This window comes from Corylus avellana, chromosome 1, assembly GCF_965113065.1.
Source record: "Corylus avellana chromosome 1, dhCorAvel1.hap1.2, whole genome shotgun sequence".
Classification (NCBI taxonomy): Eukaryota; Viridiplantae; Streptophyta; class Magnoliopsida; order Fagales; family Betulaceae; genus Corylus; species Corylus avellana.
In genome coordinates this window covers 26,302,089-26,446,267 of record NC_142490.1, presented here as the reverse complement: position 1 = coordinate 26,446,267, position 144,179 = coordinate 26,302,089, and the positions used below count along the sequence as shown (strand labels likewise).

The 144,179-nt window shown below is 36.9% G+C and overlaps 7 protein-coding genes and 2 pseudogenes across 9 annotated transcripts; 3 read left to right on the top strand and 6 right to left on the bottom strand.

Annotated features, from left to right (window-relative positions):
- Positions 1-4,500: 4,500 nt before the first annotated feature.
- LOC132169584 (uncharacterized) lies at positions 4,501-7,397 on the bottom strand. Its single transcript, XM_088514668.1, has 2 exons — positions 5,304-7,397; positions 4,501-4,746 (listed from the first exon to the last, which is right to left on the bottom strand). The coding sequence occupies exons 1-2, from the start codon at positions 7,395-7,397 to the stop codon at positions 4,501-4,503; spliced, it is 2,340 nt and encodes a 779-aa protein (XP_088370794.1).
- A 31,285-nt stretch (positions 7,398-38,682) lies between these two features.
- On the top strand, positions 38,683-42,324 carry LOC132170799 (fatty acid hydroxylase 1). Of its 2 annotated transcripts, none has more exons than XM_059581908.2 (7): positions 38,683-38,808; positions 39,568-39,638; positions 39,864-39,956; positions 40,131-40,327; positions 40,486-40,591; positions 41,252-41,398; positions 41,836-42,324. In XM_059581908.2, the coding sequence occupies exons 2-7, from the start codon at positions 39,588-39,590 to the stop codon at positions 41,953-41,955; spliced, it is 714 nt and encodes a 237-aa protein (XP_059437891.1). In that variant the 5' UTR covers positions 38,683-38,808; positions 39,568-39,587; the 3' UTR covers positions 41,956-42,324. The 2 variants fall into 2 exon arrangements, with proteins under 2 accessions (XP_059437891.1, XP_059437892.1); XM_059581909.2 differs by lacking the exon at positions 38,683-38,808 and adding an exon at positions 38,850-38,936.
- Positions 42,325-43,139: 815 nt separating this feature from the next.
- LOC148588194 (uncharacterized) lies at positions 43,140-43,709 on the bottom strand. The gene has a single exon (XM_088514656.1). It carries the CDS (start codon positions 43,707-43,709, stop codon positions 43,140-43,142), a length of 570 nt encoding a protein of 189 aa, XP_088370782.1.
- A 3,747-nt stretch (positions 43,710-47,456) lies between these two features.
- CTEXP (kinase family with ARM repeat domain-containing protein) lies at positions 47,457-72,594 on the top strand. Its single transcript, XM_059582271.2, has 21 exons — positions 47,457-47,771; positions 50,396-50,494; positions 52,811-52,962; positions 53,421-53,493; positions 53,671-53,793; positions 60,448-60,556; positions 61,311-61,390; positions 61,601-61,682; positions 63,558-63,697; positions 63,793-63,903; positions 64,090-64,206; positions 64,358-64,447; positions 66,713-66,766; positions 66,955-67,029; positions 67,246-67,321; positions 67,509-67,608; positions 68,803-68,872; positions 69,672-69,745; positions 70,468-70,577; positions 71,178-71,432; positions 72,159-72,594. Exons 1-21 carry the CDS (start codon positions 47,646-47,648, stop codon positions 72,422-72,424), a joined length of 2,382 nt encoding a protein of 793 aa, XP_059438254.2. The 5' UTR covers positions 47,457-47,645; the 3' UTR covers positions 72,425-72,594.
- A 1,735-nt stretch (positions 72,595-74,329) lies between these two features.
- MEE22 (maternal effect embryo arrest 22) lies at positions 74,330-82,879 on the top strand. 2 transcript variants are annotated; one of them, XR_009438958.2, is made up of 10 exons: positions 74,330-74,416; positions 74,598-74,657; positions 74,775-74,889; positions 75,467-76,656; positions 77,305-78,809; positions 79,042-79,172; positions 79,301-80,148; positions 81,233-81,345; positions 81,806-82,662; positions 82,853-82,879. XR_009438958.2 is itself a non-coding variant. In XM_059581435.2 (9 exons), the coding sequence occupies exons 2-9, from the start codon at positions 74,598-74,600 to the stop codon at positions 82,113-82,115; spliced, it is 4,272 nt and encodes a 1,423-aa protein (XP_059437418.2). In that variant the 5' UTR covers positions 74,330-74,416; the 3' UTR covers positions 82,116-82,879. The 2 variants fall into 2 exon arrangements, 1 of the variants encoding a protein (XP_059437418.2); XM_059581435.2 differs by having other exon boundaries at positions 81,806-82,879.
- Positions 82,880-90,141: 7,262 nt separating this feature from the next.
- Positions 90,142-91,178, bottom strand: LOC132169587 (uncharacterized). Its single transcript, XM_059580602.2, has one exon. The coding sequence runs from the start codon at positions 91,165-91,167 to the stop codon at positions 90,202-90,204; it is 966 nt and encodes a 321-aa protein (XP_059436585.2). The 5' UTR covers positions 91,168-91,178; the 3' UTR covers positions 90,142-90,201.
- Positions 91,179-97,080: 5,902 nt separating this feature from the next.
- On the bottom strand, positions 97,081-98,636 carry LOC132169588 (berberine bridge enzyme-like 22 pseudogene; annotated as a pseudogene).
- A 3,513-nt stretch (positions 98,637-102,149) lies between these two features.
- LOC132172253 (tetrahydroberberine oxidase pseudogene) lies at positions 102,150-103,827 on the bottom strand (annotated as a pseudogene).
- A 13,045-nt stretch (positions 103,828-116,872) lies between these two features.
- Positions 116,873-119,508, bottom strand: LOC132172621 (monolignol oxidoreductase AtBBE-like 13). The gene is made up of 2 exons (XM_059584155.2): positions 118,030-119,508; positions 116,873-117,361 (listed from the first exon to the last, which is right to left on the bottom strand). Exons 1-2 carry the CDS (start codon positions 119,380-119,382, stop codon positions 117,098-117,100), a joined length of 1,617 nt encoding a protein of 538 aa, XP_059440138.2. The 5' UTR covers positions 119,383-119,508; the 3' UTR covers positions 116,873-117,097.
- Positions 119,509-144,179: the final 24,671 nt, after the last annotated feature.

Genomic DNA, 144,179 nt, shown 5'->3' with positions numbered 1-144,179 from the left:
AAACTACAAAATATTTATTTAGAGAAAAAAAATGGATTTTGGTCCCAAAGATCACACTCACAAAGCGTAGCTTCGTAAGCGATTTGGGATTGGGATTGAGATTAGGATCATACGTGCGATTTTGATATTCGGAAAAAAAGTTATGTTTGATTTATTGCCATATATATATGCCCAATATTACTTTTCTTTTTTTTTCTTTTTTTAAATTTCCCAATATTACTTCATTACATGTGATTCTATTGATTCTTGCAGAGATGGAAATACATAAGGACCACAAAGGCCATCGCCCCTCCCTTTCCTCTGAAAACTGCTATAGTTATAGTTAATGTGCAAAAAAAATTATGTTTGGCATCTCGCAATAAATAACTAAAAAAAAAAAAAAAAGAAGAATCCATGTGATTAGTTCCATGTTTCGGCCCAAAGAACGCCGTAAAGCTTTGATCAGCTTAAATGATCTAAGGGTTTGCCGTTTCGGTGAGGTTGCAATTCTCCATATAAAGCATGGTTATCAAAAAAAAAATGTTGACCATATGTTTATATTTTGTTAACAATGACTAGAAACTAATTTTATTTTCTATTCATTAATTTAATTTTCAATCTTAATATATTTTTAATTGGGAAATGCTTGGTGTTCTTCTAGTGTCCTCACAACTGTGATGTGGCTTTTAAAATCACTAATAGCATGGTGTACGTCTTTCCTATAAGAATTGCCCTTTTATCTTAGCACTACTACTAATATATGCAAGGCGGGTTTCAATGTCAATTAGTCATGTTTTACTAAAAATGTCATATCGCGAGTTTTCTTACATCGAATGAGGCAAGGCTAGATTGGGAGAAAAATGTCTCTCTCAAACTTTAGCAGCTATATATCTTTAGGGAAGACAATTGGGAACACATGTCAATTAATGATGTAGCGTGACTTAGTGGACTCTAGGGAAGAACATCAATAAGTAGCAAATAAATACTTCTAGATGTTGATTCTATTAATGATCTAAGAAATCTTCTTGGCAAAACTAGATACTTTCTAGGTTTTGAAGGAAAATAGAGGAATAAACTCAACTCTGAGTAATTCTTACTAATAAAAATCAATAATCATCATAAACTGATAAACTATAGGCTATAAGCATATATTTCTAGCCCCAAGACTCCCAAACCTAATAAAACATGACATGAATACCCACAAAACCCTAAACCTAATGAAATAACAAAATAAAGACTCCCAAAACCCTAACCCTAATAAAATAACAACATAAAGTCGGTTTAGAAAATAAAACAAACTGACGGCTACGCAATCTGCATCATTCTCCCCTTGTTGGAGAGAATTCGTCCTCGAATTCGGTCAATTCTTTCCACGGTCCTTCGGATGCCCTATCAACTCGTTCCACTCTCCCTTCCTCAAGATCAAAATAAGACAACACCCCATAATAAGCGTGATGCTCCTCATCATCGGAATACCTTGACGGTTGTCGTGATGGCCCCACACACCACTTGGCAATACTTCGAATTTGCCATACTTCTCTCGCTCCTTTTCCCTTTCATGTGCAATGAAAATACTCAAGAATGGGTCAACCATTGTTTCCCTTATGAACATATAATTTTCCTCATCCGCATAAAACTCACCATAATCTTCGTTAGGAGAATTTAAAATATCTTCAATCTTCACCATTAAAATTAGGCACTTCACATGAAAGGTCTTCACCACCCTCTTCATAATCGGCGATGTCATCCATGGGCTCTTCCTCTTCCAATTGATCATCTTCGGGGTAGAGGCTGGCAAACATGGAAAAAAACCCATCTTCTTCATATCCTTCCGCGTCCAATTGGTCATCTTTTTTGAGGTAGAGGCCGTCAAACATGGGATAAAACCCATCTTCTTCGTGCTCCTCCGGGGTTTTTTCCTCTTCCCATGAATCATCTTCTTTGGGCTCCTCATCATAGGTTGGTGGGGAATCCCAAGCCACGAATACTTGCAAAGGATCTTCAATATGTTCATGTCGGAACTCGTCATCAATGAATTCGGATTCCTGAAACTCTCGATCCACAGATTCTTTTTCCTCCTCCATAGAATATGGATTCGGTTTATGGATTTGTGGTTGGCAAGTAGGGGTCCAATTGGCCAGTCATGGACTCTTCGCCTCGCTCCATGTTTCCCTAAATACTTTTTTTTTGTAGGAATTTTTTATTTTCTTTGTCACAACCACAGACCATTGTCTCCAATTTTCTGACTTCTAGCTCATGGTATAACTATGGGGCAAGAAAGCGACTCACATATATTTCAATAGTTTCTCCCAAATATTGATCTTCAATTTGCCTTGCCGCATCCAAGTTTTCTTTAGTTTTTGCCACCACGCATCAACTCTTCCCCATAATGTGCGTACCACCAAAGAGACTCATCGTTCATCGGGCACCCCGTTGAATTCAAGAACCTCTTCAACAGCCAACACCCAATCCAGAAATTCCTCGGGTTCTAGATCCCCGTCGAATTCCAGAATATTGAGTTCGAATCTACTCACCCGCCGATTGGCATGAGCTTGCGCAAGGTGCTGACGTCCATGCATTCAGCGCTCCGCAAACGGGTTTCTAGATCCGTTCCCATGTTGACCACACAAGTTGGATAATTGGGTAGTTAGGTCTTCAATTTGATCCCTCATAGCCCTGAATTGATCCTCCGTGTGTTGCCAATGTTCAGCAATAGATTTGTCTTCCGCCTCTGCGAATCGCGGTCTTGGTTGGTGATGACAAACGTTCGGCCCATCACTCATGTGCCGCAAGTGAATTGCCGGTTGCTTCTTACATGCTGTCTCTGTGCGGAAGTGCACCTCGTTCATGTTTGCAAAGCGGTTGCTCCTCCCCATTCATGGAAAGTAATTTATCTCTGATACCAACTGATGCAGCGTGACTTAATGGGCTGCAGCGAAGAACACCAATATGTAGCGGATAAATACTTCTAGATCTTGATTCTATCAATGATCTAAGAAATCTTCTTGACAAAATTAGATACTTTCTAGGTTTTGAAGGAAAATAGAGGAATAAACTCAACTTTGAGTAATTCTCATTAACAAAAATCAATAATCAATATAAACTGATAAACTAGAGGCTATAAGCATGTATTTATAGCCCCAAGACTCCTAAACCTAATAAAACATGACATAAATACCCAAAAACCCTAAACATAATAAAATAACGAAATAAAGACTCTCAAAACCCTGACCCTAATAAAATAACAACATAAAGTCGGTTTAGAAAATAAAACAAACTGACGGCTACGCAATCTGCATCAATTAATCACATCAAAAGCAACAAAAAAAATCTCATTCCTTAATGAATTGGAATTCAAAAACAGTTTGGATTTGTGTCTGGCAACTAGGGTTTAGTCTAATTAAAGATCTTCTCTTCAATTCTGAATTATGGCACTACTAGAAAAATGGCATATACTGGCGCTTATTTTGCTGACACGCAAAATAAGCACTCGCTCATATTAAACGCTGGTATTACGTGCCTTTAAAATTTAGGTGTTAGACTTATAAAATATATGCGGTGCATTAACTAATTAGGACAAGGATCCCCTCCGAACTGGACAGTTAGTATTATTTGAAGAAAAAATCATCTAAAAAAAATGTAAAATGACAATTTTACCTATAAGTATAACCAATTGGATCCCTTCCAATTCATTTGACCTGGAAATGATGAAAATATACCGGCGCTTGCACAAATGCGCCTATAAATTTATGGGCGCATCAGTCAAAGCGCCCATAAGCAAGGATGAAACACACTTTTTTGTGGTCGTGCCAGTAAATTTACCAACCTATTTTTCTGGGCATTTTTAAGTGCCGGTAATGACTTTAAAACGGCGTCATTTTGCCCTCGCATTCCTTAACAACTTCTTCTGCTTTGTACACGTGTCAGTCGGGTGGAAAATTTTAATGCAAGCCATTTTTTCAGCCATCCGATCTCCATAATTTATGTAGGTATTTAAGTAGGTGAAAATGCTTGAGCGTTACAATGGGAATGACAAAAATCTATCCAATTAATAGTACCAAAGTGAATGTCATGGCTGGGCAAGTATACAATCTCAGACTGCTTAGAGAAGACAAGCGGCATACCCTCTGCTACATTCTTTGCAATGGCTCCATCCATCTTCTTTTCCTCTGTGTGTTGTTTTAGTTCATCACTGCTTATTGGAACACCAATCTCTGGATCTGAATAATGTTCTGCATTTTCATGGTGGAGGGGAAGGTGCTCCTCACTGCTACTTGTTGCCTACAGTACAGGAAGTGTAGATTATTAATACAATATTAGTTCCCTCAAAGATTTTATAGAAAATAAAGTTAAATAAGAACAAAAAAACCAGCAACTAAAACCTTAATATCCTTGGCCTTTTTTGGATCTTTTTTCTTCTTTTTATCCTTTGATTTTCCCTTTGTTTTTATAGCAGTATCAAGAGCAACATCTGCAAAGAGAACTTCTAAAGCAGCATCAGACTTCTCAATGGCATCTTTGTCAACTAGATTTTCTAGACGTGCCTGCAACGTTAACAGAGAGATTTACTACAAAAACATCAAGCCGTAGGCCAACAAGATGGCAAGAACATTCAAGATAACAACACAAATAATCCAGCCTAACCTGTGTGAATGACTTGAGCAGTTGCACCATTATAGGCCGGTAGTCATAAGCAGATGCAACGCCAAGTTTCAGCTCTGTCTGTCTCATGATTGCTCTTGTCACCAGGATCAAACCATCAACTATCTGAAACTGCAAAACTGAACATGGTGAGACCAAGAAACAAGCTTGATTTCAACACTCAAGAAATTATACAACAATTAGGAACTCTGCTTCTTTTTGTTTTTTTTTTTTTTGTTTTTTTGTTTTTTTGTTTTTTTTTTTTGTTTTTTTTGTTTTTTCATGGTAGAGGATTCCCTGCTCCAAATTTTATGAAATTGGGACATTTGGATCACCATGGTCTAGGCAGTATTCAAAAGCAAAATATTTTTTCAGATGATAAAAGATCAAGCTTATAATTACAAGTTTTAACCCTATATCCAAAGTTTATTTGAAATCAACCAGCATGAGTTAAACCAAGTACTCTTTACTGCAACAATTTCTCCAAGTCTCAAAGCACATTTGAGTCCTTTGAAAATGATATCTTAAATATTTGTAATCAAAAGGTCCAAACCTTAGTCAACTGATTGAATACATAGAGAATTTGAAGTAACACATGCATGTTTATCTATATTTGATTTCTGATATGAGAGGGGTGAGATAAGGATTTATTCAAGTTTACCATCTATAAATTGGACACTCACCTCTTTAAGCAACCCCAATTGCTGCTTGAAGATTGTTTCTTTTATGAAAATTATGTCTGCTTGGCCTTCTTTCAGGATTCCCGAAATGCTTTTCAACTTCAACTTAGTGATTGTAAACTCGATGGTATCTTCCACGGCATCAACATGCCTCTGCAGCTTCGACAAGAGGGATGCATGACTTTGTGGATCAGGCTCTGAACTTTGCTCCCTTTTCTTTTGTTCTTCATCACATATGCTCTCCAACTCCCTAAGCACTTTCCAGCATAGCATACGCCCGTGTTTTTTCCAACACATTTTTTGCAAATGCTTAAATTCCATTTCAAGAATCTTGAAAAGCTCCATTACTTGATTTCTTCTGGTTTCTCTCAGGCTTGCCCATGCCTGCAACCGCTCCCCAATGGCAGGACCCGTCAATAACCAATTAGGAAAAGCAACATCATCAGTCAGCTCAGCATTTTGACGAACATCTACAGCAGAAGTTACTGCAGTTCCATCATCAGCAATTGCATCTTGATATGTACTGGGAATTAGCTCTCCCCGCAACAGTCTCTCATCCAAAAGGAGACAAGAGAAGTTACTGCTGAAAACGATCCTCTCTTTAACGCAAAATGCCTGTTCAGAATCTAGAACACTCTCCTCTGCAATATAATACAAGCCACAAGAAGAAGCCAGCGTTTCTAAGAATTCAAGGACATTGCAAAGCCGGGGAGCATCCAAAAAACATATACAGAGGAGTGTTTTGTCCAGTCCATGATTCTCAATTTGGGATTCTGGAATGTGTGTTTTCAGCACTTGCAATGTATATCTCATCAACTTCTGGAGGTGGCCCACTGCAAAGCATTTGTTTCTCAGACACAATCGCAACATTCCACGAATTCTCTCAAGGATCCGCCTGCGCTCAATATCCTCACACAATGGCCACTTGTGATTTTCATCAATTTCGATCAGAAAAACTTCAGGGTCACCTTCTTTATCAATTGGGTGACCAAATCTTGACTCGTTTTCTATTATATCCACCGAGGCAAGAACATCCACGGGCTTCCAAACACCATTTTCAACCATCTTAATCCACTCATCACCAATTTCTTTTGGTATATTAGCCTGCAATGTCTCTGACAGATTCTCCATATGCTTACCCTTAAGATGCTCCATGTTCAGTTCACTGTCTCCAAACCTCTCCCCGCAACAACAACACACCCAGAAAATCCATTTGTTCTCCTCCTTAGCAAAGTCTATTGCTTCCTTCAAAACTGCCTTTGCCAACGTATTCTTACTAAAATGTGCTGTAAGCTCTTCGATACTCACTTTCAACAATCTCCACTTCTTTTCAACACTCATAGATTTCTTCCAATAAGTCAGCACTCTCTCCAGATTCCAATACTTTCCTCCGTCTTCATCTGTGTCAGCCTGCGAAGGCAACCCAAATGTCGAAAGATTTCTCTGCTGCAAGAGCCTCGTCGCCACAATATCAGCCCCCACCTTCCTCACTCTCTCCATTACGTCCTTAATTTCCATGTTTAAATACTCATATCCAAGATTCTTGCATTTCGCTATCAACTTCCTGAGTTCTTGTTTCACATTCTCTACTCGCAATTCTTGGCTCGAACCATGGAACTCTTCTTCTTGGAAGAAGCTATCTTTAAGAGGGTCTACTGGGTCTTCTATAATCAAAGCGCGCTCGCATTCTTTTATTACTTCTTCGTAGCCATTCTTGCCGTCGAGTGATGCTAACACGAAGAGAACTTGGGCGTAGAAAAGTGGTAAGGAGATTGAGTTCGGGGAGAAAGCTAAAGCTTCCCTGGCCGAGTCGGCGGCGTTGTTGAGATGCTCCTGTTTTTTGTTAGAATCGCCAAGAAAAGAAGCGGTTTTGAAGTGAATGGCGGCGCGTGTGTGGTGGAGAATGGCAGAGTTGTACGAGTTGTCGTTGTTGTTTCTGCCGCTGTGGCGGGAAATGGAGTCTGTGATGAGTTTGAGCGCTTTGGTGTGGTTTCCACTCTGGAGGGAAGCGACGGCGCGCCCACATTCGAGCTTGATGGAAGAAGCATCAGACGGTGGAGGATTGGTGGAAGCAGAGGGGCCGTTCTTTGGGGCCATTTTTTCTGTAGGCTTTGAGGGAATTTTCTAGTTTGAAGAGGGAAGAAGCAGAGAGCTTCTTTGCAAGCGGTCTTGGTTGCAAAAGAGCGAGATGGATGCGGCGGGAGGTGGGGTAAATTTGGAACTTGGAAGAATTGATTTCTGCTTTAGCGATTATTTTTTTTATTTTTTTCCTCTTACTTTATTGGTTTCTTTTATTAGAATACTTCTAGGCAAAATCTGTAATTAATTAAGTGTTACAATATTTAGTTTTTTTAATTTTCTTGGAGTATATTTTTCTCAAGCAGGAATGATTTACCTATTTTACACTATAGTTAAAACACGCCGCTTCAATTGATGTGCGGCATTACTCTTTTAAATTTCTATTTTTAGAGGTCAGACTTATGTTTTTCAGTTAGGGTGGGTGGGTATATCAATTGGAAGTTATATTTGCTTTGGTAGATGAGTTCTGCTATGCCGCTGCCTCTACCGTAGGACATTTATTGAAAAATAATAATAATAAATAATTTTGTCATTTTTTTTCTTTTTGTTAGTTAAATTTTTAAGAGTTAATATTTAATTTTTAATGCCTAAAAACTTGTTTTTGGATTCAAAACTAAAATTTATGGGTGAAAGGTTAATCTTTTAGGGATTGTATCACCCAAAAGGGATTCGATTATCCTAAATTTGGTGTTAATGTCTCAAAGTTGGTGCTAATACCTCAAATTTAGTACTAATACCTCAAATTTGAATTCTCCTTTAATATCTCTCTTCTTTAATATTTAAAAAATAATAATAATAAAAAATAAAAAATTGACCACAGCAGACTTTGACAGACGCTAAAATGACTCCAGGCTGCAGAAAATCTCTACTCTTAGTAGATAGCATAAGAAGTTGGGAGCCCCTACTATGCGGTCAGTCTGCATTTCCAACCTTTTGCAACACCCAATGGTTGATGGACACGTCACCTTATTGCACAAACACTCAATACAACTGAAACACCTAATAAATTCTTTTGTCTCTTTAATAAATCGAAAATACTATTCCTCTTCTCTCTAAAACACCGTCTCTTTCATCTGAACGTCTCTCCCTCCCTCTCTGAACATCTCTTTCCAAAAAAATACGTCTCTCCCTCTCTGGAGAGACGTTTTTCATCTAAACCTTTTTCATCTAAACATCTCTTTCCAAAAAAAAACGTCTCTCTTCCTCTTCTCTCTAAAACACCATCTCTTTCATCTGAACGTCTCTCCTCCCTCTCTGAACATCTCTTTCTGAAACACCATTCCAACCTTTTTCATCTAAACATCTCTTTCCAAAAACAAACGTCTCTCCCTCTCTGGAGTTTTCGTTCGTGGGTTTCGAATTTGCGGCGCACATGAATGGGTTTCGTCAATTTTTCCATGTTCATCGATTTTTCCATGAATGGGTTGCGGCGCACATGATGGGGTCTCGCCACGCCGTGGGTCTAGCGAACACCCAGCAGGACTGGTTTGTCTGGTTTTCAGCAAAACAGCCACACTCCAAAGCCAATGAATATGACTGAGTATCTTTTGTTAGCAACTGCATTTTTGCATTTTTCCTCCTCTATTTTCATACTCTTGACATCTTCTGTTTCAAAAGCACACCCCTAAATCCTTACTCATCAAACCAATCGACACCCATCTGAAATGAGGGCTTCTTCTATTTCAAAATCACACCCCAAAATCCTTACCCATCAAACCAATCGCAACCTGAAGACACGGATCGGCGAACCTTAGGATGGATTGGGAGGCTCGACGAGGTCACTGCGAACCCGAGAGGGTGTCCAGCGATCATCGGCATGGTTCGGTGAACCCTGAGGATGGATTGCGAGACCGGCGCGGGATTGGCGGGGCCGCTGGTGTTATCGCCGACCGGCGCGGGATTCGGGTCCAGCGAAGAAGAGGAAAAAAAGATGAGTGGGAGAGAAAGAGAAGAAGAGGAAAAAAAAATTTTGATGTGTGTTTCAGGGAAGAAGAACCATAGAAACAAAAATCAAGCCTCAACCTCAATGGGTTTCCTTTGGTTCTCTAGTTCGGCAAAGAATGAGGAAGAGAAGGAAGAAGGGAGGAAGAAGGAAGAAAGGCAGGGGCGTGTCTTTAGGTTGTGTTTGGGATGAATAAGATAAAAAAATGGGTATATAAGTGTTTTTATTCTAGTGTTTTTGTTCTTATTCTATTAATTGTATCTAGCTTAGGTATAGCTCTTTTATTGGTTGCTGCAAAACTTAGCTTTTGCAGACAGACCGCATAGCAGGTTTTCCCTAAGAGTATTCCCAATGGAAGAGTCAAATGTTACTTTTATCTAAAATAACTCTTCAAATGTTTAAAAAACTCCCTACATTGGATTAGCAAAAAAAAAAAAAAAGGTAAAATAGATATTTGATTTGAATAGCTAAAAAAAAAGCTAGATGTAACAGCACTTTTCATGGGAGCTATTTTATTTTTCATTGTTTCTCTTACCTGTTTTCTCCTTTTCACAAATCTTTCCTACTTTTTCTCTGTATGTTCTCTTTTTCCTAAAATGTTTCCCATTTTTCCTCTCACATGTTCTCTTTTTCCCAAAACTTTTCTTACTTATAATAATATTTTAATGGTTTATTTTGATTATACAATTGTCATACCGCCACATTGGTCGGTTCTACTGCTTTGTTTTTCAACTGCTTATTTTCTGCATCTATTATCACCTCCCCTCATCCCCTGCATCTATATGCATACTGCGCTTCCACCCCACCCCCTCCTTGGTATCAGAGCCGTAAGAGTTCTGGTCTCTTTGCTGCCTTGATTATACATCTTCTCTCTTTCTCCCCCCCTGAGTGCATAGTCTTTCTCTTCTCCTTTTTGTTCACCCCCCTGTTAACCTTTCTCTGTGTCAAGGTTTTAGTTGCTTTAGGCTCCTCCACCCCGTCGGTACAGTTTCAAGTGACCACCCCGTCACCTCAGTTTGCGAACCTGTAAGTCCCGTTGAAAGCCTGGGTTGGCGTGTTAGGGCATTAAGTAGGTGCTGAGGGCTAGGCCAAGGGTATGCGTCACCTGTACGGCAGGCCAAGGGTATGCGTTGAGAGTAGAGCGTCTAGAAAGGACATGCTTAGGAAGTTTATGCAGTGAGTGAGTACCTAGGATGAGATCCTTTAAGACTTCACCCAGTGAGTGATTTTGAGTTTAGTTTGTGTGTCATAATGTGGAGATCTAATTCTTCTGTTAGCTCTAATTCCAGTTTGCCACCGGACGTGGTTAACTATGAAAATATTTTGGTTGATGGTGATAATGATTTCAGCAAGTGGAACATTCCCAAGCTGGACGCTAGGGATGTCTACAATACTACTTGGTTTCAGTCTTCTTTTAAGATTCAATATTCTGTCAAAACTGTTGAACAAACCTTTCCGGTTTCAGGTAATAATCAGACTATTACCATGTTCAGCAAGCGTTTTGTTAATAATGCTCTTGCTAAAAAATACAGATTTTTGCATATTGGTTCTGTCCAAGTTGCAGTCAAGTCATTGACTCGACTCGGTATTAATGCTTCTGTTTTGCTTTGTTTGCGTGATGCTCGTTTTCTTGATTTTAAAACCAGCATTATTGGCTTAATTCAGTCATCATTGTTTGGTGGTCCTGTCCACTTTGATGTTTTTCCAAATATGTCTCTAAGTTTAACTGATGTTCATATTCTGAAAGCACTAACGCTGAATATACTCACATCAGTTTATAATATGGAAGAAGGTAGCCATCCTGTTGCTATCATCTATCGTATTTATTATAAATTGATGAAAACAAATCTTGATCCAAGAGCTGTGATTAAGAATACAGGCGAATCGACTCTGTTGATTCAAAGTTCTACTCAGAATGCTCATATTAAAACTCCAAAAATGATTCGATGGGCTGAGATTGAACTCCCCAACGAATGGCTTTTGGAAGGTGTTGCAAAACCTTCTCGAGTAGTTAATGATGCCTCTAATCTTGATTACATCCAACAGTATATGGATGGATCTGTTAAGATCAATTTTACTGATTTGGGATATTCAAACAGAATTGAACGTCCCCTGTTGATTAACGAACGAAGGAATTCTTTTGCTGGTTCAACAACCTCAGAAGGACTCCGTCGTAGAGATAAAGATGTTGACGAATCCCTTAACGATTCTCCTCATCTTCATCCCACAGTTAATCCTGGTTTGAAACTCAAAGGAATTTCTACCGATTCCCAAGTTTCATCTGCTTTTTATTCTACGAAAAATCATCCCCTAACGGATGACGATCGTGGATCTCTCTCTCCTTCTGCTTCTGATTTCGTTGCTCCTATTCCCCCGAGTTTTCCCCATCAGTGTAATGTTATCACTGCTCATATCAGAGATTTCTTCTATGTCATTGATTGGTCTGCTTTAAACCAAGATTTTTCTTCAAAAGAAAATCGTGAGTTGCGGCATGCTTACCGTGCCAAATATTCTCAAAAGGAACGAGATCAAATCAAGGTCAAATGGGCCGAGACTATGATCGAGTCCCAAACTCACATTTTGTTTTTTGATTTCCTTCAAAAACATTTTCCGGACGAAAATGATTTGAACGTTGTCAAAAAGAAGTTTGTCAAAGAGGATAAATCTGTCATCAGATCTTCCCATCCTCCTACTGAAAACACTCTTCTTGATGTCAACAATATGGTTGTTAAATGTTCCCCTTTCAAAACTCATGATAAGGACCCTATCACTAACGATAGGAGAATCATTGAGCAAAACAATTTTGTTTCCCAATCTCTCCATATCATAGGACAACAGTTAGATCGGATTGAAGAAAAACTTCCCTCTTCTTCCTCTGATTTGAAGTTTTCCTCTGTCCCCCCAAAAATTGAAAAACCATTGATTTCTCTCCCTGATTTAAAGAAATCTCCTGGTTTAAAAACCACTTCTCAGAAGAACACTGAGAAAGTGAACAAATTGCTTGCAGAACTGACTGAGTTAAAGACGACTCGAGCCAGTACCTCTGGTCAGAATTTTGCCATGGAAAAAGCTTTTTCATCTGATTCTGAATCCTCTGCTAATTCCACTGATTCTGACATCAAAGTCATTGAACAAAACTTTGGCAAGATTGAAATGGAGCCAAAACTCCAAAGGATCTTTGACGGATCTAGAACTTTCAATCAGACAAAGAATTTTTATCCAAAACCTACCCCTCCTGATTTACAATTTGAGGAAAGGTTTTTGCAAACTCAATTTTCTGTTTCTGCTGATAAGTTGTATGAATGGAACATTGATGGCTTGTCTGAGCAAGAACTGCTCAACAAGATGAATCATATGGCCATGGTTGCTAATGCCTACTGCTCAAACCACAGTAAAAGTCAAACTGATATTGTGGATTTACTTGCTACTGGTTTTTCTGGAACCCTTCGAAATTGGTGGGATAATTATCTCACTGAAGATAGAAGAAACCAGATCAGGAAAGCAGTAAAATGTGATGAGGAAGGTATACCCATTTTCAATGAGGACGTTGGCATGGGTGAACCTGATGGTGTTAACACCTTGATTTATACAATTATCAAGAATTTGGTTGGAACTCCTTCCAACATTACTTCTCGTATTTCTGATTATTTGAACAATCTTCGATGCCCTACTATGTCCGACTATAGATGGTATCAAGATGTTTTTCTTTCCCGTGTTATGATGAGGTCTGATAGCCAAAAACCTTATTGGAAAGAAAAGTTTATTGATGGATTGCCTTCATTATTTGCTCACAAGGTTAAAGATGAATTGATCAGTACTGACACTGGTCTTATTGATTTTGAAAGATTAACCTATGGAGATTTATTCTCCACAGTGAAAAAACTTGGTATTAAGATGTGCATCGATCAAAAGATGATCCGACAGCAGCTTAAGAACGCCAAGAAAGCTAAATATGAAATGGGAAATTTCTGTGAACAATTCGGGTTGCCTCATATTGCTCCTTCAAAGAAGCATAAGAAGAAAACCAGAAAAGATTTTACAAAATCTTCCCCTCCAGATTATAACAGGAACAAGACAAGAAAATTTAACAGACCTAAATTTTCTAAAGCTCCCAAACGGAGTAAAAGTTCTAAATTTGAAAAATATTTTTCAAAAGATAAATGTTTCAATTGTGGAGAAGTAGGACACTATGCTGACAAGTGCCCTAAACCTCCCAAAAAAATTAAACAAGAGATTAATGCTTTAAACATCAATGACGATGAAAAGCAAAAAATCTTTCGAATTTTTCAAAAAAATGGATTTTCTGATTACTCCTCTAATGATGATCTTCCATCCTCTTCGGATTCTGATTATCATTCTGATTCTTCTGTTTATGAAAATTGTTATAAATTTGAGAACTGTGCCGGTTCTTGCTGCAACACAAAAACTTGTTCAATGATGTCCAAAACAGAAGAACAAGAAGATTTGCTTTTAACTTTGATTTCAAAAATTGATAATCCTGAGTTAAAAGAAGAGTATCTTAAAAAACTTAAGAAACTCATGTTAAAAGATTTTGAAAAACCAGCTACTTCCAAAATCTCTCTTGAAGACACTTTGAAACGTTTTTCAAATCCGAAAAACAAAGTGCTTACTGTCTCAGATTTGCAGCTTGAGATTAGTAAAATCAAGAAAGATATTGTAAATTTGCAAACTGACTTGCAAACTGTTAAAGCTGAGAACAAAGAGTTACAACAGCAGCTCCTGCTGTTAAATCTTAACAAATGTTTTCCAGAAAGTGCTTCTAGTAACGAAGACACTAAAAATTCTGAGCATGATGATGAGGCTGAATCCACCCATAAACCTCTCTCTGATGAGGTTAAGGTTGTCAGTATGATTAGTAAAGTTGTTCCTCCAAAATGGTATTCAAAAGTTCATATCCGTATTTCTGATGAATATTCTTTTGATACTATTGCTTTGATTGATTCTGGTTCTGATTTGAATTACATTCAGGAAGATTTTATTCCTGAAAAATATTTTGAAACATCCACTCAAAGATTGAATTCTGCCAGTGGAAACAAGTTGCATATCAAATATGAACTCAGTAACGTTCATGTTTGCCAAAATGATGTTCATTTCATACTTCTGCAGTCCTTGTCAAAAACATGAAAGAAAAAGTGATTCTTGGCATGCCTTTTCTTTCTTTGCTTTATCCATTTTCTGTTAATGAAATTGGTGTTTCTACTGTTAAGTTTGATTCTGATGTTCAGTTCCAATTTGTTTCCAAATTTGATATTGATATTAATAGGTTGATTAATAGGCTTTCAGGATTAGAGTCTAATGAGTACCCTACTCCCATTAGGACTTTATCTTGTTTAAGCACTCCCCCTGACGGTCGTGTTTTACCTACTGTTCATACCTATCCCCAACACATGGCGCATATTATTATAACTGTTTTACTTTGCATCAAAATAATTTTGAAATTATTTTGTGATATTTTAAAGATTTTTGCATCTTTATTCCTGATTTCTTTCCTTTTGAAATTTTGCAGTGCCACCATGGCAAGCAAAAAAGATAAAGAGAAAGTCACTTCCAAGGCTCTGACTATCAAGTCAGAGTCTTCCATTGTTCCTACTGCTTCCCCATTGCCATTTTCATCTGTTGCCCTAACCAACAGATTTACTCCTTTTAATCCTGGTTCCCAGGTTTCCTACTCCAGCACCCTTGCTGCTCGCTATGATCCCTTTGCGAATCCTTCCCAGAAACCTTCCATCAAGTACGACCGGACGTCGTCAGAATACATGACCCTCCCCTACTCCCAAAATTTGTTTTTTGTTGAGTTAAATCGAGTTTCCTCTTCCCTCACCCCCGGAGATATTGCCGTCTCCTATTTTCCCCCAAACTTTCATTGGATCCCTGAGCATCCTTCGAAAAATTTGGCTTATTATTCTGCTATCCTGAAACAAACAGGTTCTGTTTTCTTCAAGGCTATTCCTGACAAGATTAACCCCCAGAAAACAGTTTACCACAGTGTTTATTTCAAGAAAGTTATTTTGGAAAAAGAATGGGGTAATCATCCCTCTGCTTCCAGGTCCCTTAACGGGTTCAGCATCCCTTGTAATTATTATGATTACATCGATGCGTATTTTAAATTTCTGCTTCATCAAACCTCGAAATTTGAGCATTCTTGGTTTGTCAGTTTTGATAAAGATTTCTATGGTATCCTTCCCCTCTGGTTCTCCAGGTGGTGGAACCAATTTGGTCTTCTCCCTGATATTCTCCCCCTCCAACTTGTTGATGCCTTTCAATTATTCAAAGGTCATTACAAGGTTGATTCCTATGGAGCTAAGTTTTCCACTATGCTTCATTTTGTTAAAAAATTCAAGATTCCTTGGATTCTGAGATGGCAATACCACCTCTCAGAGGACAAAATTCAAAGACATTGGTATATCAAATGGTGGGATAAATGCTCACTAAATGATTCCATTGTCCTTGCTGTTAAGAACATGGCTCACGCCCCCAAGGCCCTTCCTGCCCCAAAGGCATCTGCTCTGTCCAATTTGTTGATTCCTCCCAGTGCTTTCTCCTCTCCAAAACGAGAAAAAGAGAGCTCCCCTGCTTCCTCCCATTCTGCTTCGTCAAGTTCTTCAAAGAAGAATTCTTCCAAGAAGAAGGAAATTGTTGAAGCCCTGCTTGCTGCCCTGGAAAACTTAGATGATGATGATGACGAGACGTCTAAACCATCCGCTGAGAAGCCCATCCAGGTTCCACCTTATTTTGAAGACTCACAAGACTACTATCCCTACCCAGGGGTTGAAGACATGTGATTGATTGGGTCCCTAACGGCCCTCGATTTTCAGTTTTATCTGGCCCTTCAAACGGCTAGTTTTCTCAGGTTTTCCCAAGACTGGCTCCATATCGGCCAGATTTGTTCGACAAAATTAGCTCTTGACGGCTGATTTCAGAGTATTTGGTGCCCCTTGATCTTAGACGGATCACTGTTCATTACTAATTGGAGTTACTGTGCAAAATCACTGTTCACTTTTACTGTTCATGTCCGGACGACACGCGCAGGATTACTGTTCAGATGCACTGTTCACTCACTGTTCAAGATTTGTCTGCCGACACTACAGTGCCGACAGCTACTGTTTCAGATTGATACTTTCACTGTTCAGAATGGCGCCAGACGTGCCTTTACTGTTTACTTTTTACTGTTTGCTTTTGACCGCATGAACGCGGCTCATGATTGTAATTCACTGTTTATGCTTTTGCTCAGCCTATATAACGGGCTCCCCTCCCCCATTGTAAGGCAGAAGTTTTTTGGGTGACTCTACCCTCACCAGAAACTCTCTAGCCCTTCCCCCTTCAGATTCTTCTTCTTCTTCTCTGTCCCTTACTTCAGTAAGTCCTAACGCTTACTCCTGTAAAGGTTTTTATCATATAATCTATAACGATTATTTGTTTTCTTTGATTCCATCTTATCAACTGCTTTTAGTTTCAGTTGTTTATTTTGATTATACAATTGTCATACCGCCACATTGGTCGGTTCTACTGCTTTGTTTTTCAACTGCTTATTTTCTGCATCTATTATCACCTCCCCTCATCCCCTGCATCTATATGCATACTGCGCTTCCACCCCACCCCCTTCTTAGAATAGATAGAAATATAGCTAATCGGATGTAGAGACATTTAAAAATGGCTTAGCTAAACTAGATAAAAGTGAGTTTTGAGAAGCCATTTTACATAAAAATATGGCTCCTCCATTGGGAGTGCTCTAAGAAGTTAGGATTAATTGTGCAGAAAAAACCAACTATAACCTACTGACTGACACTGACTCTATGCCGACTTAACAACCGCCGGTATGCGAAAAAAAATTTAAATTTTCGACAAGAATTGAGATTTTCGTGGCAGCCAAGCGTCAAACATCTGACCTCTTTCTCTTTTTTTTTTTTCTTTTTTTTTTTTAAATTGAAAAAGAGAAATACTAAAGAGAAATTCAAATTTGAGGTATTAGCACTAAATTTAGGATGATAAAATCCATTTTAAGTAATATCATCTCTAAAGGGTTAACCTTCCACCCTCAAGTTTTAGTTTTAAATCCAAAAATAAATTTTGAGGCATTAGAAAATAAATATTAACTCATAAAAATTTAACAAAAAAAAATAATAATAACAAAATCTAGCAGGACTAGGAAGAGAGAGATTTTTCTACAATTTTTTTTTTTTTTTTTTAATAAAGTCACATCAGACTTTGGCAAACACTTGTCTGACTCTTGGCAGCCTGATAACAGGATTCTTTCATCAATGACATTCTGGGAGGCAGACTACCCTTTAAAATGCTGGTACGGTATTTTTGACTAAAACTGACCTGACATTACGGACATTACAGTTATTTTTTAATTATAAACGGGAAAAGTATGGCCCATTCTAAAGCCTAAAGCCCAAAAGTCCAGACATTGAAATTGGGCCAAAAAAAAGCTAGGCCGAAAGCCTCCAAACGGTTGGGGTGAAGACTGCTCTAAAAAAATTGACAGGCCCAAAGTCCATTCTAACTTACGGACCGTCATCGTCATCGTCATCGTCATCGTCACCGTCACTGACTTAAAGATGACGTTATTACCCTTTGTTGGAAAAAGTAGGTAAAAATACCAATTTACTAACAAGGGATGCTGCAGTAGGCGGAGCCACGGAAGAACCCCTACTAGTACTTTTTAAGTCCCAGCCATATAAAAAAGTATGAAATCAAACTCTAGATAGAAATAATACAGGAGTGAAGTAATATTTCTAAACTTTGCATTACTAAATATAATCCAACGAGAGCAATTAATATCGACCAACTCCATCACATAATATTGAACAAAAACTTGTATCAAAACAGTAACCGAACCAAAAAAAAAAAAAAAAAAAAACATAAAATAATATTCTAATAATAACAAAATACATAAAATACTCTTTACAAACGCATTAATATAAAGTATTGGAGTACTAAAGGAAAATACGATAAAACGGAACAAAAACATGATTGAAATTATGGTCATTTTTGTTTTTTTATTGAATTTAGTAAGGACATTGACAATTTTTTATATGCATATTGTTACAGTAAAAATTTAAAAAAAATATTATCAATTAAATCGCGGTTTTTCATTTCCACCTCGGCCATCAACTCGGCCACTTGGTTAGAGCGTTCCCTGAGACTCTGCTCCCGAGTCTCTAGAACAAGCTGCAAGCTAGCTACTTAGGCTTTAGAAACCCGGGACCCCCGACAATGAAGTTGGCTCACCTGCGGCCTGGCTAAACGAACCTCCTCTTCTTGAGGCGAAGAGACAGCCGAAGTGGCTGACGATTTTGTGTCCGCCAAGCTTCCAGAAGAAGAAGACAAAACCATTGTTCAAAGGTTGGAAAGAAGGATGCCGGAGCTAATCTAAGGTTTGAAAAATAAAAGAAGCCTAGAAAACCAGAGAAGGTGCTCAGTCGTCTTTGAGCAGTTTTCCGAATGATGACGTGGAATGGGCCCTGTGGACGGCCTGGTAACTGAGGGATCAACTGGGTAAGAAAAACAAAGAGAAATGATCAAAGTTGCCGGCATTGTCCGGCTGGGGAAAGCTCCGATGCCTAAGTTAGTCACAGTGTTTAAGAAGAAAATAACCTTGAAGATTATGGATGAGATAAAGGATATGCAAGATATTCAGTTTTGGAGGGAAAAAAGGAATTACCGAAATAATGAGAGGGAACCCCCTTTTATAGGCATCGGGTTGTACCTGTTCATCTCGCATGGTGGACTTTCCGAGTGTCCACGTGTCAACAATATATTGAGGAACAGTAAATAAGATATTTATTTAGATATATCTAATAGACCGAGAATGCTTCCCGAGAGTTCATATTATTGTAAGGCTCGGCTTACCGAGCCTTCCAACCGAGCGTTGTTTAATAGGCTTAAGTGGGCCTAAAATTTCCGAGGGTAAACATGGTGAACAGTAAAATATGACCGAGCTTTAGGAATGGGCCGTCAAATCGCTTACTGGGCCTAACTCAGCTGATCCATGACCCAACAGTTTCCCCCCAATTTCCTAATATAACAAATTATGGAAATTTCATACTCCAGAGAATGGGTCAGCTTGTTTATAAGTTCGGTTTTGTCTTTGGCAAAACAAAACGATTGGCCCTTTAAATTTTAAATTTTTTGAATTTTGAATTTTCAAAAAGATAATGATTGGAGCGCTTAAATGATTTTACCTTCACCTTTTGAGAGCCACGCGTTGAATTCCCTGTGGTCAAAAACTTATGCAGCCACTTGTTGTTTCCTGCGTGGAGAGTAAGAATTAAAAAGACGCCTCTTCGCCAAACCCTAGATTCTAGGGCATTTAATGCACCGATTCAGTTTTGCTTACTGAAAACCTTTAAAAGCCTTCTTCCTCTTCGATCACTTCCCACTGTTTGCCGTAAAAAACCATTGTCGTCTCTTCTAAGCTTTTGTCGAGTTCTTTCTTTCTTTCGAAACTGGCACTCCTTCATTCGGATCTCTCTGCTAAATATTACTTTTCAAGAGTAGTATATTTCAGAACCTCAGTCGAGTCTGTTCCTTCGGCCGAGCCTTTTATCCACCCAAACTGCCTCCTCGTACTTCATTACCTCGATTTCCTTCTTCCTTTGATTGAACCCTCGGTAAACCGTCTTCGTTTAAGTGTAGCCCATATCTTAATTCAACAAGGTCTCTCTTTTGTCCCTCGTCCACTATTTCCTTACCATCGATACCTGATGAGTCGCAGAGTTGAGGATGTCCCTCCTATGTTGGGTGCCCTACACCCAATCACATGGGAATCCAAACTGTCAGGGGAAGACAAACATGAGATTCGTGAAATTTGCCACCTCCCCGATTCGATTCACATACGTTTTGATGAAGATAATGTCGAGGCTGTGGTGGATGCCGACAGTAACGAGGCCTGTGTTTATCTAAATATGTTCCGGATAGGTCTGAGATTGCCTTTCTCAAGGATAGTTCGGGAGTTGCTGAGCTATATTCAGATAGCTCCTCACCAACTGTCACCGAATGGTTGGAGAGTTTTCTTTGCCTATATGATCATTTGGCAGAGGATTCTCAGGGTAGAATACCCCCTCACAGTGGTGGAGTTCCTGAAAATTTACCGACTAACCAAATGTCCCAAGACTGAGTATCTGTTCACCTTCCAAACTCGGAAGAAGTTGAAGCTCCTCACCTTTAGGCCCACTTACCTGAGCAACAAAGGATGGAAAGACAATTTTTTCTTCGTCCAAGGTGATTGGGAATTTGCAACTTCGGAAGTTATCAGGGACCCGAGTGTCCCTCGAGAAACCACCGCCCCATCAAACCGAGGTACAAACCGAGCTTAGCTTTGCTTTTTATTATTCCTTTTTGCAGCCAAGCTAATTTTTACTTATGCTTTCAGGTCAACAAGAACCAACCTTGACCGATAGTGAAGCGCAACGTGTAAGAGATGTATTACGGTATGCCGAGCTTAATCCATTAAAGATGGATTATGATGTTGTCATGACCGAGGAGAACAAAGTGTTATACTTGTGGAACCCTACACCTGTGAGAATAATGGAAGCCGCTCCACCAAGGATATCACCAGTTATGGTGCCTAGAAGAGCAACTGTCGAGCCTACCGAGCTTCCAAGAAGGAGAGCTATCAGAGCTAAAGAACCTTCCAAAGCTAAAGGAAAGAGGAAAGCCGAAGTGGCTTTTTCAAAGAAGCCTTCGACCCCAATTGCTGCAAAGGTTTCTCTGGTGATTTCTGACGAGCCAGAAGATCTCGCCATTCCTTCCCTAAAGAAGAGTAAGAAAAAGGCAAAGACCACCAAGGGTAGTCCATATGCGGGGAAGGGTAAGAAGAAAGCTAGGGTTGCCGAGGATAGCTCGTAGGCAGCAGGGCTTGTTACCGACCCTGCACCGAAAGGAGTGATAGCACACTCGGCTGATGTACGTGAGGAAGTGAGAAGTGAAGGTACAAAAGATCCGGGAGCCCCTGAGCCAGAAGCACCTGCTCCTCATATTAGAGCATACTCGGAGGTCCTTGGTGGGGTCAGGGAGTTCTTAAGCAGACAAGATAAGTCGGCTCAGGATGCCCTCCTTGCAAAACGGACTCCCCCAACTTCTTCTCATACACCTGTTAGAGCTGAAGTTTCTGCCTCTGAAGCTCTGGAAGTCACCCCACTCTCGGCCGTCCCTCTTTCCTCCACTCCTACCGAGGTTGTACAGCTAAGTTCTTCTGACTCTGAGGAAGAAATCTCAATTGACGTTGGTCAGATCCTTAGGGATCTTGTCTCTAACATGCCAATAGAACAACCTCTCGCCGTGATTTATCCTGGTCAGACTGAGGCTGAGATCTCATCTATGCATCCTGAATATGTACATACAGAAACTGCGGGTGCTGGAACTCAGACTGCTGAAGAACCTGTGACTGCCGAACCCTCGACCACCGAGCCCGCTAACGATGTACAAACAACAACAGAGCCCATGACTACCGAGCATACTGCTGCTGAGGAGGTGGCTGGCGTGCCTGAAGATACTGAGCAATCGGATGCCGAACCTGTAGCAGCCACTGTTGGAGTTTCGGGAGCTGACTCCAACCTCCCAACTGGTGGGGAATTAGCCCATCTTGGAGAGTCATATTAGCCACCGAGGAACGAACCACCGAGAGTTCCCCTGGAGAATCCTACCAAGGAACTACCGAGTGTTCCTGAGAGTGTTCCTATGGAGAGTCCTCACGAGGCTCCACGAGCGACTGATTCCTCGGCAGAGCGTACACCTGATCCAATTACCTGGACCTTTGGGGAGCCCCTTTCTAGGTTAGGTGACAAATGGCTTGGGAATCCTTTTTCTACCATAGCTGGTCTAATCCCGGCTAATAACATAGCGGACCTCAGTGCTCAATTCCCGAAGGAGGTGATGGAACACATGATGTACCACCAGCTTGAGGTAAATGTACTTCTATCTTTGCTTCCTGACAATAATATCTTTGTCATAATAAAATTTTTTCCGTTTGCAGAGGTCAATGCATAGTATGAACTACTACCTCTACTTCAGAAGGTCTACTGAGAACTCGGCTCTAGAGACCAAGAATACCAAGAAGAAACTTGAAGAAGCCGAGGCTGAACTGAAACGAGTCCAAGAGCTGTCCTCTCAGCAAGGGAACGAGCTCCTCCTTGCTAAACAGCAAATCGCCGATTTGGAGGCTTGATGTTCTCAAGCTTTTTCTCAGATTCGAAAACAATGAGCACAGTCAATTGCTGAGAGAGCCAGAAATAGAAGGTTGCTGAATGATTATTCTGCCTTGGAGGATGAAGCTGCTCTTCTTAAAGAAAAACACGCTGAGGCCGAACTTCCATGCCGAGCTACCGAGTCTCGCATTAATCTAGTCTCTGAAGAGCTGGAAGCAGCTCAGAGATACTCGGCTACTCAATGTACTAGGGCCGAGGTGGATGAAGGCAAATTGAAGGTAGCCAAAGAGCAACTTCTAGTGGATAGAAAGAAACGGAAATCAGCTGAGAAGAAGCTGAAGACTGCTAAGAAGAAAACTGAACTTTTCAAGGGAAAAATCTCTCGAGCTAAAGAAAAAGTGATCAGATACAAGGACAAAGCTTGGAGTTTTTATAAGCAGATTTCGTTTGCTTCTTGGGGCCGAGACTATGGTTGGGGCACAAGTTTCATCTCAGGTTTTGAAACTTTTCGTAGCTGGTCGAAGAATCCTCCCAAGGGTGTCAACCTTAACACAATCAAACCTGAAGATGTTCCTCCTACTAAAGAGGCCATTTCAAAGATTGCCATAATCGGTCAAGAGCAGATGCCTGACTGTAAAGGCATCACAGTTTTCAGCTTCAATCCGTTTGCTCGGCGTTAGACTGGGGAATCTTCTACTGCCGCAGAACATCCTGAAACTGAAGGATCTTCATCTGAAAGGTCGGTGAGTGTGTCTGATGAAGAATGGGATCATGCTTTAGATGGAGCTACTTGACTTTCCCCAATGTAATTGTCGAGACGACATGTCTCTCTTTTGTAACTAATTGCTTTACTTTGATAATAAAGCAGAAATATTTTGATTTGAGACCAATTCTGAGCATTAATTCTGCATGTTTAACCGTACAATTCTACAATTCTGCATATGTATACCCCCCCGATTTCCATTGCTTATAAATTATTTATAACAATGGGAATCTTTAAGGCCACACTAATTGTAAGTATGTTTGCACGATGCTTGAGTTTCGGAATTTTGTGAACTGCATGTTCTATCGAGAATGTATGTTTGTGAGAATATTCTGTCAAAACGTAATAGGTGAATACTCTGCCCGGGGAAAGTGCTTGGCGTGAAGGCTTAATACTCGGTGAATGTTTTGTAGTTTTAGGGATGTTTATGAACTTCATCATCGGGAAAGCGCCTTAGTGATATTTCACCGAAATACGTTCGGGAACTTCTCCGGCTATATTTCTCCGAAGTAAAACCTTTGAATAAAGGTTAAATTGGAAAATGCTTATGTACTTCTTCCTCGGGAAAGCGCCTTAGCGATATTTAACCGAGTAAAACTCGGTAAATTCTCCTGCTATATTTCACCGAAGTGGAACCTTTGTTGTTAGGTTTTAGATAGTATACTCCGATTAGGCTTATGAACTTCATCTTCGGGGAAGCGCCTTAGTGATATTTCACCAAACAAAGTTTGGGAAATTCTCTGTCTATATTCCTCCAAAGTGGAACCTTTGTGGCAAAGGTGATAAGTTCGGAAAACGCTTGCTCAGCTATATTTCTGAATTTTTCCTTGGTGAAAGAGCCTTAGCGATAATACACCGAGTGATGCTCGGGAAACTCTCCAGCTAAATTTCACCGAAGGGTCCGAAGGTGTTATAGATGCCTTCCCAAAAATGGCTCTTGGAAAACGTTTTATTGAGATGTTTTCTTCGAGTGTTTAGATAAAAGTATGGTCTGCCACATTTTTAAGATTTCTGTATGATTATAACCTCAGAGAATCCTTCATTCATGAGTATGTATACGTTTAAAACAGATGTACAAAAAAAATGAGGCTCTGAGATTGATAATTCTATACAAAATATTTCTTAAGATGTTCAGCATTCCATGGTCGTTGGAGTGGTTTGCTTTCGAAGTTTGCGAGATGATACGCTCCTCCTTTGCCACATTTGATTACCTTGTATGGTCCTTCCCAGTTTAGTGATAGCTTTCCATCAGCTGTATCTCTGATTGCGAGGGTGACTTTTTTCAAGACTAAGTCTCCAACTTGAAATCTACAATGCTTGACCCGTTGATTGAAATAGCGAGCTACCTTCTGCTGGTATGCTATCATAGTAACCTGAGCTTGATCCTGTTTTTCTGGTAACAAGTCTAAATGTAGCTTCAGACCCTCGTTGTTGAATTCGGGGTTGTAGGTATCTACAAGAAAACTTTTTGACCCAATATCAGCTGGAATGACAGCCTCGGTTCCGTAGGCTAGAGCATAAGGAGTTTCCTCGGTTGGGGTCCTTCTGGTGGTGCGGTATGCCCATAAGACCTCGGGAAGGTCCTCCGCCCAGGTTCCTTTGCGCTGACCAAGCTTCTTCTTAAGGATTTTGAATATGGTTTTGTTGGTTGCTTCTACTTGTCCATTCGCCTGAGGGTGCCCTGGAGATGAGAAGTATTGCCGAACATGAAGCCTTGCACACCAGTCTTGAAATGAATCACAATTGAACTTTTTGTCGTTGTCTGTAACAAAAGAATGAGGAATTCCATATCGACAGATGACATTTTTCCAAAGAAATTTCTCAATATTTTTTGCCGTAATGTTCACCAAAGCTTCCACTTCTGCCCATTTCGTAAAATAATCCACGGCAACCACAGCGAACCGAACACCCCTTTTTCCCGGAGGTAACGGTCCTACTATATCTACCCCCCATTGTGAGAATGGCCATGGTGAGGAAACCGAACTAAGCTCCTCGGGGGGCTACTTAATGATGTTAGCGAAACGTTGACAGGCGTCACAAGTTTTGACAATTTGCATAGAATCCTGGCTCATATTCGGCCAGAAGAAACCTGCTCTAACAGCTTTGTGTGCTAACATTCGAGCTCCCGAATGACTACCACAAATTCCTTCATGGATCCCTCGGAGGATATAATTACCTTGTTCTTTAGAGACACACTTGAGAAGAGGTAACATAAAACCTCTTTTATAAAGAGCGCCATTAAGGAGAGTGAACCGAGCAGATTTTCTTTTTAATTGCACAGCCTTTCTCTTATCTTCGGGAATAACTCCCTTTTCTAGATAACCGACAATCTCTTCGGCCCAGGCTGGCATGACCTCAATGGTTAAAATCATAACCCCCTCGGTGATAGCAGGCTGCTGCAGAGTTTGTACTGGTTGATCGGTTTCTCCTACTTCACCTTCGGTTGCTAACCCTAACTGAGCCAATAGGTCTGCCTTCTTATTCTCCTCCCTTGGGATTTTTACAATGCAAAATTTTTTGAAAGCTTTCTGCATACCCTGGACTTTGGATAAATATAGCTTCATTTTACTGCCTTTTGCCTCAAATTCGCCACGAATGTGGCCTACAATCACCTGAGAGTCACTCCGTACATCTACAAACTCTGCTTCCATCTCTCAGGCCAAGCCAAGCCCTGCCACTACTGCTTCATATTCTGCCTCGTTATTAGCAGTCTTGAACTCTAATCGTAACGAGCTTTTTAATTCTTGTCCATCTGGTGTGATCATTACCACTCCAGCTCCACTGTTCTTCTTTGTGGAGGAACCATCCACATAAATCACCCATGTCTTCTCTTTTGGCCAAGCCTCCAGGTCTTGTATATTGGTGAATTCTACCAGAAAGTCTGCGAGGGCTTAGCCTTTGACAGCGTTGCGCGAAATGAACTGGATATCGAACTCACTAATCTCAACTGCCCAATTGACTAACCGACCAGAAAGATCTAATTTCCAAAGTACTTTCTTCAACGGATACTCGGTTAGTACATTGATTGTGTGGGCTTGAAAATATGGCCGAAGCTTCCTAGATGCAATGACAAGAGCAAAAGCGAGTTTCTCCATTTGCACATACCTCTCATCGGCACCATGTAATGCTCGGCTGACGAAGTAAACTGGTTTTTGAACTCCTTCCTCCTCCAGAATCAAAGCTGAACTGACCGCGGTCGGAGATACAGCTAGGTATAAATACAGTACTTCTCCAGGTATAGTTCGGCTAAGCAGAGGTGGGCTAACTAAGTATTTCTTGAGTTGTTCAAATGCTTGTTCGCACTCCTCAGACCACTCAAAAGCTTTCCGTAAAATTTTAAAGAAAGGAAGGCACTTATCTGTGGACCGAGAGATGAATCTGTTCAATGCTGCAATCCTACCAGTCAGTTGCTGAACCTACTTCGTATTCTTTGGAGATTGCATGTCCAGCACTGCTTGAATCTTTTCTGGGTTGGCTTCAATTCCTCGACTTGACACCATATAACCGAGGAACTTCCCAGATGAAACCCCAAATGCGCACTTCGTAGGATTCAACTTCATTTTGAATCGTTTTAATAAAGTGAACACCTCCTGTAGATCCGCCACATGGTTTACTTGCAGCTTACTCTTGACCAACATGTCATCAACATAAACCTCCATACTCTTATCGATCTGATCTTGAAACATCTTGTTTACCAACCTTTGATAAGTAGCACCGGCATTTTTTAAACCGAAAGGCATGACCTTGTAGCAATATAAGCCTCGATCTGTGATGAATGCTGTCTTATCTTGATCAGATGGGTGCATGAAGATCTGATTGTAGCCCGAGAAGGCGTCCATAAAGCTCAGCAATTCGTACCCTGTTGTTGCGTCCACCAATGAGCTGATATGGGGCAACGAAAAACTATCCTTTGGGCATACCTTGTTAAGATCAGTGAAGTCTACACACATCCTCCATTTCCCAGAGGACTTCTTAACCATCACCACATTGGCTAACCAATCGGGATAGTGTGCTTCTTCAATAAATTGAGCTTTAAGCAACTTGTCCACCTCCTCAGCAATCGCCATATTTCTCTCAGGAGCGAACTTCCTTCGCTTTTGTTTTACTGGCTTGGCATCTGGACTGATGTTTAGATGATGAACAATGTCTTTAGGATCGATCCCTGGCATATCCTCAGGAGACCACGCAAAGACTTCGAGATTTTCCTGAAGGAAAAGGATGAGAACTTCCCTAACTTTTGAAGTTAATTGGAAACCGACCTTCACAACCTTTCCTTCAGCTATCGGTATACCAACCAAGGGCTCAGCTGGTTTTTTCCTTAACGGAACCTTCTTCTCACCGCCCAGGTTACCGATTGTCAAGAGTGCTGACTCTGGGCACTTCTTTAAAGATGTGTTATAACATCTTCTAGCGACAACTTGATCACCTTTAACCTCGCCGACACCTTCGGTTGTTGGGAACTTCATTTTCAGATGGTAGGTAGATGTTGCAGCTTTCAGCTGATTCAAAGCTGGGCGACCGATGATCATATTGTACCCCGAAGGTCGGTCGATTATTAGAAAATCCACCATGATAGTGGATTGTTTTGGAGCAGTTCCTGCTGTCACCGGAAGAGAAATCATTCCGATGGGTTGGACCTGCTCCCCTGCAAACCCTATCAATCGTGATAAGAAAGGTTTTAACTTCTCTCGGCCAATGCCCAGTTGTTGAACAACTGTCCAATAGAGAATATCAGCTGAACTTCCATTGTCCACTAGAATTCGGTGAATAGCGTTATTAGCCACTGTTAGACTTATCACTAGCGCGTCGTCATGCGGCTTTGAAACTTCCTTCGCATCCTCCTCCAAAAATGACAGAACACTCGGTTCCTGTTTCTGTATTTTGGAGGGCTTCTCAAGTGAAAAGATTTCTTCCATTCTCGCCTGCTTAACGTAAGCCTTCCTTGTCGAACTGGATTTCCCTCCACTAGCCAATCCTCCCGAGATTGTTCGAATCTCCCCTACTATGGTCTGATTCTAAGGGTTTTGTTGACTGGTTTGAGGAACCCTCGGCTCATCACGCCTTTGTCTCTGATTGCGCAGGCCATCATTGTTCGGCCCCGAGCTCGGTCTTGCCCGATGGCCCTGCCTGCTCTGAGGATTTTTCTCTCGGCCCCTCTCTTCGGCTACAAACTTCAATAACTTCTGATTTCTGAGAAATTTTTCAATTTCAAATCGAAGACTTGTACAATCTTTGGTACAATGTCCGTGATCATTGTGGTATTCGCAAAACTTCTGAGTGGTGCGATTCTGGGGAAGAGGCTTCATCTTTCCGGGCCATCTGAAGGTCGGATCCTTCCTGACCTCTGTGAACACCTTATAAACTGTGGTATTTAGAGGTGTCCATCCTACGTATTGTTGTTGTTTATTCTGCCTGGGTGGCAGTTCGACCTTCCTCTCTGGGGCTATCACCTTCTAATGGTCTCATTTCTTCTTCTTCTTCTCCAAGAAAGTCTTTGGCACTGCTACAGCCGGGTCAGGCTTACTTTCCTCAGCTTGGGACTTCATCAAAGCTGAGATAGTTTCTTCTTGGTTAGTAAATTCCTCAGCTTTCTTCGTGAATCGCCGAAGAGTTCCTGAAGTTGATTTCCGAGACAATTCTGCCAGTAGCGGCCCATTAGTTTTCAAACCGTGGGTCAAGGCTGAAAGAACAAGTTGCTCGTCTGAGGCTTCTACTGTCAACTTCTCCCAATTAAACCGCAATATATAATCTTTCAAAGACTCGATTTTCCCTTGCACGATAGACAGCAAATAAGCGGGATTTTTCTTCCTCTTCCGAACCGCAAGGAACTGGTCCAGGAATTGTTGCCCGAGATAGTCAAAACTATCAACAGATTTAGGACTCAGCCCCCCAAACCATTCTTTAGCAACTTCTTCCAAAGTTAAGGGGAAAGCTCGGCAAGCTATTTCGTCCGGGGTATCGTGGAGAATGATGTGAGCTCAGAAACTTTTCATGTGATCAGAAGGATCTTTGCTTCCATCGTACTTGTCGACTCGCGGCATCTTAAACTTGTCAGGAAGAGGAAACCTCCTTACCCGATCAGTAAAAGGCAGGTTAGTGTACTGCATAAGATCCTTGGCTACGGACTGATCCTCACCATTTTCAATTAAGAAATCCATCTTCTCATATTTTTTCTGGAGATCCAGAATATCTTTATTCATCCCAACCCCTTCAGGGTTTATATGGTGAGAACAGCTTTGGTGAGAGTGACTATGATGTGATTTTGCATGACTAGTCTCACCTCAGTGGGATTTGCCACCAAGATGCATCTTATTACAAGATTTTTCTCGGTGGGAGTCTTTCCTGGTTTGAACAGTAGTATGGCTCCCACGTATTGAACTTCTAGCGTCATGTCGGATAGATTGCTAGCGGGTTGGTGACGGTGGTGCTCGGACTACTTCTTCTTGTACTCTAGGGGTTAATTTAGAGACGATTTCTTCATTTTGCTTCTTCATGGCTTCCATTGACTCGGCTATTCTCTTCATAAAGCTTTCTAACAAGGCTGTCTGAGTGTTTGGGTTTTGTGAAGTTCCAGGAACATCAAGCAAAACATTTGGAATAGGATGCGGATGTGTAACAGGGATGGAGTGTGGAGCATTGGAATGCGGAGGTGTGTTCACCATATCGGAATATTGAGATTTAGCAAGAACCGATAAAAATCAAGATTCCCACAGACGGCGCCAAACTGTTTGAGCAGTTTTCCGAACTATGACGTGGAATGGGCCCTGTGGACGGCCTGGTAACTGAGGGATCAACTGGGTAAGAAAAACAAAGAGAAAGGATCAAAACTGCCGGCGTTGTCCGGCTGGGGAAAGCTCTGATGCCTAAGTTAGTCACAGTGTTTAAGAGGAAAATAACCTTGAAGATTATGGATGAGATAAAGGATATGCAAGATATTCAGTTTTGGAGGGAAAAAAGGAATTACCGAAATAATGAGAGGGAACCCCCTTTTATAGGCATCGGGTTGTACCTGTTCATCTCACATGGTGGACTTACCAAGTGTCCAAGTGTCCACGTGTCAACAATATATTGAGGGACAGTAAATAAGATATTTATTTAGATATATCTAATAGACCGAGAATGCTTCCCGAGAGTTCATATTATTGTAAGGCTCGGCTTACCGAGCCTTCCAATCGAGCGTTGTTTAATAGGCTTAAGTGGGCCTAAAATTTCCGAGTGTAAACATGGTGAACAGTAAAATATGACCGAGCTTTAGAGATGGGCCGTCAAATCGCTTACTGGGCCCAACTCAGCTAATCCATGACCCAACAAGTCGAATAAGAAGAAATGGGTATGACATGGGGTATTTATAGGACTTCACCCTTGGAAAACGAAGAGTCACCATTAATGAGCAAGGAGGTGCATGCAGGCAATACTCAAAGAATGAATCGCCGCACACTCGGGGCCATATGAATATGGAACACGTGTCCATCAAGTCTTCGTAGAATAATCATGATTCTTGGAAACTCAAACGTCTAAAAGGGACTCATGAGTGCCAAATATTGCATATTTGAGCCCCCTTAATTTGCATTTGTTAATCCTTTAGCCGTATTATAATCTAACGGCTTGTATTAGTTTTGTATTTTTAGTGTTTTGCAGGTTGCTAAAGGAAAACTGCGGGTTTAAGGTGAAAAATGCAAAGTTTGGAAAAAAAAACACACTTTGAGAAGATCTAGATGATGTGGTTAAGTTTAACCAAATTAAGAAAAGAATTAAATTGGAATTTCTCTAATTGGAGTCAAAATCGGATTTGATTAAATTTCAGATTATGCATATGTCTTAGTATTTTGACCATAACTTTCAGCTCAAAAATCGGATTAAAGTGAAACTAGTGGCGTTGGAAAGCTAACTCAAAATACTACAAATCATTATTTAATAAGATTTTCCTAATTCGGATGTTTACTATGCCAAAAGCATCCCTCCATAAAAGAACGCAAATCTAAATTAATCCTATTCCGATTTTTACTAGGATTGCTTCCTAATTTGACTAGGAAATTGAAGTACAATTTTCTGGGATTCTTAGGGCTTCTAGGGTTTGTTTGCTCCCTATAAATAGACCCCTAAGCATCAAGAAAGAAGAGGGTATAGAGGCTGCAAAGTACAAAATTTCAAGAGTAGTTCTCCCTTTAGATTAGTTTTTCCATTATTTTTTTTCATAGTTATGTGTAGCTAATTTCTCAACTAAGGTTGAGGATAAAGTCTCACCGATGAATAACAATAATACTTTCATGTAAATTAATATTATCTGATTTTATTGGTTTTAATATTTCAATTGTTTTACTTCAAATCAATTATTGAGATGATTCTTGGATATCATTTGTGATTTACGGATACATCTCATGATTTGAGATAGTTTCATTTAATTGATTGCTTGGGTTTTTATTTATCAAAATATTGGATATTCATTGTGTTTCGTTCTACGGATATATTTAATAATTTGGTTTAAATTGGATATCTTTCGTGATTTACGGATAGATCTAATGATTTAATTTAAACTGGATATCTTTTGTGATTTGTGCAAAGAACCGATTCAGTGAATGATTTAATTAATCTTTGAAGTGTAGTAGAATATACATAAGATTTTTTATTGTGAGAACTTCAGATATATATATTGATGAACATGAGAATATGTTGCTATGATTTGGTAGATGTGGATTCCAAAACCTTAGTACCTTATCTTAATTGATTAATTTTATCTTATTTAGTTTATGTTTTATTTTCAAAACCAAAGATCAAATATTTTTCGGAACTAGGTTAAGATTCAATTGATTTCAATATAATTGCTTTTCATAAACACAATTCCTTGTGGGTTCGACTTCGCACTTGCATCCTTATATTGCAAAACGATTCGTGCACTTGCGAGTACAATTAAAATTTCACAACAGGACGCACTCAAAGCAATAAAGGGTCTAATTACTATTATGACCCAGCCTAAAATACTTTTAGCCTCGGTCATGGGGGGTACGATCGGCCATCCCGAAACATGCCCGAAACATGGTACTTCCACAAGAACTGAACCGAGAATAAGGAAGCTGAGAATAACGAAGTTCAGAAACAGACAAAATCAAAAGGAGCAAAGTGAAATATTTTTGCTTCATTCATTTAACAGAAGTTTTACATAAGTTAAACATGCAAGAATGAAAGCTATGGGGTCCCGAGAGAGGGCTCAGTCGCAAAAGCGGCCCTAGACTCATCATCATCATCATCAATAAGGACGTTAGGGCCTGATGGCTCGGGTGGTAAATCCGCCTCTGGATGAAACCCATAAACATTGGCTTCAGGAGCATCTAGGAGCAGATTCTTGCCAACTTCAGCTAACTCATCGATAGCTCGATACGGAAGCTTCAGAAAGTCGGAATTCATTGTGGCTGGATCAATATTGTACTAGTCCTAATTGATGGTCAAATGCCAACAATTCTCGAACCTCCAGTCCAAGCCTCGGGCCCAAATCAAGTCTGGTCTAGTCCTCATAAATGAAGAGTCCTTATAGTCGGAGTAGGGCTTTTGGAAGTCTAGTCTAGTACTCATAAATTATGGAATTTTTATATAATATATGCATATAATTTTTTTTATCTCATTATTTCAATAAAAATTAAATTCTGTTTCATTATTTCTTTTTTCTCCTTGTGATCCAAGGAAATTTGGAAAGAATAATGTGTTATTCTTCTCCCTTAATTTCCACCTTCTGCTAAGTCAATTCAAAAACCAAACGTAAGGGTTAAGTCTAGGAAAAAAAATCCTGAATTGTAAATTGTAATCATTGAATTTAGACAAATAGGGACAGTCTATATTTTTATATTTTTATGTGTTTTGAAATTACTCCTTAAAATTTAAAAGTTCTCAATTTAAAATATTGAATTTTTAATATTTTGTAATATTCCTCATCTATTAGGATTTTACATTAAATCTTGTCACAATTCTCAAAATACCTTTATTCTTTTATAAAAAATTAAATAAATATTACAAAGAATCAGGCGTAAGTATTTTTAAAAATTTCATTAAATCTTAGAGAAAACCTTTTATCATGACCATTTTGATAACATCACTTTTGCAGCCTCCAATTATTCTTTGACACCTCACTTAAAAACAAAAAAATACGCCAAACTACACCAAGAGTAGAAGACCTGATTACATCCCCAATATTAAAACACCAAGAGTAAAACACTAAATCCTTTCTTAAAACACTTAACCCATCCAACCACGTCGGAATCCACCTGAGAGAGAACCACTGCCCATCGTCATCGAAATCCACCTGAGAGAGAGCCACCGCCCATCGTTTCCGAATTCGCCATGGAGAGAAACATCTACGGTTGGGTCACGGCAGGCGTCAGCCTTCTCCGGTGGATCCATTTACGATGATAGAATCCCTAAAGGATTAACATTTCCCCTCTATGTTTCAGTTTAGAATCCAAAAACAAGTTTTGAGGCATTAGAAACAAGTTTTGATGCATTAGAAACGAGTTTTGAGGCATTAGAAACAAGTCTTGAGGCATTAGAAATGAATTTTGAAGCTGAATTTGACAGAAAAGTGACCGGAGAGGGTGACCCACGGTTGGGTCGTGGGTCACGACCAGACCCATGACAGACCCACAACGTGGGTTTGGCGTGGGTCTCGCCAGGTAGGTTTTTTTTTTTTTTTTTTCTCTTTCTCTTTCTCTTTCTCATTTTGATTTGGTATAGTTGTTCTCACTTTTATTTTTTGCATTTTTCTTAAATTAATGATGTGTCACATGGTAATTGGAGGCTGCAAAAAGAGTGTTATCAGGATGGACCTAATAGTAGGGGCTCTCTAAATCTTAATGTTGGCCTGAATCTTAACAATTTTTTATTTTTTTTATTAAAAAAAAAAATGGGCATTTGTGAATTTTTATGAGATTTAACGGAAAATTCTAACGGAGGAAGGACATTATAAAAAATTGAAAGTTCGATACTCTAAATTAAGAGTTTTTAAACTTTAGGAAATAGTTTCAAAACGCGTGGAACTTCAGGGGAGTTTTGTGAAATTTTCCCTAAAATATTTTACCAAAAAAAAAAACTCTTACAAAATAATGTGACACAACATAATTGAATTGCTAAAAATTTGGATTCATTAATGATAGATTCATAATTGAATCTCAATTTCAATTATATTGTATCACATTACTTTATAGTTTGGAATTTTTTAAAAAAAATATTTTATAAGCCTAGCCTTCCTCCTTCGTGATTGGTTAATAACGGCGCATAAGAAATACGAGGTTTCATGTGACCAATAATTCTTAATTGGGAAAACTAGAGAGTTTTTTCTTTAAAAAAATGTTGGTTCTTGAAAATGTCGCATGGACTTCATGTTGGAAAATCAGCGTCAGAGAATGGCTCAGCCATGACGTTGTGGTTGGGTGATTGAATTTGAGAGCTGGATTATTATTGAGGTTTTTATTAGTTCGTATTTTGTTTATTTTAGTGATAATTTTTCAAACTGCAGGTTGACTTCGAACACATTATAAGGTAAAACAATTTGAGTCTGTTGAGCAGTAAATGATGTAGAGACTCCAAGTTGTAAATAAAGAAAAGTAAACTAACCAAACAATAAGTCGTTTAATAGTTAAAGTTTTGTTTTATTGTATTTAACTGTGTTTATAATATTACATTATTTAAAATTTGCGCATGCCAAGATTAGAGACTATCCAAAATAAGCTTTGATATGTCTATCACATTCTCATACATACTTTGTGATTGCGCTTCATTGCGTACTGCATGTACAATCTTTAAAGTATTACCTTTTAAAATAACATTGCGAAGACCGAGCTCTTTACCCAAAACCACATCCTTTCATGCCGCATAAGCCTCCACCACAGCTGGATCAGTGATGAACCTCCTGGAATAACACATTGTTGCTATAAGCATTTCCTCCTATATTTTTAATCATTTCTTAAAAAATAAAACACACACACATAGGTAGAAGACTAAGAACTTATTTAGGATTGCGTTTGAGAAATATAGATATTAAGTTAAAAAGAACTTTTGGTCAAAAGCTTTATTTTTAAATTTTTGTCAAAAGTGCAAAGCGATTTTAATTTTTTTTATCAAATGAGTATTTTTTTTCTTCAAACGGACTTTTTGAATGTTAAAAACATTTTTAGACACTTCAAACGCAATCTCAAACAAGCCCTGAAACAGTGAAACTAGCATCTTGCATTGTTTTGATTCTCTTGGTAGTTGAATATATGTTACTTATCAAAACCTTAAAAAAAATAATTTAAAAAAAAAAAAAAAATCTAGTAAAATCTCCTCTACCTTGTTTTGGTAAGTAACAAATTTTACACCAAAAAAAATGATAAATGATAAAGGCATAACTTAAACTCAATTTTGGCTCAACTTTTCTCTTAAGTTTTTTTTTTAAAAAAAAAAAAAAAAAAAAAAGGGCCTGTGGAGGGGAAAGAGAGCCTTAAACGATAGAGAGAAATTTGGTCTAGAAATTGAGACAAAATTGAGTTTAAGCTGTGGCTATATCACACCTCCCAAAACATATAATAACAAAAGTTTATCTTCTTGTCATCTATTGAACATCAAAAGGTCTAATTTAAAAAGTGAGATCAAAAATCTTCTACTATTTAATTTAAAAATAATAAATTGAATTTTTTTTTCTTAAAAAATTCTCGATCCTGGAAAACCTAATCAGGTATTATTTCTACAAAATATTTTATGCAAACAATTTTAGTTTAAAAAAAAAAAAAAAAAAAAAAAAAAAAACCTCTATTATGTGGATCAGGATCCCGGCAATGCTCCAAAAATTGCCCATCATTTTTTTTTTTTTCAGATCTTGGCCATTCAATGTCATCCAACAGCCACAATTTCGCCATGTGTCCCAACTAAAAATAAATAATAAAATATTATTTACTTTTAAAAAAAATATATATAAAACAAAATATTAAAATTAAAATTTAAAAAAAACTGGGTTGGCTGGCCATCCCAACTGAGTCATGGTTCCGCCACCCCCAAGGGCCGGTTGGAGGTGGCCGAACCACCCCCTAAGGTGAAACCGTCCCCAACCAGTCCCCCATGACTCAGTTGGGGTGGCCGGCCACCCCATGCCGGCCACCTCATTGGGGCTGGCCGGCCACCCTAGTTTGTTTAATTTTTAATTTTAATATTTTAATATTTTTTTATACATACTTTTTAAAAAATAAATAATATTTTATTATGTATCTTTAGTTGAGACATGTGGCAAAATTATAGTTATTGGATGATATTGGATGGTCAAAATTTGAGAAAAAGCTGATAGACAATTTTTGAAGCATTGCGGGAATCCTCATTCCTGTTCTGTCATTGTTATAGGGCAAGGTGGTTTAGCATAAACTGTTGGCGCTGACTGGATGTTGGGATAGGAATACTTACAAATCCTAAACTTTGAGCCGCAAACTTGTCAACAAGCAAGCATACCAAGATTAACGTTAACACTCTTATCCAATTACATTTCGCCACCTCATCCTTCACTGTACTCAGATCCTTAATCCCCACTAAGTCCTCACACATCATGTTTCCCAAGTCTCCCATCCAGCTCTATCCTCTAAGCTGTAATCTCCAAAGTGCCAGACTGGCAACCGTTAGAATCCAACGTGAAGTGCCTCATGCAAATCCTACGGCCCAGATCTCTCCCTCTACCTTCGTAAGAATAATATAGCGTTTTTTTTGCGAAGCCCCTAATAAATTTAGGATAAATTTCAAAAGCATCCCCCAAGGTTTGGCTTAATGCAAGACTCTACCCATTAAATTTGAAAAATGTACGATATGCTTCACGTTTAACTATAAACTTTCTTTCCTACTTTACCCTTATCACCTCTCCATATTTTTAAAACATAACATAAGCGCAATTAAAGTAATAAAATCAAAACAAAAAGAAGTGAAGAAAAAAAAAATTGAGATTTAATGCAACTCAAAAAAACCATAAAATTGAACGGACAATACCCCTCGATTCAAAATCTTTTTTTATTTGAAAAACAAGTCCACTTCTTCATTAAACAAAATTAAGTTGAAGCAATTTGTTCTGTTTAAACAATATCACAAATACAATGGGATATTTCATCCCTTCATATTTGCTCTATGACACTTCTAGTAGTTAACTTTGCTAATAAATGGGCTACACCATTTATGTTTCGTCGTACATTGTTAGATTTCCAATTTGATAAAGAATTCAAAATCAATTTAACATCCTCTACTAGTTAACCATACCTACTACCATTCTGCTCCTCATTTTGTAGTACCATGATAATTGTCTATGCGTCTCCTTCTAAAATTACATTAATCACTCCTATGTCTTTGCAAAATTGGGATGCATGGACTATGACCATCGTTATCTCTGATAATTAAACCCCCTCAATTCAAAGTCTTAATTTCACATTAATTAACATGTTACTTTGATGGATTAAAAAAGAATTTAATAAAATCCAAAATTGAAAGGGACATTTGGCCTTATAAAATCCATTGACAGCTAATTATTCCATTATTCCTTATTATCTTCGTTGAGGAAAGTCTCCTGACCTCAAGTGTAATGGTTACACTTAAGGCTACTTGGTAAATTAATATCAACAAGTCTAAAATAATTTTCCAATATAAGGATTCTCAATCCTAGTATGAAATTTATCTCTCTAAGAGTTCAAATATTCAAGAAAAAAAATAATAATCTTGAATCTTTACCCTAAACTCTTCCTTATATTCTTACTTGTATGTGAATTTTGTATTCTTTCCTTTCAGGTTTTTGGCTAAATTTTAGTAGATGTGTTGACATTTTTCTTAATTGTTAAATTTTTTGGAAAACTTTATAAAACATGTGTTTTGAAATTACTCTTCGAAGTTTAAAAACTCTCAATTTAGAGTATCGAACTTTTATTTTGTGGCAATATTTCATTCCATTAGAATTTTTTGTTAAATTCTGTTAAAATTTTCAATATACCCCTTACTATTCGAGTAATAATTTCAAAACGTGTGAAAGTTCAAGAAGATAAAATGAAATTTTTCCAAAATTTTTTATGATTAACTTTGATTATCTAGTTAGCATTAAAATCGAAATTTTAGTAGCAAATAATACATCTAATTATTTAAAAAGTTTATAATATATTTTTTCATAGTTGGTCCCACACATACAATATTTTAATTAAAATATATATAACAAAAAAAAAAAAAAGGAGGGGGGGGGGGGGGGGGGGGGGCGGGGGTGAGGCGCTGTGAAGGGCAAAATGGAAAAGAAAATGAGAACTCAACACGGTCTTAACAGCCCAACCTTAAAATAAGGGAGAATAATGCATATTTTCCATATTGAGGGATAGCGGAGACATTAGGCCGAACCTTGGGGGCCTTTTTGAAATTTAACCACAAATATATCACCGATGTCCCCGGAATATCCCACTCCCTTACAAAAGGCCTTTGCCATTCCACCTCCCATTTCTCGTACCCAATTACAGCCAAGGGTGACCTCCACGACCGAGTCCTGGTGGTGCTCTTTTGGTTTGGGATCCGACCCGCATTGTGTTCTATCGGGTTAGTTCTAGCTTCGTTCTCTTTTGAGTACAATTTGTAGATCTGGGCTTTCTGTTGTTTGAGTACAATTTGTAGATTTGGGAATGCCGTTTTTCGGTGGGTTTCTGATTACATTTTGGGTTTTGATGGTGAGTGCCTTTTCTGGGTTCTGCTGGCTCTCTCTGCTTGCTTGCTAGAAGAATTTTCAGTTTTGATTGGAAGAAATTTAGTCTTCATGGAAGTCTGATTAGCTTGGGAGTTTTTCGGTTGATTTGTTGTTTTGGAGGAAAAAATTGTGAAGCGCAGCTTGGGTTTTTTTTTTTTTCCTTCTTTTTTCTTGTTGAATGCGTTTTGTTGTTCCTGCTAGTTCTTTATTTGATTGCTAAGAAGGTTTTCCGATTTCGGAGATTACTCCCCAAAAAAAAAAAAAAAGATTCCGGAGATAAAAATTTGTGTTTGGTTGCTTAGAAAATTTGCGAGAAGGGAATAAAATTATTTACTTTAAATTTATATTCTTCTTTATTTTGGATTCTCCTTTTTACAGGTAACAAAATTAGAAAAAAGAAAAGAAAAAAGATTTAGGTGAATTTGAGTGTCATAATAAAAGGGGCATGATTTGATTTGACAAGTATATTTAATTAAATATTTCTTAGAAAATTTGAAATTTAAAAAGGCCTTTTTGTAAAAGTTCTTGGGATAAAATCAGTAAGTTGTCTTGTCAAACTGCTTTAATTTCATTAGTCGGTGTGTTTCTTATCTCTTACGTTCATCTCCCTTCAGCTCTATTGTAAGCTGCCAAGATGGTCGCGCAGGAGTTTACTGTCGATCTGGACAAAGCCCTCGTTTTCCAGGTACCATCACATGTGCTTCTTCTTCTTCTTTTCATTGCCTTGGGTTTTCCATGGATCTCTAAAACATAAAAAGCTTTTCCTTGCAAACAGTTTACATCTATATTGCAAGAAGTTCACCTTTTTTATTTTCTGAACCAAATTTATAGTAATACTTTGAAGATTCACAAATAATTTTCCGATGCTTATGATTTTGTTATGCATGTTAATCTATGACATGTTTTTTAGGTTGGCCATCTCGGACCAGATTACCAGGAGTGGGTTCACCAACCCATCGTCACCAAGGAAACCCCTCGATTCTTTGAGAGTGATTTTTGGGAGGTACAATCTCGTTGTTTTCACATGATAATCTTACTGCCATTAAATCATAGGTTTGACCCCATGCATATATGTAGTTGTTGGTATAGTTTCTGCACTTGTTTAATTACTAGTTTAACATTTCATTTTTGAAGAATGTATACAGCTGCAAATTTGACTCACTACTACTTGAAACAGTTCTTGACCCGCACTGTTTGGTGGGCGGTTCCAGTCATTTGGCTGCCAGTGGTATGCTGGTCCATCTCCATATCAATACAGATGGGCCATACAATTCCTGAGGTAGCTTTAATGGTGGTCTTCGGCATTTTTTTGTGGACGCTTATCGAGTACACATTACACCGTTTCCTTTTCCACATCAAAACGAAGAGCTACTGGTTAGTTGTTACATTGCTCTCCCTCTCACGCATACACACATGCATGTGTATTCATGTTGAAATTTAAAATTCTGTATAATTTTCTGGTCTCTATACACAATTTAAGTTGCTTTGATTCAAAATGTGCTAGTACTAATTGTGTTAAACATTTTGTTTAGGGGAAACACCATGCATTATCTTCTTCATGGCTGCCATCATAAGCATCCAATGGATGGCTTGAGACTTGTTTTCCCACCTGCTGCAACAGCTATACTTTGTGTACCGGTATGCCTATTCTTACTTGTTCTGCATCTCTTCATAAGAACTCAAGGTGATGCTTTTCCTCTAATTAAAATGAGAACAGAAATTATGTATTAAGTTTTGGAGCATTTGACTTTATACTTCCTGATTAACAGAAAGAACAACTTACATGTCTACTGTGTACGTACCCTCATATCTTGCCCTGGATGTAATGAACTGGATCATGTTGGTCTTCCACTTGTATTCTATTGTAACCAATTCCCATTCAATGTATTTTCTGTACGGTATGTACGACTTAATAACCTGGCAATTTAACCAATTCCATGTGCATGTATTTAAACTGATGGCACATGGATTCGAAAAATGTGGAAGTTCGGATGTACGAAAACCATCATGGTATAAAATAAAATTTGTAGGTGGTTCTAGATTAAAATACTACTGCTTGCTCTGTGTATTTACTTATGTTCATAGCGTGTAATCCCTTTATATGAGAAATGACAATGCAAACTTGTGTGCTATTCCTTACTATATATATTAGTACTGAATTTTTATATATTTAATTAATATTGGAGTGCATATATGAATTAACCATTAGTTGAGGTTTAGAGTTTTCATTAGTTTTCCTCATGGTTTTGTATAAAGTTCTTGTCTACTGATTCAACTGTTACTTTACATCACTGCCAGTTCTGGAACATGGTCAAGCTTTGTTCCACCCCTTCAACTACTCCTGCTTTGTTTGGAGGCGGTTTACTGGGTTATGTGATGTATGATTGCACCCATTACTACCTCCACCATGGTCAACCATCAATCGAAGTGTCTCGAAATCTCAAGGTAAGAGCAGTAGGTTCCTGCCACTCATGGGTCATAGTCTATAACTTGCCTTTTCTGATTACAACCCATATATCTTGATCAATGAAGAAGTTACTTGTACAACTATGTATATCATTAAGAATTTGAAAAGGATATCGTTAACCTGTCCCTGTCAACAAGAATTTTCTGATATGTGATTACATAGCCAATTGACCGGTAGGTTTTAAAGGGGACCTGCATTGTTGACAGGGACAGGTTTTTTTTTTTTTTTTGATATACAACATTACTTATTAAAAAATAAAACCTGTCTCTGTCAACTAGGCAGGTTTGCTATAAAACCTACTGGTCAATTCGCTATGTAATCACATATCAGAAAATTCTTCCATTCAAGAGTATATCTGAAGTTTTTTGGGTTTTCATTATTAATCAACTAGGCCTTGTTTGCTTGTGTTTTGCAGAAATACCATTTGAATCATCATTTCAGGATCCAGACAAAAGGCTTTGGGATCACTTCATCATTATGGGACAAGGTGTTTGGAACACTTCCTCCAGCGAAAGTAGCTGGGAAAAGTAGATAATTTATTACAAGATAATTTATTACAATGCAGCATCAGTCCATTGGTTATTAGTAGCGAGTTTAAGGGGTTTTTAACAAATTTTTTAAACATTCTTTCATTTTCTGTCTATTTGTTTGATATTACTGTCACTTCAAGTGATAGATACCTTCCTGGGTTTGCAGCATGTTGTGGACAATTCCATTTTGGTGGGAGAATGTATTTATGTCCGCAGATTTGTTTATGAAGGAAAAGCCTCCTACTAGTCTAGATTTCCTAGTCATCTTGATTGCTTGTTCATTCCTTTATGTCTTTTGAGTAAACTTGTGGATTACAACTTATTTATGTCCACAGATTTATGTCTTTTTAGTAAAACTTGTGGGTTACAACTTATTTGAAGAAAAGAGAAACTACTTCTACCCTAGTTCCTAGCTTCCAGGAAATTGGACACAATTTTATCAAAATTAACAAGTATTCCTCCTCTTTGTGGAAGGGGAACACCTAATTTGAAATTTTTTGGCTGTCTGGTAAAGTAAAGGATTGTGTATAATAGTAATAAGAAGTGATTGATGTGATATAAAGTAAAGAAAAGTTTTGAATTTTTTGCAAGAAAAAGTGAAAAAATAAAATGTTTTAGTGAGTTTTTGTTTAAATAATAATAAAAAGTGATTGGTGTGATTGATATAGAAAGTAATAATATTTTGAAATTGACTTTTTAAAAAAAAAAATTGAATTGATTGCCAAACAGAGCAGACCCTTTTATTCTTATCTTTGTTGGACTGGTTTTTAGCAAAATTGTTATGCAAAACAGTCTTTTGGATGCAAATTTTGGAAAAGAACTTTTCTATTTAACATATAAACGAAGGTATGGAGAGATATATACACTTTGCTTCTCTCTCGTTTCTTCTTATAATCTTCTCTCAACTTCTCCAAACATGGTGTAACGGTAGTTAGTTAATTTATTTATTTTTAACAGAGGAAGAGACAAACATGATTGTTGTCTAACCAAAGCCTCGGGCTGTCGGACTCTATTGGCTTTGTTGTGTTTCCGTATGCTAGTGTAGTTGAAAAACTTCAGTGAACCAAAAAAAAAAAAGTATTTTTGGTCAATGAAAATATCGTTTTTTTTTTTTGAGGATTCATTAAAAACTAACGGTAACAATATATTTTTTTTTGAATGAATTGTGTTGATCAATATTATTGATGGATCATTGATAGAGCAATTGCTCATTCAATACAATGTCTCTAATACAAGGAGGTTCCTCTTCCAACCATACAATATCATTGGCTTGTGTGAGAACCAATTTAGCTAGTCTATGAGCCGCCTTATTCGCCTCACGATGTACGTGCTCTACATTCCACATAGGAATAGCATTTAGCCCAAACCTGACATCCTCAATCAACTGGCCTAACAGACTAAGCTTTTGGCCTTCGTCTTTAATGGCTTCGGTAATTTGCTTGGCATCTCCTTCTAGAATTAGTTGCTGCACTCCTTGTTCATGACCAGATATGACACCAAAATAGGTTGCTAACGCCTCCGCAGCTGCTGAGTCCCACTTTTCCAACCGCACAATACTTTTAGCCACTATAACTCTACCTTCATGGTCACGCATGACTAACCCAAAGCCCATTTTGCCTTCTTTCTTGTTGAGAGCTGCATCTACATTCACTTTCATCCATCCTCTAGCTGGTTTTCCCCACCTGGGAAGTTGCTCCCTTCTCTCCAGAATTTTTTTGTCTTCCACCGCATTCGCATTCTCATAGTCCTGCACTGCCATTTTCGCATCATGAGAGATCTAGTTCGGGTGAGAGAAGGTTTTATCATAAATCCAGCCGTTTCTTCTCAACCAGATCCTTCTAGATATTTCTGAGAAAAGTCGAAAGAGTTTATCGCCCCCCATCTCATAGACACCTTCGGCCACCTGGAGGAAATCTGGTCCTCTAAGGGAACATTTCTGGAAGAACATCTGGCTCACCCCCTAAACGTCTCTTGCGGCAGTGCAGTCCCAAAGAAAATGCAGCGTAGACTCAATCTCCAAGTTACAGATAGGACATAAAGGATCCTCAATCACCTTTCTCCTCATCAGATTCTCCCTAGTTGGGAGTATATTCCTGCAGGCCCTCCACATAAAATTTTTCACCACATTAGGAGAGTGCATCTCCCATATTCCTTTCCATAAGACATTGTTCCCTCTCCGGCTAGAGCTTTCTGGCTAGCTCCCATTTTCTTGTTCCTTCATCATATGGTATGCACTTCTTACCGTGAACACTCCATTCTTGGTTCCTCGCCACACCAACTTATCCAGTTGGTTAGTGAAACTTATTGGAACAGAATAAATAGCTTCTCGATCCGCCTCATTAAAAATGCTCTCGATAAGTGTTATATTCCACCCCTTTCGATCTTGGTCAATCAAGTCCTCCACCTTTGCTTCAGCATTAAGTAACCTTGGAGGAGATTGAGCCATATAAGTGGATGGGTTATTGAGCCATTTGTCTCCCCATATTCTGACCTGGGATCCAGACCCAATACGCCAAAACAACCCACCATTGACAACCTTGCAAGCTCCTTGGATACTCCTCCAAGCAAATGAAGGTTTGGTCCCCAATTGTGCCTCCAAAATCGAACATTTTGGATAGTATTTCGCTTTAAGAATTCTTGCCGTTAAGCTATCCGGTAATACCCAAAGGCGCCAACATTGTTTAGCCAAGAGAGCTTGATTGAAGACACTAAGGTCTCGAAATCCCATACCGCCTTGTGTCTTTGACATCCCCAATTTCTCCCAACTCTTCCAATGAATACGGTTGTCATTGGAGCGATGGCCCCACCAAAAATTTTGCATCAATGAATTTAAATCATGACACAAAGTTTTTGGTAAGAGAAATACACTCATACTATAGGTTGGGATCGCTTGAATAACCGCCTTAAGCAAGATCTCTTTTCCAGCTTGAGATAAAAAATTCAGCTTACAGTCTTGCAGCCTCTTCCACACCCGTGCCTTAATGCCTTGGAATTCGGCCATTTTTGCCCTCCCTACAAGAGCTGGAAACCCCAAATACGTGTCAAATCTCTGTGACTCCGGGATGCTTGCCACCTCTAAAATTTGCTGTTTCACTCGGGGCTCAGTGTTCCTACTAAAAAAGAGAGCTGTTTTGTCTCTATTTAGTCTTTGGCTAGAAGTCCCTTCATAAGTACTTAGAACTTCCGAAATCCGATGCCAATGTCTCAAATCAGCTCTGCAAAACAATAAGGAGTCATCTGCAAAAAAAAGGTGGTTAATTCTAGGTCCACTACGAGAAGTAGGTACTCCTTCAATGTACCCTCTTTGACCCGCCTTTTCAAGGACAGAGCTTAAGGCTTCCGTGCAAAGTAAAAACAGGTACGGGGAAATAGGGTCACCTTGTCGTATTCCCCGAGAGGGAAAAATGTGACCAGCTGGGATCCCATTCACCAAAATGGAATAATTGGCCATATAGACACATGCCATGATCAGATTAATCCATCTCTCTGTAAAGCCCATTCACCGCATAATGGCCTCCAAAAAATTCCATTATACTCGGTCATAAGCCTTGCTCATATCCAATTTTATGGCCATGTACCCCTTCTTACCCCACATTCGGGTATGCATCGAGTGCAACGTCTCATACGCTGCTACTATGTTATCCGAAATCAATCTCCCCGGTACAAACGCACTTTGATTCATAGAAATCAAACTTGGCAAGACCACCTTCATTCTATTAGCAATAACTTTGGAAATAATCTTGTAAAAAACATTACATAGACTTATTGGCCTAAACTCCGTCACCCTTGAAGGGTTTATCATTTTAGGAATAAGCGCTATATAAGTAAAATTAAGCTCCTTATCTACTATGCCAGAGTTCAAAATAGTAAGAACAAATTGACAAACCTCCTCGCCCACAACCTCACAATATTAATAGTAAGAACATGTTGAAATCCAAAACATGCTTCATATTCATCATAGCTAAATAAACGTATTCATTTCTCTTGTCATGCCCTTTATTTATGCTTAACCTTATATTTGTATGTTTTAATTTGTTAACATCTCTTTGACTTTCGATCACACGAACTTTCATAGCCATCATCGTGTGCAAATCAATCACTCGCTTATAACTGTTTATTAGTCCTTTGTCATAGGCTACCATACTTCTATCATTGAGTAATGATATAATGAGAGCTAGAGTCCTCCCAAATGTGACTTGACTTTCAAAATTACCATTGAATTTGAGATGATTATTATTGAATTTTTGATCTATTGGTGATTTTAAATGTCAATCACATTTAGAAGGACTTTAGTCCTCCTTATATCATTACTCTTTATCATTTATCAAACCGTCTTCAAAGTCAACTGCGCATTGACCGTTTATTAGACCATCGTTAAGGCGTCCCTACTTAGCCGTTTATTAGACTGTCATCAAGGGTTTTAGGTTTTTATGTTGACTCATTCAGTGTCTAAGGCCTTGTTTGGTTTGCGGAATGTCTAGTCCATTGGAAAATGATTAGTTACTATTAGGAATAGAAGAGTGTGGAATAAATTAGCTATGCCTATTCCTTTGTTTGGTTATAACGCTGGAATAGACTAGTTAATCATATTCCTTCATTTAGTACAATGCAATATGTTGGTGAATAGAATCATATTGTGATCAAATTTTCTAAAATACCCTTATAATACAAATACAATTTATATTATTAAGGACTTTCATTTTTTTTTTTTTAACATAAACAATTTTACTATAATTTCTTTTTATTTTTTGTTTTTAATTATGTTAGGTATGTGGCTTTTTTTTTTAAAAAAAATTTTTAAATTTTTTATTTGCAATTATGCTACAAAATTATTTATATATAAAAAAATATAGTTGGAAAAAACAGAATCAAACTCAATCTTTAAATCCATAATTACTTACGAGTAAATAAAGTCTTGTATTCTCATATTGAAGTTATTCAGGAATGTTTTGAAATAATATTAATTATGAAAAATTAAATGTAAGATTAGGAGAAGAGGAAGTGTGGATTTCCAAAAAAAAAAAAAAAAAAAAAAAAGGAAAAAAAAAGAAAAGAAAAAACAGTAAAGAAAAAAAAAAAAAGAACAAAAATACATAAAAAGTAAAAACAGAAGTTAATAGTTAGACACATGCTGATGCTGAAAAAAAAAAAAAAATTGAAATTAAAACAAATGGATAGTAGAGGATATTTGCTATATGAATAATTAATAATTAAAAATAAATTCATAATAATAATTTTAATAAGTAATGCTATATCTACATCTCTTTTTAACTCTAATTGGAGCCATCTTAATCATTGAAACAAATTTTAATATTCTTCAAGCACATCTTAATAGGTTAAAAATATATATAAAAAAAAAAAATACAAAACTTATAGGTATATAGTATTTTTCAAAATATAATAAAGTTTTTGACGTTTTATTTGTAGAAATATACGCATGGAAATAAAACTGATTTACAAAGTTTATGTTTTGCCCGAAACAAACTTTCTTAAATCATTTTTTTTTTTTTTTCTCCGAGCAACATTACCATACAAGATCTACACTTCCCAGATAATCGCTTAAAAGAAACAGCGATTGATTTCTGTTCAATTTTCCTCTTCGCTAGCTCCCACTCTCTCTCTATTACACACACAGCGACAGATCGTTTCGCTCTCTCCCTTCCCAGAATAGAAGAAGAAGAAGAAGAACAAGGAGATGTTGAAGTTCTTGAAGGGAGTAGTGGGTGGATCTGGCACGGGAATCAAAGATCTGCCCTACAACATCGGCGACCCTTATCCCTCTGCTTGGGGCTCCTGGACTCACTTTCGTGCCACCTCCAAGGTTTCACACCACATCACAACTTCTCTCTCTGTCTTTTTCTCATGTGTGTGTATCTGATCGATGATTGTGTAGTTAGGTTTTGATTCGGGGAAATTCGCTGGTTTTAGAGGGCTAAGGGATCTGGTGCGTTAGTGTTCATTGATTTGCGTGCCTGAAATTTAGTTTCTTTTGTAGTGTTTGTAATGGGGTCTAGAATTGGATTGAGTGTTGAAGATATTCGTGGAGTTTAATGTAATAATTGAATGCTCTCAATATGTTTTGGACTTTGAGTACGCTGGAATCTACTGGATTTTGTTTCGGAGAGTTAAATTACGAATGAATTCTTCTGGGAGCTACGGATGACAATGAATTCTTGGATCTTAGAATTGGAATACTTTAAAAACTATTGGTTAGATGGTGCTGGCCTTTAACGTTGTTATGTGAGGGTACATTGATTGGTTACAGTATTAGCGGGGAAGTGAATTTTGTATTTTACTTGGTGAATCTTAATCCAGCTTCGCCATAAAAAGGTTTTCTCTGACAGTATTTGCCGTTATTTCTGCAAGTTGAAATGTCCTTCTGCTTCCTTCCAAGCTTAAAGGCTGGTTTACTGTTTGGGTGAGGAGAGAGAAATGGCATATGTGCTGATTCAACTGAAAGATTTTATCACTGTACTTATTCAAGGATTTGACCATACTAGACAGAGAGGGATCTGGGCATTGTGCGACTTAGTGGTCTTCTGTTCCTTTGATAAAAACTTCTCTTTTCCAAGATGGAATGGAAGGTGCTAGCTTTATAATTATGGATAGGTTTTTTGATATATTCATAACCATTGTTAACAATAAAACACTAGGAAAGGGCCACATGTGGTGAAATTTTTTTGTTGCCTTTGGAGAAAGGAGAAGTCCAGCTCCTATTAAAATGGGAGTTGTAACTGGAATGAAAGTTATCATCCATGAATATTGACATGCATATTCCGTGAAGATATATATATATATATATATTTTTTTTCCATTCTTAATTAACTGTTTCTGGTTTTACTGTTTCCTTCCATTATTTGAACATAACATAGCTTAAATCCTAAATTGCTCTGCAGTTTACCGTGTAGTGTTCCAAATATTGAGTTGATTGGTTGAGATTTGAATGTGATATGACTATTACGGAGCGAGTAAGTCCTTATGGGGGTGGTGAGCCTATGGATGAATATTAGGAGAGATTGGGGAGCTTTCTCCAATTTTGTTTCCTATAAGGTTGGGGACAGTTCCCATATTCACTTCTGGCATGACACTTGGTGTGGTGAAAGGGCTCTAAAAAGCTCTTTTCCATAGCTCATAACATGGTGGCTTTGGTGTCAGATTACATGGATCTTCCAGTCCACACATCCTTTGGAATCCTAGCTTCATTAGAGCAGCTCATGATTGGGAACTTGAATCTCTAGATTCTTTTCTTACTCTCTTATACGCCGTGAACCCCCTTCCGGGAGAAGTGGATAGTATGGTGCGACTCCTTCTAGCCGCCACGGCTTTGCGATGAAGAGCTACTATTCTATTCTACAATCAGGTGAGCATAGTTCATTCCCTTCGAAAAGCATTTGGAAGGTGAAGGCCCCTCCTCGCATTGCTTTCTTCTTATGGGTGCCGGCTTTGGGTAGAATTCTCATAGTGGATAATCTCAGAAGGCGGGGATTCCAACTAGTTAACCGGTGTTGCTTCTGTAAAAAGGATGAGGAAACTATTAATCATCTTCTCATCCATTGTGAGTCTACTGTTGACATCTGGCACTTAGTTTTTAACATCTTCGGGGTCTCCTGGGTCATGCCTAGTAACATCCTACAGTTTCTCCAATGCTGGAGATGTCGAGGACGGGGACATCCCAAAGAGGCTATTTGGAAAGTTATTCCCACTCTCTTTGTGTGGAGCGTTTGGAGAGAAACAAATTGACGTCTCTTTGAGGATACTGAGACCAATTTGCTTCGCCTTAAATCTTTGATTTTGAGATCTCTTTTGGAATGGTCTATTGTATATGCTTCTAACTTCCCCTTAGGGAATTTGGTAGATCTGGTTTGTTTTCTAAACTGTAGTAGCAGCTAGGGCCTCGACTCTCTTGTATACTCTTCGTGCACGAAGACTTTGCCCTTTTTTCAATATACTTCTAATTATTCATTAAAAAAAACAAAGAAAAAATTATGGAGCTAGTATGCATGTGAAAGATTCAGAGTATTCATAACTCCAAGGGATTGGCTTAGGTGATAAGAATTGGTCTTGGTGGCATTCCCATCAGTTTAAGGTTCGAATCTCCTTGAGTGCAAACACTTCCTTGGGGCCAGCCCGTTGGCGCCGGAGTATTATTTGGTCCATGTGGAGGTACATGGGTTTGAGGTTTATCCGACAAGAGTGGATAAGAGGGGTCTTTGTCATAAAAAAAAAAAGGAAGAAAGATTCAAAGTATTCATGTTCATTTAGTGTGGGTTATTCACTCAATATATTGTCAATCATTATCTGTCTATTGGATTTAAGGGATTATTTATTACAAACATGGTACAACTTGTTGAATTCTGGGAAGTAAAAATGCCTTTTTATTATTTTTTCTGCATTATTTTCTTCATTAAAGTTGATGTACTTTGTTAATTCTGGCTCAATTTTCAGGATGATGGGTCTCCGGTGTCAATATTTTCTCTTTCTGGGAGTAATGCCCAGGATGGACATTTAGCTGCTGGTCGAAATGGTGTCAAGCGTCTCCGCACTGTAAGCTTTTAGTAGCTATGGCATTATCTTTAATTGGATGCTTATAAGTCATCATCCCTTTGCAGTTTAACTTTTTGATTGATACTTTGATTTTCCTAACTATATTTTTAGGAACATGATGCAATGTGGATGATCTGTTTTTCAATCTCAAATAGGTTAGCCCACAATCAGCTTTCATTTGTCAACAGGCAGTTACCTCTATCATTTGTAGAGGTTTCCTATTGTATAAGTGCATCTGGAGAGGTTGTATGTGACATTTAACTGCATGTTTGTGTCTCAAAACTTCATCGAAGCAATGTTCTAATTGCATCTGAGCACCGCTTTATATTATATGATGTTTGAGCTCCATGACTATAGGCTAGGTTTGCATTCTCCAAAGCTGGATTCTGCCCGACGGGGACGGGGGGCAGGGGTGATAATTTTTTTTTGATAAGTAATAAATCAATCCCCAAGTACACTAGAAGTATACAAAATGAATCACCTAACTAGTAGGGGCAAAACGAACAAGGAAATCACTCAAATTAATTGATAGAGGAGGCACATACGCTGCCGTCTATAAATACAAAGTTTCATAGATCAATAATAAATTTCCCCCAACGTTCTCTCTCTGTCTTCAAAACACCTATCATTCTGTTCCTTCCAAACACACCAGAAGAGGCACGTAGGCACCATTTTATACACTGCAGCACTCCTAGGCCTGCCAGAAGGACCACCAACAAATAAGCAGATCAACAACACTTATAGGCATAACCCATAAGTGTTCATTGCTCCGCATACAGTTATTATTGCCTCTTATAGAGCTTTTTCATTGTACAAATGCATCTGGAGACTGGAGAGATTGTGCGTTATGTCAGACAGCATGTTTGCGAGAGTTCTCAAAACATGATTGAAACAATATTCTAATTGCAGCGAAGCATTCATTCCTATGATATGAAGTATAAATTCCCTGATCAAAGACTAGAGTTGCATTTGTTAGGGCTGGTTTAGAGTGGTGGATATTTTCTCTGACCCGATTAGTTGTTTGGAAGTTCCTGAATCCAGAGGGTTGGTTATTTACTTTGACCTGTTTAGTTTTTTTAGAAATTATTGAGTCCAACACAAGTCATTCATACTGAAAGTATTTACTAAAGATGTATAATTCAATAATCTGATCTAGACATACAAATCCGTTTTACTACTATTAACTGCTGATAGTGCCAGACCAATTGATATCCTTGCTTAGCATAACTAATAGAATTGGTTCCCCTGCTGCAGTTACAATTGCATAAATAAAATGCCTTTTAAGTACTTCACCTTTGGAGTAGTACGATATTTTTATTCCTCCTTGTGGTTGAGAGAATGACTTATTAACGAAATTGAGCTTAGCACAACACACTCAGCGAAACTTTTGTGGAAAAGTTATTCTAATCTTTGGAACTTTGGAAAGATATTCAAATCTTAAATTTGGTTTTAAGAGTCATCTTTTGGGGTTTAACTAATTAAGCTTTGATAATATTGGCATACTGAATTTTCCTGCCTGGTTAAAGATTGTGAGGATTAAAAATTTGAAATGATATGATTTAACTTCCTGCTGAAGCAAGTAAACTCTTTATTTGGGAGAGTCGGTGTTTGAGAGAGAAACATCAAGACATGCAAAAGCATATAATTTTAAAATTTGGTGACGGTGACCATCTCTGAGGTAAGGTGTAGGTAGGGTCTCTATTCTCCACCTCTTAAGAATTTGTTTTTTATCCAGCTATAATTGTTGGGAACCATACTTGGGGTGTGAGAATTAGATTCTAGTTATTCCCCTCCCCACACACACACACTGATCCCTTTACACATGGATAGTAGCGTTCAAGAGCCTGCCTGTTTCTAATATCTTTGAGTTTTTGGAGTTTTGTTCTTTTTTCTTTTTTCTATGCATTAGGGGTTTTCTTGTATACTTCTTGTGTATTAGGGTTGTGTCCTTCTGCATTTTTAATGAATTTGAATTACTTACAAAAAAGGGTTGAAATCCTCTTAAGAACATTTACCTTGGCCATTTATTTCGAGGCATCTCTTTGTATATTTGCCAATTGAAGTTGATTCTCCTCTTTCCCCCTTCCTAGCGTGGAAAACTGTTTTTAACAAGCTTCCAATCTGTGACTTAGTGTATGTGACAATCCATGCTTGGCTCTTAGACTTAGATATGGATGCTAACATCTATCTTAAACTACTTGTGGACTTCTTAAACTCTCATTAGAATCTTCTTTTGTATCATGTGCTACTATCTATTGAAGTTTTTTTTTGATTCTGTGCGTACTAGCAGATAAAGCTGCTTTTTCTCTTTTTCAGGTCAGACACCCCAATATTTTATCATTTCTTCACAGTACTGAGGCTGAAACACTCGATGGTTCTACTACTAAGATTACTATCTATATTGTCACGGAGCCTGTTATGCCACTGTCAGAAAAGATCAAGGAACTAGGTTTAGAAGGTACACAAAGGTATGGACAATCTAGTCAGCTGGATTTATTTTAATTATTTCCACGCCTGCCACTCCTGACTGGATCAACTACATATTTCTTCTATGCATAGAGTAAGGATTGAGGCCCTTCATTATCTGATTGCATATGGAAAATTTGGGGAATTTCTAACTATTTTTTGACGAGTATTTCACTCACATGCACATGCTAGAGCATTATGGTTTCTTTTGCTCTCGTGTTAATGACTCATTTCTATTGTTGTTTGCTATAGATTTCTCTTTTTCTTTTAGCATTTCTATTTAGTTAGTCTGAATCTGTCATCTTTTTGTTGATTTGTGGTTTGGCAGTAGATACACATCTTTTGGTCTCTATGTATGATGTCAAACAAATAGAATTAGGGCAGTTGTTTGAAGCATCAATTGTCAAGTGGTTGGTGGACTTGATTCATTTTGACTTGTTATAATTTAAGTTGGTTACAGGGATGAGTATTATGCATGGGGACTGCACCGGATAGCCAAAGCTGTGAGCTTCTTAAATAATGATTGTAAACTTGTAAGTAACCTTAAGAAGACTATAGTTGTATCGTTGATCTCAAACATATAGATATGTGTTTTTGATTTCTGATTATATATATATATATATATTTTTTTTCACTTCAACTTCTCCTTCTACCTTTTTCTATCTCTCAATATGGAGTTAAATTTTAATCTTTGACTTTGACTACTACAGGTTCATGGTAATGTTTGTTTGGCGAGTGTTGTTGTCACACAAACTTTGGACTGGAAGTTGCATGCCTTTGATGTTCTATCTGAGTTTGATGCGAATAATGAAGCTTCTGCTGGACCAATGCTGGTAATATGTGTTTGGATGTGATCCCTTCATTGCAAATTTTCCTTGCTCTATGCAAAAATGTGCATCACCCTACTTTTGTGAACTTAAGCAAAATTTATAAACTGTTTCTAGAAGCATAATTTAAAAGTCCTGCACTGGTTTTTGGGGGGGGGGGGGGGGGGAGGAAAACATGAAGAGGAAACTTTGTTAGTTATTAAACTTAAAAAGTGTCCAAGATCCTTTTTTCCTACCTGCTGGTGCTTCTAAAAGAGGAAGTGGATTGTTACTTGATAGGACTGAATTGGGCCTGAGGAGGCTCAGAGTGGATGTTGTTGAGCCAAAGCCCAACCTAGCAGCCTAGCAGGGAGGGTCCAATCTACCCAAAAGTCTCTTGTTGGTGCTCAAGATGTCGACCCGATTTTTTCGGCCCAAAATAATAGTGTGAAAGTTAAGAGGTAAAGGCCCGTTGTCTTTTAATGCTACCAAGGTTGAACACCTGTTTTGACCTAGACCCAAACCCACTCTTAAGTGGAAAGTGAGATCGGTTGTTGGGGCCTCGGGCCTCCTCATCGGGCTTGGGTGCAAGTTCAGGCTTGGGCATTCCTTTTGTCCAGCCTGCTGGGTCATCGGTAGTACCAACACAAACTTCCGAAGACTATTATTCATGTTGGAGGGGATCTGACGGGGATTCAAAGTGTCTCTCTGGGTGTTGATTCAAAGAACTCTTTTGTTGGCTGTTGCTTCCAAAGGTGTCGATTTCTAACATCCAATCGCCACTGCCTCTCCTTGGTGCTACAGAGTTGAGTACAGAATTCGTCGGCATTGACCCAGTTGTTGGGTTCTCTGATCTTTATTTGGGGGTTGCTGGGTTTTTGGAAATGGGTGTGCTTCCTAGCCAAGCTGTCAACGATATCTTGTTTGATTCTCAACTGGGCATTGCTGGTGGTGTTGTAAATGCGAAGGCTTCTTATTCCATAACAACCAAAGCGTCAATGATGAGATATTGTAGTGGGTGATTGATCTTAGAAAGGTGGCAAGAGGGCCATTGTTTTGTGTTTGAACCCTCGGGCTCTTTTTTCTTCTTTTGACAAGAGGTAGGGGGAAGTTTGCAGCGTGGGTTAGGAGCAGGAGCAAGTGCGGTTGATCCAGTTGGAGTTAAGCGAGGTAAGGAAAGGATTGCTCTAAGATTGCTCATGGTGATCCAAACCAACCTCTTCTTAACTAGTATGAAATCAGTGAGAAAGTTACCTCAGGCTTTATTGAAGTTCCCTCTTTGGTTGGGCATGAAGAATAGACCAATTGCATTGGCGATGAGGAGCCCTCACATCTGGAACTGGAATTTTTTCTCAGGGGAAGATCCTGGTTACTGTGAGTTGTTGAATTTTCGTCTCTTTGTTGTAAATGAAGAACCAGGTTCTTTCACACCAAAAAATTCAAACTGGCTGATTTTAGTCATTTTGTAGGGTAGGGCTCTTATGTGGAGTTTGAAAAAGAGCTAATGGCTTTGTTCACTGCCATTGAAGCGAGCTGCCACTAGAAGGTTCCATTTTGATCCCCTAATTCTCATTCGGAGTAGGTCAATAGAGGCATACACGAATTAGAAAGAGTATCTTCTTTTATTAATTATGATCTTAAGGGAGGTTACTTTAGCAGATGTAGGTAAGGGAAGGGGTTCATCCTGTTCTTTATGAAGCCTAAAATCATGTCTTGAAATGTTAAGAGGGTTGAATGAGACGGATAAATGTATGAGGGTCAAGAATTTACTCAGAGAATGGAAGGCCGACGTTTTATGTTTACAGGAAACTAAACTAGAGCATCACTTTACAGTGGAACATCACCTTTATCAGATTAGTGCATGACTGGGAGGTGGATTTGATTACCTTGTTCTTTAACCTTTTGTATTCTCTTAAGTTGAAACGAGGTGGTGAGAATAAGATTTGTTGGATTCCTTCCTAAAGGCGGGTTTTTGAGGTCAGGTCTTTTTACAATGCGTTGATTCCCCCCTCCCGCCGATGGCTCTCCCTTTCCTTGGAAGAGCATTTGGAAGAATAGGTTCCTTCGAGAATGGCGTTCTTTGTATAGATGACAACAAGATTCTAACTATGGATAATTTAAGAAAGAGATACATCATAGTGGTGGATTGGTGTTGTATGTGTAAGAAGAGCAAGGAAACCATTGATTATCTATTGCTCCATTGCGAAGTAGCTAGAGACTTGTGGGAATCAACCTTCCGTCTATTCGGGATAGAGTGGGCCATGCCCCAACGGGTGGTGGAGTTGTTAGCAAAAAAGCAAAAAGTATTAACACAACTTAAAACACAAAACACTCAATTACTTTCAGCTTTATGTCACAACGTAACACTTTTTTTAACCAAAAAACAAAAAGCACCCTTTTAGAAGTGTTAACCAACGAACACGTACTCTCCATCTCCAATCAACCAATTCTTCATAAAATGACAAAAAACCTAATAGTATCTACCTTCTCTTCTGAATACTTGGAAAAGTCCAAGTGTTTTCTCCTTCCAAATGCATTAGATGATGCATATGTGAATGCCAATTCCAAATCAAACTAACTTCTTCAGTGAATTGCCAAATTCCCCTTTCCAATATGCCAACATCTTCTTAACTATGGTGGATATATAACATAATCCTGAACTAGAGAAAAGGAATGACCACCGTTCTTTCCCAATGGAGCAATGAAAAACCAGATGATCCACTGTTTTGCCACTAATTTTTGGATATACTAGACTAGTCCAGGACAGAAATTTGCTACAAACCGTTTTGTAGCAAATTCCTACAAACCGGTCTAATAAGTTGACAAGTGTCTCTAAACATGTGAGAGGCACATGTATTTTTTAATTAACCTAACATATGTTTCAGCCGTTAACTCCACTCTCTTCTTCTCTCAAACCTGTCATGGATTTCTTTCTCACTCAAACTGGTCATGAAAGTCCAAGAGTCTCTCGTTCAAAGACATAGGATCGACTTCGGTTCAATACCGAATTCTCACGATTTTGCTAAGGATGTTGCACTGTCTCTCTCTCAAAGACATCGAAAATTGACAGCCATAATTCAAAGATGCTTTTAAGATTCTGGGAGAGAAATAATTGTTGCTGATTACACCTAGCGTTTTGGTTGATTTGCCTAGGTTTTATTCCTTGTTCCTCAAATTCCTTTTCTCAAGCATGGGTTTTGCCCAATATTACTGCATCAAGACCCACATTTAAAAATGTCTGGGGTACCCATTCCCACCAAGAATTATGCATCTGCAACCCTTTGGTACTAATCATTATCTGTTTCTTTTAAGACTTTCCTCAAACACGTTGGCTACACTTGAATTTCTTGGTTAAAAATTCCTGCATCAATACCCGAAGTGGGTCAGTACAATCTGCAAAGCAAACACATACACAATTTCCATTTGGAGTACTCATTTCTCACGCAGCATGGTTACTACCCGGACTCGCTGGATAAAGAAAATGAAGACATTTATGCATTAGGACGCAGATTTCAGGGTAACCCAAATAAATCTTTGGTGTATTTGATGGGCATGGTGAATTTGGCACACTCTTCGAATTTCATCATTGATAGGTCGGTAGGAATCCACAATTGGTTTGAGGGAAGAAGAGAGAGTGACGTAAGGTTGGTGGAGAGTTAACGACTGAAACATATGTTAGGTTAATTAAAAAAGGCATGTACCTCTCACATGTTTAGAGATACTTATCAACTTATTAGACCGGTTTCGAAGAATTTGCTACAACTGGTTTGTAAGAATTTGCTACAAACTGGTTTGTAGCAAATTTCTATCTACTAGTCCACTATTGCTTTTTGCACTTTATTAGGTTATCCAATAAGGCTGCCAAACCTTTTTTTTTTTTGAATAAGTAATCAAGATATCATTAAAAGCGTAAGGCAACCCCCGGTACAAAGGAAGTATACAAAGCTACCTAGGTAGAAGGGTAAAAAGAACAAGAAAATCATGATAACTAATCGAGAAAAAAAAAAAAAAAACAGTTGTCCAAAGATACAAGGTGTTGAAAAATTAAGACTTAATCTCTTTTAAAGTCGTCTCGCGGTCCTCAAAACCTCTATAATTCGTTTCCTTCCAAAGATACTACAAAAGACACGAAGGCACCAGCTTGCACACGACAACACTCCAAGTGTAGCTAGCAATCCACCAATACGCATACTAATTGACTATTTGTTTAAGCATAGCTCAAGACAACCAAATTGACTGAAGAAAACATTCCAAATGGCACATGCAACCTCATAATGAAGCAGAAGATGGTTCACAAACTCCCCATTCTTTTTACACATACAACACCAATCAACCACAATGATGCGCTGCTTTTGGAGATTGTCCATGGTAAAGATCTTTCCTAAGGTCATTGACCAACTGAAAAAGGCCATCCTCAACAAAACCTTAGTTTGCCAAGCACTCTTCCAAGGAAAACGGAAACCATCTTGGCAACCCATGGCACTATAGAAGGATTTAACACCAAACAACTCTTTTTTGGGAGGGACCTACCACAGCTTACCCTACCCTTCCCGTCTCATTCTCGTTAAATACAACAACCCGAAGAATGAGGCTAAGGCTTTCACCTTCCAATCATGAGCCGCTTTATCAAAGCTCACATTCCATTGAAAAGGCTTTCTTAAGGGCCATATCCCTATACTAAAGATCAAACATTGGAGCCATCTCCCACCTCAAATTTGGTATGACTACTCTGCAAGACGTTCCCCAGCTTCTGATAATATTCTTCCATAAATCCACCCTTTACGCCCCAAAAGGCTCACTAGAACACAATTGTTCCCATGAACTTCCATATTTAAAGTCCACTACCACTCTTCACCAAGCCTATCTCTTAAGCCCATAGCGTTAGAGCTATTTAGCTAGGATAGCATGATTGAACCTCAGCAAGTTCCTAATCCCCCCCTCAAAGATCGGCATACAAACCTTGGACCATCTCAACAGGTCATATTTGAACTCTTCACCTAGCCCACCCCATAAAAAATCACGTTGGAACTTCTCAATACTGTTTGCAACACTCGTAGGGAGAGGAAATAGAGACATGGAGTACATAGGTAAGTTGGATAAGGTGCTCTTGATAAGGGTAATCATACCACTCTTAGACAAATACAACATTTTCCAACTAGTCAACCGATTTTTTGTCTTCTCAATAACACCATCCTATATATGCTTGGCCTTATAGGAAGCCCCCAATGGAAGATCAAGACATAAGAATAAGCTCCATAAATTGCGTAGATGATTTGGGTTGGCCCCTCAAAAAAGTAAGGTATTATTAGCAAATAGAAGATGTGAGATATTAGTCCCTGTCCCCACAAAGAAGCTAGACAACAAACCTCCACCAATTGCAGCTGAAATCATCCTATCCAACGCCTCCATCACAATGACAAATAGTAAAGGAGACAAAGGGCCCCCTACCTCAAGCCACGAGGGTTGCTGAATAAGCCTATGGGAGAACCGTTCACCAAACCAAGTGCACTGAGGAAATATAATGAGCTATCCAAGAACACCATTTCCCTCCAAACCTGTACCTTCTTAGCATGTATAGTAGAAAATACCAATTAACATGATCATATGCTTTTTCCAAGACCATTTTACAAATAACTCTTGGTTCTCCATATCTCAATATGCTATCAAGGCATTCATTGGCAATAAGAATAGGATCTAGAATCTGTCTACCTTGGATGAATGCATTTTGTGACTTAGAAATAATCTTCTACAACACCATCTTAAGCCTGTTTGCTAGCCTCTTAGCAATAATATTGTAAATACTACCCACTAGACTAATCGAGCAAAATCCTTGGGGTCGACAGCCCTTGAAATCTTTAGAATGAGGTCGAGGAACGTAGCATTTAGGCTTCTCTCAAACTTATCACTAGCATGGAAAGCACGATCAAGTGAAGAAAGCCTCTTTTGGTGGAACATTAGCCTGCCAAATACTTTTTAAAGGAAATGTTGAGCCTATTCCCCTGTTCAACACCCAATATTAGATTTTAACCTTGATATCCTTGTTCCTAGACGATTCAATAACATCTTATCATCCTGATTCGTACAAAAATGTTTTGGGAACCCAGATTTTAAGATGCACTAACGAAATGAAACTTCTCATCAGACCAACCCATATTAGCCACTGTTGCATCTTATTGCATAATAGGAAAAAGTTTTGGGAACCCAGATTTCAAGGTGACCTCCCCACATCAGAAGTCATGCTGTAACTGAACTTGGTTACCATCCTTTACGTCAAATCCATTGAACTTGGAGAACTCAACCCAACCAACCTTAATGAACTTTCTTAAAGCCACCTTATTTGAACCCTTAACTTCTGCAGAGCATAACTGATCCCAACCATCCAACCATCCCGCAGTCCTGAAAGTATAATTCCTGCAACCTGTAATTTGTCTGTGAAATCTTTATTTCTCAAGAGAAAATATTTCACTGAACCATAAAACTATAATTTTTCAAGTTTTGCTTCCTTAAACTCAACTTTATTATTTATATGTTGGTATTCCTCACAGATAGAATTTGTCTTGCTGTTACTGAGATTTTTTCTTGGTCTTCCTTTGTACACAGTGGATTTCATGTCAAAAGTTGCTTTTTGAATATTGGATTTTGGATGTGTTTTTCACATGTTATTTATTATATCCCTTTCAGCCATATGCGTGGCTTGTTGGAGCACAATACAAATCGACGGAGCTGCTAAATTCTGACTGGGCTGTAATCAGGAAATCTCCACCATGGGCCATTGATTCTTGGGGCTTGGGTAAGCCTCTCATAGTTCCTTTTGTCTGTAGAAGGAAATGTAATAGTCAGTTTGGTACAACGAGTTTGATCATAAATTATCTCTTAATGTTTCACTGACATGATTGTTGGCATACATGTTTGTCAATTGTTGTTGATGTAGCCCTTGAAATAGTGGGCTGATTTGCATAGATGATACTTTATTTGGTTTTAACATATTTTCTTGCATTTAAGTTTGATGAGATTGCTGCTTCATGTGAAATGGATCTGGCTACCTTAGATTATGGTGATGACAGAGGATCATCTCTATTCAATATAGTGATAGTCATCGAGGCCTCATTGCTTTGGAGGCTTATCTCTATATGCTTCCAGTTTTGTAGTATGTGCTCGAGTCTATAATTAAATCTTGTCAATAGATTATTTTGGTAAGTAAATAATTAATTAAAAAAATAGAGACATCCAAGTAAATGGGATATGTACATGAGCGTCCCTAACGAATTACAATCAGAAATTCAAACATTTAATGAAATCAAGAAAATAATCAATACTAGTTTATGAGAGAGTAGCAATTTTGAAGTTTGTTTAGTCCTGCTATTATCCTTGTGCTTGTGCACTTGGATTGCTGAGAGTAACTGATCTGAACTACTTTGTTGACGTACGTAAATTTAAAAGCTTCGTTAGCTGTTGAATCAGTCATGTCTTATTGCTTGATTATATATATATTTTTTTCTTTGGTAGGCTTCTTTAAGCAATCTAAGTTCTGTTTTTATTGACAGGCTGTCTTATACATGAACTCTTTTCTGGCATGAAGTTGGGCAGAACAGAGGAGCTGAAAAACACTGCTTCCATTCCAAAGGTTAGTCTTTTATAGTTAGGAACAACTTGGTGATGACTTATTGTCTACTTCTGGAGTTTAATATTCCCCCACTCCCCCCATCCAGCCTTTCCAGTCATTACCTCACTTTGAAGTAACATATTTATCATTGTGTGTTCTAGTGTGCAAGCGTATTTTTTGGTTGTTTTTATTTGATTTTCATTTGCATCTGTCTTTTTTCTTTCCTCACAGTCTCTGCTTCCAGATTATCAGCGGCTTTTGAGCGCCATGCCTTCTCGTAGGTTGAATACATCAAAGCTTATCGAAAATAGTGGTGAGTTGTTAAAATTTAATTGTATTTGATACTTTTGGAGAAACTTCCTTCCTTGTAGATGCTGTACAATGTGCCTCATGAATTGTTATAGCACGTTATCTAGATTTTTTATTTTTTATTTTTTATTTTTTCCTGATATGATTTTATGTAATTCTGTATATCTTGATATGATACACCAATTATATGATTTTTAATTTTTTTGTGTGTTTATTTTGTGTCATAAGATTATGGAGTAGAACTGCATGTAACTTTATTTATACAATATGACTATTTTTGTTTCCAGGTTCAGCTGGTTTTATTAAGTGCTCATAGAGTTGATATAGAACCATATGGGTTATTGACAATTGGCTGAATTAATTGCTTTTTTTTTTTTTTTATTTAAAAAAAAAAAAAATTGTGGCTAATGTTGGGGTTTTGGTCGGTGGTGACTTCTTTATACTTTTCCATAGGAATAAGAGAGAGGCAGCTTCTTCATCAAAAGATGGGATTGAAGAGGCTTTAATTTGTGGGGAGATCTTACTAAATATATATATTTTTTTGATAAGTAATTGAAATATTATTAAAAGCGCAAAGCGTGACCTAGTACACTTAAAATATACAAGAAAAACACCTATTTAGAAGGAGAAAATGGAACAAAAAAAATCATTAAAACTAATCAGCAAAGGAGCTAAAATCGCAACTGTCCAAGTATGAAGAGAATAAAAACAGCACTTGAGCTCCTCTAACGTCCTCCCTCAGTCCCTGAAATTATGTTTGTCCTATATTGTATGTTTACAATTATTTTTGTGGGAGTTCCAGAATATTGCCAACTTTGAAGATTCAATGTGCACAATTTTAATAACTTTACTAACTTACCATTTGTTTTATTTTGAAAACCTTTTTTTCATTTGCTATATTTAACTCTACATCAAGGAGGGTAATTTTGAAATTTGGTGATCAAAGACAATGTATTAAATGATGTCCCTCCAAAATGATGGATTTTCTAAGGTGGACAAATAATATCGACTGGAGTGAATGAAATGAAAGAGGAATATCATAATAGCTTTATCAATGAAGCTAAGGTAATGATTCGTAGTACTAAAGAGAGATAAGTTTATCTTCAAATGGAAATTTGTTATGCGTCTCTGCTATTCCACATGGGAACTTTTACTTAAGGTATTATTTACTTTATGATGGTCTCAATTGTTTGTAGGATGTTATTGTGTATGCTGCCATATGTAATTAAAAATGTATCTTTGTACGTTTAAATATTGGGAAATTGTCAAAATAGCCCCTTTTGGTTATACTTTATCAATTAGCTCCATGGATTTCTAATTTTATCATTATGAGATTTTTGATACTTCCATCAACTTTTTAACAGAGTACTTGGAAATTTCAATTATACCCTGAAGGAAAAAAAAGAAAAAGAAAAAAAAAGAAAGAAAGCAAAACAAGAAAAAATGAAAAGGGAGTGGGGTTGGGATGGAGTGCCTCCTTTTGTTTTGCTTTTTCTTTGCCCTTTTCTTTTGGCATTTTTTTTTTCTACAGGGTATAATTTGAATGTCACAGGCATTATTTATGTAAAAAAATTAACAGAATATGGATAGAAGCATCTATTTGATGCTACCTCAGTGCATAGGGAGCTAATTGATAAAATCTAAAACTGAGGGACCTAAAACCACAAGGGGGCTACATTGATATCTTCCCTTAGACGTTGATGCTGTCAATTGTTGGTGATTATGTATATCGATCTTGATGAAATATACTATATGAAGAATCGTTTTGTGTTTATTTGTTTATCTCTTATACTTCTGCTGTAGTGTTGTTTCTTGAACTTTCTTTTCTCTGTCATTCTTTTCCTCATACTATGAAGTTTTTCAACCAATGGATTTGCAGAATATTTCCAAAATAAGCTATTGGACACAATACATTTCATGGAAATTCTAAATTTGAAAGATAGTGTTGAAAAGGATACCTTCTTCCGCAAGCTTCCGAACTTAGCAGAGCAGCTTCCTCGCCAAATTGTCTTGAAAAAGGTGCGACTTGGAAATGCTAATGTTATATGTCAACTTGAAATGTAAAATATATGTTTTAAACGTCAATTTATGCTTTTATTTTCTTGTTTCTGCAGTTGCTTCCTTTGTTAGCTTCTGCACTTGAATTTGGTTCAGCTGCTGCCCCTGCTTTGGCTGCATTGTTGAAAATGGGTTCCTGGCTTCCGACTGAAGAATTCAGTGCGAAGGTCTTACTCGCTTAGTACTCTTACAGTGCCCTTATTTCCAGATGTGCATTTTGTCTACAATATTATTATGCAACCTTTTTTTTTTTTTTTTTGAAGTGTGGAGCACTGTGCCTCTTTTTTCCCTCCTTTTAAGTGTAGATCTTACTCTCAGTTGACTCAAGTTAATTTCTTTCTTTTTTTATCTAGGTACTGCCAACAATTGTGAAACTCTTTGCCTCCAATGACCGAGCTATTCGAGTTGGTCTCCTGCAACATATTGATCAATATGGAGAACCATTATCGGCACAAGTTGTTGATGAGCAAGTATGCATTCAATGATTAAAAAGTGATTGTAATGTATATTTGTTATCATGAAAAATTCAGTTACTTCTGTTGGAAGCAAGTCCTGATTATGTTATTTAATTTGTATTGTCAATATGTAAATTCTACAATTTCATTTGGTGTTTCCAACTAGGTTTACCCTCATGTTGCTACGGGGTTCTCTGACACTTCCGCTTTCCTTCGGGAACTTACTCTTAAATCCATGCTTGTTCTGGCTCCTAAGGTACGTGTATCATATTTTTTGGTTTTAAGACTCCTGATTCCTGCGGTTTTCTGCATATAGAATTATATATGAAAACCACTCTTGATGTGATGAGAATTCTTTAATATATGAGGTTGATAATAACAGTAATTCTGGTAATTAGTGTTGATTTGTTGCATTAGTCACGTTTTGTGGTGGTGAACAATGTGAAGATCTATGATTCAATTCTACCACCATTGCTACTTGAACTCATGCAAAAATTATCATGTTAACAGTTCTTCGTCTCTTAGAACTTTCCTTGTAGATTAAACCATGTCAATGTGGAGTGCGTCAATCCTTTATGGAAGTGTATTAGGGATAGGAATTCACTTATACTTGACAACGTCAATCAGGTAACTTTTGACATGCGAAGCAAGCATAGCTGGCCTAGTGCTTTTGAGGGTTCTTGTTCAATTTCTCATTGCAAGTAACCATATGGGTTGGGTTTAGGTTGACCCTCCTATGCTTAGCAGGTCACTGGACTATGTTCTTGATTTAGCATCTTAATGAGAAAAACTTATTGATTTATTTATTATCAAATTAAACAATTAAGAAGGTTTTATGAGCAACTAATAGAATAGTTGATAGAATTTATTCAGTCTATTTTTATTGATATATGTATTTATTAAACGAAATTTTGAGCTTGGAAGCACAGACCTAGACAGGAAACAGTTAAAATACTATACAGATACTGAGTTATGACAATTCTTTAAAAAATTAGGATTCAATGCGGTTGGGGTACATCAATTAATTAAGAATTAAATAACAAGCAACGCATGGAAGCCAATTGTCGGGGCCCTTACATTTCCTACTACGATTGCCATCAGTACCTTTATGGGCTCATAAATTTTTTTCTGAGCAGACTCTTCAGCTGAGGGGCATACTACTTGGAGTTGTGAATTTCATGTTCCTCGTAGGTTTTGCCAAAGAAAATATTTAGATTTCTCTAGTGGTCATTCTTTTGTTTTCTTTTTTGTTTTTTCATGGAATTAATAACCAAGTCTTATGCTTGGGTGAAAGGGGGAATTATTCAACCAATAGAATAAAAATGTTAATAGATAGAATTTAAAATTGCTTTGATCATTTTCTAGTTTTAATATGATAAAGGAGATAAGCCATAAGTTGGTTGTTGAGATATTAGGTTCGGGCTTAAGCTATGTGAACACTAGCTGCATTGTTCCCCTCGGCTTTGAAAAGACTTTATCTGTAAACCCTGTTAGTGGTAGAATGGCTGATTACCAGTGTCTTTGTCCTCAAATCCTACTCCCTTCGTCACATTATTATTGGCTCAATTTGTGCTTTTACTTGTTCAATAATGTATGCCTGTATTCCAAAAATCAAAGCATTTATTTTCTTTGCTTTCCACAGTACCCATTCTTCACAAAATTCATTGCTTTTTTTATACAACAGTTTTGGAAAGTTATTTATTTATGAAATTTTCAAATGATTTCATATTGATTGCTTTTTCTTAAATTGTCTTCATTTATCAAGGCACTCATTTTGGGATGGAGTGAGTGTTAGTAACGATTCATTTTAGCCTTTCTCGTAACTTCCATAAATAGCAATATAAAGCAATGGCGTCCTTGACTTTCTAACTCCCAGGATTAGCAGTTGTTTCTTGGTGGAGACCTTACGGTTTGGTCACTCTTGCAAGCTGTCTTGCATCATGACACTCCTTATGGGTGCTTGCCTGCTTGGTTCATGAGTAGATTAGGGTGATTTGAATTAAGTTGAATGCACTTTTTCAATCGTAGGGTTAATGAAAGAGTAAATTAGAGAAAGTGTAGGAGAAGAGGATTATTCAACTAACCCTACTTCCAACTCAGAATTATATATGTATTTCGAGAATAACAAGAAAAGTATGGTATACATATTAAGGACAAGATGAAGGACAAAGGGAAAGCAAGATCAAGGAATGAGAAAAGACATGATTGTTTGTGATTTGATGTAGAATATGGACCTAGATGGAAGCCAAAACGGCAGAGGATCAATAATGCTGACCCCACTCAATGTTTTGTTGTTTTTCGCTAGTTTATTGCTGCGATCGACATTTTACTGTAATATTTACTGACAAATAATGTAACATGCTTCTGTCTTTTTGTTTTCATCTTCAGTCTGCATTTCATGGTGTCATGGTTGTTTGCTGTATTTGTCTGTCATTTTAAGATATACTTTTCGATCATTTGTCATGAATGACAGATAATTATTTGTGATTTTAAGTCATTTCTATTTCACTTGTAATTGCAGCTTTCTCAACGCACTATTTCAGGGTCACTATTGAAGTATCTCTCCAAGTTACAGGTAATTGCTTCAACCATTTGTATAGAGAAGTGAAGCCTAGAAAGAGTTGGTTGTAAATTTATAGTTTAGGCTTCCCGTTTAAGTGTTGAAGTTTGATTTTATTGATCATTAAATGCTTCTGTTGATGTAGTTGATGGCTTCTTTTTCTTTTGATGTGCTGTATGTTCTCAATTTTATAAGCCTTACAGGTTGACGAAGAGCCAGCAATTAGAACAAATACTACCATTTTACTTGGGAACATTGCAAGCTACCTAAATGAAGGGGTTAGTATCAGCAAATTGTCACTTTTATAGTTTTATTGATTCATTTGCATCCTGAATAACTTGACATTCTTGTTAGATATGCTCACTCTCAAATGGCTTGTTTACTTTCTTTTATAAGATTGTATAATTGGTCCTTCTCATCGGTCCCAAGCAATTTTGTTTTTTAGATTTTCCTTTGTGTGAGTCTCAACTGATGGGTTCAAGTCTACAATGCAGACAAGGAAAAGAGTTTTGATTAATGCATTTACTGTTCGTGCATTGCGTGACACTTTCTCACCTGCCCGGGGAGCAGGTATTAGAACTCTACATTGTGTTGGTCTACGGCTACTCTTCTACCTAGTTTTTCATAAAATTCTTGGTGTAAGCATATTTGTGTGTTTTAAACTCATCTTCTACTCTTTATGCGTTCAATGTTCAGTAACTCCAACTATTGTTGTACCATTTAGTTAATTGCGCTATTTAAAATTTTGTTGTGGCAGGCGTCATGGCTCTTTGTGCAACCAGTTCTTATTACGACATCACTGAGATTGCAACTCGGATTCTTCCAAATGTTGTTGTACTTACAATTGATCCTGACAGGTTAAGTATTCTTCAGATGAATGGCCTATATTCATTTTTTCCCCTTCATCTACATGTTCAAGGATGTGTTTCTTTTGTGACATGTTTTTGTTCCTTCAACTATTTTTTTTTTGTCTTATTTTTCATCAGAGGGAGAAAGAGGGAGGGGGGGAGGTGCTCCCCTCTCCTTCTGATGGTTATACTTAGCAACTTCATAGCTTCTGTAGTTTTCGAAGTTGGTGTTGGTTCTGAACCAGCATTAAGGTCCTAGAATATGCCTTCCTCTTTCCTCGTGGTAAAATATAAATTTCTATTCTAGAGATGAGGCAATACACAAAGGCACTCACTAAAGTTTGTAATGTGCCAGCCTACCACATCTTCTTTGTAGCATTCCTCACTATTAGTAGACTTCCTAAACCCCATTGCCTTCCTTAAATGTAGAGAAAATCCCCCAAAACCCACATGCAGCAGATTTCCTTTTCCTTCCCTAAACCAAGGGAAAGCTACAGTGCTACCTATAATTTATTGCAGCACTTTAGCTTCCATTATTCTTATTTTATTCAAAAAAAGCTTTCTTTTTTCCTCTCACTAGCATTGATTTGAAAGAATATTTAAACGGTATATAGAAAGGATAAGGGAAGCTATTGGTGAAGTATATTTGAATAGTGAAGTAAAAAGTAGTTTGATTCCCTAAATTTAAGGAAAATTTAAGAGAAGCTGCTGAGAGTTAATGATTTTTCTTTACCTTTTCATTTGCTATTTTTAGATTCGTTGTATATTCAAATATGTACATGGATATAGTGTATCCTGACCTATTTGGGCTACCTATGGATATGCTGTTTAGCAAACTGAGAATGAAGAAACTTGTATGACATGTACTACACTTGAAAAGGTGTGGGTCGACAAATTAGTGGTCCTTAAATTATCTAGTTTAGGAGATGAAAACTTGATTGAGTGATTTTAAGACCTCATTTTTGTTTATCGGTACTATTAACTTAAGATTATTCTTATTGGGGATATGTGTTGAATTTCAACAATGGTAATCTCAAACCCCACCCCACCCCTCCCTTTTTTTTTCTCTTTCTGGTCTTTGATCTCTATGTTTCTAATCTCGAGGCTGTATGTTCCTGACAATGAGCACTTGTCTTATTGTTGTTCCTTAAATATGCTCATCATCTGAGCTAATGTCTTGTCTTCTTTGTTAATTTTGAACAGTGATGTGCGATCAAAGGCATTTCAAGCTGTTGAACAATTTTTACAGATTGTGAAACAATACCAAGAGAAGGTGTGTTTTTAAATTCTTGTCACTTTTGATTTGAAGCACATCTTCTGTTTCTGAATCTGCATGTAGATATTTGATAAGAAGAATATTGCTTGAATGTGTATGTAGCTTATGTTTAGTGACTTTCACTTTTCCCTAAATCAATCTTATGTATTTCCTTTGACATTCCATCTGTTATGGAACACTTGGTTGAGTTATGGTGTGTGACATTATGTTTTGATGGCTGTTGTATTACAAGTACCTTTACTGACCATGGCATCCTTCAAGCTACTGTCTTTTGTAGCAACTCCAGCATCCCTATTTGAAGAACAGTTCTTGATTCGAACTGATCTGAGGCTTATTGGTCCTTGCTTGTTGGATTAAAGTTATCTGTGCTTAAAAAGAAAGACTTGAATTTCTTAAATGAGTCTGCAGCCTTCTTTATTTTGAAATGGGGTTTCCTGCCTTGACCATTTTGTAATGTTGTGTTTTTTGATTAGCTTATCATAAATGTAATCTTCTTGGTCCAATGTACGAAGGCACATATTCTAGTTCGGACTTAGAGTGAATAGTTTATGGCTTGTGCATTTATAGTTTTGCTGTTGATATTGGAAGTAATATTTCTATATTGTTCCTTCTTGTTATTCCTTTTCCTCCCTCTCTTTTCAGTCATTCGTTGTTATTACTTTTAGCTTTAGTTTTTATTTTGAAATAGTTGAATCTTCAGAGAAGTTCTGAGATTTGTCCATCACGCTGATGTTTCGTTCTGCCCCATTATTTCATATTATTTTATGTTGATTCCCCCCTAATTGTTCCTTTGTAGGCAAATTCAGGAGATACCACTGGAGCTTCAGGCCTTGGAATGCCATCAATACCAGGAAATGCTAGTTTACTTGGGTGAGTAAATTAGGGCTTTTTAGTGTATGTGTCTGTGTGTTTCTTTCACGTAAAAGGATACCCACAGTTGGGCCAATTTGAGGTTATTAGTTCACTTGAAATTATTCCAAGCTGCTGTCTTTTATGTGAATGGATAGTAAGAGCACATGGGTGTAACCGTCTTGTATAATAATTAGGCTTTTTTTTTGAAAAAAAAAAAAAAAAGGGTAAACTCATAATTGGGACATTTTTTCTTTGCACTTCCTTTTTTTTTTTTTTTTTTTTTTTAATCTGGAATTTTTTTTTTTACCATTTTTTTCATGGCATTTAACTGAGTCTATTGCTTTTATTTTTTGGTTGTAAATAAAAAAAACACTTAATGGAAACGAAGGCATTTTATAGATTTAAGTAAATGACCTCATTTCTATGTACTTTATGCCATTTTGGGGGTTATACAGTTTTAACATTTTAAAAAGAGCAACTCGTGCATTCAGATTCAATTGTAAATCACATTATTGTTTTCAGAGGCTGTAGGACATCAGATGTCCAAACATGCCCACAATTAATTAATCTTCATTTGTGCCCTTTTTTTTTTTTTTTTTTTTGTAGATTCAATTGCTTTCGAACTGTTCTATTATTACATCCACATCTGATACTGTTCTTCCATATGTGGTTCTCAATTACGCATATTAGAAAATGCATCTTTACCTTACTATTGACTTGAAATGCATGTACCTATCCAGATGGGCCATGAGCTCCTTGACTCTTAAGGGCAAACCTTCTGAACAAGCTCCACTTACTTCTGTGACTTCAAGCACACCTCTAACTTCTACTTCTTCCGATGCCAGCTCAGGTAGGCAATGTGTTTCTCTTTATTGGCTTATTGCAAATCTGGGTTTTTTTTATTTAATCTCTTTTTCCACTCAAGCTTACCTGTGGACTATTAGATAGACTTACCTTGAATTACTGGATCAATTTTTTTGATAATTTTAAAAAAATTTCATGGCAAAAGAGCTTATTCTGGTTATTAATAGAGCCATAAAACCTGCCTTATCCAACTTTGTTAATTGGAGCTTATGTTGTCTCTGTCAGACTTAAAAAAAAAAAAAGGTAAATGAATAAATCAAAGCCTGGCTTGTGGATATTTTACTAATTAAGTGAAATATATTGCTTAATTATTTTGGACCAACATCGCTTATAAAAAAAAAAAATTATTTTGGACCAACTTTGGCTGCTTTTGTATTGTTGGAAGAAAACGGGCGCAAGTTGGTAGAGAAAGGCTGACTTTAAATTAGGAATAGGGTAGAGCAAAATATGTTAATTATGCTCATTTTGTATTCTTGTTAAAGTTATGTTTACACATTCTGGCACTAATATTGGATGATTCTGGCACTAATATTTACAAATGCGCTATTCAACAGTTAATAATATTGATTTTCTGTGACAATACTAGTGATGGATACTCCAAGTACAGCACTTGTCCATGGGAATTCCTCAGATTTTGCTGATCAACCCATACCTGAATCCCCTACATCAACGGATGGCTGGGGAGAACTTGAAAATGGAATTCATGAAGAGCATGAAAGTGAAAAGGATGGATGGGATGATATTGAACCTCTTGACGAGCCAAAGCCGTCACCAGCTCTTGCAAACATTCAAGCAGCTCAAAAGCGGCCAGTTTCACAACCTGTGTCACAGCCAAAACAAGGTTAGATTATTCTTTCAACTTGTATTTGCTAGCAGTTTGGTAAAAGTGGATTTAAGAGTTGATTGGTTAACCCAAATCTAGCCCATCCTGTCCAAGACCAGAAAATTTATATATTGAATTTCAATAAGCATGCTTGATAGATATGTTGCTAAAACATCTTCAAGGCCTGATCAATTGATGGCCTTGGTCTTCAGTTGGTTGGTGTAGCCCCACCTAGTCCAGCTTTGAATACATTGGTTGGTGGTGGGGAATCTGATGAATGTTTAAAGTACCTCTCATTTTAGAAGTGTCAATAAGCTTATGTCATTTGGCATGACTCGCATGAGACATGTTGACTAAATCAATTGAAATCTTGGCTAGGATCGTCAATTTTAACTTCGAGGATGTTCTTGGTAATTGCACTAGACTGTTTCTTGTCTAGATATATAGCCAGCTTATTGATTATCTACTGAATTGATTAAAATTTTGACTTTAGAAGTGGACAAATCTTTTGTTTAATGTGCGAACCTCCCAGTCATAAGAGCTGACTTGAAGATAGGATAGCAAATAGCAACTATAAAGCTTCTACTAATGTGTACTTGAAGATCCTTCTCATCTCTTGTGCTCACATACTCCAGCAGTGATCCTTCTTATATATATTTTGGTTCTGATTGCTTTTATTGTTTGATTCTTCATTCAGGAAGTCTCTTAATGGTAAACTTCTTTTTCTCTTTTTCTTTCCTTCAGTTGCAAGCTCACGACCAAAAAATACAGCAAGGGTGACCAAAAACGACGACGACGATTTGTGGGATTCCATTGCCGCCCCTGCTCCAAGGACGGTGTCAAAACCTTTGAATTTAAAAAAAGCTGCGACAGCTGATGATGACCTGTGGAATGCCATTGCTGCTCCTGCACCAGCTACTAGGGCTCAGCCTTTATCCGCTGGTAGAGGTCGAGGAGCCAAGGCTGCTTCTCAGAGTTTGGGTGCACAGAGAAAAAGCCGGCCAACCTAATCTGGGATAATAAAATACATAGGAAAAAAACAGAACAAAAGGAGTAAAAGATTTATATTTGTACAAGTTTTTTACTGTTCCAGTGATTGTCTGTCACATTAATATGAAACGGATCCATGTCAATTAGACGACATTATTTGATTTGTAATATTCTTTTTTTTATTTATTATTATTTACCTATTTTTTGGTCCAATAGAGACCCTATTAGCCCATGGGGTTACTCAACAGGAGGTAGGGGTTCGTATTAGTTTTTTGTATGTAGCAAGCCGATAGTTTGGGCTTTTTTTAATTTTTTTTTTTTCAAACGTGAAAGCGACAGAATATTCACATTTTGATTGGAGATTACAAAGTGCAAGTGTTCCTTATGTGAATGATATTTGTCTGCCTTTCTTTCTTTCTTTTTTTTTTTTTTTTTTTTTTTACCAAATTACTGAATTGGTCATTGGGATTTGGACTTGTATAAAATTGATCATTGTGAACCTTTGATACAAAAATTACCTTAATGATCATTGTAGCTAATCGATCATTTTGTAAAATTGTCTTTTACTTTTTGGGAGTTTTTACAAAATTACATTAATATCCTCAAATTTTTTTTAATAAAAAAAAGGGGGATTTGGCCGGTGCCCCCAAGGGGGTGATCAAACTACCATGAAAGGAAGGCAATGATGGTGGTTCAATCATCTAAGAAGTTGGTCTCTAAAGATGGGAGGTCATCTCCAAAGGCCTTTTGAGGTGATTTGTCTACCCTCTTAAGTGAATGTTTGGGGGATGGTTGAGCCACTCTTAAAGGCTTTTAGGATGATTTTGCTACTCCAAGAGGTTGAGGTTAATTTTGGGATGATAGAACCGCATCATTTGGGGGATGGTTGAACCACTCTTAAAGGCTTTTAGGACGATTTTGCTACTCCCAAGAGGTTGAGGTTAATTTTGAGATGGTAGAACTGCATCTGTTATCTCAAAAAAAAAAAAAACAAGAACCGCATCTGTTTTTTTTTTTCTTCGTTTCTTTATGTTTGGAGAATATACATTTGTCCTCTTCAAAGTTTACAATGTTTTTCAAGCTTTAAAAAATTATAATGTTTCTTTAAACTACCTAATACTTTCACTTAATACCTGTTAGAATTTTCTATTAAACTTGGACAGCAAGCGCATCAAGTGACTTACCATCTTACTCTTACAAGTCCAAGACACAAATTCAAGTCACATATATGATTTTTGATCGTCATAGATGGAGCAATATGAATTTTATATTAATATTTTATGTTGTGAATTAATCTTGTTATTTATAGGTTTAAATGAATATATTAAAAATTAAGAAATATTTAGTGATTTTTCACATGAAAAATGTCTTAAATTATTTTCAAGCTCACAAACAAACAGTAAAAAATATTCACATGTTAAAAATATTTTTGACCAAAAAAAAAAAAGAAAAAAAAAACATTATGCACAATCATATGAGTTCCACGTATGATTGTGCACAATCATAATAGATGAGCAAATTTACAATTAAATTTATAAAATTACATGTGAGTTCTACAGATTTAATGATATATTTGCATAAAAGATAGGCAAGAGATGAATGTCTAACACTTATCTTAAAAAAATCAATAATTAATTAAGAGTATCATGTCAGCATGGTTAACGTTGAATAAAAAAACATATATATATTTTTTTTAAAAAAAAAATTCCAGAATCAAACAGCCTTAATTACAAAAAAAGAAAAAGAAAAAGTAGTACAGAGTATACTAAGAGTCTAAGAGTAGAGTTATTCGGCGGACCTCCCATAGTCCGCCCAATCTGACGTGGCCTTGTGCCACGTCACACACTGGTTCCGGAAGGTCCGACAAATGACCCTGACCCTGACCCGGTCCGTCGTTCGGATAACCACGGTTTAGGAGGTCGGATCTCATTCAAGTCGTAGGGCTTCTACTCTCTCTCTCTCTCTCTACTTGGCAACTCGAAACAGAGCAGTCCCATGGCAGAAAACAACCGGTAAATCTCTACAAGTCAGCACAAAGATTTAGGGTTTAGGATTTTTCTCCATAGTCTATCTTTTACATTATCCAATGTAGCAACTCATCAAACCAAGTCCCGTTTCACCGCTAATCTCTCATTTTTTTTTTTTTTTGTTGAATTTGATTTAAATTTGTTTCCCAAACGCGCGAACTTGTAGATGATGGCGGCGGCGGATATGGCCGGAAAGCCTGAGGCGGAGAATCCCTGCTGTAGAGCGGTATGGTTTTTTCGCTTCTGTGTTTGCGTTTGTGTTTTTGAATTTTTCAAGTGGTTCTATTGCTATTGGTGTTTGTTCGGGGTCCAAAATGAAAAATATTAATGGCGTTGTTTGCAGTGGAAGGAGAAATACTCGAAGCTAGAACAGAAGCGGTTTGCACTACGGCAAGCTGTCAACATCCTTACACCACAAATCGATGCGATTCAAGCTGAGAATGCCAATCTCAAGAAAGGTTAGTGTGTTCAAATCTTCGTTAATGCTGTATTTAGCGTTGAAAGTGTGTTACTAGCAATCACAGAGGACCAGGTAGCTTATGATTTTAACATAATTTTGCTCTACTCATACACATTTCTTTAAATAGTTTTTTTTTTTTTTTTTCTCAAATTTTGTTGGGAGGGTTATGTAACTAAGGTCTGTACATATAGATATACTATGTTGAGTTTTTCTATAATCTCACCCATTCAAGTCGAAAACAATGGTATGCCTGAAATTTTGTAATAGGAGGTATGACACTACTGTCTACATTACTAGGCATGTAACTCTTGATCTTATATGCTATTAAAAAAGAGTGCAGTTTTACAAAAAGTAGCCTTGAAATGCTCTAGCTAAGTATTTATGCCAATATATGCTTTTTAGTCTGTGCTTGCGCATGCATTTTAGAGAATTTTATTTCAATCAGTATATTTCACTTTTCACTTCCCCCTTTTGTAAATTTAACTTTGTACTCTGTATCTTTCAGCATAGGTAGGTGTGTGTGTACATTGCACTTTCCTCCCCCTTTTTGTAACTATGACTTTGTAACTTTGCAGAATATGAGGAGGAGCAGGCACGAGCGGACACTGAGAAAGAAGGGAGACTGAAAGAATCGATAGCTAGAGTATCTTTGGAAAACGAAATCTCCGCCTTGAAGTCTGAGATCGCTTCATTACAGAAGAAAGCAAGAACAAGTTCTCTAGATAGAGATCAGGAAGTGAGGCTTCTTCAAGATCGTGTTTCTGAAAGGGAAAAAGAAATCAGTCACCTTAAGGAACTTCTTGAGATGGAGAAAAAAAGGGCAGATACCAAGAGGAAGGATGATGAGAAGTATAGGCTTCAGCTGGAGGTATTGAAGAAAGAAGCTGATGAAGCAAAATCAAAGTTGGCTGCTGAGACATTAAATTTAGAACAAGCAAACAAAAAACTTGAAGCAGAAAAAAGGAAGGCTATTAAAGAGAGAAAGCATGCAGATTCGGAGATGGCTAAAGCAGAGCAGCAGAGGAAGCTTGCTGAAGCTAATGGAAAGAAGGTCGTTGAAGAAAAGTGTCGTGCTGAAAACTTGTTGCAACAGTTGGAAGAGAGTAGACAAAGGTTAGAGGCTTTACAAAAGGAGATACATAAAGTTTGGTCCTCAAGAAATTTGGCTCCTCCTGTTGGCCAAGATGATAATAAGTTGAGTCCTGAGTCTATGAAAACGGAAAATAGGCTTCAAGTGGATGAACCAAAATTGGCTTTGGATCTCTTGAAAGAGTCCAACAAAAACTTTGAGGTTGAAAAACAGAATGCAATTAGGGAGAAAAAACGTGCAGAGTCAGAGAGGGTGAAAGCAGAAGAGCAGAAAAAGCTTACGGAAGTGAATTGGAAGAAGGCCATGGAAGAAAAATTGCGTGCTGATCAGTTGTCTCAGCAGTTACAAGAAGCTAGAAGAACGATTGAGGAATTGCAGAAGAAGATGCATGAACTTATGTCCTCTAGAAAGTTTGTTGAGGGATCTGCTGTATCACCTATCAAAGCCATCACTTCTGAAAATGCGAACCTGAAATTTTTGAAGAAACAACTAAAGCTTGAGAAAATGCAAGTAAAGCAAGCCAAACAAGTGGCTAAGTTGGAAAAAAGTCGTAATCGTATCCTACAACAAGAACTTGGTTGCTTGAAGCTGGAGTTTGATCAGTTTGCACGTCGCCTAGATTTACTGAATAAGTCATTCTCGCCCAGTTCTGAAGGTATAGATGACCTTGAAAAGGTTGGTTTCCTCTGTCTTGACATAAACTCTTTGTTTTCTTTTGTTTTTGATTTGTGTTTTTTGTTTTTTGTTTTTTTTTTTTTAAATCTCAATTATGAAGTAATGTTGCTTGTCATGGAACTTGTTATTGAAGCATAGAATATAGGTTTTGGTGTCTCTTACTTTTCTCTGCTAGTGGTTGATTTTTCCTCATATGCAGGGTTGATGACAGTTGAACCCAAGTATTCATTGATGTAATAACCTGGTGGGTAGAGCATAGGTTTGCTTATAAAACTTTTAATCCATGGATAGCGTTAGAATTGTTTGCAGATTACACTTGCCCTAAAGGTTCTTTGAAATTGAAACCGTTGAATAGGTTTGTTCAAGTAGCATGTTTCCCACCTTTTCTTAACAAGAACGAAAATATAAAGACCTTTTTTGCATGTATTCTGCTAAAGTAATAATTTTATATCACATTTATTCTACTAAATACATTAATAGTTTGAATTGTTAAATATTTGCTTTGCAACTCGCAATTATTTAACTGCATGAGCTGTTTGCTGCATAGTTATGGCGCTTATGTCCATTATTTTTATTTGCTTGAAAACATATTTTTGTTTCTCACGGCTTATTTACTGCATGGTTTAATGCCCTTTGAACACTGGGCAGATTGCATATATGCAGAGGTTAAACATGAAGAAGAAGAAGCACTTTAGATTGGAACCATCTTGGGCACACCTTCAAAGTGACAATGAAGTTGTGAGGCCTAGCTGCATAGCTACGGATGCCTCTGGTCCTTTCAGGCAAAGTCTACAACATTCTGTACCATTGCTACCTACACCTGGAGGGAATTTTGCTGAATCCATTTCAGGTATTAATTATAAATTGGAGTGTCCACTTGGATGCTCTAACTGGAAAATGATACAGACTTCTGCAATAAATTCTAGTACGGCATCTTTTTCTGATGGACAGTTGATGGGCTCACAGGAAAGGGGTGCTTTTTCTGTAACAACATCTGCGAAATTGGCCAAAGATAACTTGAATGCAGAACCAACAATATCCAACTTGTCTGGTGAAGTTACTAAATTGAGGTGCAGTGAAAAATCTGCTGAGGTGGCTGAAAATAATGTCAAAATATCTGATAGCGACGACATTGGAAGAGTTTGTGAGCATATTAGGAAGAGAAAGAGGGTACTTGATTCTGTTGAATCCATTGAATATTTGTATTCCAAGGGTAGGAAGTTGCATATGCAGATAGAAGAGAAGCTATCATTTTTGCATAGTATGTTAGGCAGACAACTAGACAACTCCTTGGAAGAAGGAAGATGTCTGGCTTCTAATCTGCAATGCGTTCCACATGCTAAGCTTGACGGATTGCACAAGAAGAGGAAGGTATCTCATGAAGATGTAATTGCAAAGCATTTTTGTGATGTTGATGAGCTAAAGAACACTGAAAACGTTGAAACTGAAGTCCATGAGGATGCAAGTAATCTTGAAACTATGGGAAGTTTTGAGGAGGTGGCTGATGGTGACTATATGAAGCTGCTGGACTTGGATAATGCTGATGAGGAAAGGTACAGGATGGCATTGAAAATGCCCCTCTCACCAACTCTTCCTAATATTAACTTTCACGGCGATGAAATCGTTGATGTGAATAATTCTGAAGCTTTACTAGAGAAAGGGGCCAATGAAGGATTGTCAACTGATAAAGAAAGTCTGTTGCCTACACAAAGCTTTGGTGTCATTGACTTTGAGATTAATTCCAATAAGCTAAAACATAATGTTCTAGGAACTTCCCATAATCTATTACTGCATAAGAATGTTGGCCCTGCCTGTTCCTTTGCTGTCAATGGGAATGGTTGCAGTACTACAGAGGCAGAAAAAACTAGTTCTCACCAGATCTGGGACTCTGGTCTGGTGGTGGGCATGTCAAATGTGCCTATATCAAGAGATGAGGAAGTTAAGTTTCCATTTGAAAGTGAACTTGGATCCACACATGACATTATTCCTGCATATTGTGTTGTGTTTCCTAATATGAGGGATTGTAGCATCATTTCTAGGATACTTGGTGCTGCGAAAACATGTATAGCTCGGTGCTGTTTGCTTTCTCAAACAGAGTGGGTGGTGCCAAAGATTCTGCTTGCTCTTAAGATGGAACAAAATCTTTTACTCATGTAAGTGATTCAGTGCTATCCAAGATGACCAGGTGTTCTCGCTTTTGAGACTGGCATGAGAGTTCTTTAATTACTAGTTATACTCTGTTTTTCTTTTATTTATGCCAAATAAATAGATATATAGAGTTGATAAAAAAAAAAAAACCATATATTGGAGGCTTTGTGGTCAGTAAGTTGATGAGTTTTTCCATGTTGAAGCTAATTTAATTTTCATGTCATTGACTTATTTTAGGGAAAAGGTCTGTGTTTTCTTTACATTGTTGCTGCTCAATCTGTCCCTGGCTGCTCCTAGGAAGTTTGGGAAATATTTGAATAGTGATTCCATACTCTGCATGGATTCTTTCTCTCGGCACATGCATGCAGGTCTGTTAATTTGCTGCATGTTTATTCATAATAGTATATTATTATATTTTTGTAGTTCATACAATTTTTTGATTTTGTTCTAGAATTCTGTTAATTGAACTGTTTTTTTTTTTCCTTATTTTTGGTAGCGATGTCTGATTTGGAGACAAGAAGCATGTTTGAAGATTTCGGTTTTTTGGATGAGCTACTCAGTCTGATTGAGGAATTCCTTATAGATGGAAGAGTTATGGTTTATAATAAGACATCTTCTGAGACAGTTATAGGGGGTGATTCAAGAATTGATTTCGTCCTGGATGGTGTAAATATAATGTTGTTGTATGAATTTGCTTCTACTGATCAGTTGGTGGCTGGGAGCATTATATTAGCATCAATATGTGCAGCTGTTGACCAAATTGGTATTATTTGTGAGGCATCCTATAACATCTTCCGGAGGCATGCCAGTGATTCTTCATTGGTGCTAACTATCATTCATGTTTTTGCTTATCTGGGTGGTCAGAAGTTTTTCAGCCTCAGAAATTATGCTTTGATGATGACTGTCTTGAAATCATTAGTATTATTACTTGAGGGAGTAAATTTATCAGGTGATGCTGCTTCTTGTCCTTCATTTGTAAGCCAGGTTCAAAGTCAGTTCCATCCATGCACCAAATGCCCATTTTTAGAGGGTGCTGTTTCTGTAGATACTGCAACATCATTGCTCATAGAATTGCTCCAGAATTGCGCTGCATTGGGAACCACAAATATTGATGTGATTAAATCATGTAATTCATTGAATTCCAGAGTTCTTTATGACAACTTTAAATCTGAACAAGGCTTGAGCCATGAAGGGGTCCATTATGTCTCTGTCATGAATTGTGATGCCTCCTGTTCTTTGGACAAGTATGATATACCCACTACTCAATCAGACTCCATTGTTGATGTGACTCTCTGCCGCCTTAGTGATATTTTGTCATTGGTGGAGCTGCTTGCCTGCAGCATGGTATGGGATTCACTTTCTTGAGTTCATTGTTGCATCATCTTACCAATTCTTAGTTTTGTGTGCTTTTGTTGTGGGGATTGACCACTTAGAGCTTCCCACCCTGAAATGTGGGTCAACTTGGCAGCCTTTCTGTAGAGGCTGTTATGTTTGTTTATGTTTCAAAGTTTCAAATGTACTTAGATATTTGACATTAGATTTTAAAATTCAACCTTTCTTTATTATATATATATAATTTTTGTTGTTTGAGAAAATAATTTCATGTTAAAACTTTGTACATGTTGCATGCTGCATCACATTGTAATTTATTTTCTGTAGTCTAATCAAGTTCAGAAAACTCGGTCTTACCAGCATGAATTTAAAATAGACTATTATTCTTTTGCAATCTTGAGGAAAATTGTTAATAATGGGGTTAATGTGTCTATATAATCTGTTATGATTCAGTATAAGCTAGTACTATTTTTTGAAGCAATAAGATGTTAACAATTACTTTGTGAAAAATGTTAATAATGCAACAACTATAAGTCTTTCAATCTTTTTACATTCTTTTTTGTTCTTATAATTATGGAAACTTACAGGGTTACTTGATGCTGGTCATTATTATTCTAATTAACTAATTAGCTTACAAATCAACAAAGTAGTTAAAAGAATCAATTTTCTTTAATTTTAATGAGTCATATAAATTTACGGTTCAATCTTCTTTCCACATAATTTTCCTGTATACTTTTTAGAGTTTTGTTCAAAGCTTTTAAGTTTACATTGAGAAGATTTATTTTTAATCCAATAAAAAGGTACACGACTGATGTGGTTTATTTGTTAAAAGTCAAATGCTTGAGAGACAGTTGCGAGGTGATGTGATTTTCTTTTTTGCTTGAGCAGAGCTGTTCTTTTGACTGCAATCTTGAATGATGCAATATATCTGCTATGAATCTTTTTTCTTCTTCTGAAGACTAATTTCAAGACTTTACAAGGTTTTGTGTGAGGATTTTGGAAACTTGTTTGGGTTTGTAATGCCTTTCCTTTTGTTTGAGAATTTCCACTGGTTACATAAACCTGATGATCTGCTTGTTTTGCTCTTTTGTTGCAGAGCTGGGACTGGACAAGCATCAAAATGGTCCCTCAACTGTTGAAAATTTTGGAGTCGTGTGTTTTGGAGAACTTTGCTGCTGCTATTATTGTTCTCCTTGGACAACTTGGGAGGTAGGTTTATGTTTAATTTGCTTTATGTTGTGTAACATTTGATGATTGTGATTTTTAGATATTAGCCCATTGTTGATACATTGTCAGCCTTCTATGTGTTACATTTTTTTGTTTTGCTTCTTGTAAGTATTGTAAAATTAGGATTTGAGTATATATTGATGATAAAAGATTATGGACATGTTCTATGTCGCAGCAAGAAACAAAACCTATGGCCCACCCTCTGTATTTATCTTTTGGATGTGCTATGGCAGAATTGGATGGACCAAATTTTCTTAAAATGATATTCTTTCAATGTCCTTGTACTGTTTGTTATGATTCTATGTATCAGTGCGTACAGTACACGCATAAAAATCTTCATCTACCAACTGAGACGTTTAACTTCATATTGGGCCGTTTCACACTCAATTTCGTTGATGTATTTTGCTTTGATCTAATAATTTAGTTCTGTTTTAATTTTCAGGCTTGGAGTTGATGCTGGCGGATATGAAGATAAAGGAGTTGAAAACTTGAGGTGTAATTTGTCTGTTTTTCTTAGTCGCGATGCCACCAGAAAAACGGGTCTTCCCATTCAAATTGCCACTGTTACTGCTCTGCTTGGGCTTCTTCCTCTTGATTTTGAAACACTAGTTCAGAGAAATGTGAAGATTCAGGCAACTGCAAGTCACTCTGTTCTTGCCGATTCTGTGACAAAGTGGTTTTCTTTGCTGAGCAAGGAGCAACAGGACTTGTCACTAAAGCTCTTACAAACAGCTGGTGCGAAAAAGAAATAGCAACTGAGATACTCCAGAGCTATAAAACTTGGTATTTCACTCCTGCTATGATATTCTGACCTGTGTTTGAAGTGGGAAGTTCTTTATGCAAGTTTATTCTATTAGGGCTGAAGTAAAAAAATTTGATGGATTTTGCGATTGAGAACTAGTATTTCTCGGGAAGATGAAGATTTTGGGACAGCTTATGCAAAGGCATTCTTTTTTTTTTTTTTTTTGGGTTAAAAAAAAACTTGTTTGCTCATTTGCTGGGGAAATTTTTGATCTTTTAACCACCATATGCGGTTGCATCATGTCTCAGCTCACCTGTTTCCCAAACGTGTAAATATTTGTGAATCATCGTTTGGAATATCAGTGAAACAGTTTGATGTTTCATGGTTGCTAGATTTTTGGCATCTTTACTACAAGCTTTCTTTGTTCCATTTGGCGGCAATCTTGTTGATTTAAGGCTTTCATGGTACTTCGAGTTGGAATGCTTAATGAGGTTTCAATGGAGATGCTTTTTCTGGGCAATTTTGTGATTCACTGAGCAACTTTACCGGGGTTTCTGGTATGTTTTTGGTGTTAAGGTTTTCATTACCAGCTTGCATTATTGTTCCTTTTTTTTTATTTCCATTCCATTTATTTTGTTTCTTGTACGGGTCAATGCTTGTAAGATAAATGAATAGAGCTTTAGATCGTTACCTTTTTCTTGTACATGTTTCTTCATGTCATTTATTAGTTTTATGCTTTCAATGCAGGCTTTATGTGCTATTTGTTGTTCCTCATTTGGAGGCCTTTTGCTTTTGTTTCTCCCCCCTTTATTTTGTTTCCTTTAAAGAGTTTATGTTCTACTTCAATAATGGTAACTCAAGTATGACTGCATTTGAAATGTCTGGACGGGTGCAAACCATAGCATACATGATGCTTCCAACTCCACTGGCGAACACATGCCATGAACCCACTGGAGTAACAAACACGTGACATGAACTACTGCTACGTTGAGACAAACACGTGACATGAACTACTGCCACGTTGAGACAATTGCAGGCAAGAAGCCCCTATCACCATGCACAAGTAATACATGAGAAATATTTTCTCCTGGCTTTGTAATTAGATGGCAATTGTATGTGTATGAATGATATTCACAGGATTGCCGAAGGTGCATGAAGATCCATAAGCCCAGAACTTATAAATTTTGTCATGGTACCCCTTGGTTTTTAAATTTTCTTTTAAATTCTTAATTAAGTTGTAAATATATATGTTTTTAGGCTTGAAAGGATTGCGGATTCAAAGCAAATAATTAAGAAGAAAACATTTGGCAGCTTGATAGTGGCTGCAGCTCTCACTTTTCAGGAAATAGAAGAATATTTAATGATGTGATACTACAACTACTACTAAGGTACGTTTGGGTAATGAAGCAATTGTGAGAAGCCAAAAGAAAAGGAAGTATTGTTGTAGAGACAAAGGAAGAAACACAATATATGTTCACGATTTTTTGTTTATTCCTGAACTAAAACAAATTTTGTTAGTGTTGGGAAGATGCTTGAAAATGGCTATCTATGATAAAATAAACTTGGCAGGAGATCTGTTTACATTCTCAATAGATGTCCAACCAAGGCAGTGAAAAAATAAGACCCAATTGAAGCTTGGAGTGGAATCAATTCATCTATAAGACCCTTTAAATTTTTTGGCAGCATTTGTTATGCTCACATTCCTCACGAGAAAATAACATAATTTTATGAGAAAAGTGAGAAATGCATATTTGTTGAAACTAGAAAGTTAATTGTTAATTGAGATGTTTTCAATGAGAAAGCTTCTTGGGATTGGAAAGAGAAGAAAGTGCAGGAAACTCCTTTTGTTATTGAAGTGCAGAAAAATGCTCCAATAATATGAGATGAAGAAGCTCCTCTACAGTCACCAATGGCTCTATCAAGTTCAAGTTCCAGTGAAGAAATATCTACACTAGAAAGCAAGATATATATATTCGAGTCTTGCAATTATTCTGCTATCAGACCTAGAAGTTTTGAAGAAGCTGAAAAGCAAGAAGTCTAAATGAAGGCAATGAAAGAAGAGATTTTCATGATAGGGAAAATTAAACATGAAAGCTTGTTGATTGACCAAGAGGATGAGAACTTGTTGATGCAAAAGATCAACCACCAACCACTCATGCCTAGTCCTCGATCTAGAATTCTTGTAAGATAACCAAACATCAAAGTGGCGCACCGCGAAGTGAGAAGGGGGAGAGTAGCGCCGTCTCCGATGCTTAAATCAGTAAAATATAGAAATGAAAATGAAAGATATAGATGTAGATTAGGGCATGAGAACATACATGGGTCTAGACTCCTAACCTTATATAGGCTAAATAGCATTTATGTCGTGTTCTTTCATAAGGAAATTGTCGTCAAACAACCATTAATTTAACTTTTGATTGTGCGGGTGATTTTGATCCACTTTCTATTAGTTAATTATCTTTCCTAAGCGAGTGTATTCATTGCTTTCCATAAAAGATGGCTGACTGATATGATGTTTCCTTCTTGGATGTGTGCTTCAGGCAAGGTTGGGTTTTAGTGAGGGCTAGCTATCCTGTAGGCTCGGCGGATTGAGCCCCATATTTTTATTTTAGTAGTCTCACATTCTCTTAGGCTACTTGTGCAGGCCAATGAGAATTAAGTGTTAGATGGGTCTGTAGACTATTGGATAAGCCTTTGGTCCTGCAGAGCTGGGCCCCATACTTCCATTCTAGAAGTCATTAGAGTTGTTAAGAATGTGCATTAAAGGAGTGTTAGAAATTAATTCATTTTCATGAATCTTTGATATCCATTGCATTTGCCCTTTTTTTTTTCTTTTTTTTCTTTTTTTTTTTTTTTTTTTTCTGAGATTTGCATGTATTTAGATACAACTTAAGTTTCATTTTAATTTTCTATAAACTAGAATTGTCCAATCAGCCTATAAGTACATGTCTTGTAATGCAACCTATGCAAACCAAGCCAAATGAATTCAAATAAGTTTGCAACTGTTTCATATTGTTTTGGGGAAGTTTCACTTTAAACTCTTCAATTACCGCGCGTTTTGACAAGCCCCTAAACTTCAAAACCAATCAATTTGAACTGCTTTGTCAGATTTTAAATGTTAAAAGTGAGATAATGACATTTATACTTCTGACTTTTTTATAAAAATCACAATTTACCCTTAATTTCAAAACGTTTTTTTTTTTTTTTTTAAAAAGGGATATTTTGGTCTTTTTAGGTATTGTCGTTAGAAGTGAACGGCTAAATCTGACAGATGGGTTTAAATTGACTACAATTAAATGTTTATGGGTTCAAATTGAGAGGTTTTAAAGTTTGAGGGGCTTATCAAAACGCACGGTAATTCAAGAGTTTAAAGTGAAGTTTACCCTATTGTTTTTGAGGTATCAATAGCAACTCATCCAAAATACTTGTTCTTTTTAAACTTATTGGGGGAAACTTTACGAAACCCCATAACTTCCACGCGTTTTAACATTACCCTTTTAATGTTCAAAAACTCTCAATTTAAGGTATCACAATTTGAATTTTTTGTAATGTCCCATTCCATTAGTATTTTCCATTAAATCTTGTCAAATTTTCCAAAATAATTATTTTTTATTATTAAAAAATAAAATAAAAATTGCAAATATTCAGATGTTGGTCAGAATTTAATGAATTTTTTTTTTTTTTTTTTTTTTTTTTTTTAAAACGCCTGAATTGTTTATGCACGTGTAATCTAACCTTTCAATAGGCCAAATAGATACTTAAAATTACTAAGGTCTCACCTAAACACATACTATCTTTGATTGGTTTGATTTGAAGACCAATGTCTTGTTTTGACTAGGGGTGTTCATGCGGTTTTTATTAACCGCTAACCACTTTTTTTTTAATATATATATAAATGGGGAATCGTCCTTCTAAGCATTAGAATTAATGCGTAGGAAGATGAAACAAATTTGAATTAACTATTAAATCATCGAATGGCAAGTAAGAAATCCTCCATTTAAAGACATGGAGCATCTAACAGAAAAACTAAGCAAACCTGATAACAACATGCAATCCTTAAAGCAAAGTTGGTAGTGGCAGTCATACCACCCTTGAGTTCTAGAAACAGATTTTCTATAAGGGTAATAACAGTGTAAGTTTAAAGACTTAGTTAGTAAACCTCACGGCTATGTATGATATGAGCCTATTTAAGCAGAATTAAACATGCAGTTTTGGTAAGTATCCAAAATGAGACGCTGTCTTCATTAATACACTATAAAATAGCATTTTGATTATCAAAGTGTGGTGTACTACCGGCGGCAATTGCCTAAGTATTTTAATGCACAAAGAATAATGCTTTTATAGGTCATAACTCTCATGTATGTTCTACTCGAGATATTACCCATTCTTAGCAGAGTTGGCGTTGTCCCGAGGGACCTGTAATACAATACTGGTGCCCTGGATATTGTACGCTACCGTACATAACACCAGCGGCATGACCGAGTCCGACCTCAAGTGGCCCACACCGCTAATGATGTCCGTTCTGTACATAACACCAGCGGCATGACCGAGTCCGACCTCAGGTGGCCCACACCGCTAATGATGTCCGTTCTGTAGTGACCGCCCATTAAGGCTGCGTCGGTCACAAAACAATCATAGGATCTAAGGCCCATATAAGTGATATAACACACATATTTCACCATAGAATAAAGTCTATATAGTAAGCTCATGGCCATTATACCGTACGTACTGGTGTACTATGTCATACAATACATCTTATCAATCAGTTTATAATGCAGTTACCAAGTAATTACAAAATGTAGACATGCTCATATCATACTCGTGGTCAGTCAACTGACATATTCCATGTTTTTAAGAGAAAAGGTTTTTAAGCATTTACTTACCTTGTACGCTTACTTGAATCCTCTGACATTGCTAAATCCTGCTATAACGGAATACAACACGTCGTTATGTGCAGAATTAGAGGACCCTAAGGAGTAGGATACTAGGTTAACCTAATATAAAGGGTTGCTGGGACCTAAGTTGCACAAATGGGGCTAAGGCAGATGTCTGACCTCCAGACCGTACATCCGGGCTTGAGAACATACGTCTGGTCAGTGAGTAGGCATTGTAGCCAAAAGCTGCTAACAGGGTTTCAAGGCTCCTATGAAAGCTAGAGGCTACTATAATTCCTTCTAGCCTATAAAATAAGCACATGCATCGTAAGAAAACTCAACATAAGAAATCAAAGAAACGTTAAAATTCTTTTCTTGATTTTGGTAAGAAAGATTGCAAGAACTTCATCATGGTGCCATTACAACTCAGAACATGCAGAAAGGCATTAATAACGACAACAAGAGGATAATAATGGGTAAGGGATTACCTTGGAAAATGGCAAGAACACAGGCTTCTTTCTCTCTTTCAAATCTCAAAACTCACAAAGCACTCACATTGGGTGGTTACAGAGAGCCTGGGGGCGAAATGATGGCTTCAAAGGAGTGGTGGGGGTTGGTATTTATAGGCTAGAAAAGCTGAAGGCGCTACCAACTCCTCTGGAAAGTAGCGTACGTCCGGTACTGTTCACACAATGGTCCAATGGCTGTAGCATACATCCAGGTATTACTCACGGGGTTTTCCAAAAGCAATGTACGTTCGGGTGGTCCCCAGCGTACGTCCTTGTACTTTTTGCAGGCGTATCTATGGTGGTCCCCCTGGCATACGTCCTCTCTAAAATCAAAGGCGTACGCCAAAAACTCTAGCGTACGTCCGGTCAGAAAGGGTTAAGCTTGGGTTTATGCTTCGAAATGTTTAGGAATTTTTAGGTTATAAGTGTGGGTTTAGGTCTTTTGTTATAAAATTGGGTTTTAAATGAATCCTTTAACCGTTGTTTGTAGAAAGTCTTCTAATAAAAATAATTGTTTTTATCAGGGTATTATAGTTTGTGACTTTGTGAAATTTTCTCAGCCTCTGCCTTTGCTCAAGCCTCACCCCTTACAAGGTCTCTCGTCGCTCTCTCGATGCCATCCTCGACTCGTAGTCTTTCATCTCTAGAATTACTTATCCGTTGCTTTATTGTTGTTTTTCGCTGCAACCTACCAAGTCAGGCTGCATCACATATGCATCCAACACAGCAAGCTTAAACTCATTAGAGCAATCAGCAAGCTGGAAGAAAGAAAAACAGAGAGAAAACATAAAATTTAGGCATAACTTAGAGATTAATTAACATATTGATCTGAAGCTGAAAAGGCATTAAAACAAAGAAAATTAGGCTGCCTCAAGAAGAGATTCTTAGAGACAACACAGAGCTGCCTGATCTCTGCCTCAGAAAGCTGCACCTGCTTCCCCGGTCTCCCTCTAACTTCAAGCAGCCTGTCAATTATGCCGTCCAGGACTGCAGGTTCCAAAGCAAAGGAAAAGCAGAGAAGAATAAAGAAGACCCACCTTGATTTTCTTCTTTGGCTGCAAAATCTTGCATAAGTAAAAGAATAAGAGAGAGAGCTGGGCTTGAAATGGAAATTCTTTAGCTGTGATGTCGCTTGGATTTTTGGAAAGGAATGGTGGCCAAGGAATTGGAAAGTGAAGAATATATTCTTTTTAAGTAGAAAACTCTTCACACAAAGAGAGAACGAAAGAAAATTGTGAGGCCAAAGAGGTGTGGTGTAGTGAGTGCGGAACCTCAAAGAACTCACACAAAGATAATGCCTCCCTACGAGGATGACGCATGGAGTAATGTCAAATTCGAGATTCTACATTCTTACGCACTTTCAATATATAGGACAAAGGGTGGCTTATTTGTAATTAAATAAAGAAAACGGCTTTTGTTGGAAGGGAAGGGTTTCAGGCCTGCTATAAATTAAATGTACCTAGAGTTGAATTTGTAATATAATTTTATTGAGAAAATTTAAATTAAGAATGAAATGAAATAATTACAGTAATATTATGCTCTTTTCATATAAATTTTCGGTAAAATTAATTTTCGTAACATAAAGTGAGATCAAACATTATTGGACAGAATAAAGCATATGGTACAAGAATGAATCAACACCAACCAACACAAATGTCATCATGACAGAAATTAAAAAATGATCACATTACTACCCTACAATGATTCCATTCCTTCAAATAATCCCACCTCGGGGTTGGCATGCAAGCAACCAAACTCCTTTATTTTTTATTGGTTTTTAGTTTTATTGACATAAATTAGCACATTAATTAAATTTTTTAAGTGTGCGATTTTAACGCTTGAGTTTGGGTTTGCAATTTTAAAAACGTGAATTTTAAAACAATTTGTTTTTTAAAATTACAGTTTAACCTTTAAAATTGTGGCTGTAAAAAAAAAAATCTCTTACTTGCGATTTAAAAATGCAATTTTTTAAAAATTAATGCCAAATAATATATTTTTTTCATTTTAATTTTAATTTAACTTTTTTCCTATAAAATCACAATGTAATATACAACTTAAGTGAATAGACATAATTTGATTATGATGAATAAATTATCTTTTTAGTATAAACTATAGAAACTGATATTGTCTTTTATTTTATTTTTAGTGAGAAAGTGGTCGATGATTTCAAATCACGGAAAAAAGTTGCAAATGAAAAAGGCAGTAAATTCCCTCTGTCCCGCATAAGGTATATATATAGAAATTTAGAGGTGACCACCTTAATTAGAAAGAGAACACTTATTATATGATATACTCAAACCATTTTATATTCAATAAATACAAAAGATCGAGTTGGTTGCTGTTATATACAAAAAGAGTTATTAAAGACAAAAAGAAAAATAAAAAAGAATATCTATTATCTTCAAAGAAGGTTTCTTCTCTACTAAACCAACCTTTCTTTTCTTTTATTGATTAAATCTCCTTCACCTTCCTTTATTTTTGGTTAAAATAAAGTTTTTTTTATTGTTGATCACTAGTGGTCAAGTTGTCATAACAGAAGCTATAGCATTATTATGCATCCGACTATATAATGCTTTTTAAAAATATAAATAATAATAATAATTTTAAAATATATATATATACATCCACGGGAATCCTAATTGAAGCTCCAAATTAATATATATAAAACAATTATTTTTTTCATCAGATCGGACAAGTATATATATATATATAGCTAGACATGATGAACTTCACCTAGTTGGACATCCTTGGGCTTGATGAGAGGAACATACTCTCCAAGATAAACATCCAGATGATCCGCTAACGACGACATGTCAATAGTTTCGTGGTGATATGACTTGCAGACAAAATAGAAAACCGTTTGAACAACGAGGCCAAAGAGAAACACCATGCATACCAAGAAGAAGCAAAGAATTCCGATTGAGATGCGAATTCCAATTCCCATATTGTGCCGCCATCTCCCCACATTCAGCACAACTAAATACAAATATATATTCTCAACTCCTACGAGAAAAGAAGCAAGCGTGAAATAGGCGGCCGCAACAGCACCCTTCTTCCCCTTTATCAGGGCTTTTCTCTTCTTCACCGCATCACTCCCATGCAAATCCTCTAGAACTGATACCACACTTGCCATTTCCCAAACGATGTTTACGTATTCAATCCCCGTCAAGATGACGAGAAGAAAGAAAGTGGCATTTCCAAGGTAGGGTAACCATATAATGTAGCTTAGCACTCCAGAAACGACGCCGAAGAGCAAAACAATGGGGAGGCTCCATAAGAAAGTGGCCATAAGCCTCTTCCAAACCCTGGGGACAACGGTCATGACCTTCTTGAAGGTGATATCCTTTGCTGTATATATGGATGCCACGGTGTAAACCACTGCGGAGGTGGAGAAAAGGGAGAGGATGATGAGGAAGATGAGGTAGACAAGTTGGAAGACCCAAAAGGCGATTATGTCGGTGACCTTTTGCGTGTAGTTCAAGGCATCTTGGTTGTTCTGGATGTTGAAGAAAAGGAGAAGAGAGGCTTGGATTTGAGCAAGGAAGATGAAGGAGAGTGGGAGGATGAGAACCAGAGTGATTTGGCTGAAGATTTTCTTCCATGTGAAGATGATCTTCATGGACTCCTTGAAGATCCCAAAGAAGCCAAGAAATTGTACATCTTCTTGCTCTCTCTCCATTATCTCTTCTTTTCTTTTTTCTTGTTTACAAAGAAAAGAATGAAGGTGGAGATTTATAAATTGTTGAGACACACGGTCAATTGCAAAATTGCCCTTGGTCTTTAAGAAAATTACCAGTTATATTAATTAGCATTGGGTTTTATGCAATATTTAGAAATTTGAACTACTGCTGGCTGCTGCTGTGCGCCTATGGCTCATAGCCTCATACGGATAATAATAAAAATAAGAGGAAAAAGGGGGTCCGAAGCTAATTTTAATGAAATGGGAATAGGGGTGACTTCGTAATTGTCGTTGATTACTGTCCCTTTCTAGTGGGTAGGAGGGACCCATCAGAACCCGCGTAACAAGTAATGTGAAGAATTTCTACGCGTCTAATGAAAATCACATCTATTTAACCAAAAGTGAAGTACGGACAATGCAAAAGCTTTGGGTTCTCTTTCTCTGTCAGGTAGTAGGACCTACGTTGCTCTGATAGGCTACTTGTGTTGTGATTCTTGTGAACCATCCAACACATTAAGTATACATTTTTTAGGGGGAATGAAATCAGCACACGGCGTGCTTAGCATGCCTGTTCAAATTTTTTTTTTTTTTTTAATTATAAAAAAAAAAAATTTGCACAGACGTGCTAATCACGCCGTGTGCTGTAAATCACGACTCTTATAAGGTGAATAAAAACAGGTGAATAAAAACAACACACAACATGCTTCCTGTTTGAGAAAAGGGCGTTTTTGTCAAATCTCTCTAATCCTAGTGGATTGATTCACACTAAAAAATGCACGCTTTTAACTTTTTCCGGTTTTGGAAAATAGAGAAAAACACAACACTTTCCTATTTTGGAATATAAAGTCATCCCAACGTGAATAAAAGTTTGCCAATTTGAAGGGCACGTGTATGGGCTGTATTGGTTGACATTAAACTTGTAGTTGGATCAAAATGTAAAACTAAGGCTCCGTAAAATAATTTTCAGAAAATGATTTCCGTATTTTACGGTGTTTACTTCGACGTAAAATAGTGGTCAACGAAAAATATTTTCCTTTTGACTAAAAATTCTTTTTTAATTTTAGGAAAATGGTAAACCATTTTCCGACTATGAGCATCTCATTCTTAAATTGATGGATCTTGCCAAGACCCGCATAGAACCTCGTCGGGACTTGTCTGGGTTCCACCCGGGACTTGACCGGGACCTGATCGAGACTTGACCGGGAATTGCCCGGGACTTGACCGGGACCCGCCCAGGAACCCAGAGGGACCTACCCGGGACCTAACCAGGACTTGCTCGGGACATGACCGGGACCTGCCCAGGACTTGCCGGGGACCCTGGAGGGACCTACCCGAGACCTAACTGGGACTTGCCCGGGACCTGACTAGGACATGACCGGGACCCACACGGGACCTGCCCGATACTTGACCGGGACCTGCCCGGGACCCGCTCGAGACTTGACCGGGACCCGCCCTGGACCTGCCTGGGACTTGCCCGGGACTTGCCTGGAACCCTCTCGGGACCCGACCAGGACTTGACCGGGTCTTGCCCGGGACATGACTGGGACCCGCCCGGGACCTGCCTGGGACTTGCTCGGGACTCGCCTGGGACCTGACTGGGACCTGCCCGAGACCCGCACGGGACCTGACCGGGACCCGCCCGGGACTTGACCGTACCTACCCGGGACCTAACCGGGACCGAGCAAGTCCCGGTCAAGTCCTGGGCGGGTCCCGGGCAAGTCCCAGTCAAGTCTCGGGTGGGTCCCGGGCAAGTCCCCGTTAGGTCCCTCCGGGGTCCCGAGCAAGTCTCGGGCGGGTCTCGGTTAGGTCCCGAGCAGGTCCCGATCAAGTCTCGGGCAGGTCCCCGGCGGGTCTCGGTTAGGTCCCGGTCAAGTCTCGGGCGGGTCCCAGGCAGGTCCCGGGCGGGTCCCGGTCATGTCCTAGTCTGGTTCCGGGTGCGTTCCGGTCAAGTCCCGGTCAAGTCCCGGAAGGGTCTTGGTCAAGTCCCGGGCGGGTCCCAGGCAGGTCCCGGGCGGGTCCCGGTCATGTCCTAGTCTGGTTCCGGGTGCGTTCCGGTCAAGTCCCGGTCAAGTCCCGGAAGGGTCTTGGTCAGGTCCCGGGCGGGTCTCGAGCGTGTCCCGGGCGGGTCCCGGTCAAGACTCGTGCAAGTCCTAGTGGGGACCTTATTGGAAAAAAATATATATATATAAATAAAAAGATATTAAAAAAAATTATTTTCCGTGTGCAAGGTAAACGCCGTAAAATGTTTTCGACGGAAAATATTTTCAGGGAAAATGAATTTCTTAAAAATATTTTACGAAAGAAACCATTTTACGTCGAAGTAAACGGAGCCTAATAAGCATGGAAATTACAAGCTTAATTCATGAATGTTTTAACCACTTACGTGTGAGTTGAGCTTGAACTTTGATGAGATCCTTTGAAATTGTGTATATTATTATTGATAGTGGATAGAGTGAGAATATCAATTTTTTTTTTCTTGAAATGGAGAGGGTGGGTTTGTTGTCGGCTCCCTTAGAATTAAATGTCTGGACTAAATTGATTAGAAGTGGAATATTTAATCGAAATGAAGGTAAATGATGGAGTCAAAATTTGAATTTAGGACCTTTGGGTTTGATACAATGTTAAATTACACCTCGGTCTCATATTGGGAAGATGAGAAGAAGCCCACATAGAGTATGTGGTTTATAAAGATAGTCATGGGTACTAAGTCTCACATTGCCTAGTTACTAGGTAAAACTGTGCTTTATAATAAATTTTAGGAAAGAGTCAAATTGACTAGTCTTTTTAGGATAATAGCGCAGATGTGACTAGCGCTTTTCGCTGGATTTAGGATCTTCGGGTCTAATGTTATGTTAAATTATCATAAGTTATCCAAAAAATTTAAGATGATATCCTAAGTTATAATATATGGTGCTCTATAATCTATATAAACTCCCCGAGACAATAAGACCCTTCAAAGGAGCCCGTGGGATTTTGCATGCTCATTGAGCAAACCTTTTCTTTTTTTCTTTTTTTTTAGTTTTTCCCTTTGCGTCTTAAACACACCACTACCAAGTGAAAGATGTTGAATTTTCCTGGAATGCCTGGAACAAACACCTCGTTTCTTCTGAGGATGTTAAACTTAATTCTGAAGATGTTTTGCGGCAGGGTCGTTGTTCATGGCCACGGGGCCCACAAATGACTTCAATTTCACCATTTTCAAGTATTTGTTCCTTAATTCCCTACTTTCTTATGTATTTCATTTGCCTTTTTCAATGCCATTTCTAAGCTCTTCTTTGTATCTCTCTCTCTGATTTCTTTCTCCCCTTTTGTAGGGTGCTGAGAATGTCAATGTTATTTCAAGTAATGTGGAGCTTATTTCTTGGTGGATTAGATATATGCCATGGTGAAAAAGAAGGTGTTGCATAATATTTGTGTTATCCTTATCTGCCTTGCCGCCCCTTTTCTTTTATGAAGCTTTTTCCTTTTGTTGCTGCCTCTCACAAGGTCTTATTTGGAGTCTTGTGCGACTTATCCCGCCCAAAATTTGAACTTCAGCGTTGACTCCTACTCCATGCCGGTCTTCTGCTCCATCTCGCTCTCCGATTCCTCCTTCACGTCGGTAGTCGAATTTGTCAAGGTTTTCAGATCAAATTTTTTTAAAGTTCGATCTACTCTCCTCCGATGGATCCAGCATCCAACGCACCACTCCACCGCTTCCACTGGCTCCCCAGCCTTCCGTAGACACCGGCCATTCCTCCGCCCAACATCCACGTGCCGGAGCGTGGATCTCACTCGATCTCCTGCTCATGGACCACACGCGCATGCCAGCCCCTTCGCTCTGCCCTCCTCCGTCACGCCCTCCGCCAAAGCTGCTGATTTTTGGGGTTATTTTGCTGCTTTTATTGCTTTGTGTCTTTTTGTTACTTGATTTCATGTACCAAAATTTGGAGTGTTCTTTCCTTTTCAAATCCTGATGTCTTTACAGTGCTTTTTCTACCGTAGCCTCCTTTTGGTTGTTGCCTCTACCTTGTGGGTGTTTGGGTAAGGTTGAACCCCATGCCCATTTATTTCATTTCGGTGTTTAAACCACTTTTTGCACCCCTTATTGAGAGGATCGGGTCATTTTTATGACTCATTTCCTACTTTTTCATTGTATTGCTTGCAGCACTATAATTTTCATTTTTCATCTAATGTTGGGGAGCGCACCAATTTTTTAGTGTTTTAATCATGTAACCCTTTCATTTTTTTTTGACATGTCCACACAAGGGAAGGGGGAGGGGGAATTCGAACTAGTGACCACTGCTTCATAAGGCGTGGTTCACAGCCGATGTATATATATATATATATATATATATATATATATATATATATAGAGAGAGAGAGAGAGAGAGAAAAAGATAATATAATTTCCAACTCATATAATTTTATGGAAAATGTTAAGGTCACAACATAAATCAAACTTATGGCCAACTTCTCTCCTACATGTCATTTTTTAAATAAAAAAAAATTGATTGAGAGGATTTTGGGATTCTGAAAATTTGGGAAAAAAGATAATTTGTTTGGTTTAAAATTCAATTTTTTTTTACACGTAGGAGAGAAGTTGGCCATGAGTTAGGTTTGTGTTGTGTCCGTATCAAACCTTTAATTTTATTTATGGTTAATTTTCAAGAGAACTTTAAATTATCGGATCAACGATGCATTGCGACTTCTTTTCGATATGAAAAGCACAGAAACAATTGCTTCTGGATTTTGCGTTCTCCAAACATGCTTCAACGGTTCAACCCATTAAGATAAGTTGGCGTGGGCTTGAGCAGCCAACAAAGCCCAAAACCAAGCTCAATAACCCATGCCAACCCGAATATTGTGCAGTGAAAGGATCACATTACCTCTGGCAGATAGATCTCATTTTGAGGCCTTAATCAGCTACAGGTGACCCAAACTCAACCATAGGTTTGGACTTGTGGCCCTCTGAGGCGGAATAGGTATTAGAAATTCTGGTGTTGCTTTAGAAATTGTGGTGTGATTGAAGTTTGTTGGGGGGAGTATCAATCGGATTTTAAGCTGATTGCTGCTGATGGGTTTACTCTTGTTCTTCATTGAAATCCTTAACACCATTGATTTTTATGCTTTTCTCGGTTTCTTTCTTGTCGGGTATGGGTGGGGCAATCGGTTGCTGTGGTGGTTTCGATTTGTGGGATTTGCGATGATATGCATTGTGACTGCGGCGGTGGGTGTGCTGAAAATGTGAGAATTTTTGGGTTGGGTGTTGTTGCACGGCGGTGGTGATGGGTTCCTGATTTGAGATGGGAATTTTTCTCACAAATTGGTGGTACACAACATCCTTAGTGATTGTGTGTACATGGTGTGCTCAAGCTCAAGAAGCAAATCATCAATTTCAAGAAGCAAATCATCAAGCTCAAGATGCAAATCATCAAGTTCAAGAGCAAATCATCAAGCTCAAGAAGCAAATCATCAAGTTGGTGTTGTGACAGCCAACTTGCTCCATACAGCCAGCAACTGTTGATACCAAAATTTGGTGTTCGTGGCGGTTAAACGGTAGAATGAAGATAGTGGATGGTGCTTTGCTCTAATACCAAATTGATTCAAGGCAAAAGAAATTTGGGAGGAAGAAGAACAGAGGAAAGGAGAAAAGAAAACGGATTGAGTCACACCAATCCAAAGAAAAAAGGGGAGTTTGGTGAGTCATGTCCAAAGATGAAAATCTGTTTAATTATTCATTAATTCTGTCTCTATTCAAATATAATATTTCATGTAAATAGACTCAATGACTAAACCCTAATCCTAATCTTAATTTGACCCACGTTAAGATAAGCTAATCATTGAATTACAAACTAACACCTTTTAACTCTTAACAATTAAGTAAAACGTAATACAGTAATCCAATTAATTAACTAAAGAAATTTATAAAATTCAATTAGAACTCAATAATCTTCTCTCTGGTCCTGCATAAAGGGGAATACTCTGTTCATTTCTGAAGAAATTCTCTGGATCAGCCTTGCTCTTCACCTCAGCTAATCTCTTGAAGTTACCCTTAAAGTACTTCAGACCCCAATCTCTTGCTTCTGAGTAGCTTGTGTCACCATTCTTGTTGGTACCTAAATCAAGATCCCTATAGTTGAGATAGGCAGCCCTAGGATACTTGGAAACATAAGGCCTCATGTACTTGTAAAGCAATCTTATCCAGTTTACATGCTTGTAGGACCCTATAATCCCATTCCCTTCCCACTTCACCAAGTACTGAATGTTGCACAAATTACCTTTTCTATGCGGAAAAGGTACTTCAGATTCTGATATCTCATTCATCTGTCCGCCAAAAGGATCCATGATCATGAACTCTATTTCTTCTTCCAGAAACCTTTCCCATATGCCTTGCAGCCCAACTTCTGTTATAGGTTTTCTCAGAAAATCAGATTTTGCCTTGAAGAAGCTCTTGTAGAGGGTGTTCCTGTCCAATAAGACCTCCATGGGATCCTCCTTGTGGTATCCGGCAAAATAGAGGAACAGATTGTATCCAACTCATTTCAATGCAGTCTTGGGATTGCAGTCCCAACTCTGGGAAGCTTTCATTCATCAATGGGATTAGTTTGTCAACTCCTCCAAGAAAGAGTGAATTGAAGGAAGCTTGGACTGTCTTTTGACTCCCTTTTCCCACATCTTGAATGATGATTCTGATGAAGAGATCTTCTTGTAGCTTATTTGCAATGTATTGCCACCTGCTGACAAGCTTGGTGGCACCTTGCTCGAGTGTTTTAGAAACAGTGAAACATGTCACTATTGGAGGAACTGGAACCAGCTTTATCTTCCAAGATACTATGATTCCAAAGCTTGCTCCACCACCCCCTCTAATGGCCCAAAACATATCCTCTCCCATTGCTTCTCTGCCAAGAAATTTTCCATTAACATCAATCAGGTAAGCAGACTGAATCCAGGCTGTTTCATCTTCAAGATTGATATCAACAGACCTAAGGTTGATGAGGTCAACAATTATAAATGGGGTTTTGCAGCGGTAGGAAAGGCCTTCATAGTCATGGCCTCCACTTCTGACTCTGATTTGGAAGCCAAGCTTTTTGCTGCAGAGAATAGCAGCTTGGATTTCACTCTCACGGAATGGTGTAACGATGAGAAGAGGTTTTGGCATTGTGGAATTCACCCATCTGGGGTTTTGTTGAGAAGATTGCAAGAGGCGTGAATATGAAGAGGAGTTTGCGGTGTAGAATATGATTTCAGCAGATTTTGTTGACATGCATTGCATTAAGGCTTCATGGTTTGGAGTGGAAATTGCGGATGACACTGAAAGCAGAAGAACAGAAGCTAGTGTAAGGTAAGTGATCATCATATCATCTCCCTGTTCTTTGTGTGTGTGTGTGTGGGATTAGAATTACAGACTGAAATATAGGCTTATTGCCGATTCAAATCTGCATACAAACAAAGCAATTGAGGATAATTCCAATGAAGATGACCAAATTAAGCCCTTTTGTCCTTTATGCCTCAGTCGGCATTGTTTCTTTTCTTATCTTGTTTTCCTGCATCCTATATATGGAAGGCATTTATGGAGGGATAGATGCATCCATAATGATATTTTTTCATAAAAAAACGTTTGAAATATTTGTATAGGTGACTCTCTGGATTAAAATCCTCTATAATAGATTCTCAAATTATAAAATTTAGTTTATTTTTTTACATCAAAACCTTGAAAAATGCCAGCTATTAAAAATGTAGCATGTTATCGAGACAACTAGAAAAAAGTTGCCCTTCCAAAAGACTTTTTCTTCAATTTTGTAGAAACGCTTCTTCCTTTGAAATTCAAAAGACAATCTTTTGCTCGAATTTTTCTTACAAAATAAAAGGCAAGAACCTTATGAAGATATACTAAATTTTTAATTATGACATACCACCTTTTTAATAAGTTTTCCGGTCGTTTCGATGCAAAGAAATTGGCTAAGATTTCATGTAAACGGCACGTCATTATGCACAATTCATTTATTTTAAACAAGAACAGTTGTGTCACTACCAATAATACTAGTCACCACAAAAATCCACTTGTCACCTGACAAAGTTATATCTTTGTCTCACTCTTTCTCTTCTCCCAGAGCTTTCCAAGCTGAAAAATACTAGAATCTAATAAAATTCTCACATTTTGCTCATCAAAATTCTAAGTGGTAAAGTGTCATTTGCCAAGTTGATGTAAAATGGCATATGATCCAAATTGATGGCAATGACACTTTGTCACCTAAAATTTTGATTGGCAAAATGTGAGAGTTTTATTAAATTCTAGCATATATCTTCCAAGGCTGTCTCACTTGTTGTCTTTTCCTCTAAAATGGATTTGGTCATAATTCCTCTGCTTGTTCTTTTACCTCAAGATCCTCTGTGGCACTGCCACCACTTAGCTCTCTCTCTCTCTCTCTCTCTATATATATATACACAGCAAGTGTAGTGTGAAATTCTGTAAAAAGTATGTGGAAATGTGGACGTATAAGTTTCTCAAAGATTATATATATATAATTCCAACGCTACATTATGTTCCAAAAGATGGGTCGAGTAGTTCATGATGCTGATACATTTTCGCCCACGTTATCAAACGTAATATATATTATTCTTGATAAGACATGCAAGTTCCAAAGGAACGTAAGTGCTTTAAAAAGAAAAAAATATAAATGAAATAGAGAAAGTCGATACTTAAAATAAAGAGTAATGTAAATATTTTGAAAAAAAAAAGTAAATATCTAAAAAAAATTTATTAAAATAAATAGAAAAGTTGCTGAGCGATTACAGAAATTTTTTAACTCCTGGTGGATGTGCACCAATTGAAATTTCAAAAACACATGGTTGGTGAGCTAGCCTCCAATATTAATGAATATTCTACCAAACTTCCTTCTATTTTTCCAAAAGAAGAAACTATACACACTTTATTGTCCTGTGAACAGCTGAGACGAGTGGATGGGAGAATAGCTACCCTCAGCACTGAAACTTATAATAATGAGCATAGCAAGTTACCAAGGGTTTTATTTATTTATTTTTTTACATCAACAAAAGAAATTACAATAACTAACAAAGGGCTGGGCAACTCAACAATAAACTCCAAAACGACCATATCAGTGTAGGCAAACGAAAATTAAAAGAAAATTCATCAAATAAATGACGCGGCTCTATTCATTCTTGGCACAAAGACCAAGAACCATGGCTTCCAATTAAGGTGGTTTGACAAGGTTCGCCAGAGATTGTGCAACCAAGAGGACTACAACAGCACACCTGAAGGAAAGCCACAACAATAGAGAAGACATTGATGATGTTCGAATCAAAGCCAATAGAAAGAAATACCAACACAGAATTCAAAGAATACCGCAAAACGTTTTACAACCAAATCGAGAGGGCACCATAACTAGTGGGAAGGGCATCTAAAGCCTTAAAGCTACAACAAAAACAAAGAAACACCAAGAGGGATACCAATAAAACACCAACAAGAATACAAGGAAATGTAAAAACATTATCAAAACAAGAAATACGAAAATTGATTTTGCTCATATTGTTAAATGTATTCTCCAAATTAATTGTATTAATTCGGTTCACTTATTTTACTTTCATTACTATTTGACTGAACAGCTACACTTACGAATTTATTAGAAAGTTGAAAAAAAAAACCTTAAACAAGCGAAATTCCATAAAAACGACACACAAGCAAATAGGCTACAAGGCCCATAACCAGGTGCCATACCACCCGTAGTTCTTGCATTAAATCACTTACATTGGGCTTAATAAAATAGCATTTGGACTATTTTGTTGAGCTATATGATTAAAACCATTCTACATTCGGCTCAAAAAAGTAACTAAACCTTTGTTGAGTAGCTATTGTAGCTCAACAATGCATATCTGAAAGGCTTATAAGGTCTCTAGAAGTACCAACTTTCGTGCACACTGTTTAGCTCGATGGGCCGCTTCCAACCTTGTTTTTGGAAGCATTACCAACTGGTCACCCATTCTCTCTTCCATTCGGATCAGAAGTGGGTATGACCCTCTCTTGTAATCATTTCCTCATTTGCTTAAGAAAAAAAAAATACAAAATACAAAATATCTAATATTGTACTCTCTTTTTTGAGAATAGGGAAAGTAGATAAATAAATAAATAATATTTTAAATGAAAAAATAAAAGTTAATAGTTAAAATATTGAGTTGGATGTAGGTGCTTTGAAAACGTAGATAGTTAAAATAGAAAAAGATGATCATTTAGCTAAAATTTAGCTAAACATTTGTTGAGACGAATGTGAATGCTTTTGCATTATTACTTTCAAACTTCAAAAACTCTCAAAATAGTGTATCAAACTTTCAACTTTTTGCAATCTCACCTATCCTACGGAAGTCATTAAATTCTCCAAATACTCATAATTATTATTATTATTATTTTTTTTTTAAAAAAAAAAAAAGAAAAAGAAAATTGCGTTGTGACCAACGACCAATATCCTTGGGTCTCTTTGACCCACGGCCAAGATTCGTGGGTAACTAAACTTTTTCTTTTCTTAATTTATGTTAAAATTATTTAATAATTTTGTAATTTTATAAAGTTTATACGGTTTAAAGGTCATTTTATCATTTGACTGATTGATTTAACCTCAAACTTTAACAAGAAGGGTGAGATTGCAAAAAAAGTTCGATACACTAAATTGAAATTTTTTAAATGTTAGAAAAATAATTGCAAAAGTGATCGGAGAGCTAAATGAAGTTTTTCTATTTAGAGCATGTCTGAGAATGCATTTGCGAAAAAGAGTTTTTGGATCAAAAAATGCTTTTTGCCAAAAGCGCATTTTGGCCATTTTAGATTTTTATACCCTTAAAAGTGCTTTGTATTTTTTTTAACAAATGGATACTTTATTTCAAACGGACTTTTTGAGTGTTAAAAGTGCTTTTAAATCCATCAAACACAGACGCAAACAAACCCTTAATATTAATTCTACAACATGAGAGGTATTCAAATTACATGACAGGACCTTCATGTCAGCAACTGCAAGTTGCCCTCTTTGTCACTCTATTTCCCTCATCCCTTCATTTGAAATGAGAGGTGGGATGCTTTGCTCAAATGCAAAGAAGTTGTGTGGATCAATCTCACCCTTCACAATTGCCAGCCTCCTAAAATTACCTTTAAAGTACTTGACCCCCCATCTTGCGGCTTCTGCATAGCTTGTGTCATTGTACACACTCCTACCCAAATCAAGATCCCTATAATTTAGATATGCTGCCCTTGGACTTTTAGACACATAAGGAGTCATGTGCTCATATACCCTTCTTATCCAATCTATGTGCTTTTGTGATCCCACAATTCCATCATCATCCCAAGACACCACATATTGGATGTTAAACAAATTTCCCTTTCTGTGTGGAAATGGGATTTCAGATTCTGAAATCTCACTCATCCGACCACCATAGGGGTCCATGATCAACATCGAATTCTCTTCTTCCAAACACCATTTCCATAGCTTCTCCAGCCCCTCTTCCGGTATGGGATCCATCACATAATCTGATGTGCCCTTGAAGGAGATCTTTTCCTGCGGTGTCCTCTCTTTCAGTGCTTCAATTGTTGTCCCATTTGGGTACTTGGAAAAATAAATAACGGATCCTATCCAATCCATCTCCATGCAATCACTACTCTTCAAACCCAATTCAGGAAATCCATCCTCCATTATCTCCAGGAGCTCATCAGCTTTCCCAAGAAACATGGAGTTAAATGTCACCTTTGCAGCTTCTATAACAAGTCTAATAAAAAGATTTTTGTCAAGTTTGTGAGCAACATATTGCCACTTGTGAACAAGTTTTGTGGCATTTTTGTCTAAGGTTTTGGCAATGTTGAATACTGTGACTATGGGAGGAACATAAACAAGCTTGATTTTCCATGAAAGAACGACACCAAAACTTGCGGCTCCGCCACCTCGAATGGACCAAAAGAGACCCTCTCCCATGGATTCTCTGTCGAGAATACTTCCATTAGCATCGACGACACGAGCATCGATAATATTATCAGCAGCCAGGCCATATTTTCTCAACATGGTGCCGAAGCCGCCTCCACTGAAATGCCCGCCAACACCAACCAGCGGGCAAAGCCCTGCCGGAAATCCATGGACTAAACTTTTCTCTGCAATCGCATAATACACTTCGCCTAATGTCGCTCCGGCCTCGACCCAAGCGGTGTTTTCTTCTACATCAACGCTAATGGAATGAAGCAATTGAAGATCAAGGAGGATGAATGGGAGGCCGGCAGTGTACGAGAGGCCTTCGTAATCATGGCCACCGCTTCTGATCCTGACCTGCAGACCATGTTGTTTGCAACAAATGACTGTGGCCTGCGCATGGGAATCAACGAGGGGTGTGACTATAATCAATGGCTTTGAGGTTGTCGGGGAAGAGAATCTGAGGTTTTCAATGGTGGATTCAAGGATGAATGTGTATGAAGAATTTCTGGGGGTGTATACAATTTCGGAGATGGGAATTTGTGGGGGTGAATTCAGGTAAAGGCATTGGATGAATTTTTCAGAGAATGATTCGGAAGAAGATGATGAAACCAAGAGGATGAAAGTGGAAAGGAAAGAAAGGATTCTAGTGATCATATCGGAACTTGTTTCAAACTCTGACTGGGAATATCCGATTTCATGTGTCCGGAAGATCAAGAGATGTGACATCTTAAAAACATTTGCCGACTGCGAAATTAACAGTTTCGTACATAGAAAATGACTGGGAAAGTTTGTTAAGTTTTCTAGTTGGTTGCTGTCTTGCTGATACTGATCATCATCAACTAGCCGGTTTTCCTATGTGACCAAAGGATACACGTGAAACATCATACTTTCATGTGGGTTGACCGACCGCTTGCAGTTGGAACTAAGTCAACTAACAAAATGATTGGGAAAGTTTGTTATGTGTTTTGTAGTTGGCATCTCTTTCATATGCAAAGAATTATGGATGATGTGAAAATTCCGAGACAAAGGGCTGATCTTTGAATAGGGTTATTAGAAAAAAACCATGTTCTTGGGAAGATTTATCTTTTGTCTGGTATTGTACAATTCTACTATGCAATTCTCTTGAAGCTCATCTTCTTCATCATTGATGATTGGTTTGCCTCAAAATGACCTAGCCCAATAACACTAAAAAAAAAAAAAAAAAAAAAAAAAAAAAAAAAAAAAACCCTATTTAATGACATTTGAAAAAAAAAAAAAATCACCTGTTCAAAAAAAAAATCACTAAAATGCCTCAGTTTACCGTTCAAGTGACACTATTCGGTCGCTTGAACAGTGTTACTTCACAGTTTGTTGTTCTGCAAAGCTACCTCTCAGGCTTGGAATCACTTGACTTCTCTTTTAGAAGGGTATGAACAGGCCTCGGGACAACGATTGAATAGAGCTAAGACATCAATATTCTTTAGCCGCAATACAAGTGCGGAGGTGAGGGAGGCTTTAATCCAACTAGCAGGTATCCCTGAGGCTCAACGATATGATACGTATTTGGGGCTTCCTGCGTTGGTTGGTAAATCTCGTATTAGAGAATTCCAAAGCCTAACAGATAAAGTGCGAAAACGTGTCAATGATTGGAAGGTAAAATTTCTTTCCCAAGCTGGGAAAGAGGTATTGTTGAAGGCGGTGGTACAAGCTATTCCTACATACAGTATGAGTATTTTCTTGTTGCCGAAAACTTTATGTAAGGAACTTAATGGAATCATGCAGAAGTTCTGGTGGGGGCATAAGGAAAATGATAAAAAAATCCATTGGATGAGTTGGGATAAGATGGGAGCGTCGAAGGCACAAGGAGGGATGGGCTTCCGTGATATTACGAGCTTTAACAAGGCCATGCTGGCGAAGCAAGGCTGGCGTATATTGAAAAACCCGGATAGTTTGGTAGCAAGAATTTTAAGAGGCAAATATTATCATCATGGATCTTTTTTGGATGCAACTGTAGGAAGTAGGCCTTCTCTGGCATGGCGCAGTATTCTATCGACTATGGACCTGCTTAAGGCTGGTTTGATGTGGAGGGTGGGAGATGGTAAGTCAATCCGGGTTTTGGGGGAGCAGTGGATACCAATACCGTCAACCTTCAAAGTACAATCTCCTTGTCAAGGGTTACCTGCAGATGCTCGGGTGAGTGATTTGATAGATCCTGTCAGCCGTGGGTGGAACATAACTCTCATTCGAGACACTTTCTGGGAAGAAGAGGCGAAGGTAATTTGCAGTTTACCTCTAAGCAGATATAACCAGCAGGACCGAATGGTTTGGGGGAAAACAAAAAATGGGGATTTCTCGGTTCGTAGTGCTTATTTTTTGGAGAAGGAGAGGAATGGTTTAAAGAATGGGGAAGGGTCTAGTGCTCATGTCTGTAATGAAATATGGAAGAAAATATGGGCTTTGCTAGTACCGAATCCAACAAAGGTTTTTTTGTGGAGAGCTTGTAACAATATCTTACCCACTAAAGATAACCTGAGGAAAAGGGGTGTTGTGTCTGATGATATTTGTATGTTTTGTTGTTCAGAGAAGGAATCGATAGTTCATGTCCTATGGGAATGCCCAGCAGCTCAGGATGTCTGGGGGGTTAGTGGACGGTCATTACAGAAAATTTCATTTACAAGTCTTACCTTTCGGGATCTTCTTTTATTTTTGGTATCACGATGCAGTACAGAGGAGATGGCACTGGTTGGGGTTATTGCAAAAGGAATTTGGCACAGACGAAATACAGTAGTTCATGGGGGTGTTTTTTTGCATCCCAATGCCGTTGTTAGAGAAGCAGTGGTTTATTTACAACAGTACAATGATTCTTTGGAGAGAAGGGAGGAAATTGTGCATAGTGTTCCAATTCATAGATCTTTTCGTTGGAAGAACCCACCTGCTGGTTTTTTCAAAGCTAACTGGGATGTAGCTCTACGAAAGGAGTATAACTGGATGGGATGTGGGGTTGTTGTAAGAGATCATGAAGGTTTGGTTTGTGCAGCTCTTAGTAAGACAATGGATGGATGCCCAGACCCTACAACGGCGGAAGCTATGGGTGCTTTATGTGCGATGGAATTTTGTCGTGATTTGGGGTTACAAGACTTGATTCTGGAAGGGGATTCGAAGGTGGTAGTTATGGCTTTGAAGAATACTGGTCCTAATTGGTGTAGCTACGGGCAGGTGATCAATGATATTGTTGAAGTGGCCCATGGTTTTCGCAGTTGGACAGTTGAGCACGTGAGCAGGGAAGGCAATTATGCAGCTCATAAAATGGGTCAAAGGGCAGTCCAAGGAAACATAGAAGAAATATGGATGGAGGAAGTCCCTTGTTTTATTCAAGATGTAATTACATTAGAGCTTTTGGCTCTATCTGTTTAGAGTGTTTTTTACACTCTAGATTACTTTGTTATGTATGAATGAATGCAGATGTTATTATCAAAAAAAAAAAAAAAAAAAAGTACTACTACTACTACTACTACTACTACTACAAAAAAAAAAAAAAAAAAAAAAAAAGAAAAAGAAAAAGAAAAAAGGTTCAATGACATGGTTATTTTGGGCGTTTTTTTGCCAAAAACCCAAATGATTTAGCAACGCTTGAATAGGGGCACTTGGAGCACGCCTAAATATATAGCGACTGGAATTCAATTCTACAACGCTTTTTCAGTTAAAAAAGCCTAAAAAATGGGACATATGAGAAGGGGGCACTTGGCTTTGTTGAAGCACCCCCTTCCGGAAATCATGGGCGCCCTTTTTCCGAAAGGGGGCCCCCAATAATTAATATATAGGGAAAAACATTTTTCCCATATACCTTTTAATTGTGTTTTAATTTTTTTTTCTTGTTTGAAAAACCTTATAACAAATCCTATACAATCTCAAATCTCAATTGCTCCCAATAAATTACAATTCCTCACAAATTATACTATTCGGCGCGTGAATAGTGTTGCTTAAACAACAATATTATTCATGCAACACCCCAACCCGTTAGGGCTAGGTTTGTCACTTTTCCTTTTTTTTTTTTTTTTTTTTTTTTTAAAAAAAATATGTTGCAAAGATCTATAAGGTTTATTAGAGTACTTAATACAATTTTTTGGATAAATCATTACTATGAAATTATGCTAATACACTTATTAAAAATACACTAAAATATTATGACTTTAAAATCAATAATTTTGCCCTCATTTCAGCCTTCTATTCCAGCTTACTATTTACCTAAAAACAAAAAGTAAAATTGAATGAGCCAAAAGGGCCAAGTAAGTAAATCATCAACCATAAATAGTTGGGTTTAATTTGTTTTCATTTTTGTTTTCTTTTTGGAATCGTATCAAGCACAGTTATGACTCGTCAATTTACCATAACAATTACAATAAAGTCAAGTAAAAACATATCAAAAAATATAGGGAAAAATATAAAAAAGCCCCCTAAACTACCAGCCGTTTTCGATTTAGCCACATGATGTTTCAAAAGTGATAAAATAGCCCCTCAAACTACCAAACTTTTACATTTTGGCCACTCCGTTAGTCAAAATCGTTAGTCTGGACGGAAACTGCAAAACGACGCCGTTTTATTAAGGTAAGTTACAAAAATGCCCTTGTATGATTGATTTTTTTTTTTTTTTTTTTAAAGCAGGAGCAAAACGGCGCCGTTTTTGCTTAGGGTAATAGTTGTATATATTCTTTCAATCTTCATCGTCTCCTTCACGCAGCCCCTCGCACAGTGCCATCTGCCTGATCGGGATGATTTGTTTATGAACTTTAAAAACTTGTGCGTATCTGTGTCAGTGCGTGTGCGAGAGAGAGAGATGATTTGTTTATGAACTTTAAAAACTTGAAATTGAAGGAAGAAACAACTTGTCTATGTTCCTCTCAAAACTAAAATTGCTCAAAGCTACACTACTTTTCCTACATTTACACAAACCTAATAAATTCTCACAGCTACTATTTACATTGTAACTTGAAAAATTCAACAACCCCTCTCCACCAACTGTGCTCTCCAGCTCTTCCACACCGTTAACAATGGAATCTATGGCTGACCCACAAATTATATCGGCGTCACTTTCAATATCATCCATAATAATATTGTTTTCCTCACAACTTTTCCCTCTTAACGTGAACCAATTCTCACTCCATGTCTAACTGGGTATCCCTGAAAGTGACGACAACCATCTGAGCGTGCAGGAGCTGCGTGAAGGCAACAATCGGGGCTGAGTGAAGGAGACGATGAAGATTGAAAGAATATATACAATTATTTCCCTAAGCAAAAACGGCGCCGTTTTGCTCCTGCTTTAACCAAAAAAAAAAAACAAAAATCATACAAGGGCATTTTCGTAACTTACCTTAATAAAACGGCGTCGTTTTGCAGTTTCCGTCAAGACTAACGGTTTTGACTAACAGAGTGGCCAAAATGCAAAATTTTGGTAGTTTGGGGGGCTACTTTATCACTTTTGGAACATCAGGGGGCTAAATCGAAAACGGCTGGTAGTTTGGGGGGCTTTTTTATATTTTTCCCAAAAATATATATGCAAACCAGCCATAACAATATACATATGCATTTGTCTCATACCAGTCACATATGTATGCTGATGCGTTTGGCAATAAAACATCATAAATCATCAAAAGCAATTGTTTATAATCATTATCTCATAATATGGCTTATGTACAATGTTATTCTCGTGTACTAGGGTTGTGTAGCCTCTAGAGACCGTGGCCGTAGTCCTGCCCCTCCGCCAATTAACTCTAGGTGCACTTGGCATACTATTGATGGAATACCATCTTCTAACAGAGCCTCCTTCAGTGATTGCGCCTCCATCCAAGTATTGATACCAAACTCTGTTATTTCTGATTTCTTTTGGGGCGAAAAATACTCTCTTCTATACATGTATCCTTATTTTATAACTTTTTATCTTATTTCATGTACTTCTCCTGATACATCTTAGGGCAACATGTAGGACAGCTTGTCATTATTCTTATTTCTTATAATCATCATTTTCTCAAATTGAAAATTTTTTCAATATTAACTTGCTGTATTTAGAAAGCATTTTCATAAATAGACACTTTCTAAATAAATCTTCACATCCATAACATTTCATTTCAAAAGTTATTTAGAAATCTTAAATTCATGCAACAAAATAACTCCATAGTATGTAAATAAAATAATTATTCACAATTTGATACAAAAATGTATAAATAGCATTACATGAAATAATTGGAGGATTTACTTACCTCTAGGCTACATCTAAGAGCAGTCCTTTAACTTGCAAATTAATCACAATGAAAAGAAATCTAGTTGTTCCAGCTAACAACCACTTAATTAATAACAACTTAAAATTAACTCTGTTGAAATTAGCTAAAAAGAATCAAATATACAAGGAGTGGGTTTACCTCATATGAATTACCTTTTTCTCTCTCTCGATCACCGTTTCTCTCTCTCAATTTCTCTCACTCTCTCTCTTTCTCTCAAATTTTCTTTCTGTCTCCATATTTCTCTCTATCTCTATTTCTCTTTCTCCACAGTTCTCTCTCACCTTCTCTGCTCCTCCCTCACGAGCTCTCTCTCTTGCTCTCTGCCTCTCGCCCTCTCTCTCTCTCCCTCGTTCTATCTCTCTGGCCCTCTGTCTCTCTTGTTTGGTTAAGAGCAGAGGCTAATATTCCTAAATAGGCGTGAGGAGAGGAGGAGGTAAAAGACCAGAAGAAAAAGAAAAAGGGAACAGAGGATGCGTGAAAGAAGAAAACATGTGATTCGTGAAGGAGAGAGAGAAAAAGGAAAAAGGAAGAAAAAAAAAAAAAAAAAAAGATGAAAGGAAAAGAAGAAAATAATGGAAGTGGGAGACATAAGTGGGTTATGGGAGAAAGGAGAAAAGTTAAGGAAAAAAAAAAAAAAAAGTACAAAGGAAAAAAATAGGGGTGTCTGGATTGAGGTGTCAACCCGGTTGGTTGTAACCGGCCACCAACCGGTAGCCGGCCCTCCCGGTCCAATTACCGGTTTTTACATTTTAAGATAATCGGTTATATCGGTAACTGGATATATATATTGTTTGGTTGTAACTTAGGGGTATCTATTTTGGTTGTTGGTTTTGTTTAAATACTTGTTTTTATTGTTTTCTATGTTTTCTTTAGGTTTGTAGTTGTTGTAACTTGTAAAGAGGTATCACTTTTGGTTATTGCTTTGTTTACATACTTATTTTTATTATTTTCTTTGGGTTTGTAGTATTAAATATTTAGTGTTTAATCTCATAAGAATGAGATTTGTAGTTCATATATATATATGTAGATGTAGTTGTTTAATCTCATATGTTATGAAAGCTTTTAAAATGACTTTTTAGGGCACTTTTAAAATGTAATGAAGGCTTTTGAACAACCACAACAAAGCCTAGCTTTGTGGATCAAAAAAGCCTTAACTTTTTTTTTTTTAAAAAAAAATGGCCAAAAAGAGCTAAATTAAACCCAAAAGTAGGCCCAATATCCAAAATAGGCCCAAAATGCTCAAATTTTTGAAAACCTAGTTACCGGTCCGAATAACCATGTACTAACCGGTAACTGGTAGCCGATTATTGATTCCAGTTTTCTAAAGTCAATAATCGGGTACCCCAACTCTAGTTTTAGCTAATAACCGATAACTGGAATCGAGTTGACACCCCTAGACAAGTAAGGAAAGAGAGGGAAAAGAAGAAAAAGTTGCTTCGTGTGAATGATTTGGGTGCAGATTTTCTCAAAACTGACCCATCACTCTTAAATAATCAATCATCCGCTATTTTAATCATACTCTAAGTTGAGACTTAAATATTATACTTGCCTTATTAAATCATTATATCTCTTAAATCATCCAATAAATTAGCAGAACATAAAATCTCATAAAAATCAAGGCTTATGATGTAATAATCTCAAACCAATATTCTGACCTATAATATTCATGTAATCTCATAAATTCCTCATAAATAAATATTATTACCTAATATAAATATTAAAATAATCTTTATTATCAAAGTAATCTTTTTAAATGAGAGTTTTAAAATCTAGGGCGGTACAACTCGAACGACATTATTCAGTACAAAAGGTGTCGTTTGAACAGTGTTATTGTTCAAGAAACTCTATTTAAGCCCTAGAAGGTGTCGTTTGAACAATAACACCATTCTAATGACACTATTCACTAAAAAATGTGTCGTTTGAACAGTATTATTGTTGAAACAACACTAACTAATTTCTGAAAATTTGCCACTCGATTATAAGCTGAACACCACACACTAAAAAACACTGCAACTTCTCTCTCTAACCACACACTAAAACCTTAAAACTTATTATTATTATTATTATTATTAAAAGAAAATGAGGGGTTGGGCAGGCCATCCCATTTTTTTTGAAAATTAATTAATTTTTAAGAACACATTAAGTAATTTTTTTAAATCAAATTAATTAGTTTTCTAATATATATATATATATATATATATATATATATATATATATATATATATATATTTTAACAAAAAATTTAACAAAAAAAAAAAAAGAAAAATATTTAATTTTTGGGGTAATTATCATTTCCCCTCATGAACTACCACTCGATTATTATATACCCTTATCAACTACCAACTTTACATTACGACCGCATCAAACTACCATTTCGTTACTGTTGTGCAATTTTAATGTACTCACAAATGTACGAATCGTTTGCAATATAATGTTTTGCAAGTGCGAGGCCAAATCCACAGGGAATTGTGTTTCTGATGAACAATTTATTCATAAACTAATTTAATCCTAACCTAGTTCCAAAACAGCTTGATTTTTTATTTTGAAAATAAAAGAAAACATAAACTAAATAAAATAAAATAAAACAAAAGATAAATAGTAAGGTTTAAGAATCTACACTCACCGAATCGTAACAACATACTCCATGTTCATAAATATTAATTCAAAATTCTCACAAATTAAATCCTATGTATGTTTTACTATGCTTCTAAAAGTTAATCAAAACCATCTCATGTATCTATTCATTGCACAAATCACAGAAGGAATCCAATATCAATCAAATCATCAGATGTATCTGTAAATCACAAAAGATATCCGATTTTAATTGAAACACCAAAAGTATCCGTAGAACAAATCACAAGGGATATCCAATTTTTTAGGCAAATAAAACCAAGCAATCAATTATGTGAAATTATCTCAAATTACCAAGTGTATCCTTGAATCACAAAAAGATATTCAATAATCATTGCACACAATTGATAAAAAAAGTAAAACAATTGAAATATTAAACTCAATAAAATCGGAATAATAATAACTTACATGAAAGTAATGTTGTTCTTCATTGATGATGGTTCATCCTTAACCTTAGTTGAGAATTTAGCTTCACATGACTATGAAAACTAAAGTCTAACCTTAAAGAAAAACTAAACTAAAGAGAGAAAAGCTGTGGAATTTTGTTCTCCAAACTTGTCTGCTTTTTCTGGAATGCATAGAGGTATATTTATAGGCTTAGGAAAGCCCTAGAAGCCCTAATAAACTTAGATAATTCGAAAGTCAATCTCCTAATCCAAATAGGGGACTGAAAACCCACTCTGGCATGGAAAAGGAGTCTTGGCCGCATTCTGTCTGCTAGAGTGCGCTCGATCGCACTCGTGCCTATGTTCCTTCTTCTACGGTGCAGCGCTTGTGCACTGATGTTATCTTGTGGGCATGGGTGCGCTTGAGTGCATATGCGCTCGAACGCAGGATGGTGCGCTCGATCCTACTTTGAATGACTAATTTTTCAGCTTTCTTCCAAACTTTGCATTTTTCTCTTTAAAATTGGAGTTTTTCTTCAACAACTTACAAAACACTAAAAATACAAATTTAACACAAAACATTAGATTACGACACGGCTAAAAGATTAACCAATGTATATTAAGGGGTCCAAATGTGCAATATTTTGCACACATCAGTTACCAAAACCTCCTTTCGTCAATCAAGGTCGTTAAGTCGAATGGTCAACCCATCACATGAGCGTCACATGCTTTGAACGAGTATGCAATATTTTTTTTTTAGTAATTATCCTTTTCCCCCATGAACTACCACTCGATTACCATATACCCTCATCAACTACCAACTTTATGTGCACGTGATGGGTTGACCGTCCGACTTAACGACCTTGACTAACAGAAGGGAGATTTTGTTAACAAAATGGTAGTTTGATAGAGTCGTAATGTAAAGTTGGTAGTTAATATGGATATATGGTAATTGAGTGATAGTTCATGAGGGGAATAGATAATTATCCCTTAATTTTTAATGTCTCTTGCACTATTGAAATGACACCTTTTAAAAGGTGCGTTTGAACAATGCGTGTCACTAAATGAAACGTGACTTTTCACTGTTCAAATATCACTATTCAGCTAGGAGAAGTGCTAGAGAGCCAAACACTTGGAACCCAGAAAAATTTTCAAACTGACGTGGCAAACCGTGAGTGACAGATAGGGGAGAGAGAATTACATTTTTTAATTTTAAAAACTTTTGCCATGTCAATTTAAAATTTTTTCTGGGTTCAAGTGTTTGGCTCTCTAGCACTTCTTTTTTGCTACTGACATTTGAACATTGCATGTCATTAAATGAAATGTGGCATTTGATTTTTTTTTTTTTTTTTTTTTTAAAAAAAAAAAACCAAAACAAAATTAAAAAAAAAAAAAAAAAAAACTCTATTTAGTGACGTTGGAATTGTAAATGCCACCACCCAAGATTTCCAGACCCCATGTTTAGTGACCCATAACGTCACTAAATGAATAGTGACTTTTTTGGACAAAAAAACATCGGTATTCACTAGCCACTAAATGGTTTTCTTTTTTTTTTTTTTTTTTTTGGTAGTGTATAAGGAAATCTCAATTCATCAGGCCTTTTGATACAATCAAATAGAAAGCTCCATGGACTCCATATTCTAGGAGCCCAAACTAGGTGATGGAATAAATTCTCCTCTATCTATCATTGGTGGAGAACTCCTCGTTCTCCTTTGCAAAATTAGTTTGTAAAATTTTTTTACAAATTAGTTTTACTAAAAAAATTATGTTTTTTAGCATGTGAAAAACACATTTTTTTTTTTTTTTTTTTTAAAATAAAAAAAACATATGCTTATCATTTGCTTAAATAACACATATTATTGTTAAAGACGGAAATAATTTGTGTCTAAGGAAACTAATACTAAATTTTTTTTTTTAAAAAAAGAAAAAAATCAAGAAGAACATGGTACGTATGTCCAAGTAGGATATATTACTCGATGATTTTTATATAAAATCAATCTACATGAACTGTTTAGAAGAAAAATGATAGAGAGAAATATATATAAAGTCAGAAAATTGCATCAACAAATTGCCCATTATGCTTTCTTAATAAAGAAATTGATTTTGTAGAGTTTTATGCTTTGTGCTTTAAGAGTTTTTTGCACTGTTTTGTAAGAGCGTTATGCTTGTGATTTTTAATCAATGAAATCTTCAGATTTTCGTTCAAAAAAAAATATATATTAAAAAAATATTATTTAATTAATATTTAAATATATAAAAAATAAAAAAAATAAAAAAAGGCCTTACTTAAAATTTTCGCCTTAAACCTCAAAATATATTGGCGGCCCTGGATTTTGGTGTCAGCTCTAGAGATTGTACGTCAGAGAAGAGGAACTTTAGGATTAATCTATACAATTGAAATGTTCTTTTAAGTTTTTTTGGAAAAAAATGTAAAATTAGTCTTTATGGTTTATCTGATATACAATTAGATCTCAATAGTATCAAAATGAACTCAAAGTCCCTAGGTATAAAAAATAAAAAGAAACAATTTACTTCATACAGCTAAATTTCGTCTATTGACTTAACAGATTTCGTTAGTGTGGCATTTATTTAAATGTGACACGTGGTACAATTTTATTAATTCTAATGTGTCACACTATCGAAATTTGTTAAGATAATTGACGAAATTTGTGTGCAAATACTAAATTATTTTTTTGACATACCACATAGACATCTGAGTTTATTTTAATACCTCAAAAAATAAATTATAAATCAAATAAATTACGGGACTGATTTTATATTTTTCCCAATATTTTTAAACATGGTACGTACTAATTTCCAAACGAGTTGCTGAAGCCTGTAACGCTTGGGTCACATTAAGACATGGTTTGGCCCATACATACCAAAACCCCTCCGACATATTCTATGGTGTCGGTGCTGATCAATCAAGCATGCATGGCAATTTTGTACTTTCACATATTTGGCATTTTCTGTAAAATCCTTATACGTACCATTAAAAAGTGCTAATTGATTACAAGAAGTTTCATTATTTAACCCTCTTAAACTACCACCTCAATGATAATTTACCCCTCAAATTATCAATTGCGATAATTTACTCTTAAAACTACCAAAACAATGACAATGTATTCCAAATTTTAACAAAATAATGAAATTACCCTTACTAAAATAAAAACAAAAATACTAAAATTTAATTTTTTTTTTCAAATTTTAAGGGTATTTTTTTCTTATTAAAAATTCTATAGAAGTAATTTCATCATTTTGCTAGCATTTGGGGGTACATTGTCATTGCTCTGATAGTTTGGGGGGATAAATTGTCATAATTGATAGTTTGAGAGGTAGATTGTCATTGGGGTAGTAGTTTGAGGGGGTTAAGTGGACTTTACTTCCGAAATTTGTAATAGACTTATAATAAAAACTGTAATACAATAATAATATTATTTGAGTATTGTTATTTTATGTAAAATCTATTTAGAAGACTATAAAATTGGTATAATTTTTCTCTTATTGTCCCAAAAGCTTAAGCCAATAAGAAGAGGTAAATTTCACTTGGACCTTTTGCTCTGGTACCATATTAAATTATTAATTGTCCCAAAAGTTTAAACTCATAAAAAGAGGTAAATTTAACTACTTAATCATTAATTTAACACAAAAAATCTGGAAATTTAATATGCAGATGAAAAAAAATATTTGTGTCTCCTGCCATATTAACTCATCCAATTCTTTAGCTTTACATACGCATGAAAAGCTAAAAGATTGAGCATCTTCCTTTTTGTCTCCACTTTTCCCTTTTCACCTTTGTGGTGGTTGGGTTCTTAATACGGGTCCTCATTGGTTTCTTATGGCTCTAAAAGAAAGTTTGCTTTTAAAATTATGGTTGGATTTTGAATTATTTTTTATTAAATTTTGATTTAATGATAATTTTAAAAGTCGTATTATTTTAAAAAAAATAAAAAAGACAAAAGTCTTTATTCTAGCATTATTTAACCGGTAAATACTCTAAGAGCAAAAGAAATAAAATATTCTAACAACAATGAGATACAAATTTTACAATTGGCCCGAGAAACTAAATGTGCACGGTAGAAACAACTACAACACATCTGAACCAACTCCGTTTTCATTAATGATAGTTTTTGAAACTGATGATCCATTTCTTTTTTCCTAATAAAAAATGATAGGAGTGAGTGACCAACTGTAGTTACTCGACCTGGATGTGTAGTACTAATCTACTGAGAATTGCTCATGAAGAACTTAGACGGCGAATAACCGTAGGCGCTTCCTCTTAACCAATTAAGCTATTGCCTGACATAGTTCCCACCAAATATAAGTACGATTAAAGTTTTTCCTTTTGAATTGGGGGGGAGGGGGGGGCAATTCTTTTGTCCCTCCTTGTGTGTACCTAATCATTAGACTGTCTGAAGACCACTGACCGCTACTACTGGTGGTAAAATCGAAGATCCATTTGATTTGGAGTAATTAACCCTTAAAAAGAAAGAGAGTACAAATTTAGTAATTTATATCTTCAAACAAACATAAGAGACGAAAACCACCCCAAAAAACAAAGAAACCGACAAAAGGTTTTCACTTATTCCTTCTGATAATTCAGTACAAAGGAAACTCGACCTGCCCGTACACTCATTTACTGCCCCAACCAACCTCTAGTTTAAACAAACCTAGTCTATTAATTTGCTGCCCCAACTGCCCTCTACCAATCTTCTTCTCACTGTGCCTTTGCAAGAGGTGGGATGCTCTGTTCATGTCTGAAGAAGTTATCAGGGTCAACTTTTGTCTTCACGCTCACCAATCTGTTGAAGTTATCCTTGAAATACTTGCTGCCCCAAACACTTGCATCTCCCGCGCTGCCGTTGTTGTTCATCCCCAAATCAAGATCCCTGTAATTCACGTATGCTGTCCTTGGCAGTGTTGAGACATATGGAGCCATGTAGTTGTAGAGGTTCCTAATCCAATCCATATGCGGCTTTGCCTGTTATAATATAAATTAATTTACCATTGTATCAGAGTAGATAACTTCAAGTTAAACATTATTTTTGGCATTTATCTCACATTTTAATTAAATATTATAGATGTCGAAGCTTACGAAGTGTGTTAGAATATAAATTAAAAAAAAAAAATCTCATGAACTTCCATCACTTTTCCTCTTAAAATATATATATATATATATATATATATATATATATATATATAATGTATCAGACTTTCAGTTTTTATTTTTTTTCATTTCACTCATCGGGTTAGGATTTGAGGTTAAATCGGACAGCAATGAGTTATATGATCTTTGTACCCCTGAAAATTTTATAAAAATTTCAAATTTAGTCTTAATTAAAAATAAAAATTAATTCTTTTTTAGATAAAAATAGAAAATAAAATCAAACTTGACCCGTGGATTTCTGTCCCACGGATCTTGGTCGTGTCTCAACTATTTTTTTTAAAAAACAAAACCTAGAGTATTTTGATCTTTTTAAGGATCTCTGTTAAAATTTAAGAGAAAATCTTAATGTATGGGTGACCTTACAAAAAAATTAAAAATTTTATATCCTAAATTAAAAGGTTTTAAACTTTATAAAATAATTGCAAAAATAAAATTTGTCCTAAATTAAATACCCTTTATATTAGAGATAAGTATACAGTTACCTTGTCCGTATCTCCATCTTTCCACAAACTAAGGTACTGGATTTTGAATAAGGTTCCATTTCTGTGAGGAAAAGGAATTGCAGACTCTGGAATCTTGCTCATCATACCACCATATGGATTGAACACCATCAAAGGGCTATCTTCTTCCATTAGCCTTTCCCACAGCCCCTCCAGCGCCGTCTCTGGTATGGGTTCTTTCACAAAGTCTGATTTTGCTTTGAAATAGTTCTTGAATGTCGACTTCCCTTTGAGCAGAACTTCCGGCGGAGTTCCGCTTGGGAACCCGGCGATATAAAGCACGGCTTTGATCCAGCTTGTTTCTGTGCAATCTTCTTTCGTCAAACCCAGCTCCGGGAAGCTTTCTTGCATGACTTGAAGGAGCTTGTCGGCGCCACCAAGAAACAGAGCATTGTACGAAGTTGTTACAGTTCTTCCACCTTTGGCTCCGGCTCCGGCGCCGGCGCTTGCCGGTTGGAGGATGACTCTTATGAAGAGATTCTCGTCGAGCTTGTCGGCAACCTGCTGCCATTTATAGAGGGTCTTTGTTGCGCCTTGTTCTAAGGTTTTGGTAACGGTAAAAACTGTCACGGTTGGGGGAACAGAGACCAGCTTTATCTTCCACCAAAGAATGATTCCGAAGCTTCCTCCTCCACCGCCTCTAATTGCCCAAAAGTGATCTTCTCCCATGGCTTCCCGGTCTAGAATTCTGCCATTAACGTCGACAATCCGAGCATCGACAACATTGTCGGCTCCAAGGCCGTATTTTCTCATCAAGGGTCCGTACGCGCCTCCGGTAATGTGCCCACCGACGCCTAAGCTGGTGCAGAGGCCGGCCGGGAAGCCATGTGTTTGGCTTTTCTCAGAGACTCTGTAGTAAACTTCACCAATTGTTGCGCCGGCCTGAACCCAAGCAGTGTTGTCTTGTAAATCAACGTTTATGGATCGAAGCTTGGCAAGATCAATAACAATGAAAGGCGATTCGATTTGGGAAACGTAAGAGAGCCCTTCATAGTCGTGGCCTCCGCTTCGGACTCTGAGGTGTATTCGGAGCTGCTTGGAACAAATCACCGACGCTTGGACGTGGGATTCATGCACCGGCAAGAAGATGAACTCTGGCTTCGGCGCTGAAGGGACCAAGTATCTGAGATTTTGTGCAGAGGATTCAAGAACAGTGGAAAAGGAAGAATTGTTTTGGGTGAAAAAGGCTGTGGCAAGTGGAATGGAAATATTTTGAGAATTAACAGAGAGGCATTGGATGAATTGTTCTTGAATAGTTGAAGCTGAAGCTGCGAATGAAGCTGACAGCAGGAGTATCAAAAGTACAGGGGACAAGGAAGAGGGTAGAGACGCCATGGTTTTGGTGCTGAGGAATCAGAGTGACAGAGCACTCTTATTTATGGAGTTGGGTGTATCCGTGATGGCAACGTGGAGTTGAGGTAATGCAAACGTCAAAGGCTGTTACTGTTGGGATCATTTGGGTCAAGGCTCTTTGTTGTAATCACAAGACCATGTTGGATCTTGGATCTTCATTTGGACCACTTATTTTTGGAATTCAATCTAGATTTGCTACTTTAGAGACACGTTTTTCCTTGATTTCCAATGTTAATGTTGTTTTTTACGCTCATTTTATATTAATTGATGTGACGTATTTTAAATGATTTCTTATGTAAATGTTAGTTACTTTAGGCTATGATTGTTTCAATTGAATAAAAAGTTTTTTTTTTTTTTTTTGGGTATTTATTATGACAGAAAATCTTGGTAAAATTGAAAAGAAAAATGATAGGGATATTAAATTTTTTACTAACATAGGCTTACTAAAGTGATGCGTAACTCATTCATTGAAGAAAAGTAAAACAATTAATTAAGAAAAATGTAATAAGTATTAATGAATGAGTTACACATCAGTTTATTAAGTCTCCTTTAGTAAAAAATTTAATACAATTGACTAGGAAGACTTCTTTTAAGCGATGGAAAATGGTTTTCCCTTTTGATTTATGTAAATCAATTTTCAAGTTTAAGCTTATTCTTCTTGACCCATAGTACCAATCCTCTTTCTCGCCGGCGGCTAGAAGTCGTTGCTGAAGGTTGCTACTCATTGCCAGCCGATCATCGTTGTGGTAGCTTATTGTCTACGTTTTTGTCATTGATTTCCAGTATGAGTGAAACGCTAAAAAATATACTTAACTGAAATCACGACACAGACAAAACCTTGAAAAAGTAAAAGAAAAACTACTTAAAACACAACACGTTAACTTGTACTAAAGAGTGTTATAAATTAACATGAAGAGTTAGACTCCCCAAATTAAATTAAGTAGATGCATAGTTGAAACATTCTAGAAACCTAAAACGTGTTCTGTTAAATTCACGTTAATATATATAGATTAAGGAAGACAATGTTTTGAACTGTATAAACGAAATGACTGATTGAGAACAAATTATGAGAATACTTGCTCCCGTCAATAATACTATCATATGATAACGAAATACTATTAACTGATTGTGCTTTAGATGTGATCGATCGACTTTTTCACGGGCATAACTTCCAATTTGTTTGTTTGTTTTTTCTTTTTCCTCACATGCATTAAGAAATTACTACTTTTTGTCTTCTTAAACTTGGTAAAACTATTACTTAATTTTAACTCCTTTTTTTATACTATTTTTAAACTTTAAAAATTCTCAATTAAAAGTACCAAACTTTCAATTACCTTTATTTATTTGGATTTTCTGTTCAATCTTATCAAAATTTTCGAAATACCAGTTTTTTTTTTTTATAAATAAAATATTGTAAAGATGTTGCAAAAATATTATAAATATGTTAAGGCTTGAATCTTTATAATTTTTTTATAATAAAAAATATGGGTATTTTGAGAATTTTGATAATATTTAATAGAAAATCTTAAAGGAATGAAGAATTGAAAGTTCAATACCCATAATTAAGAGTTTTTGAACTTTAATTTAAATCACCTAAAAGCTTATGGGAATTTCCTTGAACAGAGTTTTCCTTCAAATTTAGTTTGAAGAATTTCTTTCAACCTAATATATAAAACGACATATGTATATTTTTTTAATAACATGTGAGATATATGCACGAGTTTTTAATAAAATTTATTCTAATTTTGTTCATTAAATTAAAAAAAGCATATGCTTTTTACAAATTAAAAAGACACGTGTTATTTTTATAGACTTGGTGAAAGAAAACTTTTTCAACTCTATCCAATTTTCTGATTTTTTTATTATTATTATTTTTTAATCTCTCGCATGGACGAAAGAAAGAAAGACGTGATTGAAGGGAAGCATGAGTAGAATTAAAGAACCGATAATTTATTACAAGTTTGAATCCCGCACTGTTTGGTCGACTTTTTTCTTACATACTTTTTGAGATCATGACTTGGTCATGATATATACTACACCATAAATATGGGAGAGTTAATAAATGCCGATAAAATTGGCCAAAGAAAATATCTCATTCTCAAAACCCTACAAAATTTATGAAACCCATACTTTTTCTTTCATATAAAAAAAGCCTACGAAGTTTATGAAAACCATACTTTTTCTTTCATATAAAAAAGCTTGTTTCCCGTTAATAGATAATGCTTTCTTCGCAAGACCATGGATTGTATCATTTAGATTTTGTTCGGCATGATTAACATTTGATTTGTGCAAATACATTAATACTCCTCTAGCTTTCTCGATTAGATGTTTATAATGGGTCTAACCGCTCTAATGTCTTCTATCTCGATTCGGAGCTTGCACCACTTGAAAAATATGACTTGCTAGTACTACCTTATAGAATCCCAATTCTCTAGTAAAGTTTACGGCCCTTAACGCCGCTATGGTTAGCTTTTGCATGATGTGATTTTTTGGTGCTGACAATGTTGTCAACACCTCCTCCTTGTTGTTTGATTATAATATCAATACCTATCATCTTTCTATTGTTATTCACGATCGCATCCCAATTAACTTTGACAAATCCGTTCGTAAGGTCTTACCAGCAGAGACCCCTAGAATTGTTCGCTACTGCCACTTCGTATTGCCGAGAATTAGCATTTTTATATGCTATCAATGATTCAGAGGCACGACTTACCACTGTAGAAGAAGGGCTACTATGATTCCCATAGACCATGGCATTCTGTTGTAACCATAGTTGCCTGCCTATTACTGTCATGAGCTCCATATCATCCTTATCCAAGTGTCAAGGAAGTGCCAATAGACAAGAATTCCTCGTGCTCAATGCACCTGTTCTGAATTTTGCTTCCGCGCATACTCCATATTGCTTTAGTCGCTAACCATTCCCCACAAAACATGCCCGGTAACCTCTGCCTCTACTCCACATATGGGGCACAATGGATTGTCTGTAATTTTCTGCCTAAACAGATTTTCTTTAGCCCATCTCCGCATAAACACCTTTACAACATTAGGAGTATTCATCCGCCAAATTTTTCTCCATAAAAATCATGTTTGCCTATTCACGAGCATTCACCTTTATCTGTTGTTAGTAACTCCTTTGGTAAGTGGTAGGTGTTTTTGAGAGTAAACGCTCCATTTACTGTTGCACTCCAAATCGGCAAGTCACTATTAGTAATGGTACCAAGAGGGATCAGGGATATCTAGCATAGAGCATCGACCATACCCACTTCAACCACTCTCGAAGCAAATTGATTTTTCACCCTTTGGTAATCTCAGTCAATAAGATCTGCTACCCTTTGGACCTTTGGTAACCAAAATCTTTATTAATTCACTGTACTCTTTTTAAGTAACAAAACAAGTTAAAGAAATTGCAATATATGTAGATGAACTATGCAATAGAACTTTCAAGTTTGTATATTACAGCCCCGGGTCATGCTTTTTTTTTTTTTCAGGTTTGGTTCTTCCCTCAAAGTATTCATAATGGCTTCTTTTATACACCAAAAAATCAGCCGTAAAAGCCAGGTAGTTGGTTTTTTATTTTATTTTATTTTTAATTTTTTAATTTTTAATTTTTAATTAATTAATTTATTTTTTATTGTCAAAGCTCTTTCCATCACTAATATATTCTCTTTTTGTGTATTGCTTTCATAAGTTTTAGGGCGTGTTTGGCAAAGGACTTGAAAAAAGGAGTACACTGAAAATGTAGTAGATTTGATTGATGTGAGAAAAAAAAAATGTTTTGTATAAAAAAGTGAAAAAAAAAATTGTTTTGTAGTTATTTTTTTATTTAAATAATAATAAAAATTTATTAATGTGATGTAAAAAATAAAAATGTTTGAGTTAATTTTGAGATGAATTTTTTGGGTCTTTAGGTCGTCTATCATTTGGCAATCATGTCCTTAAACTTTTAATGCTAAAATACTTCATTTAATGCTCCATTAATGCTCACTTATGCATCAATCGGTTCATTAGTTTTAAACCAATGATTCATTGATGCAACCCAACTTTATTTGGTTGGTGGTTCATTATAGTAAAAATCAAACAATTGTCTCTAAAGAATAGTTTAATCGGTTGTGGACTACGTCTCATAAAGCAAAAGTTACTAGTTCAAATCTCCCCTCAAAAATAAAAAAAATCAAACAATTCAAGACATTTAAAACGAGAAATCAATCTACAACCAACTTGAAAATAAAAAGTAAAATATTTAATATTTAATTTATTTTAAATGTGACTTTCTAAATTTAATAAAATTTTTTTCTTCAATTCAACTTTTATTTTAAAGAGTTGATTGAAATACCATTAATGAATAATGTTTCATTAACTTGACAATCAAATGTCATTTCAACTGGAGAAATTGTGAAGACTAGAAAGTTGGGGATGGAGAAGAAAGAAGAAGGATAATATCATAAAAGTAAACAGTAGTTGAAGGATCATAAATTCATTCCAGATGAATTATGAAATGAAACACAAGTGGGACCTGCATTTCATCATTGTATGAAACATAAAGTGAGAAATTATTTAAGATAGGTAGGGAAAGCTTTGTATATATATATATATATATGACATCTAAAGCTTTCACAATCTACATATATAAAAGACAGGTGTCTAGACAAGCTGTGTCAAAAGTCGAAATTGGACCCTCCACTGCAATGCCCATTATTCAATGCCTCCTTTATCTAATTTTTATATTATTTATTTTTTTAAAATAAATTACAAAATTATTCTAAAATTTCACGCATTTTGAAAGTACATATCGAACTTAAAAAATTCTCAATTAAAAGTATTAGACTTTAAATTTCTTTAAATTACCTCAATTCATTTAATTTTGTCAAAATTTTCAAAATATCTCTATTTATTTATTATAAAAAAAAAACATATTTGTAATATTTTTCTAACATCTTTACGATATTTTTTTATAAGGTATTTTGAGAATTTTGATAAAATTTAACGAAAAATCCAAATAAGATGGAGTAATTGAAAGTTGGATACCAATTACTTAAAGATTTTTAAATTTTAAAAATAATGTGAAAACTAGTGAAAGTTTAAAAATATATTTTAAAGTTTTTTGTTTTGGGTTTTTTTTTTTAAATTTTTTTTTATTATTATTTTTATAAGTAATGTCCCTTCGTCTAACTGTGTTGCCATTTCTTTGGATTGATAAAGTGACTTTGGACTTTGGAGTGATATGTTTTACTTAATTTATTTGTTTTACTTGGAATTGATGAAAAAATCACGTTGATGATTGAAAAGATTGGTCGTGGGCAAACACGTTTTACTAGTGAATTAAGCATACGACGCACCACGTCAACCTTATGTAATGCTCTCTCCTCGGCAAAGTTTTATATCTTCTTTGATCAACAAAAGCTTTTTTATTTTCTTTTTGAAACCTTAGACCTTTTCCTTTCAAATAAATTACTTGATGAGATTCTCCCTTTTCTTTCTCCCATATTGAATAGAAAAAAAAAAAAAAAAACAAAAAAAACACCTGTTGGTATTGTTATTTATACATGTTAGTGTCTCTAAGGGGTAGTTCAATCGACTGTGGATCACGCCTAATGAAATTGAGGTCACTAGTTTGAATTCTTCCTCTCCCTTCCCTTGTGTGGACATGTCCAAAAAAAAAAAAAAAAAAAAAAAAAAAATCTATACATGTTGGCTATTACTCTTACCATTTATGGGATTAGTAAGGAATAGCTTTCTTTTTTATTTTTATTTATTTTTTTAAAAAAATTATTTTGCAAACTTCTCTTTAATACAATTTTTGAACTTTTTTATAACAAAAAAGTTAAAAAAGAAAAGTAATTTTTGCGTGTTTTTTTCAAACTAACCTAACTATATTTGCTTAACACAATTTCTTATATACTAAAAACATTTGTTAAGTTCCTTAATGCAATTTCGAACAAGGTACTAGAAGACCCTAGGAAATCATGTAATGGGATGCCATACTTTTTTTGTTTTGTTTTTTTCAAAAAAAGCAGGCCGAGATACCAATTATAGTTAGAGTATGTTTGAAATTGCGTTTGAGAAATAAAGTTTTTAAGTCAAAAAGCGTTTGTGTAAAAGCTTCATTTTTAAGCTTTTGCCAAAAGTACGTTTTTGTCATTTTTAGGCTTTTTTGACCCTTAAAGCACTTTTAATTTTTTTATCAAACGAGTACCTTTTTTTTTTTTTTAAATAAACTTTTTGAGTGTTAAAAGCAGTTTTAAGTCTCTCAAACACAATTTCAAACATGTCCTTATTCTACCTAAGCATAACTATAATGAAGCTGCATGCATTCCTTCAAGTTCGACTTGAACGATAACTTGATCTAGTCATATCAAGACATTAAATTTTTATTGCAAAATTTAAACCCACGTACTAGTGTATATCTAACCAGTTCAAAAAATTTATTGAACATTGAACCTAGACCCTAGAAAATGACATGCCATGCTCGTTATTGCTGTAGCTCTCTTTACACTTCAACCCGTAAAAGAAAAAAAAAGAAAAAAGAAAGGGATATCATGGCGCTTAGTGCGCAAGACTTGTCTTGTTTTGCTGAATCACCGCCAAAACTTGTTCCATACCCACAAAACAAAAGTCCATGAAAAACAACTTCACTTTCAACTTTTCATACAACAACAACAACAACATATTTGAATACTTGAATAAATGTCGCATAAATCAACTCAAACCAACTACCACAGTACCACTGCACATGATGTTGCTTCACTACAGAAAGGAAAAAAAAAAAATGGTATAATGCGCCAACGTACACGTCACATTCAAACCTCTCTGTTTTTGTGCACCACTCTCCCCGTCGGCTGAGTGGTCAAGAATCTTCATATCTTTTTTGCATTTTTGCATGCCACGTTTATATTTGGGTAATTTTAGAAAGAAATTTTTTGTCACTCTTTTTATTTTTTAAAATATGAGACTAGTTGATAAAAATTAAATAGTGATTAATTACAAGTTTAATGGTGATTTTAAGAGTCATATCTGTTAAAGTATTGATTAAGCGATTAAATTTATTTTTTCCTATCAGCTTAAACTTTTAGAATAACTGGTAATTTAACATGGTATCAGAGCCTAAGGTTCTGAGATTGAATCTTGATTCCGTCAAATCACTCTCATTTAAATTAAATATTTCACATGTTGTGCCTCACCTATTAAAAGGGAGTTTGAACCCACACGTGAGGGAGAGTGTGAAAGTATTGATTGTGTGATTAAATTTACATATTCATATCAATTTAAGCTTTTGGGATACTGGTAATTTAACAACATCATCCTTGAACGGATACAAAAGTGACACAAGAAAGACTTGTAACATTACTCGTATTTTTATGATTAGTCATTCATGCCGTGTTCAGCAAACCGTTTCATTCATTTGTTAATGTTTATGCACCATTTAAATAATAATAAAAAATCAACATCAAAACATTTTAATTTTTTATATCACAAAATTCAATTTTTATTATTATTCAAATAAAAAAATTACTATAAAATAATAATAATTTTTTTTTTTTTTTCAATACAAAAAATCTATAACTTTATACATCAATCATTTTCAGGCAAAAATGCTTTGTCAAACAAGGCCTTATTAAAGTCTATTGTATGGAGACGAATTAGGAAGATGTGCCATGTAAATGTCATATGCCACTTTAGGTAGGAATAAAATATTTGAGCCTGCTTTAAACTATGGCCACTCGTTTGGGTCAATTTTACAAGGCATTTGGATGAGTAGGGTACGTAGGAGTAATTTCCTAGTCATTCCCACCATTTAAATATTCAAGTTTTGCTGTGTATTACAATCTTTAACCACACAACCACAAAGATTTAGATTATATAATTCACTATATATGGTTCTATCTCTATTTCATCGGGTTGGTATAATAATGTTTATCAGCTCTTAAATCATTCTTAATTTATTTTTTTAGCCGATTTTTGGCTGTTCTTGTATCTTTTAAGGGTTAATTTATTGACATTAATTGCTTATGATCATCTTCTAATGTCGGCCAACATACTTTGGTTGTAAAATATAAGTACACTCCTAAATTTGCTTTCAAGTAATATATCCTTCCTTGATAACTATTGAGAATTTGAGATCAAGAACCACAAAATATTAGTATCATTGCAAAGACATGTTGGCGAGAGAATTAACATTTTCCATCTTTTACATAAGTGTTAAAATTCTGATGCGCATGCATGCCTTTCAAATGTCTTTCACTATTTATTTTTAAAAAAATTTTATTCTTTTTTCAACAGTTATATTTTTTGAAAAATTGTTCTCTCTCTCTCTCTCTCTCTCTCTCTCTCTCTATATATATATATATATATATATATATATATATATATAATTGTCTTTTTCTAATGATCATATATGTTTTTTTTTTATATAAATGTGAAGCCCGTGGTTGTAGCAAAATTTCTTATAAGGAAGTATAGCGATGAGTTCCTTATAGGAAATTTTGTTGTTGAATTCCTCATCGTAGTGGCTTTGAAATCCTATTCTATCTCTTGATGTTTGACATGAAATGACATGTGTCGCCATTTGATTTCATTGGATGATTAAATAAGTTGATCTTTCCGTTTGTTTCGGTGTGGTACAATAAAAAATATTGGTCAAACCAAAAAGCTTCATTCCTTTGAAAAATGGCTTTTCTTTTTAAATTTTGTAAATAATTTTTCGAGTTTGAATTACTCATTCTTAAACTGTCAGACCTCCACTAGACTAGCACCAAAATTTGTCAGAGGTTGCTAGAAGTTGCTGGACATTTTCCGTCATCGCTCATTTCTAATACGAGCCAAACCCTGAAAAGTATTATTCTGAAAAATCATTTTTCTCTAAAATATGATTTCGTTGAAAATCTTCTAGTACGAAAAATATTTTACGTGTGACACATACACATACAGAGCATTAATGTTATCAAAGTTCTATACTTATGCTATAAAGTTAAATGCTACCTACTAAATTTCAAAGTCCAATATATCTATCACCTTCCTTTCAGAGATGTTTGGAACTGAACATGGCAGACACTCGTGTGAGAAACAAATCTAAATCAAGTTCTTTACTAAACAGCTTTTCACATGAGGATTAGCAAATAATTGTAACTTTTTATCCCGACTTAATATTTAGTAGGGGTGAAAAAGTGGGCGGTTATTAACCTTCCGTTAACCTTATTAACCTTCCGTTAACCACATTAACTGTTAACTGCTTTTGAAGATAGTTAGGAAAAACCGCTAACCATAACCACCTAACTAGGTGGATAGTGAATTTTACTAACAGCCTAGGCGGTTATATTATGGGTGAAAAGGTAGTTACAGTTAGCAATTATTGCCTAAATTATTTAGGTTACATGATGTCTAGAAAAGTTGTCCTGATGAATGAAGAAAGATGGATACCCCTAAAAAGGGTCTAGTGATAATGATCTCAATAATAAACATTTAATCATTGAAAGTTCAATCGTTTCATGTCTCACATTGTCCAGATGAAACAAAGTGGAAAAGCTTTCCAGACCAAACTATCGTGGTTCTGTCCAAACAAAGCATACAAACTAAAAGATAGGCCAACTACCATTATGGCTATCACCATGAACCCCAAATAAAGTGAAGTCCTTAGCAACCAAATAGTACTGGATCAAAGGCTCATATCATCTCATATCTCCTATGAGTACAAGAAGAAGGTGTGTGCCTCCCAATATTTATACTACTTACTAGGTGCATTACTTAGAAAGGTTATTTGATAGGAGAACAAACTTGTTTTCAATCTACTAAATGGAATTTAGATATATTTGATAGGAGAACAAACTTCTTATTAGGCGATTATTCTTTATCTTGTTAATTAGATATACTTATTCTCGAGAGATGTTAGACATCATTATGCTAATCTCTGGTCTATCCCTTTTGCAAATTCACTATACAATTAGATCTCACAAATTCAATAATAAATTTACAGTAGAATGATTTCTATCATTTCTGTTTATCCTTAGCTAGTTGTTAGATAGATTTATATTGTGAAGGTTATATGTTTTATTTAACTGTGTATCTTGGTACTAAATGGTAAATAGAATTCTCAGTGGGGCATTAGATTTGAAAACTCCCACTATTTTCTGTCTTCTTGCTTCCTAACAAGAGAGAACAAGGATAAGAAACAAGTTGGCGTCCTTTCTATAATTGAGTTACAAAGTTGCCTTGTAGGCAGGGGGATCCTAATGGCATATCCAAACGACACCTAGAAAGGGGGTTAAATAGGTGTATGGAAATAATCCGCAAAATTAAAAATTAAACAATCACAACCAATCATTCACCAAAATATGTAAATCTGTAAATCGAAGAGACATATATTTTAGTGATGAAGATGAAACTTTTTAGATAACTCTCTAAAATTAAAACCTCTCCAGGATAGCCCAACCCAAAAAATACAAATATAATTTCACAAATATTTTTAGAATTTTGAGTTAGCTATTCAATGCCGCTGGTTTCATCTTGATCCAATTCTTGAGCTGAAAATTATGATTTAAATACTAAGACATGTGCAGGATACAAAATTTAATCAAATCTGATTTTAACTCTAGTTAAAGAATTTCGATTTGCTCATTTTATTAATTTGATTAAACTTAACCACATCATATAAATTTTCTATTATGATTGATTGGGCTTAACCACATCTTCTAGGTCTTCTCTCGATATCTTGTATGAATGTATATCAGACGAGCATCTCGGTGGTCCTCACACAACATCTCGTATGTACTGTAATACCCAGATAAAAACAATAGTTTTTATTAAGATATTTTCTATAAGGAATGGTTAAAGACCCGGCTTCATAACAAAGTACCTAAGCCCATACCTATAACCTAAAACTCCTTAGACGTTTTGAAGCACAACCCGAGCTTAACCCTTTCTGAACGTGCACTCCTGTTTTAAGTAGAGGACATACGCAGGGGAACCACCGTATGTACGCTTACAAATAGTACAAGGATGTAAGATGGGGGACCACCGAAAGTACACTACTTTTTGGAAAACCACTGGATAATACCTGTACGTAAGATGCACCATTTGGACCATTGAGTAAATAGTATCGGACGTACGCCCCAATAAAGCTGGACGTCCGCTACTTTTTAGAGTAGTGGGTAGCATCCTCAGCTTTTCTGGCCTATAAATACCTAACCCCCCATTTCCCTTCAAACATATTTCTCACCTCCAGGCCCTTTGAAACCCCTTGAGTGAATATCTTTGTGAGTTTTGTGATTTAAGAATAAAGGAAGCATTTGTGGGCATTCTTGCCAATTTCCAAGGTAACCCCTTGCCCGTTATATGCTTTCACTATTGTTTTTATTGCATTCTTAAATGTTGTGAGTTTTCAAAAGATGATATGATAAGCTCTTTACTCTTTTCCTTACAAAACAAGAAATGTTTTGAAAATAGTTTCGAAAGCTTATTTGATTCCTTGTAATGCATGATGTTGAGTTTTCTTACATTGCATGTGTTTATTTCTTAGCCTAGAAGGGGATATAATAGCCTATAAATTTTATAGAAGCCTTAAAGCATAGTTTGGAGCTTTAGACGGATGGCCTAACTCACTAACCGGACATATGCCCTCGAGCCCGGATGTACAGTCAGAAAGCCTAGCACCAGCCCTTAAGCCCCACTCGTGTGCATTTTAGAGCCTAGCAATCCTTTTGTTAGATAAAGCTTAGTATTTTACTCGTAAGAGTCCTCTAGAACTGCACATAATGACGTGTCGTATTGCATTATAGCAGGATTTAGCGATGTCGGAGGATTGAAGCGAGCGTACGAGGTAAGCAAACACTTACGGACCTTTTTCCTTAAAATCATGGGATATGTCAGTTGACTGACCTTGAGTATGATATGAGCATGTCTACATTTTTTAACTAGTTGGTAATTGCTTTATTAACTGATTAATAAGATGCATCGTATGACATGGTACACCAGTACGTGTGGTATAATGGCCATGGACTTACTATACAAATTTCATTCTATGGTCAAATGTGTGTGTTGTTATATGGGCCTTGGATCTAATGGTTTTTCATGGCCGGCGTAGCCTTAATAGGCGTCACTACAAAATGGACATCATTAGCGGTGTGGGCCACCCGAGGTCGGACTCGGTCGTGCCGCTAGTATTATGTATGGTAGCATACATTTTGGGGTACCGGCATTGTATTACAGGTCCCTTAGGATAGATGGTGCGGGCTATAGTAACATCCTTCTTGATTGCTTAGTTTAGGGTTGAATGGGATCGCATGTTTCGCGGTACAGGCACTTGATCCTGCTTCACACCCAGATGCGCGATGTGTGTTGAGGCTGGGTGACTATATGGGAATGGCCAGCTGAGTTCGGGCCTTATGCTCCTGGATACAAGCCTTGCCATACTGAGGGCAAGGTTTCCACTAGACCCTTTCGAAGGCCGAAGTCCCCATCACGGAAGAAGATTCAAGAGGAAGGAGATCAAGCAGATTTCAAGGATGACCCGGCTATAGCAAAATGGAAATGCCGTAGTGTGTCAGCTGTATAAGATTTCTCACCTATTCCCAGGAGATATAACCCCTACCTTAGCACGGAAAAGAAAGTGGATATGCATGCACTACTAACTGAGATTGTGGACAAGTACGCTCAAATGAATCTAGAAGAGATCCAATTGCTGAAGGTAGGAGCATTGCCAAACGGATCCGACTGATAGAAAGCCGCTTTCCTCGCCAACATCGATAAGGATTACGAGGCACTAGTTAAGGATGAAAAGAATCAGACGGAGACCTAGGAGTTGGGTAGCTTTTGAATAAGTAGGGCACGAGGTAGCTGGATTATGTACTCTGCTTAGAAGCGCGTTTTGTGTCCATGGGTTTTCAAAAAAAAAGGATTTCAAAAGAAAATGAATTTTCACTCATACCTTGAGTTTTGTTTGCACACCGAAACCTACTTAGCCCTTTTGTCTCTTAAAAGAAATTTTTTTTTTTTTTTTTTTGGGCAGTACGTATGCTCCCATGACCGAACGTATGCCCTAGAAACCCTAATTCTTCAACGTCTCTTCTTTAAAAACGGCCAAACGCCTCTTCTTTCTCTCATTTTATCTCAAACCAAACACTCCCAACCTCATTTTCGGCAAGTCTTCCAAGGATTTCAAAGGTTTCTACTCTTTTACAAAGATTAAAACAAGGTATGAAGATTTCCAAGCTCTTTTCAGAATTTTCCCAACTTTAGGGTTTTGATTTTTGATTTTCTACTTTTTACATTTCATAACATTTAGTTGGCTGGTTGTGAACTAGGATCATGTTATAGGGTAGTTATACTTGCATTTTCGTACCATTGTCACTTCAATTGCTTCACATTTCGGATTTGGGGGTTTTTGCCCTAATTCCAAAATCCTTTAATTTCTTGATCCCACCATGCAATTGATGCATGGTTTGTGACCCAAATATCCCTATGATGACCCATGAACGAGACCCACATGCTCATTTGATCCATTTTGACCAACCCAAACTTAATCCTTGAATTTAGGGGATTTTCGCCTAAATTCGAATTTGCTTGATTCTGTGACCCCATTGGGTGGTATGGACCAATTGAAATAAAAAATCTATGATTGGGGACCCGATCTATCTTTTGGCTGGATGGATTCGGAAGTTTTCATTCGAATCTAAAAACGACCAAAATACCCATTATCCTTAAAAATTGGCTATTTTCGCTTAACCTAGGGGTAGTCCGATTTTGTCAAATGATTGAACCTTTCCCTTTGACCCTTTGATTGAAAAACTTGATTGTCTGGGTTTAACGTTTTGTTTAAGCCTATGAAATGACCAAAATGCCCTTCCTTCCCAAATAGGTATTTTTGTCCTAATGGCCCAATTTCGTCAAATGAGTCAGGCCCATTTGTTAAACTAAACCTTGAATCTTTAAGAATTCCCACTTGTACTCTTAGTCAATTCAATTTCAACCATTATCGGTTATAACATTGAATTTACCAAAATACGCTTGAATCCACACCCTCACTCCTGTGACATATCAACTACCCCGTGTTCACAAAATCTTGAGGCCACTAATTACTTGAGGGCGCTCAAGTAATTAATCCAAATACTCCACCCTTTCGATGCACTCACCTAAATTGCCAAATCATCCAACCCACTAATCATGTTCAACCTCAGTTTGAAAATGATCCTGGAATCTCCACTAAACATGTCTTGCATTATCTCCGGCTTTATTGCCATGCCAGGGTGAAGTTTCATTAGGATGCTTTTGTATATAGTAAGGGTAGGATATTGCATGTGAGCAGAGTATTGATAGAATTCTTGGTGTAGGACGATGGCACGAATGAAAGCCAGTACGGCAGCCTCATCCTCTTCACGCCCGCAATCCCGCCGACTCAGGGTTATGATGCAGGATGTCCAGGACCCCGATTCCGATTTCAAGATGGAGGATGTACCCCCGATGTCCCACCAATCAGTAGTCCGGAGTTTGAGGGGCCAGTGAGGGAGATCAGCAGCGGCACTGATCGCAGTGACGCCGAGCATACCTACAATCTCACTCGCTTCAGGGTGGATAAGGCCCATCGCCGATACCAGGTTCTTTAAAAGGGGAGAAAGATTATAGTCGATAGGGCATCGACGTGGCAGACGTAGCCTACAAAGCTCCAAGGATACGGATGATACTAGACGCCTAGGGTTGGACGGACATGGTGGCATATCACCATCCTGCGGTCGAGGAGTGATGTACAAATTTAATTGTATTCGCAAGTGCACGAGTCGTTTGCAATAAAGTGTGTGCAAGTGCGAGGTTGAACCACAAGGAGTTGTGTTGCAAAAACCAATTTTCTAATTTAAATTAACCCTATTTCAACCTAGTTCCGAATTTTCAAATTGTGTCGTGCAAAGTAAAATAAACAAGGTGATTTAAAAACAATTAGTGGAAAAGCACTAAGGTTTTCCGAATCAGCCTCGCCAAATCAAACAACATATTCTTTCATTTTATGCATACACCCGACAAACAATTGGTTTTATACATTGTTCAAATTTTGTAAACATGCATATTAAATCATTCGATAAATCCAACCGTTAAACGAATCCCAACGAATATAAAATTGAGATCAAATCATCCACTGTATCCGTAGATCACAATGGATATAAGGTTCGATCAAATCATTCGATGTATCCAAGGATGAAAACACAACAAATATAACACTTTGCATGAATAAAAGACAAATCATCCACTGTATCCGTAGATTACAATGGATATAAGTTTCAATAAAATAAAATTAATCAAGCAATTGAATTAAATTTGAGCAACAATTTTATTAAACATTGAATTGTATACATAAAATGACAAGAACATGAATGTTTATCAATGATGAGGCTTTATCTACGACCTTTGTTGAAGGTTTTAGCCTCTCATGATAACAAAAACCATAACAAAATGAATTGACATTATGAAAAAAACGTAAAACTTACAATGAAAAACGAAGCAAAGGCTTTAGAACGACAAAAAGGTTGAAATATAGCTCTAAATGGTGCCTCCTGATAAGCGCCGAATGTTGCACATTCAAGCCCCTTAATTTGCATATGTTAATTCCTTAGCGTTGTTATTTGTTTGATTTTGTTTTGTTTTTGTGTTTTCAGGTTATAAATAAAGATGCAATTAATTCCATTGATTTTGGGCTTAAAAGCACAATTTGAGATCATTAAGTGTAGCCAATCATAACAGAGGACTTATATGTTGTGTTAAGTTTAATCAAATAAATGAAGGGATTAATTCGGAATTTCTCAAATTGGAGTCAAAATCGGATTGGATTCAAATTTGGATTCTGCATACGTCTCGGTATTTTAGCCATAACTTTCAGCTCAAATATCCGATTGAAGTGATTCAAGAGGCGTTGGAAAGCTAACTCAAATTTATACAAATCATTGTGAAATAGTATTTTCCTAACTTGGAGCGCCACAATGCCAAAATCGCCCTACAAGATAGGAACGCAATTTTGGGCGAATCCTATTCCGATTTGGACTTAAGTTTTCTTTATCCTAATTGAACTTGGACTTAAATATCCTAAATTTCTAGGATTACTAGGGTTTCTAGGACTCTCCTAAGCCCTATAAATAGAACTCTAAGCATTGAGAAAAAAGACACACCGCTTTCTAGAGTAAAAATTCAGTAAATTGTCTTTAGAGCTTAGAAGATCATGAGCGGCTAAACCCCTTCGTGGGGTGTTGATGTAACCCTATCCAAGCACAATGGTTTGATTGTATTTAATTTCTAGATTTTCAATTTATGCATGTTGATTGTAAAACTATGAGGATTGCTACAATTGATTTATGTTCTTAATTATTAAATGCAATTGTTCTTAAATTTCAATATCAATATTTGTGAAATTCTTCTCTTGTCTTAGAAAGTATTTCACTTTTGTTGATCTCAAATCATTCTTGTTTTCTGTGATTATGAGAATGATGGCTATACAATGGGTTTAATTGACATAAGATCAATAGGATTTGATAGGCCATGCTTAGGGAATACGGATTGTACTACACCCTAGTTTAGTGTAATTTAGATAGATAGTTCGTGCCAACCGAAGATAGGTTACACTTATTCATTGCTTGTATATATCCTGTTAAAGAATTTGATAATTTATACCTAGGAAAGACGGGTTGTACCGCATCTTAGTGGTTAGGTGGACGATCCGTGCCAACCGAAGATAGATTATGCTTATTATTTAATAAGGTAGTTTCTTGTTTATTTATAACATGCATATAATGAATTTTTGGGATTAATTATGATTAACCATTGTTGTGTAGATAGAGCTGAAGTCAATACCCTACACTCTCTCTTATTTTAAATCTCTTTTATTTTCATGCACTTTAAGTTTTAAAGAAAATCAAATCATTCTCTTTTTAATTAAGTTAATTTTAATATTTTCGAATTTTGATAATAAAACCCCTGCAGTCCTTGAGGTTCGACACCCTCTCTATAGCCGTATCCTACAAAGATTCGTCCTATTGCGAGTGATTATTTTTATAATTGATATTTTTGGTCACAAAAATACCACATCAATTTTTGGCGCCGTTGCCGGGGACTGCTTAACGGTTTTATTGTCAAATTTTAAGGATTGATTTTAGCTTAATAATTTATTTTTCTGTTCTAAGTTGTTAATTTTAATTTTGTTTTGTGTTTGGTTTTTATTTTTTTTAGAATTTGCAAACAGGTCCGTAAGCTGCCTTCTTTGTGAGTGCGATCGAGCGCAAACCACATGCGATCGAGTGCATGGACGCACTTCAGCAAGCACCAAGCTAGCAGCGCTCGAGCCCTCTCCTCGTGCGCTCGCACCCATCTGCGGAAGTACGCTCGAGCGCACCCTACCGTGCGATCGAGCGCACTTGTGGTAGCTTGCATCCAGAACCCTAAGTGCATCTAAGGCCGTTTGTGAGCTTCGTTTGCTGTCTTTTTTTTTTACCTTATTTTCTTTCTGTTCTTTTTAAATTTCTGTTTAGTTTATGAGAGGTCGTCGTTCTTTGTCTTTTCCATTAATTTCTTGCGACCTTGAAATTGAACGCACCCTTAGACAAATTAGATCCCAAAAGAACTCTAATTTGCTAGAAGAGTGTTTCCCTGAGACCATGGGGGACGGTAACCACGTAGCATTGCAAGATCACTATCTTCCTACCACTTACTCTACTCCCACATGTGTCCGGTTGCCGAAAATTACGGCAACCCATTATGAAATTAAGCCCAGCATTATACGAAGTTTACCTTCCTTCCTAGGGCTTAGCATTGAAAATCCTTATAACTTCCTCAGTGATTTCGAAGTAATTTGTGATACCACTAAAATGAATGGATTCACTGAGGATGCCCTAAGGATGTGTCTTTTTCCTTTCTCCCTCAAGGAAAAAGCCAAAGATTGGTTCCAGTCCTTAACACCCAACTCTATCACTTCTTGGGCTCAATTCCAACAAGAATTTCTTAAGAAGTACTTTCCCATAGGCATGACCAATGACACTAGGAGAGCCATCACTACCTTCTCCCAGTAAGAGGGAGAAGATTTCCAGGAGACTTGGGATAGACTACAAAGCTTGCTTAGATCATGTCCATACCACGCTGTCCCAAAATGGTAGCTAGTGCAGTGTTTTTATGATGGCCTAACCGAGTCCAATAGAAAAATGGAAGATGCATCATGTGGGGGAACTTTCATGTTAAAAGTGAAGATGAAGCATGGGCTATGTTTGAAAATTTGAGTAACAATTCTCTTCAACAGGTCTCCACCAGACGAAGGGCACCAGCACCTAAAGCACTCAAGATAGAGAGTTTGTATGAAGCAGGCCATTCCCCAAACATGGCCAACCAAGTAGTTGAGGCTATCACCAAGAAGCTAGACCAATGGATGACTGCTGGTTTTGCTCCTCATACTACCCACATGCACACACCACATGAATCTTGCTCATTTTGTTCAAGTTCTATGCATCATGTAAATAACTGCCATTTTGCTGGAAATTTTACTGATGTTGGTAATGAGCAGGTTAATGCAGCTTTCTCCCGACCGGGTAATGATCCATATTCCAATACTTACAACCTCGGGTGGAGAAATCATCCAAATTTCTCGTGGAAGAATTCAAATTCAGGCAACTCAGCCCCAGGGCCACACAATCAAGCTCAATCCAACAGGCAGCCCTACCAACCTCATTCCACTTACCGGCCTCCACAGCAGCACTACCAGTCTCCCTTAGAGTCTAATTTTGTGGATCGGATGCTAAAAGCAATGAGTGAGCTGACCAGCAAGATAAAGCAGTCAGTCAAGGCTCAAGAGGAAAGAGTAAACTCACATACCCAATCCATTGTCAAGCTGGAAGCTCAAGTCGGACAACTTGCCAACACCCTCAACAGGAGGGAAGAAGGCAAGCTTCTAAGTCAGCCAAAGACCAACCCTAGGGGACTATACATGGTAGAAGGAAGCACATCTCATCTGGAGCAAGTTCAAGCCGTCACCACATTGCGAAGCGGAAGACTGGTTGACAATCATGTGGAAGAAAAGAAGGATGAGCAAATTGAGGCCCCACAAAATTTGCATCAAGACAAGGGTAAACAAGTAAACATCGAGGCATCTTCATCCTCTGCCCCCACTCTAGAGATCCCATATGAGCCACGAGCCCCCTTCCCAGAACGTCTCAAGGCACCTTCCCTCTTTGGGAAACAAGGAGAGAAGATACAAGACATGATGGAAACCTTCAAACAGGTTCAAATCAACATCCCACTCCTTGAGGCCATCAAGCAAATTCCAGCCTATGCAAAATTTCTGAAGGACCTGTGCACTCAAATGAGGAAGAATCAGAAGCACATTCCCAAGAAGGTCATTCTCACCGAGCAAGTAAGCTCTCTAATTCAGCATAACACTCCTCCAAAGTTCAAAGACCCTGGAGCGCCTACAATTTCGTGCATCATCGAAAACATTGAAATTGAGAGCGCTCTCCTCGACTTAGGAGCTGGTGTTAATCTGCTTCCATTCTCGGTATATCAGAAACTGGGCTTAGGGGAATTGAAACCGACAAGTACTGTCTTGTAATTGGCTGACCGCTCGATCAAGAAACCCCGTGGGATTGTGGAAGATGTCATTATCAAGGTGGACAAGTTCTACTATCCAGTTGACTTTATAGTTCTGGACACAGAACCGGTCTTAAATCCAGAGAAGCAGATTCCAGTCATCCTTGGGCGTCCTTTCCTCGCCACAGCCAATGCATGCATCAATTGCCGGACCGGAGTAATGAAGATCTCTTTTGGGAATATGAAGATCAGATTGAACATCTTCAATGCCTTCCAGAATGCACCTGATCAGAATGCATGTTTGTTTTTGGATGACATTGGGGAAATTGTTGAAGACCCACCTCCTAATCCTCCATCTGAAGCCCCATCATGGAGAAACCCCACCGGAGCCTATGCCTCTCACTTCAAGTACTCCACCACCTGATGACAACCCCACAGGGGACATATTTCATCCAAAGGTTGCTGAAGTGGATTTCATTGGGGTGAAATTTTTTTTGGCAAATTCCCTAGCTACCCTAGTTTTTGAGAACTCCCATAGAGACAAGAAGTTGATCATGAAACCAGTTCGGGACAAACACCCTGAACATCGTCTTGGGGAGCATCAAGACCTATTAGCTGGGAGAAGCAGTTTCGGGATGTTAAGAAGAATCCTCTTCCTTGTGGAGTGCTACATGATCATAAAGAAGAAGGGATGGAAGAGCTTGATTGGACTTCTGAAGGATCGAGGTAAGCTCCTTCGGGACTCGGACTTACATTGAGAAATACCTCGTAGGATCAAGCGCAGGCCCTGTGCGCTTGACTCTTCACTCCACCAGGGCATATGATCTCCATCCAGGTTTATTTTATCCATTGTTGCTTCATTCTTTGTTTATATTTTTACAACAATGTGTGCACTTGATTGGTATTTGGTTGGAGTATCACCTTATCTTTAGGACATGTGTTTTTGCATTCAAGTTTGGGGGTATGATATGCCCCCATCTGCTCACTCAGGTATTTCTGTACTCTTGATCTTATTCTTTAGTTCTATACATACATTAGGGACAATGTATGATTCAAGTTGGGGGGTATGGAAAAACAAAACACAATCCATTATTATTGTTATGTCATTATTAAACATATGGTTGAGCTTTGATTTTGGTTTGAAATTCATTGGTAGGCTTAAAGTTGTGAACACATGATCAAAGGTCTTAGAGATTTTGAGTCTTATTACTTACTTTTAGCAACATGAGATGCTTCTTGTTTCAATTTAAATCTATCTTGAGCACACTAGCACATGTCTGTGAGGTATGAATTTTGAGATCAATTATGTTTGTTTTTAATATCTTGAATTCTGTTGGGTGACATATTGGGTGAATAACTTTGGCATGCTATAAAAATAAATAAATAAAAAATAAAAAAAATCTAGTTTAAATTTTTCGCTGAGTAACCGGACATCTTACCTCATTAAGCAGTGAGTGTTCGCGTCAAAAAGTGAAATTTTTTTGTTGATTAATAAAATGGCTAGCTTAGCTTCGTAGCCTTTTTGACTCGAGTTAGTAAGTCCTTAGGAGTATCTTTACACCTAATGCCCTAAAGCCATTTGGTTTGAGAGACATTGGCCTAATACTCGATACATGAGTCAACTAGAAAGCTTAAGGGAGCTAAGCATTACAAAAAAAAAAAAAAAAAGAAAGTATGGCTTGGTTGTTTCATTTGATATGAAGTCCAATGAATTTTGAGATGGTGATTCATTCATATTGGAATTATTTTGAAGCCTCATGACTATGTGTTGGTTCACTTTGCACTAATTGAAATTTGTGTATCTCAATCTGCTATTTGTAAGTGATTTGACTTGTAAATTCTTTGGAATTTTGAAGATGGGGTTTATAATTTTAAGCTTACTAATGAACGAGAACCATTATTTTTGTGATGTTTTATCCTTTTGAATGACATAATGATGAGAATGTTTGTGGGTATCATTCCTGGAAAACCCTCACGAGACTTCACTCGTCCTCTAGGGAATGCCTAGGGGTTTAAAAGGCTTGTTGCATATGCTAAATGCAATCGTACATCCCACGAAAGATGGACTTATCTTTTTGTTTTTCAGTTTATTTTCTGTTTTGTATTGCTAAAGGACTAGCAATATGTAAGTTTGGGGGTGTGATAAGCGCCGAATGTTGCACATTCAAGCCCCTTAATTTGTATATGTTAATTCCTTAGCCTTGTTATTTGTTTGATTTTGTTTTGTTTTGTGTTTTCAGGTTATAAATAAAGATGCAATTAATTCCATTGATTTTGGGCTTAAAAGCATACTTTGAGATGATTAAGCGTAGCCAATCATAACAGAGGACTTATATGTTGTGGTTAAGTTTAATCAAATAAAGGAAATGATTAATTCGGAATTTCTCAAATTGGAGTCAAAATCGGATTGAATTCAAATTTGGATTCTGCATATGTCTCGGTATTTTGACCATAACTTTTAGTTCAAATATCCGATTGAGGTGATTCAAGTGGTGTTGGAAAGCTAACTCAAATTAATACAAATCATTGTGAAATAGTATTTTCCTAACTCGGAGCGCCACAATGCCAAAATCGCCCTGCAAGATAGGAACGCAATTTTGGGCGAATCTTATTCCGATTTGGACTTAGGTTTTCTTTATCCTAATTGGACTTGGACTTAAATCTCCTAAATTTCTAGGATTACTAGGGCTTCTAGGACTCTCCTAAGCCCTATAAATAGACCTCTAAGTATCGAGAAAAAAGACACACCGCTTTCTAGAGTAAAAATTCAGTAAATTGTCTTTAGAGCTTAGAAGATCATAAGCGGCTAAACCCCTTCGTAGGGTGTTGATGTAACCCTATCCAAGCACAATGATTTGATTGTATTTCATTTCTAGATTTCAATTTATGCATGTTGATTGTATAACTATGAGGATTGCTACAATTGATTTATGTTCTTAATTATTAAATGCAATTGTTCTTAAATTCCAATATCAATATTTGTGAAATTCTTCTCTTGTCTTAGAAAATATTTTACTTTTGTTGATCTCAAATCATTATTGTTTTCTGTGATTATGAGAATGATGGTTATACAATGGGTTTAATTGACATATAATTAAAAGGATTTGATAGGCCATGCTTAGGGAAGACGGATTGTACTACACCCTAGTTTAGTGTAATTTAGGTAGACAGTCCGTGCCAACTGAAGATGGCTTACACTTATTCATTGCTTATATGTATCCTGTTAAAAAATTTGATAATTTATACCTAGGAAAGATGGGTTGTACCGCATCTTAGTGGTTAGGTGGACGATCTGTGCCAACTGAAGATAGATTATGCTTATTCTTTAATAAGGTAGTTTTTTGTTTATTTATAACATGCATAGAATGAATCTCTGGGATTAATTATGATTAACCATTGTTGTGCGGATAGAGGTGAAGTCAATACCCTACACTCTCTCTTATTTTAAATCTTTTTTTTTTTTTTCATGCACTTTAAGTTTTAAAGAATATCAAGTCATTTTCTTTTTAATTAAGTTAATTTTAATCTTTTTGAATTTTGATAATAAAACCCCTGTAGTCCTTGAGGTTCGACATCCTCTCTATAGCCGTATCCTACAAAGATTTGTCCTATTGCGAGTGGTTATTTTTATAATTGAAATTTTTGGTCACAAAAATACCACATCACCTCCCCACGTTGGGTTACAAGAAAAATATGCTATAAATAATAAAAAAGTAGAGCTTCGGCACTACCAAGTCAGCGTGAATGCGCTCGATCGCACTCGGGTCTTTAGGGCTTCTGCTGCGCAACACTTAAGCGCCGCGTGCTAGGGTTGACGTGGATGTGCGCTCGAGCATGCCGTGCCTGTGCTCGAGCTCAGGTGCGCTCGATCATGGCTTTGTGCTCTCAATCGTACTTCCAGGGATCTTTAATATCTTTGCTTATTTCCGCCCTCAAACCGCAGTTTTCTCTCAACGACTTGCAACACACTAAAACACCAAAACTAACAAAAAAATATCAAAAAATAACAAAGCTAAGAGCTTAACAAATACAAATTAAGGGTTCCAAATAAACAGTATTTGGCACATATCAAATTCCCCCAAACTTATATTTTGCTAGTCCCTTAGCAAACAAAATGAAAAACAACATCAAAGCAAGAACATATGTCTGCTGTTGTGGGAGAAACGATTTTATTTAGCATATGCAACAAGCTTTTTAAATCCCTAGGAATCCCTAGAGGACGAGTAAAGTCTCATGAGGGTTTAACAGCAATGATACCCACAAACATTTTAAGCATTATGTTATTGACAAGCAATGACTTCCACACAAACATATGGTTCATACATGATGAGCAAGTTTAGCCAAGTGAGCACCACAATCATCAAGACATCCAAAAATCATTCAACTCATAGTTGGAAAATTGATACAACACAAGCTCCAATAAGTGCAAAATGGAAATCAACATAGACTCATGACGTTTCAATTTTTCCCAAAGCTTGTGTACCTCAAAAGTCATAGGAATTCAATCAAATGAAAATAACCAAGGCTTTAAATCAAACGGTACATTATTTGTGTCGGCTGTGCAATGCTCGACTCCCTTAAGCTTCTAATTGACCTATGTAATGAGTGTTGGGCCAGTGACTCCCAAACCAGATGATTTTAGGGCACTAGATGTAGAAACATCCCTAAGGCTTAATGACTCAAGTCAAAAAGAGCTACGAAGCATAACTAGCCATACAATCAATCAGCTTGAACTTCTCATCATTTTAAGTGAACACTCATAGTTTAGTGAGGCAAGAGGTCCGATTACTCAATGAGAAACTCCCAATTACTCAATGAGAAACTCAAACTCAAATTTTCATTATTAAAACTCAAAACTCAATTTTTTTTTTTTTTTGAAACCAGGGTTTTCGTCACCAAATCAACCTACAAATCTCAAAGCACACACTCCTCAAGTCAAATCTCATACGTCGCAAACTCTATGCTAATGTGCATGTGAAAAACCAATGAAACAAGTGAAGTCTCTCTAATCCAACACATGAGTCAAACTACTGAGATTTCTAATGATATGCAATGTTCAAACAAGTTAAACACACCAATGATATGCAATCCACAATTATGATGTAACTCATGCCAAATAAACAACACAGCACAATTTTTTTTTTTTTTTTTTTAACATACAAAACAAGAAGAATAATCAAAGAAAAAGATAGAAATGTCTACCCCACCCCCAAACTAAAATGGCACATTGTCCCCAATGTATCTAG

Excerpts from the sequence above, each read along its gene's own strand:
- LOC132169584 (XM_088514668.1), bottom strand. The coding sequence starts at position 7,397 with ATGGCCCCAAAGAACGGCCCCTCTGCTTCCACCAATCCTCCACCGTCT. Across the intron at positions 4,747-5,303 it reads AATTGGGGTTGCTTAAAGAG|ATAGTTGATGGTTTGATCCT; the intron begins GTGAGTGTCCAA and ends TTGCAGTTTCAG.
- LOC132170799 (XM_059581908.2), top strand. The coding sequence starts at position 39,588 with ATGGTCGCGCAGGAGTTTACTGTCGATCTGGACAAAGCCCTCGTTTTC. Across the intron at positions 39,639-39,863 it reads ACAAAGCCCTCGTTTTCCAG|GTTGGCCATCTCGGACCAGA; the intron begins GTACCATCACAT and ends CATGTTTTTTAG. Across the intron at positions 40,592-41,251 it reads CAGCTATACTTTGTGTACCG|TTCTGGAACATGGTCAAGCT; the intron begins GTATGCCTATTC and ends CATCACTGCCAG.
- LOC148588194 (XM_088514656.1), bottom strand. The coding sequence starts at position 43,709 with ATGGCAGTGCAGGACTATGAGAATGCGAATGCGGTGGAAGACAAAAAA.
- CTEXP (XM_059582271.2), top strand. The coding sequence starts at position 47,646 with ATGTTGAAGTTCTTGAAGGGAGTAGTGGGTGGATCTGGCACGGGAATC. Across the intron at positions 61,683-63,557 it reads AAAGCTTATCGAAAATAGTG|AATATTTCCAAAATAAGCTA; the intron begins GTGAGTTGTTAA and ends ATGGATTTGCAG. Across the intron at positions 63,904-64,089 it reads CTGAAGAATTCAGTGCGAAG|GTACTGCCAACAATTGTGAA; the intron begins GTCTTACTCGCT and ends TTTTTTATCTAG.
- MEE22 (XM_059581435.2), top strand. The coding sequence starts at position 74,598 with ATGATGGCGGCGGCGGATATGGCCGGAAAGCCTGAGGCGGAGAATCCC. Across the intron at positions 74,890-75,466 it reads GAATGCCAATCTCAAGAAAG|AATATGAGGAGGAGCAGGCA; the intron begins GTTAGTGTGTTC and ends GTAACTTTGCAG. Across the intron at positions 80,149-81,232 it reads AGCTGCTTGCCTGCAGCATG|AGCTGGGACTGGACAAGCAT; the intron begins GTATGGGATTCA and ends CTTTTGTTGCAG.
- LOC132169587 (XM_059580602.2), bottom strand. The coding sequence starts at position 91,167 with ATGGAGAGAGAGCAAGAAGATGTACAATTTCTTGGCTTCTTTGGGATC.
- LOC132172621 (XM_059584155.2), bottom strand. The coding sequence starts at position 119,382 with ATGGCGTCTCTACCCTCTTCCTTGTCCCCTGTACTTTTGATACTCCTG. Across the intron at positions 117,362-118,029 it reads AAGATGGAGATACGGACAAG|GCAAAGCCGCATATGGATTG; the intron begins GTAACTGTATAC and ends ATATTATAACAG.